At 38.4% G+C, this 121,896-nt stretch overlaps 2 protein-coding genes and 1 non-coding gene across 7 annotated transcripts; 1 reads left to right on the top strand and 2 right to left on the bottom strand.

Moving 5' to 3' along the window:
• Positions 1–6,860: 6,860 nt before the first annotated feature.
• WASF1 (WASP family member 1) lies at positions 6,861–69,799 on the bottom strand. Of its 5 annotated transcripts, none has more exons than XM_056125192.1 (9): positions 69,669–69,799; positions 33,886–34,045; positions 24,313–24,447; positions 17,733–17,886; positions 16,414–16,531; positions 14,286–14,455; positions 11,317–11,496; positions 9,291–9,919; positions 6,861–7,733 (listed from the first exon to the last, which is right to left on the bottom strand). In XM_056125192.1, exons 2-9 carry the CDS (start codon positions 34,016–34,018, stop codon positions 7,576–7,578), a joined length of 1,677 nt encoding a protein of 558 aa, XP_055981167.1. In that variant the 5' UTR covers positions 34,019–34,045; positions 69,669–69,799; the 3' UTR covers positions 6,861–7,575. The 5 variants fall into 5 exon arrangements, with proteins under 5 accessions (XP_055981167.1, XP_055981169.1, XP_055981165.1 ...); XM_056125194.1 differs by lacking the exon at positions 69,669–69,799 and adding an exon at positions 69,193–69,653 and having other exon boundaries at positions 14,286–14,452; XM_056125190.1 differs by lacking the exon at positions 69,669–69,799 and adding an exon at positions 69,193–69,652.
• LOC130033895 (small Cajal body-specific RNA 11) lies at positions 58,907–59,047 on the bottom strand. The gene has a single exon (XR_008794002.1). It is a non-coding gene; the product is annotated as a small Cajal body-specific RNA 11 (non-coding RNA).
• A 327-nt stretch (positions 69,800–70,126) lies between the features above and the next one.
• Positions 70,127–118,500, top strand: CDC40 (cell division cycle 40). The gene is made up of 15 exons (XM_056125257.1): positions 70,127–70,405; positions 84,540–84,626; positions 90,370–90,499; positions 94,908–94,991; positions 96,300–96,439; positions 97,625–97,721; positions 99,337–99,476; positions 100,301–100,375; positions 103,692–103,737; positions 106,179–106,280; positions 107,249–107,364; positions 107,796–107,929; positions 112,888–112,964; positions 114,361–114,505; positions 116,493–118,500. Exons 1-15 carry the CDS (start codon positions 70,217–70,219, stop codon positions 116,668–116,670), a joined length of 1,740 nt encoding a protein of 579 aa, XP_055981232.1. The 5' UTR covers positions 70,127–70,216; the 3' UTR covers positions 116,671–118,500.
• Positions 118,501–121,896: the final 3,396 nt, after the last annotated feature.

Below are 121,896 nucleotides of genomic sequence, written 5' to 3' on the forward strand. Positions count from 1 at the left end.
ATACTTAATCTCATGAGCAAATAGGTAAAATAAATGGTCACATGTATTAGACTAGCTAAATTAGAGTAACAGCGAAGAGCAACAGAAATTCTCAGGCTGCTGGTGCAAATGTAAATTTTGGAAAACCACTGGACATTCCTACAGAAGCTAAAGATATATATATATATATATATATATATATATATATATATATATATCTCCTCTGGTTTAGTAAGTTATATTGCTAGGAATATACTTCACAGAAATGCTTGTACATAAACAACAAACATGTAAAAATATCCACACTAGCATTTTTATAAAACCCGCAAATATAAACTAAAATATCCATTAAACAGAATCGATCAACTGTATAAATTTATATCAGGGTCTACCATAAAACAAAGAAAATGTATGGGTTATAGGTTATAGGTAACAACAGGGCTGACTCACAAAATTTAATGAAGTTAGATATAAGTTAGCATTAGATGTTAAAAACAACTATGTAAGGCAAAATAACATTCAGAAACATACAGGGTGATAAAAGTGATAAAGAACAGATAGAAGAAAGTGAGGCCAGAGAGACAGTACAGGGGTTGAGGCATTTGTTTTGTATGTAGATAACCCCAGTGAGATCCCTAGCATCCCATATGATCCCTGGAGCATAGTCAGGAGACATCCCTGACACAGAGCCAGGAGTAGAGTAGCTCCTAAGCTATTCAAGAGCTGGGTATGGCTCTTCAACAAGGAAATGATTACTAAAGATTGGGATAATATTATGCTTGAGGTTGAAGGCCATGAAAGTCTTTTAGAGTGATGGTAAATACTATTTTTTGGAGGCTGGGGAGTGGTGGAAAACACACTACCTGGTGATGTTGACAGCCTTCACTCCTGTTCTGTCTCTCCAGGTCCCAAATATTCTATCTCTTGACCCAGATAATAGTTGCTAATCACACTGCATATCACTGAGTTGAGTTAAAATTTGTAGGACTTTTCTGTATATGTTTCATTGTAAAAAAGATTAAATACTCCAACCAAAGGAATTGGCTGATTTTTGATGACAAGATAAAAGACTTCATCACTGGGTGGTAGTACCTTCTCTGCTGAGTTATTTTATTGATAATGTTATGTGGTTCATAGAGAATTATCTAGGTTCTTTTACTGAGACCCCACATCAGGCATTTCTGAAGTGACTGACTAAAGTTTAAAAAGTAGCTTAATACTGGGGTCAGAGTGAAAGGACAAAGCTCTGCTTTGCATATGGCCTACTGAGTCCTGCCATGAGTGATCCCTGAGCACAGTGCTGGAAGAAGCCCTGAGCACTGTCAGGTGTGTTCCAAAACAAAACAAAGCAAAACCAAAATCAAAATAGTTTATTACAAAAGAGCTATGGTTTTTTTCTTTTTTTAAAAAAAGCATGTTATTTTAACATTCCTTCAAAAGAGATTAATAGAATAAAACATACTATTTACTTTAAGCCAAGGGAGTATCTTTAAAAGAAAATGGATTTCTGCAGACCAAGTGAAATGAAGCAGATGAGCTAACTCAGACATGAAAAGAATAAATAAAAATCAAGTCCCAAAGAGACTACCTTGGTTGCTTGTTTTGAATTACATAACCATCATGGCAAGGTTATCTTTGACAGAATCTTTAGAACATGCTTTCTAGATCAGAGAGGTAACAGAATAGCAGAGCCTGCTAAAACAAGAACAAGGCAGAAATGCAGAGCACAAAGGAAAAACTTCATAATACATGGATCCACAAAGAAAACCAAGGTATTTTGAGCCTAGCAGAAAAGAAAAAGTCTTAAAAATAGAAGTTTTGTCCACATGATTTCATAATCCATATAGGCCTGAAAGTGCACTTAATGAGGCCACAACAGCATCATAGCAAAGCAGAGGAGAACCTCAACATGTGAGTTTAATACTGGGCTGAAGATATTAAGGAGATCAGTTAATCTTTCCTAGAGATAGTCCTTCCACTCCTTTATAGGATTGAAGCTATTAAAGTAGTCACTGTGGAAATTGCCTTCAGACTGCTGGTTTGGAATCAGACATTGCAGACCGGAGTCACTATAAATTCATGGTCACCTATCTTGTTTCCAATATTGTCTGACAACTTCTATTTTCCTGGAAAGTGCTTTCATTTTTCACCTTCCTTCAAACTTTCTTTAAAATTGTTAACACACCTTCAGTTTCCTGATCACTCTGAGCACTGCTGTGATCTATTTTGAAGAGAAAAGATGCCCTTGGGTCTTAGAAAGAAATGTCATGCAATTCTGGTTCAAATCTAACTGCTAACACATCCATCCGTTCCTCCTTCCCGCAGAGATTTCATTCCATGAGTTAATTCCTCCCTCTGACTGTGCAGGGGATACTGTGCCTACCTTAGGTCCCCAACCACACCATTGTCTTTTCAAACGTTATTTTTGACTCCATCCTAATTACGAAATCCACAATACCCCACATCCTAAGTATCTTTTGATTCTCTCTTCAATCTCCTGTTTCCATCATCCCTAATTACCTATCACCTCCTGGAAGTAGCAGCCTGATATTTTGTCCTCCAAGCTTCATACACTAATTCAGTTACCATTTTGCAGCCATCAATTCTTTCCAAAATGCTATTGTCACTTCCCTTATTTTACTGTCCATAAAACAAATGCAAATCCCTTCATGTTCCTAAAACCCTCTCATGATCTGCTCCTGTTTTCCTAATTTATTAGTAATTACCCCACTCCCTACATTGTTTCCAAACACCCACACACTCATTTCCTTTGCCTGGGAGACTGTCCACCCTTATTTTCAACATTTATCGTCTGGTTCCACCTCAAATTCTAAATGCCATTTCCTTCTGGAGGCTTTTCTGACTTCCTAGACTAGCTAGGTCTGGTTTCTCTTCTATGTTTTCCTAACACAACATTCCTTGTTCTGTTAATTTATTTGTATGCTCAGAAAGTAGGGCTCTGTTAATTCACAGTTGTGGCCCCAAAACCCAGCAGAATTAACTCTGTAGGCAAAACCACTTTATATTCAATAAATGAAATAATTAAAAGTAATGTAACAAAAATAAACCACTAATAGTAAGGGGAGTATTACTTCGGAATGGAAATAAGTATTTCCCATAGATTTTCTCTAAAGCTAGAAGTGGTACATTTCATGATTGCTGTCAGAAAGATGAAATACTGGAAGCTTAGAAAATAGAAGACATACTGTGCTTCAGTGGTTCTTCTATCTTTGTGTTATTTTCTCAGGCCCAAAATGTGGGTAGTGAATTTTATTACCCTTGGAGACATGAATGTTTGGTATCAAGAACAGTACTAGGGTAGATAAATGAGAGTTTTATCAAATCTTTGAGTGTAACAAGGACATATTTTTACAGACCCTTTAAAATATTCAAAATCATTTACCACTAAACATTTTATGTTATAGGAAAGAGGAGAAACTATTTCAATACAGGCTCAGTTAATTAAAAAAATTTTTTTTTAAAGAAAAAAAGTCAGAGCAGCTGGCCTTTCAGTGAGAAAAGGTATTGATAAGCAGCCTGTTTTTTAAAAAAAATGCCTGAAATGTTCATTCAAGGCTGGTATTCATTCTTTATTCAGAGCCTGGTAAGAGGATTGAAAAGCAACAGAAATTGCTGATGCATTCTACAGTTGTGTCATGAAGAACATAAATTTACTCTTAGTATAGCCATAAATGGAGAGACGACATATTCTTCGTATTACAAGGGTGCTCTGTATTCTTCAGCATGATGCTTTCTATTAATTACAATTATGAAACTACTTAGAAATAGCATAATTTGGTATTTCATTTTCATTAGTTAAATGCAGAAAAGATTTAAATTCTGATGCTGCATGATTGGTATCTTGCACTGGCTGATTTACATTTTTTAATTAGGCAGATAATGCCTAATCATAAATCACAAAAGTAATTTGAGCAATTTGTGCTTTAAATAATTTATCTGGGGTCAAAATGAAAGCAGTGTAGCAAGAGTAAAAAAAAATATAAAAGTTTGTGCCTACAAAAGACAAAGATAGTTTGAAAATGGAAATGTTCCTTAAACTAAAGCACTTGATCAATTTTGCTCTGTACCTTAAGAAATAAAAATATTAGTAACTGCTACTTTGGGTCACAAGAGTCAATTGTATTATTATTAATAACAGACCCAAAGAGTTTTCACAAAATCAGGACCAGTTACAGGTCAATTGTGTTAGTGAGATTAGTGAAGGAAATTGGGGGTTGGGTGAGTAGAACCCGGCACTAAGTTGTATCTCAATTTCCAATTGAGGATTTTTTTTTTAATAAGCAGGAGCAACAGAAGATTTTATGGACCCTAGAGGACAGAACAAAAAGGGGGCATTTCCCAACTACTAACAAATTGAGTTGCATATAAACCTGGCAAACTCAAAACAGTTACTAATTGTTACGCAAAATAGTAAAACTTCAAAAAGCATTAATAGAAAGAATTATAAAAATTGAAAAGATTTTAAAAACTCCAGTGTGGTACTAAGAAGACTACAAAAATGTAATGAGATGGCTGTGGAGGAAAATGTAGGGTTGCTCAGAAGTGGAAATAAAAGGAGATATTTCTCAAAACAGAACATAACTCAAATGAACATTCTTATAAGTTTAATATAAAAAGGTTCAGTAATCATCTCATCTGCCCAAACAGGCTGTGAAAACAGTATAGTTTAAAATGTTTTACAATTCTGCAGCTACCAAATATTCCTCACTTCCCCTCCAATAATAACTAAAATTTATAACAAACTCCACTCTTCCTAGATACTTTATTCCCCTTCTTCCATCCCACCGGGAAAACAGTGTAACACATACACTAAGTCAGAGGGAGTGACAGCTTCAAGGAAGCAGAATGTAATATAATGAATTAAGAACTAAAAATATTAACTATTTAGAAACATGGAGATAGATGGCAAGTTAAATCAAAACTAGTGAAGCCAATTATTTCTCATACAATTCATTTTACAACTCATATACAATTCATTTTGCTGATTCTATGCTCATACATGACTTGTGGAACATACACGTCATACAATTTGAAGATAGTCCACTATCCAGTAACTTTCATTCTTCTTTGGGCATTAAAATTGACCACTTAATGATCTATTCCGGAATTCTCAGCAAGTTGTTAGACTGAGAGTTTATATTCTTCATGAGTACTTCATTCAGAAATGTTCTGAAAATGATAATAAAACACACCACCTTCTATTATTGATCCACTTCTATTGTTACTTTGGCGAGGGAGGGTTGGACCCAGCTGTGCTCAGGGCTTACTCCTGACTCTGTGCTTAACCATGTACAAGGTAAGAAACTAAGCCTCTGTACTATTTTTCTGGCCTTCCACTACTATTATTAAAAAATATTCAGTCACTGCCTAACTACTCCAAAATCATTATGATTTCTTTAAAAAAAATCTGGTCATGATATAGCTTTGTGAAAATTACCTACTTTTGAGTATAAGCAGACTTAGACCATTTTTAAAGTAAGCCATATTTCTTTTTAATTTTACTTTTGGAACCCTACAAGTGGTAACCAGGGCACCATTCTAGTGATTCTTAGCAAACCAAGCCAGAGGCTCAGTGTAATTGCCCAAAGTTACGGTGCTGCTTGGGCAATACTAGAGATTACCCAGGTTATTCTGATGATGCTTGGGTATACCCAGAAATGCCTAGGGTATTGCAGGGTGCCTGAAAATTGAACCTGATTTGACTACATGCCAGGCAGGCACCTTAACCTGTTATTTCTCTGGTCCAGTGTGCTGTATTTTCTTAATCTAAATCCAATACTATGCATTTTGTTAAGGTGAAATAGAAAGCTCAATTATGTATCCAATCTTGTTTTGGTCAAAGCTCCCCAAGAGAAAATGTTTTTGATATATTTATGTAAATTGTTTTGCTAAAATAGAACTAGTTCTTCATTCTAGATTTTATATGATTAGTTATCTGACAATTACTAGATTATCAAGTTACCAGTGACTTCATGTATCAGTTACCTTTGGCTACACTAACACTTTGTGGAAAAAAAAATCTAACTCAAAACTTAGGTGTAAGAAGATATGCATTTATTCTCTTATCATGAATTTATACATTAGCTAGGCAGTTCTGGGCTGTGTCAATCTTAGCGAGGTTTGTTAATCTGTGTATAGTTAGCCAACAGTGCATATGTCTGTCCTTGCTTGGATAGGGCTCTGAATGAGTTTTCCAGTTTTCAGGCAGGCCAGCCTGGATTCACTTTTCACCACATGCTATTTGCCAAACAAAGGTGTCACGTTCAAGGAGGTGGGAATAAAGGCCATCTCATGATAAAATGACCCAGAAATTGCACTGTAGGAAAAAAAAATTGCACTGCAGAAGGGCTACAGATGAGGCAAAGATGAAGAGTACTGTTATTTTTACAATCAAATACCACATTCAGTGCACATTCCTTCAATTCAAATAATGTGGTATTAATGTTACTTCTCTTCCACCCCCAAATCTGGATTGTTATGAATGAAACTTATTTTATTTTTAGTAAAGCAAGATAGTTTTAATTGAACAAAACTCGCTAAGAAAGATGTGAGAGAACACTAGAGAAAGTATGTATTCAGGAGAGAACCCAGGCTTCTCCAGAGAAGAAAAAGCTAGCACAGAGACATCGAGGCAAGCAAGCAAGATACAAGCTCAAGGGAGAACATTGGCTTGAAAAGCACACCCAACTCATATTTTTGAAAAATATAATTTCAAGACTGCCATTTAAATGTTGGTAAGGTATGCTGCTGAAATAAAGACAGAGAGTAGAGATTTTAATGCAAGAGTCTAACAATGTGGTTTAAAACCTATTTTCTATTAAAAATAATCAGAAATCTTTATTCAAAGAACAACACCCACAAACCTTTAAAATGAACCATTTATTAAATCAGACTGTTACTCTTAACAGTTTTGTAAGTTACATGTATGTTTATGTCATAGTATTTCACATGGGAATTATTTTTTTTAACTCTTATAGGCAAGCAAAATTGTACCACACAATATATAAGTGGGAAGGGAATACTGCTAAACATTCAAATAAGGCAAGTATTTAAACCAATAAAACATTAATTAAAAAAAACTTCAAGCATTCCTTTAAGAGAATCCAATACTACAAGCTAAATGTACTTTCTGAGCGTATTCATATAACCGAGGCAGTGTTTCTTCTTTTGAAACATCAAAAAATGGAATAAGGCTCATAAATAGACACAGCTGCCCTCAAGATCTCGATCTCAATCTCAGTTGCTTTCTTTAAATTAAAAGTCACAAAGTGCACAATTAAGATATAGCAAAAAACTGAATCTGCTACTCTAACAACAGCTGTCCATGCTTAATACTTAGTGGTTTATTTGATCAAATTATGTCTTTTCTTTAGGAAAAAATAAAGATAAGTCACTGTAAAACATTTAGTTTGAAATGTATGCTAGTATTTTTCCTAGAAATCAAAAATTATGGAGGAAAAGGTTATTTATCATGTGGAAAAGAAAGCAAAACACTGGAATGACATTTTCAAAGAACAAGCACCACAAAGGACATCTGCATTCAGTTTTATAATATTTATCAATGCGTGTTTTTCCTTACTCCAACCAATCGACTTCATCAAATTCTGAGTCATCTTCTGAATCACTGTATTCCACAGCAATACGACGAGACAGGATGGTGGCAACATCATTTTCAATGCGTTCGTGTTTAGCTTCTTGTTCACGCTGCTCTTCGACTTTTCGTAGCTGAATACCTGATATAGTAAATCCAAACCATTCACTGTACACCAAAATACTAAGTACTACTACACACTATCAATCTTCCTGAAGTAAAATCAAATACACATAAAAAAACCCCACTAATATAAAAAAACCCAACATTTGTTATAAAGAATTAGAAAAAATCCTATTTAGATTCTAATATATAATTCTTTCATCATGCTATCACCTGTGATAGTAGTTGATGGAATTTAATAGATACCCCTGTGGATACACAGTTAAACTTAGTCACTATGTTCTACTGGCCTCTCAAAACCCTCCTTATTCCCTAAAATGTTAACTTGGTGATAACATTTCTCTTTTACCTATATGATCAAACTAATATTGTTGAATACATTTTGTGGTTTTATTTCCCCCCATAGTTGAGATACACATACTATTATTCATTCCAGAGTTGCTTAGACAATGCTGGTTAAGAAAATTAATTTTCATTTATTATTATTCAGTCAATATGATAACTCTTTCCTTTGGCTAAGGGAGGTATCTCAATCCTTTAAAGGAATCTAATAAAGCAAATGTCAACCGAAACACTATACAATCTTAACATCGAAGAAAATACCTACAATTTTTTTTTAGTTATTTTTGTGTTTTTGGGGGGCCACACCTGGTAAACTCTGGGACTATTTCCAGAGGCGCTTGGGGGAGCTATTTCTATGGCCTAAAAATACCACCACCTAAAACCTCCACCATTTTTAAAAGAGTTAGTACCTATTAAGTATTATTAAGTAGTACATGAAAGGATTAAACTGAAATTTTCTCTAACATTAAGTCCCATACTTTAAATTTGTCATTCATTATTTTAAGAATTCCCTAAGTATGAAAATAAAATTATTTCAAAATAATCTACAAAAGAATATCTAACTATCATGATCACGATCATCCTGTTGTTTGTCAATTGCCTCGAGCTGGTACCAGTAACGTCTCCTTCATCCTAGCCCTGAGATTTTAAAAAGTGCCATATTCAAGGCTCTTTCAGGGTTAGGAGAATGAGACCCATCATTGTTACTGGTATTTGGCATACTGGGTATACACCACGGGGAGTTTGCCAGATTCGGCTGTGTGGACAGGTTACATTCGGTAGCCTGCCAGGTTGTGTAACTATATATATTTTTTTGGGGGGGGGAGGGAGAGGGTGGGGAACCCAGCTGTGTTCAGGGCTTACTCCTCACTCTGCTCAAAGTTGACTCCTGGAAGGACTCAGGGTGCTGGGGACTGAACCCAAGTTGACTACGTGCAAATTAACTGCCTTACTTGCTGTGCTTGTTTTCGGTTCCTTGAAAATAATTTAAAGAGCATATTGAACACAGTTCTTTTTTTTTTTTTATGTAGAAGTACTGTACTTATTCAACAATTGATTAAGCTGTTTGAATTGGGCATGAACTCCACTGAACACAGCTTTATGTTCCAAATGCTGCTTGTGCAAAATATGATCATATGAAACTTTATAAATGAGAAAAACGTTATTGCCTCAAACACTGAAAAACCTCCTAAAGCTATGACAGCAATTCTTTGAATGGTTTTGATGATATTACCTTTTCGTATTGCTTCCAGAAGTACACTCCGGGCGTCACTGATTACAGGTAGGGTTGATGGATGACGCTTTGGCTCAGAAGCAGGAATAACTTGTGATGGAGGAGATGGAGGCATTAATGGAACATGGGGACCGGGGGCAGTAGATGGAGTTGGATGTAGCCCAGAGGGAGGATGAGCAAGAGCTGCAACTGTGACAGGTGATGATGGTCGAATGCCAGGTGGAGGCAGAGGCGGCGGTGGCGGGGGTGGAGGTAGCCCCTGCACTTCTCCCTGTGGGAGTGGATGAACTGGTACAGTCTCACACACTGGGGCAGCTCTAGCTATTGGTGGAGAGGGCTGCACTAGAGGAGGTGCAATTGGAGGAGGAGCTGGGTGAAGAACTCCAGGGGCAATCTGCAGAGGAGCTGGAGGTGGTGGTACTGCTGGAGCTTGCAGAGCAGTGGCTGGAGGTGGAGGTGGGGGAGGTACTGGTGGGGGAGGAGTTGAAGTCATTGAAGCTCTTAATGAAGAAGTTGACAAGGCAGATGGAAGAGGCGGTGGAGGAGGTGGAGGGGTAGGGCTCACAAACACAGGTGTCCTGCCTGTAGCTGGTGACTGAGGACGATTTTCTATCAAACCTGTATTAGAACTGAAATGAAAACAGAGATTCTAGCAAGTTACTAAGAGAGCAAACTAGCCACACAAAAGCAAATGACTATCAGTAATTATTATCAAGGTAGATTTATTAATGGTCCTAGAGAAACAGAAATTCTTCACTGGTATACAGAATGAAATGAGAACTTCAAGTTCGCCATTAAGGATATGAATAGGTGGTACTTCTGTTTCTAATATTCCGAACAGTCTCATCCTCTTATATGCAACATCCCTTCACACGAGCATATTATGCTTATCTTGATAACTAACATTCTAATTCTACACTGTGATGATTCTTTGTAATTGTCAACATCTATCATGTTATACTTGTAGTCACACCTGTGAGCAAAACAATGCTATATTTTCATTGAGGCTTTTAAGACTCAGCATAGTATCATTTCAGTTAAATCAATGGCAGCTAATTACAAACCACAAAACTTTACAGCACTCTACCCTCCTGAAGATGGCACAACAAATGAGTCACTGACAGAAGGCAGATTTTTGAAATTGAAAATGCAAAGCTGATCTCTATTAAAATTTTGTAATAATAGCTTTACTGGCAGACTTTAGAAATTGCCAATTCCCTCTCAAATTCTTACAGTATTTCCCCTAATATTAATTTAGCATCTAAAACCACATTTTTTGCTTTCTTTAGTTTTAAATCATTTAAATTTAATTTTATTCATATACACATATCATTTTTTTTTTTTTTGCTCGAGCGGGCCCAGTAACGTCTCCATTGGAGACTTTGTTGTTACTGTGTCTGGCATATCGAATACTCTCGGTAGCTTGCCGGGCTCTCCGAGAGGGGCGGAGGAATCGAACTCGGGTCGGCCATGTTGGCCGCTTGTAAGGCGAACACCCTACCGCTGTGCTATTCTAATACAGTGAAACATATTAATGTTTAAGTTCTCATTAATTAAAATTTTTTCAGTTACTTTTTTTTTTTTTTTTTTGCTTTTTGGGTCACACCCAGCAATGCTCAGGGGTTACTCCTGGCTCATGCACTCAGGAATTGCTCCTGGCGGTGCTTGGGGGACCATATGGGATACTGGGAATCGAACCTGTGTCGGCCATGTTGGCTGCGTGCAAGGCAAACACCTTACCCGCTGTTCTATCGCTCCAGCCCCTGTTACATTTTTCTAAGACAATTTGTCAACTCTTAAGAGAGGTTGCCAAATTATAACCTATGGGTCAAACATGATGTACTCTTTGTTTTCTGTAAATTAAGTTTTATTGAAACAGATTTACTTACCTATAGTTTATGGCTGCTTTCATACAATAATAGCAAAGACTATATGTCCATAGCCTATAATGTTTACTATCTAGTATTTTAAGGAAAAAATTTACTAATTCCCGAGAAAAAAACATCATATTCGTGTCCCAACATACCTGATACAAGTGGGAACGGGTTTAGCATCTCCTGCTCCGTGCATTGGTGGAGGGGGCGGTGGCTCGTGTGGTCTGACTAAGACCCTCTCCTCAGCTCTAGTCAGAAGCTCACTCATCTGACTAAATGGCAAGGCAGAAAGAGAGTACGATCCATCCATATGATCCACGTATGTCTGAGGTCTAAAAAACATTGCAGTATCAGTACATTTTTCTTGACATACTGGTTAAGTAATCTATATGAGATATTTAAGAAATTTTTAAGAATTTTTTTTCAGAAATTTACCACATTCATCTTGCTCTTAAAATAATCTGCCCACAATGCAGTATTTCCTTGCTGACTTCCATCTATGATCATGTTTCCCAGTTTTGTTTTGAGACTCTTAAATAGTGTTCTAAGTGTCCAGAGGCCATTTCTGTCAACCAGTTGGATGGTTCAAGGATAGTTCAATGTTTAGGTCCCATCCAGAGGTGCATGGATGGCTCTCGGGCTACACACTTTGATGCTTGAGCAGCTCAGAGGTCATGTGATGCCAAGGTTGAAAGCAACAGGTCCCTGAGGAACATACATCTCTGGCCACAGAGCCCTCTCTTTGACCTTCTACAGTTATTATTCTTTTAATAATACCAACTCAATTCAAAATAATAAGTCTTATATACATATACATATATATACACACACACACACATATATATATATATATATATATATATAATCTTTTCTGGAGTGTGTTGCTGGGAACTGATCCCAGTGCCTCACACACAAAAAGCTTGCATTCTACCATTGAGCTACATCCCAGAATCCAATATATAAACTTACAAACAAAATAACTAAGTTTTAGTAAGCCCTGTTCAAAGCTTTCTGCTCTATTTCAGATTTTCTATACAATAAGATGCCACAGTCAAAAAGCTAGAATGTGGGAATGGAGACATCACAGGAGTAAAAGGAGTTTGCCTTGCATGTGGCTGATTTGTGTTCAATCCCTGGCACCATGTATGTGCCAGGAATGACTGTTGAGCACAGAGTCAGAAGGAATAAATCCTAATATGGTCCCAAAACGAAACATAAAGCTAGAATGTGAAAACTTGGGGCTGGAATGATAACACAGTGGGTAGGGCGTTTGCCTTGTACGAGGCTGACCAGGGTTCAATTCCTCTGTCCCTCTCAGAGCGCCTGGCAAGCTACCGAGAGTATCCTGCTGCATGGCAGAGCCTGGCAAACTCCCCGTGGCGTATTCGATATGCCAAAAACAGTAACAAGTCTTACAATGGGAACATTACTGGTGCCTGCTAAAGCAAATCGATGAATAACAGGAGGACAGTACTACAGTGCTACAGTGAAAATTTAAATTTTCTACCACCAGGGTATCTTGTTGATCATTTTGATTGTTGAGCCACACCTGGTAGTGCTCTGGGCTTACTCCTGGCTCTGCTCAGAGATCTCTCCTATCATAGCTCAGGGATCATGTGGGGTGCCAGGAATCAAAACCAGGCCAGCTGAGTGCAAGGCAGAAATGCACTACCCATTGTACTACTGCTCCAATCACTCTTGTTGATGTCTTACATCTAAGAGAATTCTGTATTCCCTGTACCCAGGGGAAAAAAAAATTCTGATACTAACTCTATGAAGATGGCTAACTACGCTTTTTTCCTTTTTGTGATAAAAGTTGCCAGAATATTGAGAAATAACTTAAGTTTAATATAACAACAGGTGACTTAAGATTAATCAAAAATTTAGATACTGTGTGCATGTTAAGATTTATAAATAGTTATTGACCATACACACTATAGAATTTATAAATTTTAAAGATGGACAAAAAGCAAGTTAGAAATTAATGTAATTTGTACTACTGTCAGTTACATCTATTAAAAGCATAATTAAATGTCTGTTTACATAGAACATTAATTTAAAAAAACAGTTCTTTCAGTCTCATATGTGGTTTTACATGTTTATTACTCTTAAAATAATCTGAGGCATTTTACGTAAAGCTTAATAATTTATACATATTATTTAGGAGAAACCTTAATATCTACTCCACTCAAAAACCATTAACTATTGTATATAGTTATCTGGGTGGAGCAATAGCACAGCAGTAGGGAGTCTGCCTTGTGCGCAGCCGGCCCGGCTGAGCCGGGTTCAATTCCTCCATCCCTCTCGGAGAGCCCAGCAAGCGACCGAGAGTATCTTGCCCACATGGCAAAGCCTGGAAAGCTCCCCGTGACGTATTCGATATGTCAAACACAGTAACAACAAGTCTCACGATGGAGACATTACTGGGCCCGCTCGAGCAAATCGATGAACAACGGGAGGACAGTGCTACAGTGGATACAGTTATCTACTACCAATCAACTATAAATGAACAAATTTCTCCACAGAGAAATACCATTATGATGTCTGTTAGGGTCGCTTGATATTTAAATAGTGCCCTGTGCTACTGAGAAAGAAAGAAATTTATTCTAAATTTCTGAAAAACAGGATGTGTAATATCGTTTTAGAAGTCCTGCTACATTGGATGGGAGAGATGATATGATAAAGGATAGAATGGAAGTTAGGAGAAAGAAATAAGAACAAAACATAATCTTTTCCAAGCTCTTATTTTTATGAAATGAATCTCTCATATATATATAATATATATATATTTTTTAATCCAGATGACCAGTTACTCTATTTATGAAGTCTTGCAGATTGCCTTACATACTGGGAGTTGAGAATTCTCATGAAAGTTAAATTACCCTGAAGATCCTCTATTCTAACTCCTTCTTTCTGCAGATAACAGAACTCAATTCGAGATAAGAAAATTAACTGCCCAAGATCAGACTTTAGTAGACTCACAGTGTCAGGGTTTCAAAATCAGCTCTGTGCTCTATGTCCCTGGTTAAGAGACTAAGGCTTAAGACGTACTAGAAATAAGGCTGGTGTTTCATCATTAATATTTTAAATATTTTTTCAAGAAAAAAAGAAAAAAAGAAACCTTGTTTCAAAATGGGCTGGGCCATTAGCAACTTCAATATGCTTATGCAGGAGATTAGCATCATCTTCAGCCAGCTCTGGACCTTGAGCCAACTTCTGCCATTCTCTCCGCCTGTCATGAGGTGCTCTTGGTACTTTTTCTGGCTCATGAGGACGATCTAGATTCTTCTGCTATAACAGATGTATTGAAACAAAGCCAAATGCTGAGGTGCTATTTTTAAAATGAGGTTATAACAATGAAAATGAAAGTCTAACACCAATATTGGAAGACAATGTTATCATTATATAGTAAAAGTAACACAAACAGTTCTTTTGTATATTCACTGTTAAATATAAGCAAGTCTGTTTGCAATCCCAGTCTCTCTCTCTCTCTCTCTCTCTCTCCTTCCCTCCCTCTCTCTCTCTCTTTCTCTCCCTCTCTCCTTCCTTCCCTCCCTCTCTCTCTCCCCCTTAACCTCTAACTGAAACTGATGTACCATATAAAAATAGTATGGCTCAGTAATAAAATTTGAGGTCAGAAAGACCTTTCAGTTAAAAAAAGATTCACCAACTCTGCCTACCCCTACATCAATCAGCTTTGCTTCAGTGACCAAGATTTCTACCACTGAAAGATCTATCTATAGCCAACACCTGAAAATTTTCTAAGATCAGATTTTCTGGAAAGCAACAATTAGAGAGCCAATCTATTAAAAAGAGGGGAAATATCATTATATATACATAATGGAATACTATGTAGCTCAAAGGAAGAACAAAATCATGCAATTTGACACCATGTAGATAAAACTGGAGGATATATGCTGTGTGGAGCCAGTTAGGAGAAAAGTGACAGATACAGAAGGCTCCCTCTCATATGAGGGACTTAAAACACAAGGCAAGGTAACAGCTAAGGTTCAAAGGCAACATACTGGGAGAGCTGATCCACACAACTGAGGTGAGGGGGTGGGAAGATTTTAGAGGTAGTGGTGTTCCTTGGGAGAGGGAGGTGAGTAAACTGGTGATGGAATAATTGAGATTATGTGCATGAGAAACCATTATTAAAAGTAGTATAAAAACAAAATCTCAATCAATAAACATTTTTTAAAAATTCGATTATCCAATTTACTCATAATAACTGTGTCACTCAGAATGAAACAGGATATTTGAAAAACAAAGCGAAAAAAGAAGGTTCAATTATGGGGGAAAGCTTAGAAAGGTCTCTAGTAGATATTAACAACAAATTCAGATTCCTAAAGGGGACAAGCAGAAACCACACAAGAATGAAGGAAGTCCCTGTAAACGAGAACTGCAGTTAAATAGATAGGTCTGTCCAATTTAGGCATTCTAGCTAAAAACATTTTTTTAAACCACTGGTCATGTCAAACAGAAAACTGCTTGCAGGCATAATCTGGACTGTCAGTCAACAGTTGGAAAATCTGGCTAGAACACTGGACTACTGTTTACTGTAAAGGATAGCAACTGAGCGAATTATGTGGAAGCAAAGGAAAATCAGACAGGAGAAACAGAATGTGTGAAGACAGACTCTGCCTCCTTCATTCTTCTGCTTAAATTACATTTTTGCATCTCTCTTTTATATTTCTTGTTACCATTAACACAGAATGAAGCAGAGTTGTTTTTAAGAAAGTAGGAAAGGAAAATAGCTGACAGATAACCAGTTGATAACCAACAGATAAAACAAAAATAACTGATACATAAAAACAGTTGATAGCAAGACGCTAAGAGCCTTCATAAAACACTTATTGATGCCCTGTGGTAAGGTAATAAGAGCTTAATCCACCAATTTCTGAACATTATTCCTTTATTCCTTCTCTCTTCCTTTATTCCTATTTTTGATTCAAAATTCATTAAAACTTAGTTAGCAGTGCTTACCAACACTGTCCCTCTGTCTAAAGCAGGTGCTTTTTTGTACCAGCCAAACCTGAGCATATTTTGACTACTGCACTCAACACAGTTGAATAATCTATTCCCATTTTTAACCTTTTAGACTATTATCTTTCCTATCAAGACATCCATATTTGAATATACAGAACCAAAAAATAAAACTTTTAGAAGATGAATTAAAGTTCCATGTAAGCAACGAAAGAAAATGCACAAAAAGCTAACTTCAATTTAAAAAAAAACTCTTATAATACCTTTTGTTTCCTCTTTTCTTTCCTCTTATCCTCTGTATCTTGCAACATTTTTTCTTTCCAGAGATCAAAGAAATAAGAAGGATTGGTATAAAATTTCAAACCTTCTTTACCATCATCTCTGAAAAATAAATTGTCAAGATGTATGTTTATATGCTAGTAAGACTTAATCATAATAGTTGGTTTTTTATTCTTACCTTAATAATGAAGCATGTATAAAATTACTGGCAAATTAATTAGAATAATGCACCAAGAGAACAATAGAACATCTATAATAAATCATGTAGAATCTGAGAAAAATGGAAAGTTAGATGTTTTACAGAGCTAGTGTTAATAAAAAAGACAATTTTCATTCCTAACTTTTGCTAAAAACCAAATTTTTAAGGGTCCCTTGAGGAATATCAATGATTGTAAAAGTTTCTGCCAAAGAGAAAAGCCTGAAAGGTTAATAGTATCATTTAGAACAGAAATTGTACAGGAATTTTATGCCAATAGTTTCATTATTAACCTTACCAAATGCAAAACACACCGCCTAACAGTCATTATAATGATAAAAATTATATGTAATAACTTGCATACTGACAAAGAGTTTCAAGTAACTACCTGGTACCATTTTATTTAGTATGAGAGAAGTAACTTACACTATCCACTTAATAAATCACATGAAAATAGTAACAAATTTTATTTTAAATGATGCAAACATTTTTAAATATACATGCTATGCAAAAAAATTTCATTTAAAAAGTCTAAAAAATTATTCCTAATTCTTGTCAAGAGTAGACACAGTAACAAGAGTAGACAAGATTACTTATTATTATGCTATAATTGTTATTATTTTTTGCTTTATATCTGACCTGACATTAAATTAAAAACACAACTCCAAGATTCTTCATAAATCTGGACTAAGTTCTTTCGTTTTTACCCATACCTGGTGGTTCTCAGAGGTTACACCCAAACTATGCTCTGGGAATGCTTTCAGAGGATGCCTGGGGCCCAGTACAGTGCTGGGAATTACATCCAATTCTCTTGCATGCAAAGCATGCACACTGGCCCTTTGAGCTATCTGCCTGCCCTCATACACTGACTTTTGAAAATAATATTTGTCAATTCCCTAGAATAAACCTTGTCTTCGTATGTGAGAACCTTGGGAACTCACCTGTAAATAAAACAAACTTTTCTAACTGTAGTGGATAAGAAGGATAGACTGTAACTGGTCAGAAACCCAGAGAGTAAAGATTAGCATTTACAGCTAACTGCTACCCATGTGAACTTGAAGTATGAAGTAAATAAGGAGCCTGCTTCTTATTTCTAAGTTTACTGACCTATAAGGAGTGAGTATATTGAGAGGTGGAGGTTGTTCACAAACATCATATGTCTCCTGTAATGGAATAGGCAAAGTCTTGCGGTCGAAAAGCTGCTGATCTTGAATTGTAGAACTTCGGAAAGCTTTTCTCATTGTTATATCTTGCAAAGACACTAAAACAAAAATCAAAAAATGCATTTTACTTTACAAAACTGACTTGATGTAAGAAAAAAATCATATACTGTATTTGTTTTAAGGTCAGCAGAGCTCAAGAGGAAGTCACTTAGGAATCAAGCATAAATTATCTCTTAAATGTTCTACCATTTCATTCCACAGCATATTGTACAGGCTTGTTGTTGTTGGTTTGGGAGGAGGGTTTGAGTCACATCCAAAGGAACTCAGGGATGTCTCCTGGTTCTATGCACAGGGCTTCCTCCACAGGACAGTATGGGGAGTGAATCAAAGTCAGCTGCATGGGAATGGGAGGCAAGTGTTTTAACCCTCTACTATCTCTCTGGCCCCAGGTGGTTTTTTTTTATTGTTGTTGTTATTATTTTTTTTAATAAAACCTTCGATTTCTAAAGCTTAGAGGCCTCAAATGATATGAAAAGTATATTCAGATTTCCCACCAAGATTCTATTTTTTTATTCTACCTGCTATTCCAATCCCCACCAATGAACATTCTCTTCTTTGTTTTTTCTTCAATATTTTTTGTCTCTAATACTTTTATTTAGCTCATATTAATACCTAATTGAATTACCAGTGGCTTTCTGAGCAAACACATTATTGCTCTTCATGCTATACAAGCTATGAATTATATATATATATATACACACATACACATATGTATATATACATATAATAGTTCATTATAACTTATAAGGTTAAAAGGAACTCTGACAAAGAAGCTATTCTCAAGAACTAGGAAATTTGTATTATACAGTTATTATATTTCAGTTATTTTTTCTTATATAAAGAAATCTACTTGACTGTAGGTTTTTAAAAATTTAGACTATTTTGTATATTACTCTATATAACCTCTTTACATATATAAATTAAAATACCTTCATTCATTCAATTTCTTTTGAACCATATTAAAATAAGAAATATACCAAAACAACTACTTATTGTTGTTTTTGCCATACCAGGCGGTGATCAGGGCTTTACCCATGGCTCTGAGCTCAGGGAACATTTCTGGAAGAACTCGGGGGACCATCTAGGGTACTGGGGATCTAACCCATGTTGGTCGATGTACTAGGCAAGTGTCTTACCCACTGTACTATCTATCTGGTCCAAAATACTATATTCTCAATATACAGTGAATTCTTGACTTTAAAAAAATTAGGGGATTTTTAACATATGCAGTGATAAATGCTTTATAATAACAATGTATTTACTGAACAATCACAGTAGTTCTTAAGTTATTCTTTTCCCTTTCTCTCACTCCTTTTTTCATCCATAAAGTTCATTCAGCAGGAACCTTTGTGTCTTTTCGGCAGGAACAGTGAGGCTGGCCATACAATACAGGGTCACAACACACCTGCATAACAGCAACTCTGCAGGACTTGGACCACCACAATAAAATTCAGAGAGGGAAAAAAAAAAAGCTTTTCCTACTATCATTAAAGAGTAGCACGTGCAATGAATGCATACTATACTGTAGGTGCCAGATGCATTCTCTAGTCTTTTATTTGACCTAACAATGAAATCAGACAGAACTTTTTATGCCCTTTTAAAACACAAGAAAATGAATGCTAGAAAATATTACATAACTAGCCCAAAATGAAATGGTTATAAATAGTAGAACAAGAACAGAAAATCCAGATCTGGCTGCCTTTGAGGCTGTTTCTGCTGCAATACCACATGCTCTTCCTCTGGCTTCTGTCAGAAAGGGCCTGTCTTCTGTAATCACAATATATCAATTCTTACCATTCTCCTACACCTCTTACTAACCATAGCACATAACCGGATAGAGCCTAGAGTTTAATCTCTCAAAACTATTAGTAAAGGATAAAAAAAGCAAAAAGCATGTTTAAAGTAATAAGCACATTTCTGTCTTAAAATCCTCTAATTTCTCATCTGCCTTATTTACTAACAGACACCATTTGTAACCATTTCACAAAGTATCTTCCAGTTTCCAAGGTAAAAGCTGACATTACTTATACATTATATAGAGTAAGTTACCACAATATGTTTACAAGCATATTTAAATTTAAAGTCTATATTTTTGCTTAAAAACTCATTTAAAAATACATTTTCTATATTATACTGGTAGTTCTCACCATTAACTCAAAAATAAAAATATTGAGATTACATTCTATAATTTTTTCTTTTTTTTGGTCACACCTAGCAGTGCTGAGGATTTCTTCCTGTTTCTGTGCTCAATGATGACTCCTGGTGGTGCTCAGGGACCATAGTGAGGGCCAGGGATTGAACCTAGGTTGTGTGTATGCTAGGCAAGCAATCTACTCACTATATTTTTACTTTAGTTCCTATATTTCATATTTTTTACTATACTTAACAATGTTGTTTTGTTTGAACTCCCACGGAACTAAAAAATATCTTAGATTAAATAACTTTGAAAATTATTTCTATCCAAAATTCCCAACATTTCAAATCAAGTGTTTTAATTATAAGTTTTGAGTTCTTACTTAATTAATAATCCACATAATTTGAGAGGGAAGTATACGCAATTCTGAAAATTCTAGAATACATCCTAAGTCATCCTAAGTCATGGGTATATCTATATTTTCAATTGTAATGGGTATGAAGATATTTATTAAAATTTAAAGTATTTTTATAAGTCTGTCCATCCATCCTTTTTGTCTTTATGTCACACTTGGCAATGCTTAGGGCTTACTCCTGACTGAGCACTCAGGAATTACTCATGGCAGTGACTCAGGAAACCATGTGGGATGTCAGGAATTAAACCCAGGTCAGCCACATGTAAGGCAAGCTACTTACCTGCTGTACTCTCTTCTCCAACCCCCAAATTTAACATTATTTTCAAACTAAGTGTTTATTTCAGTTACCTGCAAAGTCTGCTTGTGTACTTTTCCTTTCTTTTTTCTTTTAAAGCTAAAACACTGGCATGTTCTTTAAAGCATTAAAAAACTTTTTTTTTTGCCTGTCCCTTTATTGCTGTTGTTAATGTTGCCAAGACTAGAGATCATCCATCAGGTCGCAGAGCTCACATGCCAAACTGCAGTGCTCTCCAAAGCCTGCACTCCTTTAGAGCCGTACTGTTTATCCATGATGTTCAGGGCCCACGCTTAATTGAGGCTTAGCTGAGGCACATAGGTTATGGCTGTGGTGTTTGCTGTGGGTGTGGTGATGCTTACACAAGAACTCATCAGGAATCAAGACTTCCTGGTCACTGTGTTGGGGATTGCACCCCTTTTCTGTTTTGGTGTTCATACACACCTGGCTTTGGTGTGTTAACAAACTGCATGTAATGCCAGGGACCACAAATAGCATAGCTGCCATGCTCTAATGGTACAGCTTCCTATACTGTGCCTGGCACATATGTAACACTGGGGATTTAAACTCATGACCACATGCGTACAGCAAAGCAGGTGGTCTAAGTCACTGAACCGTTCCTTTGGGAACAGTGTATTTCTGTATAATTACATGACATAATTATAATTTAAAGCTTTTAAGTAGCACTGTCCTCCCATTGTTCATCGATTTGCTTGAGCGGGCACCAGTAACGTCTTACAACAAATTGTGAGTCTTGTTTTTACTGTTTGTGGCATACTGAATACGTCACCGGGGAGCTTGTCAGGCTTTGCTGTGCAGGCGAGATACTCTTGGTAGCTTGCCGGGCTCTCCGAGAGGGGGGGAGGAATTAAATCCGGGTGGGCCATGTCAGCTGCATTCAAGGCAAATGCCTTACCCACTGTGGTATCGATCCAGCCATAAGTTATATGTTTGTAAGATAGCCATAAAAATGTTTTACCATTAGGCATGATTTTACTTTAATAAGTTCAAAAAGTATATATAAATGCTTCAAAAGTATACCACCAAGAGAATCCACAAAAGGCAAAACAATATTTATAAATAACATCTGTTTGCCTTGCATGCAGCCAACATGGCCGAGCCGAGTTTGATTCTTCCGCCCCTCTCGGAGAGCCCAGCAAGCTACCGAGAGTATCTCGCCCGCACGGCAAAGCATGGCAAGCTACCCGTGGCGTACCCGATATGCCAAACACAGTAACAAGTCTCACAATGTTACTGGGCCCGCTGGAGCAAATCGATGAACAACGGGAGGACAGTGGCAGTGAACATCTGGAAAGGATCTCAGATCCAGAATATAAATAAAGTTATTATAACTCAGCAATAAAATAATCCAATTAAAAATGTGAAAGGAACTTAATCGGCAGTTCTCCAAAACTATACAAATAGCCAATAAATCATTTAAATCCTACTTAATTTTTAATATTAGTGCTATTATTATTACTATTATTATTACTTGGTTTTAGGAAGCCACACTTGTAAGTGCTTGGATTTACTCATGGCTCATGTTCAGGGATACTCTTGTCAATGCTTGGGAAAGCATACATGGTGCTAGGAATCAAAATTGGGCTGGCCACAGGCAAGGTAAGTGCCCTACCTGCTACATTATCTCCCTGGCATCTACACCCTGGTTTTAAAATCTTATCTATACTTCTTCATTCTAGGTGACTTATTTCTAGCTTATATAAAGCCATGACATCATTAATCATCAGGGTAACAGAAATATATGAAATTCTTAGCATAAAGTATTGATAACGTTGTGCTAAGTGAAAGAAGTTGGTCACAAAAGACTAATCCTGTATGACTACATTCATATTAAATGTCCAGAATAGGCCAAGTCAGAAACAAAATGTAGATCAGTGATTGCAAGAGGTTGAGGGTAATGACTGCTAATGATAATGTTTCTTTTTAGAATACTCAGATAAAAAATATTCTAAACTTGATTGTGGGACTTGTAAACTATGAGCATACTAAAAACTTTAAATGAGTTCACTGGAAGGTGAATAGGACTTATCTCAGTAAGATTATTTTTTAGAAAGTGCTATTTTTTTTCTAATTTTAATCACACCCAGACCCATGAGTTTATATTTTTACGAGCACTAAAAACTTAGGACAGCTTGTATCCACTTCTTTTCATTAGGAATTAATTAGGTCGCTTTAAGAGAGATAAATCATTACGTGATTATACTATATTCCATTTGCTTTTTCTAAGTGTTTATTGTTCAAGTTTAGATCTATTAGATAGCTTGCACTTATACCAAGAATGTCTACCAGAAAATATATTGAAGAAACAGTTGTAAGAGCTTCAAATAAACAATCTTCTAGAGTAAAACTGTTTTTAGTAGTTTTATTTTCTGTAAAAATCAAAATAAGAAATAGAAAGAGGACTTTGAGAAACATCAGCATTCAATGCATTCTATTATGAAGGTATGAAATACTTTACCAAAATATTTCTACCATTATTTTGTATGTGACAAAAACCTGGTAATGCTGGTTTAAAACCCTGAATAAAAAATTTTTATCCTACATACTAGCCAGCTGCATTTAAAAAAAATAGTGGGGGAGGCAGGCATTTGGATCAGAGAGGTGGTGCTCAGGGATTATTTCTGGTTCCATGTTCCAGAGTGACCACAGCGCTGTATAGAAGACCAGATTTGGTGCCAGGGACCAAAAAGGGCCACTTGCATGCAAGTTAAGCAACTTAACTCTCCAGCATTGTGGCTGCTTTTTAAAAAATATTCACTTAAAGAGGTAATAGTCAGATAATTAGATTCAATTTTTAGCAATTTAGTAATATGCACCCACAAAAGCATTATTAATAGAAATCACATTTAAGAGAATCAAACCAAGAATTTCAGATAATTTTCAAATTCTTTTTTTTTTTTTCTGTTGGAGGTCACAACTGGCAATGCTCAGAGCTTATTCCTGGATCTGCACTCAGGGATCACTCTTGGTGGTGGATTCAGGGGACCATACAGGATGCTGGGGATCAAGCCCTAGTTAGCTGCATGCAAGGCAAGTAACTGACCCACCAAACTATCTCTCTGGTCTCTCAAATCTTTTTTGTTTGTTTTTGGGTCATGCCTGTCAAAGCTCAGGGCTTAATCTGGGCTCTGCACTCAGGGATCACTCCTGGGATCACAGGGGACCATATGGTATGCCAGGGATTGAACCCACCTTAGTCCCACGTCAGTCATGTGCAAGGCAAGCGCCTACCCTTGTACTATCTCTCCAGCCCCTCAACTACTTTCTATGCCAGTAAGTTAAAAAAGAGAAAGGAAAAAAAGATAACAGAAGAAAAGTCTAGCTAAATTTTTTTTATTCCCCAAATTCACACGAGAAATTTAGTATACCAAAATAAGTGGTTAAAAAACAAAAAAAAAAAAAAAAAAAGAAGAAAACAGGAGAAAGATGAGTGCCATACTAACGGCAATTATAGATTCTTTGTTCATATATTACAACATGTTCCGTAAGGTCATGGGGAAAAAAGACTTTAACAGATTTGTATTTAACACTGTTCTTACATATAGCATTCATTTCACCTAAAATACATGTGAAAGAAAATGAAATATGAATAAACTTACATTCTTCTTCTTTAGGATCAAGTTGTGTAACACTAACAGATAAACGATCCACACGTTCTTGTAATGAGTTAACTCTGAAGGAAAAACTATGTGCTTCATTGAATAATTCTCCAAATATATCTTCGGCATATTTACCTAAACAAAATCAAACCATATACTACAACATTTACTGTAATCAGAGATATATATCAAACAATTTAAGACTTAAAAGTACTGTTCTGGTGATACCTTGGAACTAGATTAAGCTAGATCAAGCATTTAATGATAGGCTAAAGTAACCCATTAATGAGAATGTAAAAAAACAACACAAACTCTTGAGAAACCAGGTTTTAGGTGATGTGTCTAAAATAATAATACTCTATTTTATCCCACTTACCCATTTTGGGGAGGTTAAATTATATTGTAAAAATCAAGTAAAAATAATACGGCAAATCCATACTTAATGAATACTAGTACCAGAACATGACTTTAGGCAATTTGGGAGAGTCCCTGATTTTCCACTAGCTTATAATGTACCTTTCTGGCATATGCCCAAAACACAAGTTCTAATTATTTGTGAAAGATTTATCTTGGTCCAGTTCCTCAAAAATTTGTCATAAATTTAAAGTCACTGAATTTTCCTAGTCATGTTAATTTCTATTCATTGAAAGTAAAAAGCCAAAATAGTCTTGTTATGAAAGAAGAGAAATAGAAAATCTTGTATCATTATCATCAAATTGTTATCATCGTTTCTGGGGATGGGTCATATCCAGTGGTACTCAGGGCTTATTCTTGGCTCAGAGATCACTCCCGGAGGGGCTTGGGGTCCCATACTTGGTGACGGGGATTGAGCAAAGGTTAACAGAGTGCAAGGCAAGCACACTACTTGCTATACTATCACTCCAGCCCATTATTATTGTTAATAAAGTAGGGAGTTTTACATAACCTACCAAAAAACCATATTTAGGTATATTAATAATATATAAATAGATACTATCAAGATTAACAAGAAGTATCTGTATCTTTGGGCTGGAGCGACAGCACAGTGGTAGGGCACTTGCCTTGCACACAGCTGACCTGGGCCAATCCTAGTTCCATTCCTCCACACCTCTCAGAGAGCCTGGCATGCTAAGCTACCGAGAGTACCGCGTCTGCACGGCAAAGCCTGACAAGCTAACTGTGACGTATTCAATATGCCAAAAACAGTAACAAGTCTCACAATGGAGACGTTACTGGTACTTGCTCAAGCAAATTGATGAACAACGGGAGGACAGGCAGTGCACAGTGACAGTATCTGTACCTTTGAACAACACAACTATTAATGGTTTCCTAATTAAGGCATTCTAGATTCAAATATACTGTTTAGCATAACTGTCAAGAGCTTAGTATGATATAATGACTAAGCACTACGTCTTTCTTTTTATTTTATGGGCCACACTCAGCTGTTCTCAGGTCTTTCTCCTATCACTGTCCTCAGGTATTCCCCCTGGCAGGCTCAGGAGACCATAGGGGTGGCGGGGATCAAACAGGGGTCAACCATGTAGAGCCCCCTACCCTCTACTATCTCTCTGGCTCCATATTAAGCACTCTGCTTAAAGAATTTATTACATTCACTATTTTACTTTGAATAAAGCTACAAATTTTCAAAGCTCATTTGTCTTGGCATCACACACGGTGGGGCTCGGGAGCTACTGCCAGCTGAATTATTTTTGGTGCTGCTCTCTGTAGTACTTGGAGAGCCGTGTAGTGCCTACAACATGCAAAGCCTGTGCTTCAGCCCTCTGAATCCATTGCCCCCTAAACCCAGCATCAAAGCACGTCTGTTGACTTACAAGCACTATGTTAAGTCAACAGATATTTACTGAGGGTCCATCCTGTGCCAGACAGGCATATAACCTACTGAAGACAACAAAGAGTTTTTTTTTTAAAGTCCTATCATAGAAAATTTATAATCTTTAAGGGAACTAAAAGTTTAATTGTAATCTGTAATGGGCTGGAGCCATAGCACAGTGGTAGGGCGTTTGCCTTGCGCTCAGCCAGCCCGGCCAAGCTGGGTTCGATTCCTCCACCTCTCTCAGAGAGCCCGGCAAGCGAGAGTATCTCGCCTGCACGGCAAAGTCTGGCAAGCTACCCGTGACGTATCTGATATGCCAAACACAATAACAACAAGTCTCAAAACAGAGACGTTACTGGGCCCACTCGAGCAAATCGATGAACAACGGGAGGACACTGTTAGTTTGTTTTGTTTGTAATCTGTAATTATAAAAAATACTGTAATCTGTACAATATACTGAAAGAAAAGAGGGTAGTTTTATATAGACAGAAAGATTCACATGTGTTATCTAAATGAAACTGACTGAAAATGTCTTATGTGCTACATGCCACGAAAGACCCTAGAGATATGAAAACAACTGGAGACTGGAGAGCGTGTCACGGGTGGAAGGCATGTTCTGCATGCAGAAGGCCCAGGTCCAATCACTGGCACAGCATGGTTTCCCAAGCACCACCAGAGCAATTCCCCAGCATATAGCCAGGAGCAGCCCATAGCTGATTATGGCCCAGAAATCAAAAAACTAAAATAATAATAAAAAAAGAGCGGACCACCGAGAAAGCACAAAGGGCTGGCAAACACGCCTTGCAGGTGTGAGACCCCCCACACTCTGCCCCAAGTTTTATCTCTGCCACCACATGGATCCCTGCATTTCAAGACCTGAGCACTGAATTGTGAATCCCCTCTGGATTAGCATCACAGGCATGGTTATTGGGGCCCCTTGAACACTGCCTAGGTGCCCCACACCCCACTTAAAAACTGCACTGTAGCACTCTCCTCCTATTGTTCATCAATTTGCTCAAGCGGGCACCAGTAACGTCTCCATTGTGAGACTTGTTACTGTTTTTGGTTTATCGAATATGTCACGGGTAGCTTGCCAGGCTTTGCTGTGTGGGTAGGATACTCTCAGTAGTTTGCAGGCTCTCCAAGAGGAATCGAACCTGGTCGGCTGCGTGCAAGGCAAACCCCGTACCTGCCGTGCTATCACTCCAGCCCATTTAAAAAAAATATTCGGAAAAACCTCTACCGCTGAAAAGTATATAAAGAAAAACTTTTTAAATACCTATGAAAGTACATAAAGCTTATTTAAACCCAATATTTATTCTACTTTCTGAGATATTGGTATTCATTCCTTATCTTCAAAACAGGAATTTAAAAAACTGCTTCAAAAGAACTTCTGAGGTAAAAAAAGACAGTGAACAAAAGAATTGGTAGAGGGGCTGTGGCAATAGCACAGCAGGGAAGGGCATTTGCCTTACATGTGGCCAACCCAGGTTTGATTCACAGCATCTCATATGGTCCCCTGAGCACCACCAGAAGTAATTCCTGAGTACAGAGCCAGAAGTGACCCCTGTGCATTGCCGGGTATGACCCAAACAGCAAACAAACAAAAAACTGGTAGAGTTTTTGATGCAGATAGGACCTCAGCAACAGATCTTTCTTAACTCCAACATGAGGTAAGAGCTACAGAGCAAACAACACTGAGATATCATCTCATACCACAGAGACTGGCCCACATTCAAAAGAACAAAAGCAACCGGTGTTGCGTGGATGTGGTGAGAAAGGGACCCTCCTTCACTGCTGGTGGGAATGCTGAGTGGTTCAGCCCTTTTGGAAAATAGTATGGATGATTCTCAAAAAATTAGAAATTGAGCTCCCATTTGACCCAGCAATACCACTCCTGGGAATATATCCCAGAGAGGCAAAAATGTATAGTCGAAGTGACATCTGCACTTGTTTGTTCATTGCAGCACTCTTTACAATAGCCAGAATCTGGAAAAAACCTGAGAGCCTGAGAACAGATGACTGGTTAAAGAAACTTTGGTACATCTACACAATGGAGTACTATGTAGCTGTTAGAAAAGATGAAGTCATGAAGTTTACATACAAGTGGTACTACATGGAAAGTATCATGCTTAAGAGAAATGAGTCAGAAAGAGAGGGACAGAAATAGAAAGATAACATTCATCAGGGGAACATAAAGTAACAAAATAGGAGACTAACACCCAAGCAGGAGGATTACTCCATGGCTTGGAGGCCAGCCACACATGCTAGGGGGAAAAGGCAGGGCAGTCAGAGAAGGGAGCATCAAATAAAGGGTGCTGGGAGGATCCTCCCAGGATGGGAGATGCATACTGAAAGTAGACTATAGACAGAACATGATTGCCACCCAATGCCTCTTTTGCAAACCACAGCACCCAAAAGGAGAGAGAGAACAAAAGGGAATGCCCTGCCACAGAGTGGGGCAGGGGGATGAGGGGTGGGAGGGATACTGGGATATGTGGTGGTGGGAAATGGGCACTGGTCAAGGAATGGGTACTTGATCATTGTATAACTGAGATCCAAACACAAAAATTTGTAAGTCTACAACTATACCTCATGGTGTTTCACTACTAAAAATTAAAAAAAAAATAGAGCTACAGAGCAGAGAGCAGGCAGCACCTTGCTTTGGGTGTGGGATGATGCCTCTAAACAGTTCCAGAGACAACTTTCTAACAGGTAAGGGAAGCACTTGATAAATATTACAAGTATAAACACTAGGGATGCAGAGATGGAAGAGACAATTTCTTTCCTGGAAGAGTTAATCCATACAGGGATCCTTAAATAGTTTGTAATAACACTTGAAATTATATGCATGTTTTTTTTCTGGAGAGAGGGCCTAGAGGTTTCTTTTTTTTTTTTTAACAGATTTAAAAAAAGAAATGTGTTCCCCTGCCACAAGCTTAAGCGCCAAAGTACTTCAGTGGATAAGATAAACACCCCCATCTGTTCTCTTTTCACATCCCTTCAAATTTTTCAAATCTACCCCTCCTTCTCAAAGAGAGATGAAAGCAACAAAGTCTGCAATATAAAACTGTGTATATCTATTTATGAATTTCAACTAACCATACAGATCATGCTAGTTTCTACCTATAACAATGTCTTTCAATTATGGCTCTGTCCTGTAGCACTGTCCTCCCGTCGTTCATCGATTTGCTCGAGCAGGCACCAGTAACGTCTTACAACAAATTGTGAGCCTTGTTGTTACTGTTTTTGGCATATTGAATATGTCACGGGGAGCTTGTCAGGCTTTGCCATGTGGGCAAGATACTCTCAGTAGCTTGCCGAGCTCTCTGAGAGGGGCGGAGGAATCAAACCTGGGTCAGCCATGTATAGTATTAAATAAACCTAAAATCTGCTCATTCCACAGCCTCTGTCTTATATTTTTTAATTTAAGCTTTACATTTTTTATCTAACATCATTTGTTCCTCTAATCCCCCATATATATAAAGTTTTGCCACTATTCATTGCCTTCTTTCCTTTACTTCTTTTTTTTGGGGGGGGGTGGTAGACACAGCAGTGCTGTGGTCACTCCCAGATGCATCAGGTATTGCTGGGAATTGAACCCAGTGCTCCAGCATGCAAAGCATATGCTATATTCCTGTTATCTCCCTGGCCTCATTTACCTAATTTTCAATCCAAGTTGAAACACCTTACTTTCCTCACTCTATTTTCCAAATTATTTTTTTTATAAACTAGTTTCATTCAATAAGCCTCCGCTAATAACTTTACCTTTCATGTCCCTAATCTGTCAATTCCTGAATCCAAAAATCACTTTTAATTATACAAATGCTCATGCTATTCAGATTTTCAAGAGCATTCTACTCTTCAACAAAAGGTGATATTACTTTTTAAATAAAAACTATGTAATTTTACCACAGCAAGATAATCAGTGTTATCTGTCCATTGTATTAATTGGTCCTAATTATCCATTCTCCTAACGATCAATTTTGTTAATCTGTCAGATTTTTTTTTCTTTTAGTTTTCGAGTTCAGGGCTTACTCCTCGCTCTGCGCCCAGCGATCACTCTTGGTAGGGGCTCAGGGTACCATATGCAGTGCCAGGAATTGAACTATGTCAGCCATGAGCAAGGCAAGTAGTCTGCCCACTGTACTCTCTTTCTAGCCCCTGACAAATTTCTACAAGAAGATTCTATCAGTTTGTTATGGCATGAACTGACTGCTTTTACAGGAAAGGCCTTGGGACAAAAGAATGGTAAAAGCGACTTCAGAAATATAGTAACTCTTGATAAGAAAATTAAAATGAAGAAATTTGCTACAGCAAAAGAAATTTACATAACCTGGAAATTCTAGGTTTTCAGTTATTTAAGACAGAACTGAGTGTTGTTATTTTTTCTTTTATTTTAGTTTCTGTTGTGTTCTACTATTAAAATTGAGTGGGATGTACATTTTAGTGAGGAAGGGGTCAGTATGACATCCATTCCCAAGCCAAGCTGAGGCCTACAGTTTGCTGTGTTCTTCACTGCTGTGTTCTCTAACACTTCTGGTACAAATCATGGTGCCAACGTGAAAATCTCAATTACTCAGAACCATGTTGAACAGCCAGGTTTTCAAATTCATTCAGTTTATTTAGTGCATAAATCACAATGTTAACTATTTGGATGGAAATATACAATTGATTCCAAGTTTCAGTGTCTTAAGTAGATTATAAAATTATGCATAATTTAATTTTTTGAGGACTCAGTCATGAATTGTGAAAATCAATGTCCTAGACTAGAAACAATTTGAAATGTGTAAGAACATTTATTTTGTATTAAATAGCTTCTCTCCGGAGATGTTGCTACTTTCCTTAAATCACTTTTTCCTTTGCTAAAAATTACCTCTTCAGGTTTGCTTCAATTAATTTCTGCTTTTATTATCTCTTCCATACCACATTTCTTAATGCTCTGAAGCAGGAAGGTTTGGATACCACATCAACAAAACTATGAGAACTATCAAAAGTAAGGTATCCAAAAAGGAGGCATACTGGAAATAATCACTGTCACTGTCCCTATCATCCCATTGTTCATCGATTTGCTCGAGCGGGCCCAGTAACGTCTCCATTTTTGAAACATGTTGTTACTGTGTTTGGCATATTGAATATGCCACGGGTAGCTTGCCAGGCTTTGCCGTGCAGGTGAGATACTCTCGGTAGCTTGCCAGGCTCTCCAAGAGGGGCAGAGGAATCAAACTCGGGTTGGCCATGTTGGACACTTGCAAGGCAAACACCCTACTGCTGTGCTATTGCTCCAGCCCACTGGAAATAATAACAGAAAATAATAATAATTAATTGGGAATTTTATATACAAGGTCTGTAGTAAATGAGTTTACATATTCTGGCTACTTACAGACCCTTCAAATTTAATTCTAGGTTCTCTGAGGTCAAGTGGGAAAACTGAGGCAGAGCTTAATTCCAAAGTAGTATACCACTGTTAAATCCTGCTGTTAAATATCTATTATCTGCTTATAAAATATGTATACAGACTTTGATTTCTCATCAGAAGCATCTGAATCCTAATTATGTTGTCACAATTAATTCCATTTTAAGAGTTTGACAACATGACTATGAGTTTGCTGATAAGATATTGCTTGTAAGACAAACAAATTCCTTAAATTTTAGCTTTTTGGTTATATATGAAATGTGTGAAACGTCGGCTTGGTCTGACAAATTAGCACTCTTAATCATTATGTTCTACACTGGCACTATGCCTAAGACAAGTTGCCTATATTAGATCCTAATTCATCTTAAGAGTTGAGAAATATTCCAATCAAATGTATTGTCCTTCCTTCCTCCTTTCCAGTTTTTTCCAGAGGGTGAGAGAGTAGGGGCATACCAGGCAGTATTCGGGACGGGTCACTCCTGGTGGAACTAGGGAACCATGCAACAGCAGTGATCGAATCTGGTGCTCCTGCATGAAAAGCATGGACTCCAGCTTGCTGGGCATCTCTCTGGCTCCTATTCCATTTCTATACTCATACAAGGTATTTGAATATTAAAATGCTAATGTATTCACTCATACAGAACGTAACTTTTTTTGTCAAGTCTTATATTTATTATATTCAGTAAGTGCTAAACCACACCAATAAAGCTGAATGTTTTGAATTCAAAACACTGAATGTTTCGAAGCTATACAATTGGTCACTTGCTGATACTGTGATACTGTGATCTACTGACTCTTCCTCTGATTTATCTCAAATTCTGTGTGGACCTCCCCAAGGAAAAAAAACAAGTAAGCAATATGCTAGTGATTCAATTTAAAATAAACAGCCCTTTTTATTTGTATCAAAGACAACATAGAAATTTTTTTGCTGTCTCAAAGAATATTCAAAGGTAACTTTTTATGCACTAGATGTTTTTCAAATGCTTTCATTTGAAACAGATTAGAAAATTCTCTTTTTGGAGAGGCTAGAGGGGGAACACCCAGCTGAGCTGGCTTGGGGCTTACTCCTTGCGCTGGTCTCAGGTGTCATTCCAGGTGGGTTCCACGAATCTTATGAAGTATTGGGGACCAAACCTGGGTCAACCTCAAGTTAGGCAAGCACCCTCCCCCCGTATTCTCTCCTGTTCCCCAACGTTCTCTTTTTGTAGTGCAAGGTACAGCAAGTCCTCCAATACTACGTTCATTTCAACACCCTTTATTTATGCTAATGCAAATATCTCTAAGGTTGATGGGAAAGAGAAAAAGAAAATCTAGACCAAACTTAAAGGAGAAAAGGTTTCACTATAGTCATTTCCTAATTTCACTTAACACCTATAAAGCCCTTAACTTTAGGACTTACAATGCTCAATTACTTAAAAAATAGAGGGCCAGAGCAATAGTACAGTAGGTAGGGCGCTTGCCTTGCACGCAGTAGACAGATTCAATACCCCCGCAATCCATATGGTCCTCCAAGCTCCGCAAGAACTCAGCAGAGCTCTAAGACATAAGAATCGCTGGGTGACCCAAAAAACAAGCAAACAAAAAATCCACAAAAGCTAAAAGGAAAAGATGACATAATCCTGCCTATAGAAAATATCTACGTGAATGGATATAGGTAAGAAGATAAGTTTAGTATTATGACAATATATCTCAACCAATACCTTACTTTACCTTTTTTCTGACAGTGGCACCTTCCAACTTTGTTTTCTTTTTATAGTCCCTCTATCTTACTGTTTGATCTCCATGGTTTATACTGTAGCCCATGCTCATTGATGCAATTTTCACTTGTAAGCCCTCTTATACTATCCTGTGATCCCAGAGAGGAACCACATGTCCACTGGCTGAGAAATGGTGTTATATACAACTCATCTGACTACGCAGTGCCTACCCCACACCTTTCATTTTTAGATGATAATATAAAATTTTCCCCCAAACTAATGAAAAGCACATCAAGTTCATAGCATCCCAAATCACAAACAGTTGAAGCCTCTGAAAAGTTAGATAATGATAATAAGCAAACAAAAGTACAATTCTAGTCCTACTCTAGAGCTAGATCAATTCATAGCTTAAAAACGATGTCAGTAATTCTTACTATGTGACTCTGATTCTAAAGATTCTATCCTCATTTCCCCTGGAAAAATATTCAAAGTATGAAGAAATGATTCTAACATTCATTAATTTTAATTACATTTTCAGGAAAACTGAGAAGCCTTTCCAACAATAACCCTCCCCAAATGATCACAAGAGCATCTCTATAACATTTTGTTTCATAAGTGATATTTTTAATTGATAGAAAAATACTTACTTAGGCTACTTAACTGTCTAATTATATTTGCCAAGGAAATATTAGTCACACATTCCAGTTCATTCTTAATGCCTCGAGGCAGTGCTGTGTGGCACAAGTGCCTGGGATCAATGTTTCTTTTCACTAATGGCATCTTGAGAAGATCTTTGCTTCAGTTCACCTGTTGGAAATGAATCAAAACAACCAATCAATAATACTCGATTTTAAGCAACACAGTGAGATCTTATCTTCCACATTTAATAACAAAATATTTCCCAGTATAAGAATGAAAATGCTGGGGCCAGCGATGCTGTTCAGTGACAGAGTGCATGCCTTGCTTGTGGTGAGGCGCTCACTCAACCTCTGGCATTGCAAAATAAGAAAATCATGTTCAATGACTAAATGGATAAAAGCTGATTTGATAGTCTTCTTTCAATTTTAATTATCAGAAACATTATACTCCACGCCAGGATATTTTCACTCGGGGCACCCCCGAGTGGGGTGGGTGAGAGCCCTCCCCGCCCCAAGGGACCCAGCCCTGGCAGCCATCCTCTACTACCCAACTGCAGCCACAATCCAGGCTGCATTTCGGACGGCAAGGTGCACAACACACTACCCTTTTTCCATGATTACCACACCATATTTTTTGAGGGTTTTTTTTGGGGGGGTCACACCCAGCAATGCTCAGGGGTTACTCCTGGTTCTGCACTCAGAAATCACTCCTGGCGGTGCTTGGGAAACCATATGTAATGCCGGGGATTGAAGCCGGGTCGGCCGCATACAGGGCAAACGTCCTACCCACTGTACTATCACTCCAGCCTACCACATCATATTTGATAGGGTTCAGACAGTAGGCAACAAATCATAAAGAGAAATATATAAGTATATGCCTCTTGGAGAGCCCGGCAAGCTACCTAGAGTATCCCGCCTGCACGGGCAGAGCCTGGCAAGCTTCCCGTGGCTTATTTGATATGCCCAAAACAGTAACGACAACAGGTCTCATTCCCCGACCCTAAAAGAACCTCCAATCATTGGGAAAAGACGAATGAGAAGAGGCTGCTAAAATCTCAGGGCTGGAATAGAGACGTTACTGGCACCCGCTCGAGTAAATCAAGGAACAACGGGATGACAGTGGTACAGTGAAACATTATACAAAACCATAAAATTAACTTCCCCTCAGAGTCAGCTGCTTCAAGGTTAAAATCACAATTATCATCACAATTAGTTTTGTTCTAAAGAGTTGGTCCTCTCAAAGGACATTAAAGAGGGCAAAGAAAGAACTCTGTGTATACTTAGTCTGCAAGTGGTATGTATGGTTTTTCTGAGTACTGCCAAGAGCAATCCCTGGCTAGGAGATAACCCTGAACACCCAGAGATTGGAGAAGAAAGGAGAAAGAAGGAACTAATGAGGATTACCAACTCTATATTCAAACATTAAATAGATCAGGCTTTCAGTATCTCCAAGACCAAATAGTCCAAGTAGGTCAATTAAATAATACCATCACCCAATAGTATGTTTCAGAATTTTTTCCCCACTCTATCCCACTCTACGAGTACATAAATAGAAACCTCTTTGCTGGCACTTCACTACACAGGTTTCTATGTTATTAAGAGATATCAATCTACTGTGTTATTCACTTAAATCACTTAACTTCCCGTTAGTCGTCGATTTGCTCGAGCGGGCGCCAGTAACGTCTCCATTTGTCCCTGTCGCGTGCTAGTGTAGCCCAATGGCATCTGTTCGCTCCGGGAACATGAAGGGCCTCAAACCGATCGTTCATGATCTTGACGAAGAAGTCTGACCATCTGGTAGGTGGGCGGCCACGCGGTCTTTTGACATCCCGTGGAATCCAATCAGTAACAGCTCTAGTCCAACGGTCGTCTTCAAATCTCATTACGTGACCAGCCCATCTGATTTTCGACACCTTGGCAAATGAGACAGCGTCCCTGATCCTTGATCGTCGACGGATGTCAGAACTCCGGATTCGTTCTCTCATTTGAGTGAAACGTGATATTCCAAGCATAGCTCTTTCTATTCTTCTTTAGGAGACCTGAATAGCGTTCTCATCTTGTTTGCGTAGGGCCCAGGTCTCTGAGGCATATGTTAATGCAGGAAGAACAGTGGAATCAAAGAGATGTGCCCGGAGCCGGAGGTTCTTCATCCTCTTAGCTATTTCTTCGACGTTCTTGAAGGCGTTCCAAGCCGCTCTCTTCCTCCTGCGCAGCTCGGGTGCCAGGTCATTTGTCATGTTGACCTCTCGACCTAGGTACACATAGCTGTTGCATTCGGAGATGGTCGTTCCATTGAGAGCGAATGGGGCGTCAGGAACAAGGCTGTTTCTCATAAACATTGTCTTCGTAAGATTCAGCTGTAGTCCTACCTTTCCACACTCACGGTCAAAGTCGGCCAGCATTTGTGCCGCTTGGCTGATGTTTGGTGTTATTAAAACAATGTCATCAGCAAAGCGGAGGTGGTGTAATTGCCGACCATCTATCTTCACTCCCATTCCTTCCCATTCCAGTCGTCGCATGATGTTCTCGAGGGTGGCACTGAAGAGTTTCGGTGAAATGGTATCACCCTGCCGCACCCCTCTCTTGACATCAACGATCACTTCTTTGTAGAATGGTGAGATCCTGGTAGTGAATCCGCAATACAGCTCACGGAGGATCCTGATGTATTGGGCTTGAATGCCCTGATTGGCTAGGGCTTCAATGACCGCTTCCGTCTCAACAGAATCAAAGGCCTTCTTTAAATCAATGAACGTTAAGCAGAGCGGCATCTTGAACTCCCGAGAAACCTCAATGAGCTTGGTTATCGTGTGGATATGGTCGATGGTGCTGAATCCTTTGCGGAACCCTGCTTGCTCGCATGGTTGTCCTTCATCTAATGTTCTGCCAATCCTATTCAGGATGACTCGAGTGAACAACTTGTAAATGACAGACAATAGGCAGATCGGGCGATAGTTGCCAATGTCATGGATGTCTCCCTTCTTGAACAGTAGTACGGTCCTGCTGGTTTTCCACTGGGACGGAACCTTGCATTCAGACAGGTAGCGAGTGAAGAGCCGAGCCAGTGTATTGATGAGTACTGACGGCAGGTTCTTCAGGTGTTCAGGTCTGACCTTGTCTGGGCCGGGTGCTGTTTGTTTCTTTACCAACGAAATGGCGTGTCGGATTTCGGAGGGGAGAACGTTGGGAACAACATACCCATCCTGTGGAATTTGGTATGTTGGCAAGTGGACATGGCTATCGAAGAGATTTGAGTAGAAGTCATGGATAATCTTCTCCATTGCCGTTCTGGAGGATGTGATGGATCCATCAGGACGTCGGAGGGTAGTCATCTTGCTCTTATAGTTGGCGAAGGACAGGCGGGCCTTACGAATACTTTTCCCGGCTTCTGCCGCATCTACCAGTACTTCTGCTCTTCTCTCTTTGAGGTCTTCCTTGATCGCATCTCTGCACTGCTTTGCAAGCTCGGACGTTAGCTTGCGGTTGCCTGAGGCATGCGCCAAACCACGCTGGCGAATTAGCTCAAGAGTTTTCGAAGATAGGCGACTTTTTGTGGCTATCTCTCTCTTGGCGTTCCTCGCACATTCATGGAGGTGCTGAACCAGTCGATCGTATTCCTCGTCAATGTTGTCAACAATTGTTGACTGTGTTATTAAGAGACAGCAATCATGATCTGAGACTAACCACACCTTTTTTGTTTTTAGGGGCCAAAATTAATGATTCCTAACAACCACGTGGTACTAGGAATCAAACCCAGAAACTCCCACATGCAAGGCAAGTGCTCTATCATTTAGTAATAGCACAAGTCCTCACAGAACCTTTCAATCAGCTGTTGATTGATCATGCATCTTACACCATTCCCCTGCAGGCAACAAAAAAATAAAGCTAACTTCTTGCTTGCTCATAAACCTACATAAAATTTTATAAAGTAGCTAAATGAAATTAAATGGGTGAGGCCAAGAAGGTCTAAAAGGAAGAATCTGCTAGTTTGTTACAAGCTTTTGTCAGGAATGGTGTTGAACCTTTCGCAAGTTTTCTCGGTCTCTACTGACAAGACTTTCTGATTTTTATCTTCCCTTCTGCTGACACAGTAAATCACAATACTTGATTTATATTGAAACACTTGAGTCTGAAATATATCTCACTTGATCATGAATATAATCCTTTTGATATGTTGCTGAATTTGTTATCACTAAGATTTTGTTGAGGATCTTCACTCCTATATTGATCAAGATATTGGCATGTAGTTCTTTTTTTTTTTTAGTAATATCTCTGCTTTTGGTATTAGGGTAATCTTGACTTCATAGAATTGGTTAGAAAGAGATCCTGTTTTGTCAATATTCTGGAACAGCTTAAGCCGTACTGGTAATGTTTCTTTGAATTTTTGGTAGAATGCACTACTGAACACACTGAGTCCGGAGTTTTGTTTTGAGGGAAATTTTTGGTTATGGTTTCCACTAACTTATGTGTAATTGGTCCATTTCTATTTCTCCAATTCAGTCTTGGGAAGTTGTACGACTCTAAAAATTCATCTATGTCTTCTGTTTTCTCATCTTAATGACAAAGTTCCTGATTGTAAACTCATAATTTTTATTTCTGAAGTATTTGATTTTCCACCCTTAGGCTTCGATGCAATTTCTTAGGGATTTCTCTTTTTTCCATGATCTACCAAAGGGTTTGTCAATATTTAGTCTTTTGAAAAACCAACTCCTGATATTTCTAATCCTTCATGCTGTTTTCTTGATCTAGTATTAATTTCTGCTGATTTTTTTAAAACTTTCTTCTACTTGCTTTTGATTTCATTTGCTCTTTTTTTTAGCACCTCAATATGTGCTCAGGTTATTTAAGCTTCCCCCCCACCCCTGTCATGACTTATAAGTCTGTACTGTACTGCAATAAGCATCCCTCTTAGCTTTGCTTTTGTTGTGTTTCACAGGTTATGATACTTTGTTTTCCTTCTTGTTAATTTTGAGGAATATTTTTATTTTTTTAATTCCTTTTAAAAAAAGTTATTCAACAGTATTGTTTAATATTAAAATGTTTGAGTGTTTCCTGGCTTTCTTCTATGGTTAATTTCTACCTTCATGGCACTATGGCTTAAGAAGAGATTTGAAATGATTTCTACTTTCATGATGTTATGGTCACTCAGATAGTGTCCAGCATGTGGTTACTCCTAGAAGATGTCCCAGGTGCTCTGGAGAATATGCATCTAGTTTTGGAAATCACAAGATTTTACGCATGTCTATTATATTGCTATCTTCCAAATCTTCATTTAGAAATCTTGTTTCCTTATTGATTTTTGTCTTATTGATCTATCTAGTGATGGGATTGGGGTATAACATCTCCCATCACCAATGTGTTGCCATCTGTATAACCTCAGTTCAGTCAATGATTGGGAGCTTTGTTGCCTCATTCATTTGGTGCATAAATGTTATTAAGAGTTAAGTCCTCTGGACTTAATGATCCTAATCCATATATAATGCCTATGATCTTCTTTAGTTTGAACACAAGTAGAAGGACAGCCATCCCTGCTCCTTTTAGCCTGCTCTATTATCCCGTATGATTGCTTCCCAACCTTTCATACAAGGTCAGTTTTAGAGGAGTAAAAATGCATCTCGTTGTAAGTAACAGGATGGATATTATTCCTAATTTATCCAGTCACTGAGAGCCTTGAAGGATTTCAATACATTGACATTAAAAAAAAATTATCTTTCAGTATCTTGGGTACTTTTGTAAACTGACACAATTCCTGTGGCTTTTCTATGTTGTCTTCACTTGCACTTTGGTAATGACCTTTTATGTCCTGATCAGTCTCCATTTGCCACCTGTTACTATTTTCTCTTAGATATATTTTATTTGCATTTACTGTATAGTTTACAACTATAGCTCTGAGCTAAAATGCTTCTAAAAATTAAAAAAAAATATTTTGTTATAAAAAATTTTATTTCAGTTACAATGACTTAGAATACTAGAATACGGAGAATGGCAGGGTTTTATGCATAAAACATTCCAGCACCACACCCTCCATCAGAGTAAATTTCCCTTCTAGTGCTCCCCATGCATCTCACCCCCAGCTCCAAGGTAAGTTTTCAGTTAAGACCATATCTCAGTTTCTGTTGCCTTCGGGCCTTTGTTTAACTCAAATATTCTTAACTAAAACTCAAATTTCTCTCCCATGCTGCTAATGCATATATACTAATGCTTCCTGGCATCTGTACTTGACAGTTCCACAAGAGCTGTCAAATTATGTCCAAATCAAAACTCATTCTATTTCCTCTTAAAATCTGGCATGGTCTTGATTCTACTCCACTAAAACAGTTCCTCTTTATGTATAATAGGAGCTCAAGCCTTCCTACGTCATTAATATCTCATGGTCTTTTATTTTCTATTATAATCTTTGCTATAATTCAAATTCTGGTCCTTTGTCAATTGGCTTGATTAGACTTTCTATCTTTAGTGTTAGGTTCCCCATGCCATTCCATCTATATCATCTTTCCAACCAATTCATCATACCACATCATTAATATTACTTTTATTTTATTTTTAAAATTTATTTTTTTATTAGTGAGACACCATGAGATACAGTTGTAGACTTACAAATTTTTGTGCTTGGGTTTCAATCATACAATGATCAAATACCCATCCCTCCACCAGTGCCCATTTCCCACGACCACGGATCCCAGTATCCCTCCCAACCCCCATCCCCCCAACCCCACCCTGCCTCTGTGGCAGGGCATTCCCTTTTGTTCTCTCTCTCCTATTGGGTGTTGTGGTTTGCAAAAGAGGCAATGGGTGGCAATCATGTTCGGTCTATAGTCTACTTTCACAGCATGCTTCTCCCATCCTGGGAGGACACTCCCAACACCCTTTATTTGATGCTCCCTTCTCTATCTGAGCTCCCTTTTCCCCTAGCATGTGTGGCTAGCCTCCAAGCCATGGAGCAAAATTCCTGGTACTAATCTCGGCCATTCTTGGGTGTTAGTCTACTATTTTGTTACTTTATGTTCCCCAGATGAATGCAATCTTTCTACGGCTATCCCTCTCTTTCTGAGTCATTTTGCTTAACATGATACTTTCCATGTAGTACCACTTGTATGTAAATTTCATGACTTCTTTTCTAACAGCTACATAGTACTCCACTGCGTAAATGTACCAAAGTTTCTTTAACCAGTCATCTGTTCTCGGGCACTCAGGTTTTTTCCAGATTCAATATTACTTTTAAATCATACTGCCAATTTTGCCACAAAGCAAGCCAACTATCTATTTTTATTTTTATATTTTTGGTTTTATTGGGTCACATCCAGCAGTGCTCAGGGATTACTCCTGGATCTGCACTCAGGAATCACTCCTGGCAGTGCTCAGGGAACCATATGGAATGCCGGGGATTGAACCCAGGTCGACCACGTGGAAGGCAAACACTCTACCAGCTGTCTTATCGCTCTGGCCCCAAAGCAAACCATTTAATGGTACCTTACTATTGGAATAAAATCAAATGATAGTGAAAGTTCTTCAGGATTTAGTCCCTCTCTATAGTTCTAGTCTCATTTTATTTTCTAACCATATAGACTAATCATTGTGAATGTACCTTGCTGTTTCACATTCCTATTTTTTCTTGGTTTGTTTAGAATATCTTTCCCCTTCTTATCCAACAGTAGATTGCAGCAAATCTCTTTTCTGAATCATTACTAAATTCTGCTCTCCCTCACCCCCGCCCGACAGATTTATTAGTTATTCTTTGATACCCACAATATTGACCCCACATGCATCCTACCAAAATACTACCAACTTCGTTCTTCTGTGTTTATGAGTATGTTCACATTTCTATGCTTGAATAAGTATACAGCAAAAATCTTTTCTTATTTGGCTTGCATATCAATGGTTAAAAAGATGTCCAATAGTTGATGATAAAGAGAAAAAGAATAAAAGCCATGAATAAAAGGTTTAAAAAATGTTACTGAGCAAAGAGAACAAACACACACTTTCTTAAGCAACAATTTAATGATTCCAAGGAGCTGTTCTTTTCTGTATAAAGAAAGGAATACAAACAACATAACATGAGGCTGACACCTAAGGATAGTAGATACACGGGACAGGAAGATTGCTCCATAGCTGGAAGCCTGCCTCATAAGCAAAGGGAGAAGGCAGCTGGAATAGAGAAGGGATCACTAAGAAAAAGACAACTGGAGGAATCAATCGGGATGGGAGATGTGTGCAGACAGTGGATAAAGGACCAAACATGATAAACTCTCAGGGCGTGTATTGCAAACCATAATGCCCAAAAGTAGAGAGAGATTATGGGGAGATTATGATTATATAGAGATTATGATTATATCTGCCATGGAGGTAGAGGGAGAGTGGGATAGGAGGGTTATACTGGGGATATTGGTGGTAGTGGGGAATGTGCACTGGTGGAGGGATGGGTGTTTGATCATTGTGTGACTGTAACCCAAACATGAAAGCTTATAACTATCTCATGGTGATTCAACAAAATTAATGAAAAAAACTTGAAAAAAAAAAAGAAGGGAATATATTTGGAAAGGTAACACCTTACTATTTGTATTGTAGAATAACAGGCTTGTTTCCTTTACTTCCCCAAGAGAAAATATGGGTCATGTATCTTATTCACTTCTGAAGTTTTAGGGGCCATTCAGTGTCTGGGGTACAAGTCATACAATAACACATGTGAAGCAATTAAAAACATTCTTTACCTCAAAAAAAAATTACTTGGTTTGTGATTAGAATAGTACCTTTAAAGATATTACCAAAGCTTACGCTGAGACACACTCCCTCATTCTTTCAATTTCAATACAAGATTCTTTCTCTTATTTCTATCTGATAGAAATAAGAAACTAATGGTGAAACTAATGATCAATTACCTAACTCAACTATCAACGTCTTGGTAGGAAAAAGTAAAATAAGCCCAACAACTTTTTCCCCAAATCCTCATAAAATAATTTTCTGGTGCTTTTATGGAAATCACAATTGAGGGCTTAATGTCATACTGGGAAAAGGTTAAAAAAATGAAATGCCATCATAATTTAATTAGCAAGCAATAAAATTTCAGAATGTTTAGAATGATATATTTCCCTTTCAAGAGCAACTAAAATAGTAGACATACTTAAAAGAATTATGTTAGAATAAGCCAATTTTAGATTTTTAAAGTGTCTTTTAAATCCATCATTGTCTAACTTATAGATCTGAAGCTGAAAACTTTTTACTTAACAAGAAAGGTAAATTACACTGGTCAAAACATAAGAAAATAATTTTTAATTTTTAAAATTGGTCATTTGTTCTCTTTGGTTACAATGGTAAAAAATACAAAGCAAATTAAAAAATTCTCAAATGTTTAATAATCCACCTGATTATAAAAATGAGATTCTGGCAATATAAAAAAATCAAATAATTTCTAGATTCCTATATATTTTTCTTTACTCTTACCAATGAAACTATCAATTATTGAGGCAAACAATGAGATTGTTACAATAAATAAATTAGGCACCTATTCTGGTAAGGAGACGGTTATTTTATTTAAGATAAAACTTTTTGCTAAAAGCATCAAGACATGTTTCTTAATTTATTTCAATTAATTAAAATCATAGGAATTCAAATAAGCTGATTAAGTTAAAAAATGATTTTAGAGTTTAAAAGTGTATAAAAATAATGCATCTTTCCCCCCAAATCTATAATTTACATACTCCAAACTGTTTTATTTTTGCAAATAGAAACTACCAAAATTGGCAAAGAAAAATATAAATATGTATAAAGATCTGAGGAATAAATCCAATTCAGTCCATTCACAGGATTCCCTGAGCACTGCTGGATGCAACTCCCAAGAATGGAACTGGGTACAGTCCCTGTGTGCCACCAGTAATGATCCCAAAATAAACAAACAAATGTATACTTAATGTTTCTCTCATTATAAACAGAAAGTTTTTATAACTAGTCACTATCCATGAATCTCTAAACTTCCACACTCTGAAGACAAAGCCAAACTAGTCACTCAGCATTTATCAACTATTAATCACACTGAACATCTAAGAATTTGCCCTAATAGCTGTGCTACCTTTAACAAATAATCAGGCATGCAATCTTTGATTTTAAGTCAAAATAGCCAAGTATTACCATTTTCATAGCTTAAGGCTGAAAATGAGCACACTGTTACGTAAAGTAAACAATATGCCAGACATATACTATATTCATCACAGACACTATTGTTGGATTTGAGAAGTAACTGAGAGAGATATTAGAGTAAGACTGGTAACAGAGGCAGTTCCATACTACACTCTCAGGAACTGTTAATTAGCTGTGAGGACAGACACTGAAAACCACACAACTGAGGATGACATAGAAGAACCACATACCCCTCAAAGGCCAACAGAGATTGCAGGAGAGCGCACATGAGGATTAATACTTCACAGACAGAGGATTGATCAGATGTGTAGATGCTGTGGTCGAGGATGTAAGCCATACATGGCAGGGCAGACAGCCCACGACACAGGGAGCAGAGAGGGCAAATAGTGTAGAGGTACATGCCTTGAGTCAAGGAGGCCCTTAAGGAGCTACAATGCTCCACACAGACCAGGACTCTAACAAGGACAAAGAGACATTGCTCTCACCACACTGAATACAAAGTACTCAGTTTCAGATGCATGGCCCCAGACAGAAGGCATAACTGCAATGCCAAACATGAACAAGATGCCCCCACTACCCTGACCCCACTTAGAACATACTCAATTGCAATGGGACCCTTTGATGCTCCTCCCTATCTGCTGCTGCACCAGCTTTAAAAAACCTCATGTTCTACAAAAGCCAGCAAAGGTCTGTTTTTCACTGTTAAACTGAATCAAATAAAATACAGCCCAAATATGACCTTGTTCGACTTAATTAGGTTACAGATTCAGATAGGAGAAACATTAAAATTATAAAAACAGGGAAATCTAAGATAGCAAAATGGCCTAACTTGGATTCCTTTAGAGCCTATATATATATGGTTTTTGGTCTAATTTCTATTACTAGACTTTCAGCACTACATTGAGTAGTAGCTATCAGAGTGGACATCTTGCTTATAATCTTAAAGAAAATACTTTCACTTTCTCATTACTGAGTATGATGTTGGTTATAGATTGTCACATATGGCCTTTATTGAGCTATGCTCCTCCTATATCCATTTTAGGAATTTTTTATCATTAAGGGATATTTCAACTTGTCAAGTAACATGATGTTGTCTGTCCTTTACAGATAAGCACTATTTTATCATTAAGTATGAACCTGTGTTTTTTTCCCATGTACTTATTTGCCACTGTAAAGGCACAGTTGCCTTTTTTTTGGGATAGATTCTTGTCCAGTGCAGTTTTCTCTATTCCAAGTTTGTAGAGCTATTTTAATGTAAATAAATGTTGGATTTTATCAGATGTTTGTTTTGTATTTACACGATCCAGTGATTTTTCTTAAGTCTATTACTTTGGATTTTATTATTCAATTTAAAATATTTATCCAGCCTTCCACAATGTATGAATCCAACATAATTGTAATGTATAGTTCAATTTAATGCTAGATTCACTTTTATAATTTTGTAGAGAATTTTTATATTTCTGTTCATAACAGAATGTGTTACGTAGTTTTTTTTGACGTGTCTTTGGTTTTGTATTAGTAAAATACTGGCTTTAGGTAGTCAAGAAGTACTCCCTCTGCACCTGTCTGATGTTTTATGACTTTTGAAGGAATGGAGTTTATCAACTGATGGCAACCCTTGTCCTTGGATTATAGAACCTCCTGGAAAGAATCAACATACAGAACAAAATCTACTACCAAGCATACAATTTAGATCCTCTACACTATTATTGAATTTGGCCACAGAACTATAGAAACGTGAGTAACCTTGACAAAATCAGCTGGTGACTTGGACATCAAAACCGGATACTTGAATGTTACTATAACCTTATAATCCCAACTATAAAAAAAATTAAAAATTAATTTCCATGTTGAACAGAGTATTTTAAACTGGGAGAAAAAAGACCATCAAATAATCAGCAATCCCAGCCCAAAAAGTCTACAAAATCATAAAAAAATAAAATGGCTATTTTAAGCTGTTATGTTTTGGGATGGTCTATTATCCCATGAGAAATAAGCCCACAATCCCTTTCTAAGAAAATAATTTTTGCATTACAGTACTGAGTTATACAGTTTTGAACTATTTGTTCAATTAAGTTAAAACTGCAGATCTGATCACAATCAGTTTTTTTAAAAAAAAGTCTCATATAACAAGACATAAGAAAGGCCTATCACCTATAAGTGACGAGTACAAAATTCTGTAGCAAATACCAAAGGCTGTTACTCATCTGTGATATATAAAGAAAAGGAGGAAATACAGAATATCAAATAATAATAAAACTACTGGCCCTGAAGTTACAGAAACGAGAATACAAGTAAAGTGGGGAGTAGGAGAAGGGAAAAAAAGGGAAAAAAAGAGTGGACTGGAAACAACATAAGTGGAGGGTCTTGGGCCCACTGGTGCTGAGATGAGGAAAATGTATACATTACATACACATTAAAATCATAAACATTACACTAAACCCTGTGACCTAAACTAAAATAATTAAGTTTAAATTCCATTCACAATTGTGCCCCAGAAAATCAAGTACCTAGGAATCGCCTTAACTAAGGAAGTAAAGGATCTGTACAAAGAAAACTACAAAACGCTACTTCGGGAAATAAAAGAGGACACGAGGAAATGGAAAAATATCCCCTGTTCATGGATGGGGAGAATCAACATTGTCAAAATGGCAATACTTCCCAAGGCACTGTACAAATTCAATGCAATCCCTATAAGGATACCCACGACATTCTTCAAAGAAATGGAGCAAACACTCCTGAAATTTATATGGAACAATAAGCCCCCACGAATAGCTAAAGCAATTCTTGGGAAAAAGAAAATGGGAGGAATCAACCTACCTAACTTCAAGCTCTACTACAAAGCAGTAATAATCAAAACAGCATGGTACTGGAACAAAAGCAGAGCTGCAGACCAATGGAATAGAGTTGAATATACTGACATCTCCTCCCAAACATATAATCATCTAATCTTCGATAAGGGGGCAAGAAAAGTGAAATGGAGCAGGGAAAGCCTCTTTAATAAATTGTGCTGGCAAAACTGGACGGCTACATGCAAAAAAGTGGGCTCAGATCTCTGCCTAACGCCATGCACAAAAGTAAGATCGAAATGGATTTATGACCTCAACATCAGACCGGAATCCATAATGTTTATTGAAGACAAAGTTGGCAAAACTCTCCACGATATTGAAGTTAGTGGTATCTTCAAAGACGTCACGCCACTGGCCGAGCAAGTGAAAACAGAGATAGACAAATGGGACTATCTTAAACTAAGAAGCTTCTGCACCTCAAAAGAAACAGTGACCAAAATACAAAGACAGCCTACAGAATGGGAAAGAATATTCACCAAATACACATCCGACAAGGGGTTGATTTCAAGGATATACAAGGTACTGGTTAAACTACACAAGAAGAAATCACCCAACCCCATCAAAAAATGGGGCGAGGAAATGAACAGAAACTTTTGCAAAGAAGAAATCCGAATGGCAAAAAGGCACATGAGAAAATGCTCTACATCACTAATCATCAGAGAGATGCAGATCAAAACAACAATGAGATATCATTTCACACCACAGAGACTGGCCCACATCCACAAGAACAAAAGCAACAGGTGCTGGCGCGGATGTGGCGAGAAAGGGACCCTCCTTCACTGCTGGTGGGAATGCAGGCTGGTCCAACCCTTTTGGAAAACAGTATGGACGATTCTCAAAAAATTAGAATTCGATCTCCCATTTGACCCAGCTATAGCACTCCTGGGAATATATCCCAGAGAGGCAAAAATGTATAGTCGAAGTGACATCTGCAATTGTTTGTTCATTGCAGCACTCTTTACAATAGCCAAAATCTGGAAAAAACCTGAGTGCCCGAGAACAGATGACTGGTTAAAGAAGCTTTGGTACATTTACACAATGGAGTACTATGTAGCTGTTAGAAAAGATGAAGTTATGAAATTTACATACAAGTGGTACTACATGGAAAGTATCATGTTAAGCGAAATGAGTCAGAAAGAGCGGGATAGACACAGAAAGTTTGCATTCATCTGGGGAACATAAAGCAACAAAACGGGAGACTAACACCCAGGAAGGGCTCAGATTAGTACCAGGAATTTTGCTCCATTACTTGAAGGCCAGCCACATGTGCTAGGTGAGAAGGAAGCTCAGATAGAGAAGAGAGCACCAAATAAAGGGTGTTGTGAAGACCCTCCCAGGGTGGGAGAGACATGCTAAAAGTGGTCTATAGACCAAACATGACTGCCACTTAATGCCTCTCTGGCAAAACACAGTACCCAAAAGAAGAGAGAGAGAACAGGGAGGAATGCCCTGCCACAGCGGCAGGGTGGGACGGGGGGGGGGGGGGAGGATGGGGGGTCGGAGGGATGATAGGACCCGTGGTGGGGGAGGATGGGCACTGGTGGAGGGATGGGTACTTGATCATTGTATAACTGAAACCCAAGCACAAAAATTTGTGAGTCTATAAGTATACTTCATGGTGTTTCACTAATAAAAAATAAATGATAAAAAAAAATAAAAATAAAAATAAAAAAAAAATACAAGAAAAAAAAAAAACAAAAAAAAAACAAAAAAAACAAAAAAAAAATAAAATAAAATAATTAAGTTTAAAAAATGCTTGGTCCCATGGAAAACTCAAATCCATTAAGTAATAAGAATGCAAAACAAACATTCCCAGTGATGCTCAGAGGTTATTCCCTGGCTCTGCTAAGTTTTGTGTTATTTCTACTGCTGTTTTTTTTTTCTTTTTGGGTCACACTTGGCACACAGAGGTTACTGCTGGCTTTGTACTAAGGAATTACTCCTGGTGGTGCTCAGGTGACCATATGGTGAGGTGGAAATCAAACCCGGGCTGGCGCGTGCAAGGCAAATGCCCTACCTGCTGTACTATCACTCCAGCCCTTCACTATTTAAAATCCTTTCTGATGATTTTATTATCCTAAATACACTGATTCTTTTCCCTCTTTTTCCTGCCTACAACTAGCTGTATTCTGGTTCTATGTTATGGAATCTCTCCTGCTAAGGCTCAGGAGAATAAATGTGCTGAGGATCAAGCCTGGATTTGGCTGAGTGGAGGGCAGGTGCCATACCCACTGAACAATCTCTCCAGCCCTGGAAATTAAGTATTGACTTACATTTCCATCTTCATCCTGAGTTTTCTATCGACTTACATGTCTATCCTCATCCTGAGTTCTCTCTCTGTTGCTTTAATCATCCTACCCTACCTTATTTCCTGTCATACCAAGCTCTTTTCCACTATAGGGCCTGTGTTTGCTCTTGACATTGCTAGCTCCTTTTATTTCTCAGGGGTCAGAAAGATCTTTTCTAAGACCTCTTAAACAGATACCTTTGTTATTCTATTATACTGTTCTATTTGTTTCCTTCATATAAACAAATATCTATTATTACATCCTTATTGGCAGGGCTATGTGAATACAGGTTTTATGATAATACAGTCTATGCTTTCTTGATTTGTTTCCCAATACTTAGCATACTCTTGCTACTTAGTAAACATTCAATAATCATTTTTAAAAATAATTAGTTTACTTTCTGTATGTGGCACAATATTTATCTTACAACAACAGTAGATGGTGAAAGTAGATGGTGAAAAAGGATGGGAAAATTAAATTATGCATAGGGAAATGAAAATGAAAAGGCCTCTAAGGCCAAAACTCAAAACAGAAATAAAATTCTGAAAAAAATGTTACCATCATTTTGTGTTACTGTCCAACAAATAAATATATAGTTCCTATGTGCCTGAGTATCTAACATTAGCAGTTTGCTACTGGAAACACAGGGAAATTGTATCACCTGCGTGTGACTTTTCACAATAGACTTGTCTTAACTTTCCTTTTCTTTTGAAAGAATATTTTTCATGTTAGACACTAATATGTTAAAATACTTAAGAAATAAAATTTATACACTAATTTCAAAACACAGTATAGTGTAATTCCAAACACAAAACTAGTATTTCTGGCACAAAAGCAAAAATCATGTTAGAAAAGATTTGCTCATAAAGATTGTTTGCAAGCAACTGAATGAACAAAAGGAAATTCTAAGGTCAGTTACTATAAAGTGACATATTTCTGTTGACATTAACTATAATGAACTAAATTTAATTAGCCCATTAACTTAAAGAAATTGCACAGAATAGAAGTACCAATTGACATATTTTCCCAACTAGATAAATAACACATCTGTCTGTTAGTATACTGGTCTTACAATTACCATGCTAGGTAATATAATCAATAATACTTGAAGAAATTTAAAAAAAAATTTACATACCTGGGGGGTGGGGGTGGGGGTTTATTGGGGTTCTTCATGGTGAAAAATAAGTATTGATAAAGGGAAATGTGATTGATATTTGCATGACCGAGACCTAAACCTGAAAGCTTTGTAACTTTTCCCACAAAGATTCAATAAATAAATAAATAAATAAAATAAAAATGCAAAAAAAAATTTGCATACCTGAAAAAAAAATCCAAATTCCAGGCAGCCAGATTAAGGGTAACATTTTGTATTCTCAACCAAAATGTTACATATACTGTCAGAATCTGTAGCACTGTACTCCCGTTTTTCATGGATTTGCTCTAGCAGGCCCAGTAACATCTCTATTGTGTGATTTGTTCAGGATCTAATTTGATAAAAAATTGTATCTACTGTGCATTTACATGCCATTCTCTCTGCAAAGGATAATTCAATCCCACTCAGTTTATTCCACCTCTCTGGACACGTATTTTGTCATATAATTTTTTATGGTAATTTATTGACACACATTAAGAATTTAGTATAACAGAGCTCCAAGGATTGAAAATTCGGGGGTAGAACACATTCTTCACATATATGAGGCCCTGAATTCAATCTCCCTTACTGCAAAAAAGACAAAAATAAAAACTGCATACATAACCACTAAATACTAGTTAATGTTATAGCTGAGGGGGATAAAAAACACTTCTTGTGTGCAATTTTCATATTATTTCAGTTCTTCCCTTATATTACTTGTATGCCATGTCATGAGCTAATGCATGCCTTTTTCCTCTCTCCTTTTGTTTTTCCCCAGGCAGTGCTCAGAACTTACTCCTGTCTGGACTCAGGGATCATTACTGGTGGAGTCCAGGGACTCAGGGATCATTAATGGTGGGGTTCAGGGAACAATATGGGGTTCCCAGGATTGAACCTGGGTCAGCCACATGGAATGTAAGCACCCTACATACTGTACTATCTCTCAAGCCTCTTCTCTTGATCTGAGCAGCACCAAAATCTCCTACAACTTCACACAGTGCACAGTCTATACAAAAACTTAAGGGAATGCAACATACTTTTTACACACCAATTACAGATAAACCAATAAATTAAATGACAGAATTGAGCAAGAAGTCTCATTCTGTACCACATACCTTATCATTTGATAGAAAGAAGAGACAGTTTAGTGTATGACTGTCTCTAGTGTACAAACCTGCCTTTAGAATGCTTGGGGGGAAATGTGTTTCAGAATTTAAAATTTCTCAGATTTTAGAAGAGTATTATATCACTTTTTTTTAACTCTTGTCTCCCCCATCCTTCATATGGATTCTGGTGATCACATTAAGTCCACCTAGATACACGCTGCATAGTTACATCAAGTAACTATCCATTCTGCGAGGTCTAGGACAGTACTATGATCAAACATTATCATTTCTATAAAAAAGTATGAATATTTATGCTAATAGGATAAGAAAAGACCATAAATAGCCTTCTCCCGGTTCAGGTCAGGTTTTATCACTTTATTAGTTTCCAACTCTGTTGTAACAAATTACAATAGAACGTTACACAAGGCAAATTTATTATTTTATAATTCTGGGAATCAGAAGACTCAAACTAGAAAGAGGACGCTCATGCTTACAAAGTTGGGCTCTTTCTGGAGGATCTGCAGAAAAATTTACTTTTTTTTTTTCTGTCTTCTCAGGCGTGTTAAAGACTATTTCTTGGCTCTTAGCGGTTTACCTACACAGACAGAAATCCATTCACTCCAACTTGTGTTTCTATCACTTCTCTGACTCTCTTGCGTCCCTCCTTTATTCTTTATAAGGAAACTGGCGATTACATTAAATCCATCTTAATTAATTCAGGCTAATTCCATTTCAAGAGACTTAATTTAATAAGATATGCAAAGTCCCTTTTACCAAAAAAGGTAACAGATCGACAGGTTCTGGAGATTAAAACATAACCATCATTGCTAGGGAGAAGAGATATGATTCTGCCTACCAGAGTGAAGTCTTGTAACTTTCAGTCATTTTAAACTTTCAAACCACTAAGGAATTTTGTGCAACTCAAAGTGGTATTTATCTAACCCAAGATAAAATAAGGTTGGTGACATTAAAAAAAAAAATACAGGGTAGTTGAAGACCTGTAACAACTGGAAAGATGCTAGGACTTTAAAGATCTTAACTGACTTTATGAAATACAGTATCTTATTGAGAACCTTAAAAAAATATAAAGATTATGATAGCTGAAACAATGGAACAAAAGGTAATTTTCAAACATACTGCTGAAGCTTTTCCTGGGCATACAAAACAGCAAATTAAGAGATGGACAACTAAAGTTCATTATTTCGGGAAGGAAAATTTTTTAAAAAGAGCTTGACAAACTATCTGAAATAAAAGTAGCAAAAGAATTGGGTCATACAATGTTCCAGTATTCATCTCTTCACCAGTATACATTTCCCACCACCAACTGGAACATTATATGACTGAAAGCCAATCATGAACAACATTGCAACATAATTTTCAAAAAAGAGGGGGGAGGAAGGTGAAAAAAATAATGAAGTGGTAAATTGAGGACAGTTACAGGAGGTTAGGTTGTTTGGCAGGATGAAGAGTGTAGTCAATCCTGAAGGAAGCACATAGGCAGGTTGAAGTATTTTGAAGGAAGGACATAGGAAGGTTGAAGTGTTTTTGAACAGAGAACTGATGTATTATTGGTGTTAAAATGGGAGATTAATTTGACAGGAGGGCTGACTCAAACTGGGAAAGGCAAAAGAGGAGCCCAGTGACTAATCTATAGAAGTACTCTGATATTTCTTGGAAGAAGTGGGATATATCAAGGTAACCAGAATTCATTAAGGCATGTTTTTGGTTTGTTTTTGGACTGCAACAAGCAGTGCTCAGGGCTAACTACTGCCTCTGCGCTCAGGGAGCACTCCTGGCAGTTCAGGGAACCAACCATATGTGGAATCAAACCTGGGTCAGACACTGGCAAAGCAAAAGTCCCACCCACTGTACTCTATCACTCTAGCCCCATTACGGTACTTTTAATCAACATTATTTTTAATAGATGTAGCAACCAACTGCAGTGCTCACTGTTAATCAGGTGACTGCTTTATATTTCACACACAAAAATTATGAAATTTAAACACCAGGTGAGAAAAAAGTATTATCAATCTTACACTAAGGACCATGCTTGGGATTTGAATCCAGGTACATAAGAACTCCAAGGTTCAAATGAATATGATCCCAACATGACAGAATGTGAAACCTGGAAAATTAATTTGCTCAGTGCTGAAGGGAACACATGGTATCAGGGATTGAATCCAAGTCTGCTGCAAACAAAACAGAAATATAGCCTACTAAGCTATCTTTCCAGCCTCCAGAATGATCATTTTAAAGAATATTCACAAAGACAAAGATGATCACTTATAATAATGAAGTCAATTCATCAAGAAAACCTAACAATCTAGGTAGGACCCAAGGATGGCACAGTTGAACAGCACCTGCCTGACTAGCATGTCACACATACAATCACTGGCATAGTACCAACTGGGATCTTCACAGCACTGCCACATGGGGTTCCCGATGTCACAACAAAGTGTGCAGTCTATACAGCACTGCAATTAGTATGCAAAGGCACAACCAAGTGTGCAACCCTATCAAGAACCACATCTGGAGAGCACCACAACCAAGTATGTGACACCCCAGGGTCATCCCAACCAACCAAGGGAAAGGAGAAAATCAAGTTTTAAAAAAATCTGAAATGTTTATAATGCACATTGCAGATAAATCTTTTTTATGTTAAAATAAATAGAACAGCAAGAAAAATACCCACAGTAAGAAATTCAACATCTCTCTCACTAATGAATAAAAAGTAAACATAAAATCAATTAGCACTAAAAGGTCTTGAAGAATACCATCAAACTACTAGCCCTAATTGAGTTTTACAGAGCTTCCTATACCAAGATATCGGTAAACAATTTTTTTAAAAAAGTGTGCTAGTAACATTTACCAAGACAGACCAAATTCTGTTCCCAAAAATAAGAATAAGTTTTGAAGAACTTAAGACCTATGAAGTTATGTTTTCTGGACCCTATATAATTAAATAAGAATCAGGACAATATCTGAAAAATTCTCAAATATTTGGAAACTAGAGACATATGTCTATATGATTCAAAGTTAAAGAATAAAAATCATTATTTTGATCTGAGTGAAAATAAAAATGTACCAAAATTTAAGGAAAATAGATAAATCAGGATATGAAAGGAAAATTACAGCTCTAAAATGCTTTAGAAAAAGAAGAAAAGTTATAAATGAATGACCTCATTTTTCAACTTAGGAAACAAAAATATTAGAGCAAGTTAAACTTGTAAAGGAAATAAAGATGAGTACAGAAATCAATGTAATAGAGAAACAAAAAATAATAAAGAAAAAAAATCAATGAAACCAAACCAAAGTTGGTTCTTGGAAAACATCAGTAAAAAAGATATAAACTATATATATACATATATATATATACATTTGCAATATCCAGAATCAAAAGAATGGCATGCCTTAAGTTTTATAGATAACCAATAGGAAAATTAGAAACTATGCCAACAAATACAGCATCCTAAACAAAAGAGACAAATCTCTTGAAGCTGCTAGAAATCCATAACCTATTGAGAAAGAAAAATAATACTAAAATGCTTATACCACCTGTTTCAATACTTATTTATTATAAAGCCATACAATTAAGTCATGAGGGCTGGGCATAAAGACTAACAATTATACTATAACTGTAACCCCACAGAATTATGGCAAATTGCTTTTTAACACAGAAGTACAGGCAATCAACAGAGAAGAATAAAAATTTTAATTGTGCTACAAAAAATCATTTAAGCTTTATATGTAAGGAAACTGATCTTCATACAATGTATAAATCTGTTGTGTAACCAAATGTAGGATACAAAACTATAAAACTTTTAGAAGAAAACAAAAAAATATCTGTGACCTTGGGTTACAAAAATATTTTCAGATATAGTACCAATAGTGCAATTCAAGAAAGAATTGTTAAGGATGGAGTTTATCAAAAGCAGTAACTTCTGCTGAAGACACTGTAAGGGAATGAAAAGATAAGCCACAGGTTCAGAGAAAATATTTGCAGATCCTACACCTAATAAAGCACATGTACCTACAATAAAGAACCCTTAAGTTCTAAAATAAAAAACTCAACAGATTAAAAAAAAAAACCCTGTTTGTTTTTAGGCCATCCCAATGATGTTAATGGCTACTCCCAACTCAGTGACTGGGGAATCATGCAGTGCAGGAGATCAACCAGGAACTCCTACATACAAAGCACACTCTCTGAGCTATCTCCCTGGCCCATAACCAAAGATTTAAATAAATTCTTCATATAAGAAAATTTTTTAAAAAATATATAAATGGCATATGAAAATGGTCAACATCAACATCATTAGTCTTTGCAAAGTAAAGTAAAGGCCCTCCCATTGATCATCGATTTGCTCGAGCGGGCCCAGTAACGTCTCCATTGGAGACTTTGTTGTTACTGTGTCTGGCATATCGAATACTCTCGGTAGCTTGCCGGGCTCTCCGAGAGGGGCGGAGGAATCGAACTCGGGTCGGCCATGTTGGCTGCATGCAAGGCAGACGCCTACCCGCTGTGCTATCGCTCCAGCTCCAAGTCTTTGCAAAAATGCAAACTAATTGCTATAAAAGCATGCCACTATATACTATGTATATATATTCTGTCAACATATATCCTATTCTAGAAAATAAATGCAGTCATTACAATGACGAACTAGTATGCAGACAATTAACAATTGTCATGCCAAATTAGTATGCAAGACTTAACAATTGTCATGCCATCACTAAACGGAATACTGTAGCACTACCATTGTTTATCAATTTGCTCAAGTGGGCACCAGTAATGTCTCCATTGTGAGACTTGTTACTGTTTTTGGCATATTGAATACACCACGGGGACCTTGCAATGCTCTGCAGTGCGGGCAGAATACTCTTGGTAGCTTGCCAGGCTCTCCGAGAGGGACGGGGAGGAATCGAACCCGGGTCAGCCCTGTGCAAGGCAAACGCTCTACCTGGTGTGCTATCGCTCCACCTATAAACTTACATATTTATAGTCTTGTAATACACAACTATAAAATAAGGGCCAGAGAGATAGTACAGGAGTTAAGGCATCTGTCTTGCATATGACTGATCCTGTCTCTTCCTCACCCCCCACCCTCAGCCCTACCAGGAGAGATCCCTAAGTAAAGAGCCACAAATAACCGTGACGCACATCTGGATATAGCCCCAAGACCCCACCCCCAAATAAAATAAACAGCAGTTGTTTTCACTTAATAGGCATTTGTTTTGCTTTTCACTTAATAGGCATTTGTTTTGCTTTTACACCCAGCCAGAGACCATAACTTGGGTGTCAGGGACTGGACCCAAGTCAGTCACGTGCAAGACAAATATCTTACCCATTGTACTACCTTTCAAGTCCATAATAAGTATGCTACTTGGATCAATTTTTTTTTCATTAAGGAAGGAAGAAAAGAAGAAAAAAAGAAAAATATTTTGAGAGAAGAGAAGAGACAAAGGGGAAAAAAGAAACACTTCTCTATAGAAACCACTTCAGTGTGGTAACAAAACTCAAGGCCAGTTCCCCAAACCCTATTAAAACTGTATGAATTATTTTCTTTTTTCTGAATCACTATTTTTCTCTCTATTGGATCACTGCCATCAACATAAAAACAAGCCAGAATTTTATCCATCATAAAAAAAAATCAAGCACAAAAACAAATCTCGAACACACTTTTGTTGCCATTTAATCTACTCACTCACCCTTTCTGATTTCTATTCCCGCCTTTGGCAAAATTCCTTCAGTGGTTTCTATAATTCCTCTCCTTCATTCTCTATTAAATCTGTCCCGTATAGATTTCATTTCCAGCATTACACCAAGCCATCTAAGCAGGGCCAGTCAACTTTAACAGCTAGTAGTTAATTATCAGGCTTTATCTCACTCAATTTCTTGTTCACTTATTGAAAAACTCTCTTACTCTGGCTTTCAGGATAACTCTGGCTCCTGGCTTTCTCCCTATCTTCTCCTCATCTCCATACCTCTAAAACTTAATGTACTACAGTACTTAGTCCTTGAAACATTTTTTGTTTTGTTTTGTTTGAAGGGGATAGGCACAACTGTTGTGATCAGGGCTTACTCCTGGCTCTGTGCTCAGGGATCATTACTGGAGGAGCTCAGGGGACCATATCGGGTGTTAGGGATAAAATCCTGGCCAGTCATGTGCAAGGCAAGTGCCTTATTCACTGTTCTCTGGCCCCAGGCACTTTTTATTTTATTCTTATCTGTAATCACTGTTAGTAATTTCATATTTAAGTGATACATATAGGAAAATTAGAAGCAACTAGTCCCAAGAGCCTATAATATAGTAGTAACATAGTACTGTAGGCTTGTTTCAAAATTATTTTTATAACAATCATCTAAAGACCCCATAAGGTTCTTACAACTAATACTATTTTAAACAGCAGTTTCTTCCTTAATATGGTTGTGAACATAAAATTAGATTTTAATACATGTATTTAATGAATTTACAATTTGTTAAGGACCTCACAAATTCATTCCAACGTAAAACATATTAAAATTCATGTTCAAGTGATGAAAGGTCAATAATGTCATTTTGTACAGAAGGAACTTACATTTTTAATAATAATGAATGAAACAATGTTCTTTACATACATATCTACTGAGACATGCTTTATTTAATTTACTTCTAAGCTTAGATCGACAAAAATGAATTCTGTGAAATTAACTGATTTGCTATATATGAAGCACATAATTGTAGACTGCTTCTATCACAATAAAAGATTTTTACTATCAAGAAGAATGCATTTATCATTGAATACACACTAGTGACACATGACCCCTTTCCTCCCTCTACGATTCCCACTGCAAAGGATGTAGTATTTATCACTTGCTGGCCCCATGAAAATGTAAGAAGCATATCCACTAGAGTAAGAATCTTTAAAGTGAACCCCAGGCTCTCTGAAGACTCACACTAACTGTCAGTATTGCTAGTTCTGGGAATAAAAAAGGTGTACCTTCCCTCTTACTACCACATACATGAAGAGATGTCTGTTCAGATTCTTAAGCAGTTTCACCTCCAAGATAAAGTCTGACATATTCTATCCTACCCCTCCAATTTCTCATTATACAATTTCTTTTTTTCTTATGAAGCTCCTGGAAGTCTTTCTCCTTTGTTGTCAAAACCATCAATATATATTTGGCATTGCTTTTCTTTGTACCTCACTAGCATTTGGGATTCTGAGTCAGATCAAAACTGCCCCAAATCACAAGGCCTTATCCCGGGTTTCAATAGAATAGTCATGTCAGAAATACAATGCATTATATTCTCTAATCACACCCTCAACATCTGCTTCTGTCTTTCCTTTCAATTCCCCATAGTACATGTAAAAGTCAGTACTCAACAACTTTGTTAAATTCCAGATCTACACTCTTCTCTACATAAATCTATTAGCAGGTCTTGAGTTATCATCTTAATCACTTGTACAAACCACTCTAACATTCTCTAAAAAGATAAAAGTTGAGAAAACCTAAAACCACTAATTTGGTTTACTTCTTCTTTTTTTAAAAGTGCCTCCTGTGCCTTTAAGAGACAGCCTGGTGCTCAGTATGGCCCTCTTAAATGGAGAAGGAGATTGCTGTGTATCCCCTCAGATTCTGCAGTTAGAGCTATTATGTACAGCAGGCAGACAAAGCAGAGTCCAGGACCAGTACATTTCTTTTGTTGTTAGGATGTTGGTGATGGGGGTGCACCCCACTGTACTTGAGTGTCTGGGAGTCAGTCACAGCAGTGCTTGCCGACTAGGCAATGATAGCAATTGAATCTGGGCTTCCCATACAAAGCATGAGCTTAAGCCTGTTAAAGACTTTTCTTAGATGTTTCAGAGACTGAAGTTGCAGGATCCATTACCACTCAAATTGATACTGAAGGACCAAACCAGTCACAGAACAAATGGTGGATAAAGAAAATATAAGTGATCTAAATGATTCAGATGCCCCACAAGACAACCGTAGGTATTAGGAGTGTTTTTGCAAGGAGGGCATTGGTGCCACACCAACGAACATATGGGACTACTCCCAACTCTATGGCTGGTGGCCATTCCAGTAGTGACAAGGAGACCGTGAGGTGCCAGGGACTGAACCAGGGGTCAGAAGCACACAACGCAAGCACCTATACTATCGCTCTGACCCACGTAACTTCAACAACCTGCCGATGAGTATCAGAGCAGTGGGTAGGGCACTTGTCTTTCACATGGTCAACCCATGTCTGATTCCCAGCACTCTGAATGGTACCCCAAGCCTGCCAGGAGTGATTCCTGAGTACAGAACCAGGAATAAGTCTTGAGCACTGCTGCCTCAAGGAGAGGCCCCCAAACCAATTCCCCCCTCCCAAAAAAGAACACTAACAAGTTGCTAGGAGTATGTACTAGTTTTAAGGTAAGAATCTTCTAGGGGCCTTACTCTACACTTTTTTTTTGGATATTACAGCTCATCAGATTCTCGGTAAAGATCAGAGAAAAGCTGTTGTTCAAATTGGTAGACATGAAAGTAGATAAAAGATCAAATATGACGGTCTCTCAGTATCTGTATTGCAAGCCATAATACCCCAAAGTAGATAGAGAGTAAGAGAGAAATTGTCTTCGTAGAGGCAGGGGGAGTTGGGGGAGGTGGGGAGAGTGTGGGCAATACCGGGGACATTGGTGATGAAAAATATACACTGGTGGAGGGATGGGTATTTAATCACTGTAGGACTGAAATGCAAACATGAAAGCTTTGTAACTATCAATAAGAAAAAAAGAAGAAAAAACAAATTGGCAAACATAATTATGAGTAGGAGAATTTCTCAGGACTAAAGATTAAAGCATCATATGACAAAGGGGCAAATTCTCCAGAAAGACATAACCATCTCTAATTCAAATATACCTAATAACAGTATCACACTATGTGAGGCAAAATCTAAATAGTCCTCAAGGGAAAATAGATGAATTCACTATTACATAGACTTCAACTGTACTCAATCAGGAAGTGACAGATTGAATAGGCAGAAAATTAGTAACGATAGGGTTGAAATGAACCCCATCATCAATCAATTGGATCTAATTGACACTTATATAGTACTTCACCAAACAACAGAAAAACACATTCTTTTCAAGTTCACAAAGACTACTCATCAAAAGTCACATCTCCTCCCCTCCCCCCAAATTGAAAGAACAGATATCAGACAATGTATGCTCTTAGACCACAATAAAATTAAACTAGAAAGGAAAAAAATAGAAAAATTGCTTAAAAGAGTCATAAAATAACTAGAGATTAAACACTACAATTCCAAATAATACATGGGTCAATGTCTAAAAAAATTAAATATTTTGAAATAAATGGGAATACAATTTGGACTAGAGAAATACCTTGAGTTAAGGTGCTGGACTTGCACATAGTGTCCCTGATTTGATTCCTAGCAACACCTAACTAACTTCTGAGCACAAAGTCAGGAGTAGCCACTGAGAACTGCCAGATGTAGCTCAACCCCCCACAACCCCCACCGCAAATACAACTTGTCAAAATGTGAGGAGCCCATCAAAAAGAAGTTCTTAGTGAAAACTTTGTGACACTGAATGCATATAGTAGGAAAAATGGTATCTCTACATAATCAATTAATCCCAGCTCCAACCTAAGGATACTACAGAGGAGCAGGACTTTTAAAAGTCAGATCTGAATCTAGTTGAAAATAATCAATAAAACCAAAAGAGAAATTATCAACATAATTTGAATTTTATTCATGCACAATGATGTATCAAGATATAACTGTTTTTTTAAAGTGCTAGTTATCAGTCTTCTAAAATATAAAATGCTTCGGTTTCTCCTTTTGTAAAAAAAATTAATACTGTTTCTCCCTTTTTTAATTAACCTTTCTATAATTCTCTGGCATGCTAAAAATGTCACAAGACAGGAAATAAAGCTACCTTTCATACCATCATGTGAAAAAGATCAGATTTCATTTCGATAATGAACCAAATAAACCATTCCTTGGTGTGGAAGCTTGTTTTTTTTTTTCCCATATAATCTAGTCAATACAAAAACATTTAACTTGTTATAGTAGGCTTCAGCAACTGTTATTCCAAAGAAATAATGACAAGAATATCTTTCTTTTTAATTGACAAACCATGGAATAAAAAGTTATTCAGTATTATGTTTCAGGCATAAACTGTTCTAACACCAATCCCTTTACCAGTTTCCACTTCCCTCCACCATGTTCCCAGTTCAATGTCTCAATGTCCACCAATGTCTCCCATCCCCTAGACTGCCTCTATGGCAGCCTATACTGGGTCTTTCTTTCTTTCTTTCTTTCTTTCTTTCTTTCTTTCTTTCTTTCTTTCTTTTCTCTCTCTCTCTCTCTCTCTCTTTCTCTCTTTCTTTCTTTCTTTCTTTCTGGGTCACAATCGGTGATGCACAGGGGTTACTCCTGGGTCATCACGATCAGGATCATGACCATCCTGTTGTTCGTCGATTGCCTCGAGCAGGCCCCAGTAATGTCTCCTTCGTCCTAGCCCTGAGATTTTTTAAAAAGTGCCATATTCAAGGCTCTTTCAGGCTTAGGAGAATGAGAACCATCACTGTTACTGATATTTGGCATATTGGGTACGCCACGGGGAGTTTGCCAGACTCTGCCGTGTGGGCAGGTTACATTCGGTAGCCTGCCAGTTTGCACACACACACATGTACAGGTAGTCTGACTGTACATGTGTGTGTGTATCCTTTTTTTTTTTTTTTGAGAGATATCTATTCCAGATCTATTTCTCAGGAGTGGGTGGGACTTTCTCCAGCAGTGCTTGGAGTTACCAAGGCTGTACACAGTAGTTCTTGGGAAGCCACATGGTTTCCAGGGGAATCAAAATTGGGCTTGCACACACCAGGCATGTACTCCAGCCCTTTGACCTATTTCCTAGCTATTTTAGTTCTTTGCTCATTTTAAAATCAGGGTTTTAGGGGCTGGAGAGATAGTATAGTGAGTAAGGCACTTGTTTTGTATGCAGCTGACCAAAGTTTGATTCTTATCTCATTCTTACTTTGGACAAACCCAGCAGGTTACCGAATGTAACCTGCCGACATGGCAGAGTCTGGCAAACTCCCCGTGGCGTACCCAATATGCCAAATACCAGTAACAATGATGGGTCTCATTCTCCTAAAACTGAAAGAGCCTTGAATATGGCACTTTTTAAAAATCTCAGGGCTAGGATGAATGAGAAGTTACTGGGGCCTGCTCGAGGCAATTGACGAACAACAAGATGGTCCTGATTGTGATGTATTTGGTCCACACCCAGCAATGCTCAGAGGTTATTCCTGACTTTGCACTCAGGAATCACTCCTGGAGGTACTCCTGGGTCATGCACTCAAGAATTATTCCTGGCAGTGCTTGAGGGACCATATGGGATGCTGGGAATTGAACCCAGGTCAGCTGCATGCAAGTCAAACACCCTACTCGCTGTGGTATCACTCTGGCCCAGCCTATACTAATACAAAATACAGCATTACTGCCACCAACACCCAATAGGTGTCACCATATCAAATCTATCTCCTAAAAAAAGTGGTATCTTGGCAACACAGAATAATAGAAAACAATGGAAATTCAAAATCTGTATTCAAATTCCACCTTTTATAATTTTTATAACTATGTGGCCCTATAAAAATTACAAAATCCTTTAGATTCAGTTTGTAAGTACTAAAAGTACAATTTCTATTAGTTTACACACACACACACACACACACACACACACACAAAAAGGATGCCTTACTACAAAAATATTAGAGTGTCTCTTGGAATCAAACCTCAGGACCATGGACAAAGACATAAATACAGTGAAGACTTCTTTTGGTGTTTGCTACTCTTCCAGCACTTTCTTTCCATGCTTACCTTATTCACATGGCAAGAAACAAGTCTGTAAGTTTTATATCTTGTAGTTTCAGCAACCTGAAACTAGTAAACACACTGAGTTCGATTTTGGCAAGTGAATGTCCAGGAAAAGCTCAAGTGTCTGGTTTGCTGATAGCATCTAGAACTGCACTAATATATTAACAGAAGTAAGTGTTGCGACTGATTTTCTGTGCCCCCTTCAGCCCAGAGTGACCTTTAAAAAAGACAAATCTGGGGGCCCAGAAGATGGCCTTTAAAACACCTTTCCAGTAAGTGTGAAGAGACCAAGTTAAAACCCTGACAAGGCCACATCTCCAGGCAACTTGTTATCCACACGGTTTGTAGTCCCCAATGAGGAAAATGGGTAATAACTATGGCAGTTCTGACTGAGCAGGAAGCTAAAACCCCTTCATGATCTTACCTAATACACTTAAAAATTAAGGGGCTGGAGAGATAGTAGAGTGGGTAGGGCGCTTGCCTTACACATGGCCAACACGGGTTTCAAGTAATTACCAAGTGCAGAGCCAGGAATTCCCCTGAGCATTACTGTGTCTCCCCTCCTTCCAAAAAACACGAAAATTAATTTACAGCCATGTTAAACCAAGATTTATGCAAAATTTGTAGTACCTGACTCCTATGTATACCCACAATCAATTATCAAGTAACAATCCCTTTTGCTCACTTTATTGCTGAGATTTATCAGCTCAGGTGTGTTCCTTGGGGCTTATCAGGTTCCTTTTCACCTCAAAACTGCTTTACATGTATTCTTTGCATTAGGTTCCCAGTTCTTTTCCTTTACAACAGTCAAAATTACTAATTATAAAATATGGTTTGTTTACTATCTCTTACCAGACTGTAAAGTCTAAGAAAATTAAGAATTAGAAAATTTTTCTAGCATCATGTAGGTCCTCAATAATTACGTGCTGAATGAACTGGCTGAAGACAGAACAAGTGATCATTACCACTAGATCTATCAACTATAGATGAGGAGGAGAGCAGGCAGGTAAAATTACTGTTATCTAGTTATTAAAATGGCTACTCTAACTTATTGGGGGAACCGAACAGAAAGTCATTCCCATGGAACCTGTACTTCTGCTGAGCAGAATAAAAATCTTATTTAACTAACCTTCTTTCCAATAAACCCTCCAATCGGACTATAACATCAATTAAATAATACAGAACACTCATACTCAAGCATACAATGAATGAGACAAAGCAAAACAACCAAAGCAACAATAAAACTGTCCCTCTTTTCAAAGTTCATTTTCTCATATCCATTTTTCAAAGTTATTTTCTCATATCCACTTTCCCACCACTGTCCAAAGCTCCATAATAGTCAATGTAAGACTGTGAGATTTAGCAACTGAAAATATACCTCATACATTATCTAACAACTCTATCCTCAGACAACATTCTTTACCTTTCATACACCCACCTCACTAACTTATTCCCAGTATTTTCTTATGTAAAAAATTTTCTGAAGATTCACTGGATAGCATCTTTATCCAAAGTATAAAATATACACCATATTGGCCAGATTAGTTGACTATAAGTAAAAAATTTAAGAGGAAAACAAAAGAAATCATCTCGGTTTTGGTGTTGGGAATTGAAAAGCTGTTTTGTTCAATTTGGGTATTGACCCATGCCTAGCAGTGTTCATGGTTCACTTTGGCTTAACTTCAGAAGTGAGATACGCCTAGCGGTGCTTGGGGGACCATATGTAGTGCTTGGGATCAAACTGGATCAGCCACATGCAAGGCAACCACTTCAGCCCCTGCACCATCTCTCTGACACTCAGTGTTCAAATTTTAAAGGAATAATAATAATCAAAACAACAATCATAGAAAAACTAAACTTTGTAAAAACAAAGTTTACAAGAAGAGGTAGATTAGAGGAGTTAAGACTACAATCTTTTCAAGGATAGATTCAGAAAAAACGAATTCTCTGACAGTACTTAAGTAGTAGTTAAAAAGGGGCAATGATATCAGAAAAAGAGGGTTACACTGAGTTTGAAGTATTTCTGAGTTCATTTGTAACCAAAAAGAATCTCAGGTGAGCTTTGTCAACCTTCTTTTCTCACAACTGAGAAGAAAAATGACTTATTCCAAGTCATAGCAGACCCACCAAGCTCATTTCTATTTCAATCTCATTCTTTAATTCCTGCCACAGATGACTTAAGACTGCACCATTCATTGAACTGAGGAAAAACCCTTTTCACGTACAATGTCAGAGGACAGGTCCTTATAATATTATGTCTTACACAAGGGATATGTATTACTAGCATTTTATGTTAGATTCTGATTTTCACAGACAGTTGTACAAGAAATATAGATATTTGCAATATAATGTTTATGCTAAATACTAATATGAGTTTGTAACTCCCTAGTACTATCTGCATAAACCTATAACTCAGATACATTGTGGGTTATATTAGGAGTGCTGTTTGCAAATATAACCACAAAGCACATTATTTCTGTGTAAGTTCCAAGTTCTCAATAATTTTATAAATTTACAGTATAATCAATCCCATCCTAAATTAGAAACTGCCAACATGCAATGATCCAAATTACAAACTAAATGTGATAAAAATCACAAGACTTCATTTTATAAAAAACTCTACTTCAGGGTTATGTATTTTTAAAAGTACCTATTCAGGTATATTTGACAAAGAGTACCATTTACCCACATCTTTATACTAATGTTTCTCTGGAAAGCTAAAATGTCAAAAATCCCAAACTCATTAAGTTTGGGAAAAAAATCTTTACTGTGCATTTTAATTAAGTGTGCAATAAATAAATATTTTCATTAAGTGTTCAATAAATAAAATTATTTCTTAAATCAAGAACTGAAACATGTCATATAGTTATCTAGAATGACTACAAAAAATATATAGAAAAGGTATATCTGAACTGGCAAATGAAGTTTAAAGATTGCCGGCCCCCCCACAAACTTTCCTCTCTAAAGCTATTGTGTTTCATAAATTAAAATTTGTATGATCAATTTCTTAAATGGTCTAATACATTAAAAACCAATGGCTATCCTACATAGTTTTGTAAAAAATGGGAAAGCCCCCAATATTATCACTATGCATGCAACTTTGGAATTAGGACAAAGATCAGGCCAGTTTTTATTCTCTATGTGCTTAGGAAATTCCTGAGTTAACTGTTTTTATCCAATAATGATGACACTAAACTCTGGCTGGTCATTTAGGAGCACATTTAAAAATATAATCAAATTAACTGAAAAAGAAAACAAAACTTAACATTTGTATAGGTTAATAATCTATATTCAGTTTCTCCAAAAGTAACCGAAAGCAATGTTTTAGTAAAAGTTGTAATCACATATTTTAATAGCAATTTCTACTATAAAAATGAACTGAGTAATCCTTCAATAAGGAAATAAAAAGCTACAGTATACTACTGTGATAATAAAAATGAAACACTTGGAAATGGTATTCTAAAGTATTCCAAAAAGAGCAAAACACGTAATTAAGTATATTATGTAACAGTAATAATGGTCTGGGTATATGATTATCTACAAACCTGAATAATTAAGCAGTTCCAGATTATACCTTATAAATGATCATAAGTCCTTTATATTATTATTTGCAAGTTTTTCAATGAAAATAGACAATGGAAATATTCTACCTGTTTACTCAGACAGCTTTTCTGCAATTTCAATTATACTTGTCATTTATTACTATATACAGTATTACCTATCATAGCTATTAGTTTGAAATTATTAAAAACTCTTGATAGATGCAAAACATTCTTCAATTTAGACCCATATGTCTCTTAAGCAAAATTCAATATAAATTAAGCATTCTAACATGCCTTGAAAAAAATCCTGATGACATTTTATGTTATAGAGTACACTGAAATATTTTCATCTTTCATAAGCCAAAAAGTTTAAAAAAATTTTTAAACATGAAAACATTTTTACTAGACTTAGACGACAGTACTATTTAGTGGAATAAATGGGTCTGATCTCTAGCTACATATAAGGAAAGCAAGGCACAAAAGTGTCCATCTTATAAACTGCACGGTCATTGCCTAACCAAGCGACCGATGCGTTACCATCAAGTTACACTGAATGTGAACCACTTCCATATGCCATGAACAATAGCAATACCCTAAAACAACTGTCTCTGCAATGTCTATGCAATTCCAATTTATCAAGAGGGTTATGGTAAAAACTTTTGGGTGAAAAAGCTGGAAAGGAAGAGTTACGAAAGAAGACAAAACAAAACGACTTATTTGTGGGAGCAACGCATCATTTATTTCTTAAATGATACGATGTAAAGTTTGTAGCATTAATAATCAAACCGTCAACCGCTATTCTATTTCCTTTTCAAAAAGTGTTTCATCTTGCAGCCGGTCATACAAAACCGGAGTCTATTCACCCTTGGGAAAAACGTCAGAAACATGAGTGGAAAATCTGTAACAAATAAATACATAAACTCGCACAGAAAATAAGAAATAGAATTTGGGGTACGCTCATGACGGCAAGTTAAACCCCTATCTTAAAATAGTCATTCAAATGAGGGTAATAATCAAGCCTTCTGTAGCTGAATAAAATACAAAACTTTTCTTCTTCCAAACTTGGGAAAATTTCTAGCAAACACCTTACTCAAAGACTCGACATAAAAAAAAAATGTTTTTCCTAATAAAAAAAACTTAGCGCCAAAGGGAACAACAACTGTCCCCGGGTGTCTGAACCCCGGGAGGCTGCATTTTGCAATGATGGGACAATGCTATCAGCAATTAGAAAAGGAATGAAAATGTGATCCACCAAACCAATGAAATGTAAGAGCCTGCCACAGATTAAAGAATCAATGACATCAATTACCGGAGAGAAATAAAGACCGCGGAATATGTCCATCTATCGCTCCCCCCATCCACCCACACCACCACCCCCCCCCCCCCCCCCGCTCCGGTTTCAAAATACAATCCAGCACACACCTCGGGAGACAAGGACAAGAAGATTAGACTGAGTCTGTATTCAAGTGCCTAGCCTAGCTGGGGATTAGTTCATTAATCGGCGATGGGAAAGGTTGCGCGGATGCTCGGGTCCGACGGGCTTTTTTTTTTCCTTTTCATGATTTCCAGCTCCAGCCTCCGCCGAGTGCCAGCAGAGAAGGCAGGCAGAGCGCCGAAGCTAGGGGGCACGCTGCAGCCAGGGGAACAGAAACATGGGGGAAAGGTGCAATGGATGCTGCAGAGTTGAATAATTATCTGGGTGGCACAATGGGCGAGTCCCGCCGTCCTCGGGGCCTCGGCGGCGCGTCCTTAACTCTGCCCGATCCTCCTCCGTCCGCCGCCTCCCCCCACACCCACCCTCCGACCCACCTCCCCACCCCCAGCCCCCCAGCCCCGATAGGAACAGGCGTCCGGGGGCGACCGCCCCGCTTCTTCTTCCCCGGGCAGGCGACCGAAGCGAGGGATTCCCGCACTCGCTCTCCCGGGAGGCTCCAGACACACACGCCGGGCGCACGCACGTCGCGCGAGCGGGGGGCTTCTCCGCCACCGGGGCCGAGGAGGGGGGGGTTGCAGCTTCCCCGAGAGCCCGGGGCGGGAGGCGCGGGCGCCCGGCTCGGCTCCGGCGGCAGCGCAGGTGAGACCCGCAGTCGGTCTGCCTACAGTCGCCTCGGGGCGCGCCCCACCGGTCGCCGCGGGCTTCTCTCGGAGCAGCAGGCGGGTGGGCGCCGGGGCTCGGGAACCCCGCGGACGGGGATGGGGACGCGGATGGGGGTGGCGGCGGCGGGGGAGGCGCACCCATCCCCGTCACCTTTGCCGGGCGAGAGCGCCACACGCCCCTTCTTCTCTCCGTTCTGGCCGGCTCCGAAGAGTTCCACTCCCCGCACGTTCATCGCCCAGGCCCCCTAACACCTCCCCGCCCCCCAAAAGGTGGGGAAAATAACACAATTCCTGAGAGACTCGCGCTCACCGAGAAATCTTGGGGGGCTCCTGCCTCAGCCCTGCTTCATGCTTCGGCGGCGGCCGCCGGTCCCCCTCAGCTCCACGAGACTCCACCTCGAGCGTCCAGCGCGCCAGGCTCCCGGGGGGGAACCCGCTCCGGCCTGCGGCCGATGCTACCTGGCCGCGGGGGGAACGGCGCCCACCGCTCGCCGGACCCACCGAGTGCTGGACGCGCGAGCGAACAACACCGCGAACCGCCGCCGCCGCCGCCGCCCCCAACCCGCCCCCTCCCCGCGCGCGACGCTCCACAACCGGGAGCGGGGACCCGCGTCTGAAGCAGGGGGGACCGCGGGACTCTCGCCCCCTAAGGTCCCGTCCTCCCCGTGCCAGAAGCTCTCCCCTGACAGTCCACGACCAACAACTTCAGATGCTCGCTCGGCTCCTCGGCCCCCTGAGTGCCCAGGTGCAGCCGCGGGGGCCAGCCCAGCCTCCACCCACACTCACCCCGCTGCGGAGGCTGATCTCGCTCGTCTCCCCCCCCCGTTTCCCGGGGCTATATGGTATTGTCCAAGCCTCCGTTTGGGGGGAGGGGGACGGAGAGAACAGTGCTTGGCCCTGGAACGAGGGATGAGGAGAGCCAATTGAATGAAGCATCCCTTCGGGGGCGGGGTCATTTAGGCCCCGCCCCCTACGCCCCGCCCCCCAACCTCAAACTACACTTCCCATTGTGCTTCTCCCATTTCCCGCCGCGGTGCACGCCGGGATTGCAGGCCCTCGCGTTCTCAAGGTATTTCGGGACTCGTAGTGCTCCCTGTAGTCCAGCCGGGTCCTGGAAGTTAAATCCCATTAAAAGTCTTCCTATTTTCTCTCGATCAGTGTCTCCCAATACTAATTTCCGTTCTGCTTATTCTAATAATAATTTATTTATGAAAAGTTTTAAAAATGATTTTCTAGTAAGCAAATAATGTCTATTTTTTTTGGCAATCTGTCAGGACCTGAAAGCCACTTCTTCCGCCCGGGCCTGGTCTCTCCTCCTAGGATCTGTTGCCATCATGTCGGCTGCGATTGCAGCTCTGGCTGCTTCCTATGGTTCGGGTTCAGGGTCCGAATCGGGCTCGGACAGTGAGGGCGAGCGATGTCCGCTGCCAGCCGCCGACTCCCTCATGCACTTGACCAAATCACCCTCGGCCAAGTCTTCCCTGGCGGTGGCGGTGGACTCGGCTCCCGAGGTGGCAGTTAAGGTAAGCGCTGGAAAACATCGGACGAGGTGCGGAAATTGTCGGCTTCTGCTATTCTCTTGCTAGACGTGGGTTACTTCTTCCTCGGCTCAGAGAGCTAAATCGCTAACGCCGTGTCTCCTCGTGGACGTCTTCCTGGGGCAGGATAGAAAGTTCGGAACAATCCTCCACCGCCTCCCGCCATAGACAACCAAGTAGGATGGAGAGTGGAATTTGTATAAATGGATTGGGTTGGGGTACTGCTGCAGCTGGGTGTGATCTCGGAACAGAAATAAAGCGAGATGTGGATCTCCTAGTCTGCCTTCCTTGAAACTTGCAAGTGGCCTGACTTCGTTTTGTTTTTAGAGTCAGAAGCAGATTCTGATCCCGGCTCAATAACGTGTGAATTTGTGAATTACTCTTTTTCCTCATCTGTGTAATGGCGATAATTTTAGAAGCACCTACCTCGGTTAAGAAACTGAGACGGTGAAATTATAACAAGCAAATTTTACCACTCAGAACCTGGTATCTAATAGAAGTACACATAGTGTTTGGGTTATATACATCACTACATTCAGAATAGGGGAGAAAAAGACCATGGATTTAAGGAACTGCATAGTGCATAATACCAGCTGAGAAAGATGAAAGAGGGAGAAATGGAGTTACATAGGTAATTTAATATTTTTATTGCTTAAACATGTTATTTGCCTGGAACTTTCCTAAGGGTTGAAAAATGCAAAGACCGAGGTGTACCGGATGTGTTTGTCTTGCTGGTGGATACATTGTAGCGGAAGAGGCAGCAAAAGCTGGTAAACAAACGTGGGTGGTAGATTTGATTGAGTTCTACGAAGAATCAAAAGTCTCAGGTAGGTGGATGAGAACAAGGTTTCCATAAATTGATCTTGGAAGTGCTCTCTGAAAAAAACAGCCTTCAAGAGCTAAGAAATACCAGCCTCGTGGAAACTAAGTGTTTCCAGGCAAAGCAGTTGCAGCCTTGAATGGGGAAGAGCTGTCTTGTTTGGTCACAGGAAGAAAAGTGGGTGTGTCTGGAGCGAAGGAAGAGAGCACCTCAGCTCCGTGCGTTGCTCAGACTCAGGAGAGTACGACAGGAGGTCAGAAGTACAGAGCCGAGGTGAAGGGAAGTAATGTCCAGAAGCTCCCTTGAATTTCTCAAGCCCAGTTTCCTAACGTAGGATATCTTGTACAACTTTTAAGTGAACTATTTACGAACTGTACTTTTTGCTAATGGGTGTTTGATTGTAACTCTGCTTAGAATTCTCTCTCATAACAAACTCCTCATACACCCATTCGCCCATTTGTACAGCAAGTCTTCGTCTACTTTTAATTCATCCCATTTCTCCTCAGCTCAGTGCCTGGCTGGCTTTCACCTTAGCGGAAGCAACTCCTCACTTGGCAGTTTCTGCCTTTTGACTTGAATTGCTTAAGTCACTCTATTAAGCAGCTCCTTCTTCAAAAGTTCTCTTCCTTTAGCTTCCCTAGGACCATTTTCAGCCTTCTGAGCCCAGGTTCTTCCACCCACCTTGCAATATTAATGGTACTGGGGACTGCCTTTGTACCTGTTGGCATCTCTCTAGTGCCTTTACCCTCAGTCTGTGCTTCTGAGGACTTAGGTGATTGGCTCCGGCTGTAAGGATTTAAAACCCTGCCTCTAGCACTTAGTGATTACCTGGCAAAGTCATCTAATATTTTCTGTTTAAGAATTTTTCTCATTTTGGAAACAGGGATCCCCTCCCCCCACACACACATACAGGCGCACACACATACAGGCGTAGGAGCTGTCCTTCAATCTTATTTCCTCTTCTCTTTGTCTTTACAGGTATGCCCACCCCCTTTTCGTATTTTTATTAAGTACTTGCTACATTGCAGTTAATTTGCTTTTTTCTTTCTCAGAACTGTAATTAAATCATGCGCACAGAGATTGTTACTTTTTTTTTTTCCGGTTAAGGGGTTTGCCTTGCATGCAGCCTACCGGTCAGCCCAGGTTAGATTCCTCCGCCCCTCTCGAGAGCCCAGCAAGCTAAAAGCTGGCAAGCTACCCGTGATGTATTCGATATGCCAAACACAGTAACAAGTCCCACTGTGTTACTGGACCCGCTGGAGCAAATCGATGAACAGTGGGAGGACAGTGCTACAGTGCCTACAGTTTTAATGTCTCTAGTGTCCAGTACACAAGATTAAAGAAAATATGTTTAGTGGGAGAATGAAAAGATAAAAGTCAAAAAAGCCTGTGCATGGAGAATCAATTTGCATTAATAGGGTAGAGGTGAAGGAATGTCTGACTTAATTCAGTCACTGCAATTACAAGAAAACTCAGGAGAAGTTGCATATAAAGCAATAGATTCTTTAGAAGCAGACCTGGGGCTAGATGACCCAGTGATCAAGATTCTATGAGAGAGAGGGAGGTTGTTCATCACTAGTTTGTGAACTTAAGTGACTGTATGCAAAAAGAATCACTTTGCACATAAGTGCAAATGTGACCAAACAGCAAAACTAAAACAAAAAATCACAGAGAGAGGTCACTTTCCTCACACGTGGCAAGCTGGGTTACATCCAGTTCCATATAGGGTGCCCCAAGTCCTACCTCCGAGTGGTTCCTGTGTGCAGACCCAGTAGTAACCCCGGAGCACTGTGGAGTGTAGTCCAAGAACAAAATAACCCCGCAAAAGAAAGATCAAGAGAAGAGATGTAAACTGTACAAATATATTCATTTGTAACTCATAATTAGTATTATATCTAAAAGCTAGTATTTTGGGCAGAATATAAACTTATGCAGTGTTCCTCACCTATTTTTCCCAAATGCTGATGAGGTTGAGCATCTTCGTATATTTTTCTTTTTGAAATGACTTGTGCTATCTTCTTCTTTCAATTTATATATCTTCATATTTTGGATACTGCCCTTTGTCCCATGTGTTTCTTGCCTTTTCAGTTTATGGCTTTTTATTCTCAGTATTTTGTAAGTTCTATCAAATTATTAGATTATGAATTGTGGCTTCTCTTTGAAAACCCTTTTATCCCAAACTCATAAAAATATTTCGTTTTCTTTTGAAAGCACTTTATTTCTGTTTTTTACATTTAAGACCTAAACCACAAGGAATTACATTTTGTGTGTAGTGTGAATATTCTTAATAATATAATGTGATCTTTACTAGAGCTTCCCTGCAAACTTTACTGCTGTTTAGAATCTCTTGGCTAGTTCAGCTCCTATAATTTTATATGCAGTTTCAAACACCCAGATGGGATTTTGTTTGGAATTACAATGAATAATAGAAAATTTGGCAACAGTGTTAAATCATTTGTTTCAGATTTTCTTAGGATTTTACTCCTTCCAGAGTTTTCAATGTCCATTTATTAATATAGTTTTTGGTCTGTAGATTTCTAGGAAAATATTTTTTGTGCCGTTCTATTAATAAGTAGTGTTATTTTCCTATTTAAGTAATTTTCTAAGTGATCTTAACAATTTACCTAGTAATTGAGCTGCAAAAATGACAGTTTTTTTTGTTGTTGTTTGTTTGTTTTGCTTTTTGTGTTACAGCCAGCGATACTCGGTTTACACCTAGCTCTGCACTCAGGAATCAGTCCTGGCTGTGCACAGGTGACCAGATGGGATGCTGGGAATTCAACCCGGGTCAGCCATGCTAATGCTCCAGCCCCAAAAAATGACAGTTTTTTTAAACTGGGAGCCAGGAGATAGCTCATAGTGGTAGAGCACAGGCCTAGCACGTGTCAGACCCTGAGTTTGGCTACATGGCCAGGCACAGCCCTGGTGACCCTAGCACTCTCAGGCCAAAGAATGGCAGGCATGCATGCTGCACTGACCATTGCAGGGAGCGTTCCAAGCCTTCCCCACCCACAGCATTGAAAATAACTAAGTTTGACAAATTTGAAGGGAAGAAAGGAAAAACTGAGAGCCAGAGAGAGAGAGTATGGGGTTTTAAAGTCCCCTAAGCACCACCAGGAGTGATCCCTGATCACAGCTGATTATAACCCAATCCTGTCCTCCACACAAATTTTTTTAAGATTCCTAAATGGAGAAAAGGAGTCACTTTATAGTGATATGAGGTTCATTTTGCCAAGAAGTATGTAACAATTTTAATATATGGTAGTGGGATTGGTGTTCAGATATTGAATAATCAAATATTGTGAATTACTTTAGTAAAATAAAATTTATATATACCTAATATAAACTCAAATTAAGCAGAATTACTGGAACTAAAAGGAGAAATTGACTAATCTACCATCACAAATAAAGAGTTTAATAAAGCTCTCAGTAGTTAAATAAATACCAATGATACATAAAATTTGTAAATTATATCAACAGACACAAATAATATAATGTGAATTTTTTTAGAATATTATTTTTAAGCACTAACAATATTTAAAAAAAAAATGACCATACGCTTGCTCTCAAACCTGTGTTCTTCCTTGATTAGGTATCCCGCTTGCTTGTCTTTTTCTGTTTTTCTGTTTCCACTCCAGAAGCCTGTGTTCTCTCTGAACAGATGCTTCTGACTTCTCACCCCTTCCATCTTTTGAAATATGTTTCTGTAAAAACTAGGGGTCGGGGAAGCTGACCATATTTAGACCAAGCTCTGGCAAAACTGGCTAAGAATCACACTTTTTTTTTTTCCTTAAATTTTTATTAGTGAAAGAGCATGCAGTACAGTTGTAGACTTACAAATTTTTGTGCTTGGGTTTCAGTTATACAATGATCGAATACCCATCCCTACACCAGTGCCCATTCTCTACCACCACCAGTCCCAGTATCCCTCCCACCCCCCACCCCCCCATCCCACCTGACCTCTGTGGCAGGGCATTCCCTTTTGTTATCTCTCTTTTTGAGTGCTGAAGAATCACATGTTTTTACTAGACACAGTGTTTGTAACTTTTCTCTATTGCTTTTTTTTTAACAGCTCTTTTTAAATGTAAATACTATTATTAGTTTGTAGGTAAAAAAAACAGACTGTGAGCCGAATTTGACCTGAAACTGTAGTTTACAAACTCTTGAACTATGACCTAAAATACATCTCTACAAATTTTAAATCACATTGTCCCATTTATCACCCAGTGCATCTATGTCCCCAAAACCTAACTGTACAATTTACATATTTGAAAACTCAAATTGTATTTTTTCAATATCCTATGGATTTCAAATAAAAAAATTTTAAATTGAACAATAAGAATGTTATAACTGTAACTTAACAGAACTTTTGAGTTATGACCATCATAGCATAGTGATATTTCGAACATAGTCTTTTTTTGTTTGTTTTACTTTTTGGGTCACACCCAGCGATGCACTGGGGTCATTCCTGCCTCATGCACCCAGGAATCACTCCTGGTGGTGCTATATGGGATGCTGGGAATTGAACCCGGGTTGGCAAACGCCTCACCTGCTGGGCTATTGCTCCAGCCCCAGATGTTTTGAACATAGTCTTAAACAATCGAACGCATGCAGCAAGTCTGAGGTTTTCGGGATTGTTTTTGTTTTTAGGTATTTCTTCTTTTTCTGTACTTCATGCTCTCAGGTTTGGTTTGGTTTTGCTTTAATCGAGGAACCATTGGTTTTGAATACTATGTGAGTTTCTGGAATTCAACGTCATACCTGATGAATGTTCAGGCTGCACCACACCACACCATCTACCTGAAGTTTGGTACCATCCACACTGTATTCAGTCTCGTGTCCACTATTTTGACAGTCTAAAATTTTGTTTTAAACAATTCTTGATAGTTCATTCCCCCAATTTCTGTTCTGAAGTGGAGATTACCTAGAAATGGAACATCTGAATGCTTCCAGTTACCATTTAACAGTGAAAGAACCTTCGAATAGTTGTCTTCTCCACTGTTCCATTGCAGACCAGTGTTGGTCTGCTGGTGTAGAAGGATTGGGAACCACTGCTCTACCACCTTGTTCTCATTACCGGTTCACGAACCACTATAAGGGACAGGAGGCAGTGTGAATGGGTTGACAAACACTGCCTTAGAATACCACGGAGTTATTTATATCACCTCCTGACACCATTATCCTGTATTCTTACAGGTAGATAAGCCTCACAAGATGAGTGATTCCATCTTTTTAATTTTTTTTTAATTCCATCGCTCTCCCCTTTTTTTTGCTGTTGTGTAACTGGGGTCACACACCTGGGTCACACTTTCTAGTAGTTGTGTGCTGCACATTGTAAGCAGCTGACCTGGGTTCAATCCCTGCTATTCCATATGGTTCCCTGAGCACCGAACCAGGAGTAACCCCTGAGCACCATCAGGTGTGTGTCCTCCCCCCCCCCCCACCAAAAAAAAAGAAAAGAAAGAAAGCAAGGAGCTATTACAGGGCATCAGATTGGAAAAGAAGTCAGACTATCAACTATTTGCAGATGACATGATACTGTTGTTGGAAGACCCTAAAGACTACCCAAAAAGGCTTTGGAAATAATAAACTCACACAGTAAAGAAACAAGCTACAAATCAACATGCAGAATGCCTTGACAATTCTCTATGCAGACAGTGAAATAGAAGAGGGAATTTGGAAAAAAAAAATCCCATTTACAATTTCACCTACCAAAAAAAAATTCAAGTACCTGGGAATCAGCTTAACAAAAGAGGTGAAAGATGTAAATGCAAAAAACTAAGTCACTGACTACTAAGAGACTGTAAGAATATCCATGACATTCTTTAAGTACACAGACCATATGCTGTTGAAATTTATATGGAGTAGTCACCCCTCTCCCCCCCTTCCCCGCCCCAACCAGGGCAGAGAGAGAGCACAGCATATAGTGCTTGCCTTGTCAGCATTTGGTTCAGGTTTGATCCCAGGTACCCATACCATCCCCCTGAACAGTGCTAGAAATGAATCCTGACATCAGAACTAGAAGCCCCAAGCACAGCCATGTGTGCCCTGCCCCCCACCCCCAGTTTTTTTTAAATACCCTTTGAATAGCCATAGCTATTGTAGGGAAAAAGATGGGATGCTTCTCTTTTCCCAACTTTATACTATAAGGCTATAATAAATGAAGCATTATGGTTTGTTATAGAAATGAAAACTCTCAAACCAATGGAATAGAATTGAGAGTCCAGTGGAATAGAATTGAGAGCCCAGAGACAAATTCTCAAGTATATGGACCAAAGTATGAAAATCTCAAGTATATTTGACAAAGTAGCAGAGTCTGAAGTGGAGCAAGGGAAACCTATTTAACAAATGGTGCTGAGAAAACTTAATGGTTGCCTTTGAGAAATGAACTCAGACACCTTTCTTACACCTTGTACAAGTCAACTCAAGATGGATTAAAGACCTTGCTATATGACCTGATTCCATAAAATAGATCTAGAAATATCTTCAGTGATTCAACACTACTGGACAAATGGAAGAAAAATATATAATCTTACTTGCCAAACAGATGGAAGAAAAGTGAAAAAAGTACATCAAAGGGCTGGAGCGATAGTACAGCGGGTAGGGCATTTGCCTTGCACGCGGCCAACCCGGGTTCGATTCCCAGCATCTCATATGCCCATATGGTCCCCTGAGCACTGCTAGGGGTAATTCCTGAGTATAAAGCCAGGAGTAACCCCTGTGCAACGGCAGGTATGATGCAAAAAGCAAAACAAAAAAATCAAAAGTACATCAAACTAAGATTCTGTGTGTGCACATGCGCGCGCGCACACACACACACACACACAGAGAGAAACACAAACCCGCCATTTCAGGGATTAAACCCAGATATTCACCAGGCTAGAAATTGAATGCTGAGCCACATCCCTGATGCAGCAAGGAAAGGAAATACTTCCTTTTTTTTCAGAGGTAGCAGGAATTAACATTTATCTAGTCTTCGACAGTGGTGTTATCACCATCCATAGCAAGAGCAGTGGTGTTCATAATGATGACTATTGACTTCCCTTCGATTGTGATGCAGTCAGTAGATTCACTCTTCTACCTATTTCCCACCAACTTAGTAATGTTAGGAGAAACCAAAAAGCTTTTATACTGTTTCATCAGTCTAAGAGGATTTCATTACTTGCAGCTAAGACCTGGACTGCTGTTCTGCTAGTAATTATTTCCGTGTGTTGCTCATTGGATATCTCTCTCATGGCTCATTGCCATTACTCTAACTTCTTCCCCTCTCATTTATTCTCTTAATGCCTTGGAGTAAGTGACTTAAAAATGCTTATGCTTACCTCACAGGAGTGCTTGTTGGTAGGATTATATGTAATAACGTATCTGCCCTGCTTCTGACACCAGTGTGGTACATAACACTTACCCTCTTCTACCAAAGTGAAAACTTTCTTTTAATTAGTGGTTCTGTTGATGTCTCCCAAGGATTCCACAGGGACAGAGATCATTGTGTAGTTCTGGGGGCCTCGATTAGCATTTGGCATAATGGGCACATGGTATTTGTTAAATGAGTAAATTAATCTGAAGTTACTTGCTTTATGAGGATGCCTGAGCATACAACGAAGCAAGGTCAGCCGGGTCTCAGTCACCTCGTCAGAGACTAGTCTGCCCTTGTGTCTTGCCTTTTATTCCCTCCCACTTATTCCAAGATCTTAGTCTCTATGATTCTCCCTTTTATATGTTTCTCCTTACTCCTTTCCTTTCTTTTCCTGTGACTGACTAAATCTGTGACTTGGTCTTGAGGAAGGAGGGAAAAAAATACCTAAGTTTTACCCTGAAAATCCTTCCAACGCCCTCTCTCTCTTCTTCCTCACCACCAAATATCTTGAAAGACTGAAAATTATTGTATCAAATATTATTTTACCCGAAATTATAAGGTTGGACTTTTTTCCAAATTCTGTTGTACCTCTGCCCCTTGAATCTTTTTCATATTCCGTTTCATTATTAAAATTGCTCTGGCAAGGGTTTCTTGTTACGTGTTTGCCACATTCAGTGATCATTGGTCAGCCGTCATCATATTAGAGCTCTATATGGATGTGACTTTTATCAGATGATTTAATACATATTGAGCATGTACTGCATCCTGCATTTAATAAAGACAGTGAGGATAAAAAAAGTAAGTAAAAGGTATGTGCAAAAAAAAAAAAATAATAATGTCCCAGGCGCTATAACAAGTTCCTAATGCAGTGTTTTCTAGGACTGTAGGCAAAACGCAGTTTTCCTAAACTGGAAAGGGGGAAGGTTTCAGGGAGAATAAGTTGACCTATTAAATAAGAAGAAAAACTACAGGAACAAAGTAACAGCACAGAAAGCATGAAAGTGCTTGGTATTTTAAAAAATCAGTTTAATATGGCAAGAGTAGGGGTATATTAAACCAGATAAGGAGATAACATATATTGAAGTCCTGTTATATTGGAGCCTGAACCAAGAGAGTGGTGACCAGGTGTGGAGAAGGGAAGGTGGTAGGAACAGAATTGGTAGATTTTTCAGAGAGAACTGATAAGACTTTAGTACCTGATTTGTTAGCTTTGGGGCTGGAGCAATAGCACAGCAGGTAGGGCATTTGCCTTGCACGCAGCCAACCTGGGTTTGATTCCCAGCATCCCATATGGTCCCCTGAGGACTGCCAGGAGTAATTCCTGAGTGTAGAGCCAGGAGTAACCCCTGTGCATCGCCAGGTATGACCTCCCCCCCCCCAAAAAAAGAAAAAAGAAGTAGCCTGATTTGTTAGTGGATGAAGGAAGTCATGTGGGGAGGGTGTCTTCAGGTTGGGAGGGAAAAAAAAAGTTTGATACCAGGAAGATCACTGTAATAAAATTCATTTGGCATTTGGATGTTTGAATCTCAAGAGTGTGGTCAAGGTTACAGATAAGAACTGGGATCAGGAGGCAAAGAAACAGGTACATGAATTTGGACATATGCCTTGCACACAGCCAGGGCAGGTTCAATCTCCTCCATTATATGGCTTTCCTGAGTATTACCAGATGTGGCCCTGGAGGCCCCTCAGCACCTTACGGGTGACCCTAATGGTCCCCAGAACTGTGGGGCTGGAGCAGCTGTAGTGCTGAGGTTCAGCAGATGTGCCTCTGGGAGAGCTCTGGGCTCCTTTACCACCTTGCAGTGATACACTCACCTCCACAACCCTCCCTCCCACCCCGCCACCCCCAAATAGGGGTTAAAATTGGAGCAGTGAGAAGAGTAAGAAAATAAAGACAAAATTTGTAGGTAGTGAGAAGTTTAAGGGAGTCGGTCCTGCAGGATTTTATCTGAGTTGCAGTACTTGATTGCATGCATTGCTGAGTGATCTTTCAGAATAGTAAGCTTTGGAACAATGGCCATGTGTGCTAATTCAAATATTTTTCTTGTCTTTGGTAATTAACTGGTCCAATTCTACTAGATTTTTTATCTGTTATTAACACGGGTTCTTCTCCAGCACCACTGTCAGTGTCATAACAACCCATCTGTTTTGCAAAATGTGCAGTGTTCCTTGGCATTGTGTTAATGGATATACCCTATGTAGAATTCCAAAAATTTAAAAGTGATAATAATGGGACTGGAGAGATAGCACAGCAGGGAGGTCATTTGCCTTGCATTCAGCTGACCAGGGTTAGATACCTGCTGCCACATATGGTCCCTAAACATGACGAAGAGTGATCCCCTGAGCACAGAGTCAGGAGTAAGCCCAATGTGACTCCAAAACAAAGACAAAGGAAACAAAGCAGTAATTGATGATGGCAATAATTCTAGGCTGTGAAGACACAAACCCTAGAAAAATATGCAAAATCTGTCTTGTATGGTATTTATTTTAATAGCAGGAGGTAGGAAATAATATGCCAGTAATGATAAGTTAAAAGTAAATCATGGTAAGGGAAAAGTAGAAAAACTAAGTAGAGACTTGAAAGAAGACAGAACAGTCACATGAGTATCCAAGGAAAGAACATTTCCAGAAGGAACAGTAGTACCTAGACCGTGAGTCAAGACTGCCATTTGCTGAGTGTACAAATAGCCTGGTGAAGTTGGAATAAGTGAGTATAGACCCAAGGCCAAATGAAGACTGAAATCAATATGGGAGGGGGCAGATTATCGAGAGTAAATTCCTAATCAGTTCAACTTCTCATAACAGCCAATTTTGCAATTCTGGCTTTACTAAATTATAATTTATAGGTTAAAAAACCTGCTTAATATTTCTATGTATAGATTACATGCTCAAAAGAATAGATACTTATAATTAGAGAACATGCTTCTAGTAGGTTTATGAACTACTTGTCACTTCAGGAAGACAAAAAAAATAACCCAGTGAACCATACTAACTGAGAATTAGTGGTTGACCATATAAGCGTGTGATGAGCTTTTTCTCCAAGGAGACACTGTCTGAGAGTATTAGAGCAATGGAATGGTATAGTTCTGAGTAATACTTGAGAAAAATCTCATCATCTGTGTGGAATAAGGATATCAGTAGATCAGGGCCAAAAAGCGGGGCAGTCAGTTCCAGGGCTAATACAGTAATCCAGATATGAGATGCTAAGATAGATTGAGGTGTCAGTGGGAAGGGACAGAAGTGCCTGAAAGCTGTATGTATGTGGAAGGTGGAGGATTTGCTGATGGATTAGACATTTGGTGTTTGAGAAAAAGAGGAATCAGAGATAACTCTAGGAATCTGCCAGACAAGTATAAGAAAGAAGTTGTGAATAGAAAAGGCAAGAGTCAGTGGGGAAGGGAAGACCAGAAGTTCCTTTTTGAACATTAGAAGTGAGATGTATAATACCTTCTGCGTAATACTCAGCCATCTCAGGTGAGGCTCGCTGAGACATCCCTGGGCCTGTTAAACAATCTTCAGCCTAATGTTTCAGCACCTTCCAGGGGGCTTAGCTACAAGATTCACCCCAGCGAAGCAAGAACACTAGAGAAAACCAATGGAAAAAAAAACACATAAGAAGACTACCAACTTCAATGAGTGGGGGAAAAAAATCCCCAAAGACATAAACAAGACCAACCAACTCAGTGTATCCTCAGACTGTGTCTTTAGTGATACCATGATGAGGATGATCCATAAGCTCAAAGAACTGATAGCATAGATAGTCAGGAAAAGACAAAAAAGTATAATAGTTGAAACAAAGGGCTGGAGAGAGAATACAGCAGGTAAGGCGTTTAACTTGCACGTGCCCAACCTGAGTTCGATCCCCAAATCCCCATATCGACCCACAAGCACTGCCAGGAGAAATTCCTAAGTGCAGAGCAAGAAGTGACCTCCAAAACAAAAAAGGAGTCCAAAAGTGAAAAAACTATTACAATCAGAAATGACAGACATAAAGAGCATGATAAGTACTATATAAAAAATAATAATAATAATAAAAACAAGCTCTAAATAACAAAAGAGCAACTGAACTAAAGATCAAAAGGCTCCAAGTTGAGAGGGAGGAAACCACTAGGAAACAGTGGAAAATAGTCTGAAAAAGAAATGAACAGAACAGCTACCAGAGAACTGTGGGATGAGTTCAAAAGGAATAATATGTTAATCTTTGGAATCCTGAAGAACTGGAAGACAAATGTGATGAATGATACTAAATTATCAATAAGAATTTCCTAGACTAGAAGATTACAGGGCTGGAGTGATAGCATAGCGGGTAGGGGGTTTGCCTTGTGCGCAGCCAGCCTGGCCGAGCCGGGTTCAATTCCTCCGCCCCTCTTGGAGAGCCCGGCAAGCTACCGAGAGTATCTCGCCCGCACGGCAAAGCCTGGCAAGCTACCCGTGACGTATTAGATATGATAAACAGTAACAACAAAGCCTCACAATGGAGACGTTACTGGGCCCACTCAAGCAAATCGATGAACAACAGGAGGACAGTGACAGAAGATTACAGGTCTGAAAGGTCCCAGTGAAAATAAACCCAATTAGGAAAACTCCAAAACACATTATTCTCAAAAGGACAAAATCCAAAGATAGAGACAGAATATGGAATATAGGAAGATCAAAAAAGAAACTTCTATACCTAGGAAAGCCAATAAGATGTACAGCAAATCTATCAAATGAGATAATTCAGAAGAGTATGGAAGGATATAATACGAAACTCAACGAAATCAATACCTCACCAAGAGTTCTCTCTCCAGATAGGTTATCATTCACATCTGAAGGGAACTATACGGTTTCATGGGTAGACAGCAGCTTAGGGAATTCTTAGCCTTGAAACAAGTCTTTGAAGAAACTTTAAAAGTGCCCCTTTAAAGAACAGGAGAAACTTCCCAACATTTGGCATTGAGTATGTCAACTCACTAATGGGATGTATGGTTTTCCTCTAGTAGATTGAGTAAGGTTAAAACATCAATCATCACAAATTGACTTTCGTTGATATCTGATCATTCTATTTGCCATTCCTTTAAGGTTTTTTGGACCAAGTGAAAAGAAATCAATCTGTTGTATGCTTGCCAAGGGGGTAGGCTGGGTGTGGGTAAGAGGGAACCTGGGAACATTGGTGGAGGGAAGGAGACATTGGTGTTGGGATTGTTGGAACTTTATATGCCTGAAGCAACTCTATTATGAAGAAACAACTTTGTAAATCACAGTGTATTAAAAAAAAGTGATGTAAAAAAAAAGTGAGATGTATATTGATCACCTTGGGAGAAAAGATGTAAAGTTGAAGGCTGAAATATAAATCTAGACCACGGTATATAAGTCAAGTTGAAGACTGGATTATAAATCTAGTCCATGCAGGATTTTCATTCTAGAGATACTGATTTAGAATTGGTTTGCTCAATAAAGAAGTATCATTGGGTCAGGGAAAGTGAGTTATTAAGGAATTGTATAATCTTAAAAACTTCTAATGGTATTAACTACTGGAGGGAGGACTGTTGAATAGGGGCCACTCCCAGACATGTTCTCCTGTGTGTGCTTGACCTGACAGTGCAGTGCTTTTGAGCTGGCAATGCCCTCAGCTATCAGGATCCACACCCTGTGATGCTCCAGGGACCATGCTGTGCCAAGGGGTCAAACTTAGGGTCACACACCTGTTAAGCATGAGCTCTGTCACTGGAGCTATATCATAAGCCTTAGAAATGTTTTATTTGTTCAGATAAGAGAATTTTAAAAGGGAAAAATTTGTGTTACCGCTTTTAAAGTACAATTTAAAACTCTTAAAGTTACAATCACTACTTTTATTCATCTTTGATTTTTAATAATACTAAATGATGGTGACTAGTTAAGTGATCATAGAATTGGTGTTAAAATGCTGGTGTGGCCTCAAAGTGTATTTGATTTTCTTTTAGGAGGATTTGGAGACTGGAGTTCACCTTGACCCTGCTGTCAAAGAAGTTCAGTATAACCCGACCTATGAGACCATGTTTGCTCCTGAGGTAAGAAAGCATGTTAACTAAAGAATGTCTTAATAGCTCCTGCCAAAATAGAACAGTCTTCATACTGTCTCTTCTACGGATATTTTTTTTGTAGCATTTTCAGCGGTTTTCCATAACAGACAATACAAAACATATTATTTCAGTTGTGCCTTGGGATAGGGATTAGGGCTTGGGATGGAAACATCCCAAATTTGGTGGTAGGATTGGTGTTTGAATATTGACTGTAGGAGCGCCAGTGGTGCAGTCAGTTAGCTCACAGTACTTATATGGCAGTACGTGAATATTGACTGTAATCAAATATTGTAAACCACCTTATAAAATTAAAAAATTTTTTAAAAAAGAAGAAAGCATGTTAAGGCTCTGCCTTTGCTAAGTATGTAAATATACGAAGGTAGATAAACAGATAACAAGTGAATTGTTTGACTTTTTTTTCTCTTAAACATGCAGTTTTAAAATTTAGGGAAATAAGGTTCTTCTATTCTCCAAATGTTTAAATAGTCTGTTAGTGAAGGCACTGTTAAAAATTCTGTAGTTGTTTACCTACATGTAACTCTCTGATAACATGGAACTCTGTCTTTTGAAAGAGAAAATATTTTTTCCTTTGTTTTTGTTTTTTAGGAGCTACTCCGAGCTCATTGTTCAGGGAGCAGTGCTTATAGAACCATGCTGTGCCAGGGACTGAACCTAGGACTCTTGTAAACAGAGCATGTCCACCAACTTTTTGAGCAATCTCTCCAGCCCAAAAAGGAAATCTTAATATAATCTTAAAACTCAAAGAGGTGAAATAGCATCTTTCAGCATTAATAAGAGAACATTATAAATTAACCTGAAGGAGAAATGGACTAATTAGCAATCATAAATGCATAGTATATTATGAACATGTAATTACATGTTTTCCTGTCATAAACACTGAAAACGCAAACCATGCTAAGAACCTAGAGCCACAATGGTTTCATCAGCAAAGGTGTAGTGTTTACTGCCTGATCTGAGTAGGACATTTTGGTTTTATTTTCTGGTAACATATAGTGATAAAAGGGGGGGAAAGAGAAGGTGAAATTATTTATTTAGGGAAATTAGTTTCAATCACACAAATCACAAATCATCCTGTTAATCGTCGATTGCCTCGAGCAGGCCCCAGTAACGTCTCCTTCATCCTAGCCCTGTGATTATATTCAAGGCTCTTTAGGAGAATGAGACCCATCATTGTTACTGGTATTTGGCATACTGGGCACGCCACAGGGAGTTTGCCAGACTCTGCCGTGTGGGCAGGCTACATTCGGTAGCCTGCCAGTTTGTCCAAAGTAGGAATGAGAAAATAAGATGTCATAATAGGATGTCGCGCCCGTGCGGTTCCGGGAGCTGGTTTTTATAGTCTCTGAGTCTTGGCCATTGATGGGATTACACGGCGTCAGGGGGCCAGTTGGTGGGTGTGACCCCGCACCTACTGGATTTTGGAGGATCTGGGTGGAGGATACACGGCCCCAGTCCGAGTAGGCTTGGAGGTCTCGGCCCCGGAACCCTCGTGACTTTGTCCCTCTGCCAGTACCTTCATGTGTGCGGAGAGTGGTCTCAGCATGGTGGTGGCTGGTCCTGGAGGTCTTTGGCTGCCGGAGCTCTGGTCGGGGCGGGGAGGAAAGCTCAACCGGCTCCCCTCCAAGGGGCCCTGGCGGCAAGGACAGTCAGGCGCGAGGGCAATTAGTTTAGAAAAGATTAATTTCCTGGGGTTTGCCCACCTTTAAAAAAGGGAAAGGACATTATCAGATTGAAATAAAGAAGGTATGTCATTATGAAAAGCAAAAAATAAAGATTGGCAGCTTGATCTTTTAAATGTTCTTTAAAGCTAGAACTAAGGATCCCTCTCTGCATCTTGATGGAAAACTAAGTACATTTCAATATCCATTTTTTTAAGCATATAGTCATGCCTTTTTTGATAAAGCAGAGTTATATAAAAGCTTCATCCATTGGTCTGGTTAGGTTTCCATAATCACTTAAACTCTGGCTATTGAGAAGTATAGCACAGCAAGGGGGGGTGAGTGCTGGCATTTAGTCTGCTGTGCTGTTCTCTGGAAGCAGAACTCTTGCTTCTGTCCACTGACATCATGTGTTGTTTTTATCCCATTTCTTTGAAAATTCTTCTAGCATGTGAAACTTGAGTATACCTCATAGTCTTCGGCACTTGTTAAACAGAGATTGTATGTTATATATACATTTTGTGACTTTCTTAAATTAAAGTACTTCAATAAAACCAATCCAGTGAATTTTAAAAGAATGCAAAAATTGGCAAGTAGTGTGATATATGCCATTCCTGTGTCAGGATATTTTCTGTGGTCTCTTTTTCTTAAATTTAAAAGGAATATATGTATATTATACATAATATATTTCATATTTACGTACTATTGTATAATTACAGTTTTCAAGAAAAATTGCAAAGATCAAAAAATTTCTGTGATCTAAAGGGAAATGTGTTTGATATTTGTGTGACCGAGACTTAAACCTAAAAGCTTTGTAACTTTTCCCACAGTGATTCAATAAATAAATTAAAAAAAAAATTTCTGTGGTGATACTGATGTGACGATAGACATCTCATTCTCTTTGTGCAGTTACCAATCCCTTAATATTTTTTTCTTTAGGTTAGAAAAACTCCCCTTGAATATATAAACTGGTTTATGCTAGCAGCACATCAGTGCTTGAGGGTTTTTCTGGTTGCCAAATAAATTATCTGTGATGTAACATTATTCCTTTGAATGTTATGACTAGCATTTGTATGAACTGGCAAAGTCCTGAAAGATATCATCAGAACTTGACTAGAATATACTCATATTCCTATATTTTGAGAATTTAGTCCTAGAAACTAGATATAATCCCACTCCTAAAGCTGCTAGTATTTAACTAGTAGAATATGCTATGTTTTTTCAAAAAGATAAGAGGCTCTTTCCTATAGTACTTTTAAAATACTTTTTAAATTAAGGAAGAGTTTATATCAGCTAGTAAAGATTTAAAAGTTCCACAGGGGCTGGAGAGACAGTTCTAGGGGTAAGGTGCTTGTCTTGCACATGGCCAATCCCAGTTCAGTCCCAACACCAACACTACCTATGGTCTCCTGAGCTCCACCGGGACTGATTCGTGTGCACAGAGCCAGGAGTAAGTCCTGAGCATTGTCAGGTGTGGTCCTAAATCCACCCCCTTTCTCAACAAAGAAATGTTCCATGAAAGCAAGCTTAAGAACAAGAAAATAAAATTGAGAATAAAATGAACCACTCAGCGATAGCACAGCGGGTAGGGCGTTTGCCTTGCACGCAGCCAACATGGCCGACCCGAGTTCAATTCCTCCGCCCCTCTCGGAGAGCCCGGCAAGCTACCGAGAGTATTCGATATGCCAGACACAGTAACAACAAAGTCTCCAATGGAGACGTTACTGGGCCCGCTTGAGCAAATCGATGATCAACGGGAGGGCCTTTATGGGGCTGGAGCAATAGCACAGCGGGTAGGGCGTTCGCCTTACAAGGGGCCAACATGGCTGACCCGAGTTCGATTCCTCCGCCCCTCTCGGAGAGCCCGGCAAGCTACCGAGAGTATTCGATATGCCAGACACAGTAACAACAAAGTCTCCAATGGAGACGTTACTGGGCCCGCTGGAGCAAATCAATGATCAAAGGGAAGGCCTTTACTTTACTTTTACTTTTACTAATTCTTAGGTAACCTTTGATTATTTTAGTTTTCGTATCAATAAAATGAAGAAAGATAATTTCTACTTCAGTCAGTTTTAAAGCTAATGAGAATGTGATAACTTGGGACTTTCTGGCATAGAGTAAGCAATTAATAAATGATAGTTCTTATTGATGTTTACAGTAATGGTATTGGCATTGGTGATGAGGTAGACTTGTGACAGATTCTGGGCAGAAGGGGACAGCATGAGTCAAATCATAAAAGTGGAACGGAAATTCTTGAGTCATCAGTAAGGATGAACAGGGTAGTAAGACAAATGATTTTTGTATCGTTTAACATTCCCCAGGGGTCAAGGTGAAGAATTTGACCTTTCTTTTTATAGATGATAAAGAGATTTCAAAACTTCCATAATGGGATGTCACATAATCATAGCTGAAATTTTGGAAGATTCATTTGGCAAGAGTTTGCATGGTAGGAAAAGAACCAAGGTTAAGATACCTGAAATAAAGGTACCATTTATTTTTGATGGCCAGTCACCATAGTGAGGGATTTCCATACCATATATGTACCTATCCCCATTAGTTCTCACACAACCACATGAAGTAAGTACTCATCCCTCATTTATAGCAAGTTAACCAAGTCTTCCTGCATATGGCATATCTGGGAATTTGAGTTGAGCTCACTCTTGACAACAGCTCTGTAACAAAGACCAGCTTGTAGGCCATTTTGAAGTGTGGAGGTTTACCTCTTTGCCTCAGACTTTGCTAGTTCAGTAAGTTCATTGTATCACTGTCATCCCGTTGTTCCTCGATTTACTTGAGCAGACGCCAGTAACGTCTCTATTCCTCCCAGCCCTGACATTTTAGCAGCCTCTTCTTACTCGTCTTTTCCCAATGATTAGAGGTTCTTTCAGGGTCAGGGGCCTGAGACCTGTTGTCGTTACTGTATTTGGCACATCGAATATGCCACAGGAAGCTTGCCAGACTCTGCCCGTGCAGGCGGGATACTCTTGGTATATCATCATACTGATATGGAGCAAAAACAATATTCTAATTAAGAAAAGCCTAGAATTTATCTTCATGTCTCTGGAAATGTATCTTAGAAAAGTATATTTTGTTGTTGTTGTTATTGTTTGTTTGGTTTGGGGATGACTGGTGATGTTCAGGGGCTTGAAGCTCAGGAGTTACTCCTGGTGGTGCTCAAAGGATGAGGTCATGCTAGGGATCCTACTGAAGCCACCACCGGGGTGTAGAGCTCTGTTCAACCTGTTGGGCTACCTCTCCAGCCCAGAACAGGTGCTGTACCACAGTACTTTCCCCATGTCATTTACTATTGTAAATTAAGGATTTTCAATCTCCTTTGAAGGACTCAGAATCTGGGAAAGAAATATGATTTTGTAAATGATGTCACAGTGCCATTATTGATCTAAAAGTCACCAAAAATCTCCAAAAGAATTGCTTAGACCAGAGGTTCCCAAACTTCACTGATGTCCTGCCTCCTTTTCAGGAGGTGGAAAAATCACTTATGCCTCTCTTGTATCTCCCTTCTCTAAGTGAACAACAGGAAGAATTCAACCCTCCTCCCACCTTTGTACCCAGTGCTTCTACTACTGCCTCCTGGAACATGCTACTGCTAATCCAGGGGCGGTATGATACACAGACTTTGGGAAATGCTGTTTGGGCCAAAACTGTAGTAAGTCTCCATGGTCAAGGCAGTACTTTTCATGGGACTTGCTGTGAAGATGGACTGTGGAAGGCAGTAAACGTCCATGACTATTGGGCTGTTGTACTGCACTGTTGCTACTGTTACTGAGGAACTAGAATACTTTGCTTTGATTAATCTAAATTTTATCACATGGTAAACTCCAGGTGAGCTGAGTTTTTTTTATCTTCTGTTCCAACTGTCTTTAACAGCCATTGTCCAGCTGTGAGCATGTTCCCAGAAAGGACAATTGGCTACTGATGATTTAGAGTTGAAACTAATCGTTATGAATATGTGAGTCTAATTCTACTTTTGTGTGCAGAATTGAAGGTGTTTTGTTTTTGTTTTTGTTTTTTTCTTTTCCTTATAATTGCAGTTTGGACCAGAAAATCCCTTTAGAACCCAGCAAATGGCTGCCCCTAGGAATATGCTCTCTGGATATGCTGAACCAGCTCATATCAATGATTTTATGTTTGAACAGCAAAGAAGAACTTTCGCCACATACGGTAAGGTGATAAGACAGTTTCAAATTTGACTATTAGAAGTGGGGTGTGTTGGGGTGGAGGGAGATGGGGACGGAAGGCAGCTCTGCAGCTACTCCCTGTGCTGTGCTTGGAGATTGCTCCCATCTGTGCTCAGGCATCACTTCTGGCAGTGTTTGAGGACCATATAGGGTGCCAGGGATTGAACCAGAGTCATCTCTGTTCAGGGCAAGCATCCTATCCATTATACTCTCTCCAACCCCTCTCTCTTGGTTAGAAAGGGCTGTCTCTGTTAGAACATTCTGCACTATGGCAAGGCTGCATTGACTCACCAATGCTCCCGGCACAGCCAAGATTAGAGAGCAGAAAAATCACGGGGAAGAGTTTATAGACACTTTCAGTCCAATAAACTGGTGCCAGGTAAGGTTCTCTTGAGAAGGGATCCCATATAAGCTTAAAATACATGTGAAACACATAAAAATTATCTTGCATTGTAAGTGTATTATATTCTAGCCTATAATAAAACTACTTTAAAAATTTATTTCACTTTAGCAGGGTCTAAAGCAGCAAGTTAGATAGCTTGTTTCCTTTAAAACAAAGCAAGACAGGGGAGAAAAAAAATAAAAGTGAAATTTATACAAATGCCTACCCAGGGCCTCTCCTACAAAGCATGTATCCTGTTGCTTGCCATATCCCCATCCTATACTTCTCTTAAATTGTTCTGTAGCAAGAATTTGCATCTGCAGTGATTCACTTTACTAAGGCATGGGTACAGAAATTAGATGTAAAACAATTTAAAAAGCAGTGTGTTTTTTCCTCTCCAATTAATGAAAGTAGAAAATAGGATTTAAAATAAATGTCTTTAATTTTATCATGATCTTGATTGTCTGAGTCTCACCTTCAGTATTAGAAACCTCTTATTAACCTTTTGAATGATCTTTAAAAATAGTTTGCTGATGATGTCTTTTTTGTATTTGAATGTTTATATCATGTATCAAATTGATTCCAGTTTTCACTATTAAAATGTGATCTGTGTTAAATGCAGCAAATTCCTTTTCAAGAGGTAGTTGGTGAATTATTTTTGTGCATAAAACTTTATGAGCATTTTTCTTATGATGAATTCCCTGAAGTCAGCAAAAAAAAATAACTTTTTTTTTTTTTTTTTTTTTTTTTGCTCCTTTGGTTTTGGATCCCACTGCTAAGAACTTATTCCTAGACTGTTCAGGAGTCACTTCTGACGGAGACTGAGAGACTGTATGTTGTGCCAGGAATTGAAGCTAGATCAGCTACACAACTCTAAGTGTCCTATCTTCTGTACTGCTTCTCTGTCTCTCCGTCTCTGTCTCTGTCTCTGTCGCTCTCTCTCTCTCTCTCTCTCTCTCTCTCTCCTAGTCCTGTTTCTCTTTCTCCAGTTCTGTACTTGTTTTTGTTTTTCTTATTTGCTTATTGAAATATTATATCTTTAATATTATCCTTTTGAATCATTTGTGAGCTGTCCTCCCATTGTTCATCGATTTGCTCTAGCGGGCACCAGTAATGTTTCACAATTGTTGTTACTATTCTGTGAGATTGAAGGGTTTTTGCATGTATTTGTGACCATTCTTTTGCAAAGAGTTTGTGTTTTTTCTCATTTGTCTTTTGGGGTATCAGTATTAGTAATCTTATGGCTCCTGTAATAAAGTTAATATTACTTGTGTTATTTAGATGGGACTACCAAGAAAGTGATCTTTCTTTTAAAATGGGAGCCACACCAGCAGTGTTCAGACTGGTGGTGCTCTTCCACCACTGGGATCAGACATTATGCTCGGTGTTCATGTGGTGCTGAGCATCAGACCCAGCACATTAAACGTGCTCTTTACACTTGCCTCTGTTGAGACTTATCCCCAACCCCAAAGCAGACATCACCTTCATTAGAAAGATGCAATGAAAAATGAGCTTCCAGAAGATTGATGAGAATATTTCAGACTGAAATGAAGATATAGGGTGGGTAAAAACAATACTTGGCCTTGTATTATCAAACTAATTAGCAAGCATTGGAAGGAAAGGGTGGGAATGAAGAAATGTACTCAAGGTGACATAAGGACAGAGGTGGAGAATTATGAGCACTTTGCTGCGGGGGGGGGGGGGAGGCATGCAGTAACTATACCTCAGTACCATAAGCATTAACACTATTATAACCGTGTTGCCTAACTAAAATAAATTGATCAATAATGAATGAAACATAGAATGAAATCATGAATGAAACATGTTTCAAATTTACTAATTTGAAACATAGAATAATAGAAAACTAACTGGATTCAAACTCTGATGTTTGGGTTATATCTTGTTCTGGTACTGGATATAGTTAAATATTACCGTATAAAATATAGCTAAATATTTTAACTTCTCTTTGTAAAGGGAAAATACTATTGTTCCCTTCTTGCCTGAGGTAGGAGGTAGTAGTAGATTACTATTTATTAGGAAACAGTATATATTTTACCACAGAGGATGTGGGAAAGGAGCAGGCACAGTTTCTGTTCTTCAGTCGCAAGATTGTTGTCTTATGAGTTGGGATTGATGCGTACATAGAGAAAGCACTAGCAGGACAAGTTGGATTCCTTCCCTCCCTGCATAATGCGAAGCCCTGTATGGAAACGTACATCTTTCTCCATGCTAATGAATGATAGAATATTTAATTTAGGGTGTGTTGGCCTAAATTTCATAAGCCTTAAAAAGTCTCATTTTAAGGAATCATTTTTTTTAAATGGACATTATATATCAGAGAAATGAAAGATCAACAAAAAAACCCTTACAGGATTTGAACCTTTGGGGGTTGGTGGGGGGGGCGTTGTTTAGGGTTTTTTTGTTTGTTTTGTTTTTGGCTTTTTTGTGTCACACCAGCAATGCTCAGGGGTTACTACTAGCTCTGCACTCAAGAGGGCCATAGGGATGCCAGCTGACGCCCTACATGTTGTACTGTGGCTCTCTCCCTGAACCTGTGATTTCTAAGGTTCTACTCTAAAGCTGCTTTTCTGCCATAAGCTCTCTCCTCTTCCTAAGAATGTATTTTAACACTGAAAAAATGCTATGCAAATTAGCTAATAGCCAGGTGGGTGGTTCTATTCTAGCGTATCACAAGGGTGAGTTGGACACCTACATCCTAGCTTTTTGAAAGTATGTCTGATGACAAATTCTTCACTGTTCCCCCAAAGAAATCTTTTTTTAGTCTTTGACTGGGAAATTAAGATCTTGATTACATCCACTACATGTATACTTTTTAAAAGATCGACTAGAACTTTCCGTGATAAAGCACACAGATCATAGTCCATAGTATGGTAAATGATACCACTCTCTTTACTGTGTATATGCCACATTAATTAATCCCACCAACATTAATTCTTCTTAAACTCCTCTTTGAGAAAAAACTGAATTCTTACAGATTTTTTTCCTTCAGTTTTCATACATCATAGAAAACCACATTCTGTGTAACTACATACTCTATCACAAGTTGAAGGAGTATATTCATTCCTATGCTATTAGATATACTTCTTTTACTACAGAAATACAAAAATTTATAAATTTGAAGTACTTTTTATTGGGAAGGCGATAGTTTTTACTGATTTTGCGCTTTCAAAATAGGTAGATTTTATGTTATTCTTAGCCTGTTTTCTTAACTTCTATATAAATTGATAAGCTATGTATATCTCTTGCTATAAAAATGGGGGGGGACTTCTAAAATTCCAAATGTATGATTTACATAAATATATTTAAGCTCTTAAGAAAATTAATACTTAGGGTGAATTTTGAAAGTGTGAAATCTTGGCCAAAGAAGGCTCTTAGTAAGCTCTTTTCAGCTTCTTCTTAGTAATGTAATGTCAGTATGATAGATGTGGTCCAGAAGGTCCTAATTCTGCTAAAGAATTCATCGGGCAACCTGATATTTTAGATTTTTCTAAATAGAAACAGCTCGGGAAAGAAAGATTGGTCATAAGAGACCATTTTCACTGTCTGGGAAGAAAATGTAAGATGAGTATATTTGTAGCCTAATACGTGAATGTGAATAAGCAAAAAGGGAGCCAAGGGGACTGGCCGAAAGCTCAAAGGCATGGACCACAATGTCTTGCGGATGCAAGATCTTGAGTTCAATCCTTGGCATCGCATGCCTGCCTCAAACTCCTAGCCCCTCCAGGTCGAAGCCCTGGTGATACCCAGCACAATACCTGAGCACAGTTATTGCTGAAAGTGGCCTCCAGCCACAAGCACTGCCTGGATGGTCTCTATTTTAAGGGTTTTCTTTGTTTTTGTTTTTTAAGAAATCAATAATTTGGTTTTTTTTCCTCATAATGAACTTGAAACTTAAAATCTAAGTTGAAACTTAAAAGGTATTATAAAATTGTTAGTTACTTGACTAAAAAGCTTTTGAATATAGTAATTTGTTCTTTTTTCTTTCTAGGTTATGCATTAGACCCATCATTAGATAATCATCAAGTAACTACTAAATATATTGGCTCTGTAGAAGAAGCTGAAAAAAATCAAGGTAAATTATTTGAAATATTTATTATATATACCTACAACTATTATATTGCATATTAACTTTCAGACAGTAAGAAAAAGAAGTATTTTATTTACCTAATTTTTTTAAGTTAAAACAAGTATTTTCAAAAGTTGAAATAGTCTTTTTTTAATTGAAATAGAGTCACCCTTTGGTAACTTACCCATAAAGAGATCTTAAGAAAAAGACAATGCAAATTTTATAAAGGCACTACTGCTTAGTAGCCGTAGACCCTGTGAAATCAATGTGCTTATGGTGGACCACAGCTTGGTAGGGACTATGGTGTGTGAATTCTGTTGTGTAAAACAATTTTAACAATTTTTTGTGTAAAACACAATTTGAAGAAAATGGATTTACATTACTATGGTCAAGATCCTTTCTCTAGGATGGACCCTCTCTCTCTCATAACTAAAATTTTAGTTCGCAGTTCACTGTGAGCATCATTTCCCCTAAACCTTTCTTTTTTCATATGGTGAATGCAATCTCCCACCCCCTGGCTAATTAAATTGATACCACAACCAGAAGCGAACATTTATTTCCTCTCCTCTTTTCCTTTTACTCTTTTTTTTTTTTTTTTTTTTGCTTTTTGGGTCACACCCGGCGATGCACAGGGGTTACTCCTGGCTCTGCACTCAGAAATCACTACTGGCAGTGCTCAGGGGACCATATGGGATGCTGGGAATCGAACCTGGGTCGGCTGTGTGCAAGGCAAATGCCCTACCCACTGTGCTATCTCTCCAACCCCACCTTTTACTCTTAAGCTTTATTAGAGACCATCTTAAGAGTGAAGAATCTAAATTTATGTTTAAATTGGAAAGAATACTGGATTCTTAAGAAACCCTATTTATATTGAAGTGAAGCAAAGATAAATACTTAAGTTAGTTAACTCAATTTTTACATGTTAAATCTTAGTTTCTTCTGAATGGAAGTTTATCATTATTTAGCAATGTGAAATTCTAGGTTTCTTTCAAAAAGTAGTTAAAAAATGTACTGATTCAAATCTGATTTATTGATAAGATTATGAAGGATTATATATTTTCATCTTGTTTCAGCATATTAGAATTTGCAAAATATGTTAATAGCAAAAGGTTCTGGCCCAGAAATTGAATCCCAGTGATTGTATTAGTAGTCATTGGTATATCTGGTATATTTATAAAGATTTTTATAGTCAGTGTTTTTTGATCACTTATTTTAAACAATATAAATAACATTGGGAAATAATATATATATGTAATATATATACATATACATACACACATATACTGCAATTTAGTGAACCTTACTTTTTTTCAGGTTTAACTGTTTTTGAAACTGGTCAGAAGAAAATAGAGAAGAGAAAAAAGTTCAAAGAAAATGATGCGTCTAATATTGATGGTTTCTTGGGACCTTGGGCAAAATATGTAGATGAAAAAGATGTTGCCAAACCTTCAGAAGTAAGCTTTAGTGTTTTTCATTATCAGTTCTGGTATATGCTGTGTCTTGGTAAAGAATAACTAAATAGCAAATTTAATCAATTTGAAATTTCCTTAGACAATATGACTCATCGAAATTTCTCTTAAAATACAATATGATTTTCTCTTTTGAACACTTGTATGTAGTTTTCTATACTTGTGAATTAAAACATAACATTGAACAATTTTTGTATACTGATCACTTTTTTTTATTAAAAATTAGCTATTAAGCTGCTTTGGTGGCTGCTTTTCTGATTCAAAATATTCAGATTATGACTACAAAATGAGTCTGTCTCTGTGATTTTAGAATTGGTGGAAGCTTTTAATTCTTTATTGTAAAATTATTATCAAACTGATATATATAACTTTTTTAAATGATGTGAAGTTTTTTGATATTAACATAAGAAATAATGCTATGAAATCGTAAAATTCTATCCTGTTTCTCCTCTCTTCCTAATTCTACTGTCTCTACGCTCCAGTCACTTTTCTGGGTCTTAGTGATGCAGCCAGAGACAATTTAAGAAATTCTTATCATCAGGAAGCTTACCTTTTAGCTATAGCGTACTTTACTAGATCAGTACTATTCATGTGTTATTTATTTTAGCAATCATCTGTTGGTTTTCTTATAAAGATTTGCTACCACCCTATTCCCTCCCACTGTTTCTCTCTCATAAAGCTGTGGTGACAGATCTAGTCATTGTTTATTGCCTTATAACTATGTCAAACTTATTATTGACAAACAACATTGTGTTCTGAAATTCTGTTTCCTTTGAGTATCCTGCCCGCATGGCAGAGCCTGGCAAGCTCCACATGGCATGTTTGATATGCCAAAAGCAGTAACAATAAATCTTACAATAGAGACCTTACTGGTGCCCACTCGAGCACATCGAAGAACAACCAGGCGACAGTGCTACAGTGCAGTGCTATTAGATTTTCTAATTGCCTTTTTTCACTTGCATAACTAGTTTATATATAGGTGTTGTAGAAGGATGGATTTTGTATTAAGTGTGATGTAAAGTACTACCTAGTACTCATTATGTGTTTAACATCAATTTGTAACTTGTCAGAGTTCATATTTATCCTGGAAGACATACTTGATCCTAGTGACTTCCAAGTATGATAGGGTTCTAGAGCATCCGGTTAAAATTCACCTCTTGATTGCTTTAGGAAGAACAAAAAGAATTGGATGAAATCACAGCAAAGAGGCAGAAAAAAGGCAAACAAGAGGATGAGAAACCTGGAGAGGAAAAGACAATCTTGCATGGTGAGACATTATTTTAAATCCTTCATTTTTATGACTTTCAGATACTGCCCTTCTTTTTGGATGGTTTTGTAGCAGTGGTGTTCAGGGCATAGTCCTGGCTCTGTATTCAAGGTCCTCCAAGCCCACATTAATGATGGCAGGTTTGGGGGATCATATGGGGTATTGGGGTTGGTTGAACCCAGATCAGCCATGAGCAGGGCAAGCACCCTACCCTCTGCACTATTTCTTCTCTTTCAGTATCAGTTGCCCTTACCAATCATTTGCTAGAATTACTTATAGTAAGAATTATATTAGAAGGTTTATATCCCTAAGAAATTACAGAGAACTCTTCTATGTTCTGATACAGGATAGAAAATAGCATGAATAAAGGTAGCCACAGATAACTTTTTGAAATGCTTATAATTCAAAACCAAAAATGATAAAATTGAGGAATATGGCTCAGTGGCAGACTGCCTGCCTGGCATGCATAGAACCTAGATTCAGTCCCTAGCACTTGGGGTTAAATGTGAGAGGTAAAGAAGAAACCTGAATAGTGCAGTCTTTCATTCCCTAATACAAAACTGACTTCTTTTTTTTCGGCTGTTTATAGTGTTTCAGTCACTTTAAGCTTTTTAGTTATCCCAAGATAAATGGTCTCAAGGTATATTCATAGTTCATAACTATTGTTAAATTATACTTTGATAGAATAAACTTTATTTTACATGTGAATAGGTCAGATATTTAAGTCTCACATATACTTTGACTTGTGAAAGGAAATAGCTTAGCCACCAAAATAAATCATAAATATTCTTGAATGTACCCAGTTCAATAATTAGTAGTTGCAATTAGGAAAATGGGCTATGATTATCTGAAACTGGAATGAATAATTCATTTATATTTGTATTGATTATTCTATTGCTATATCACATATTTAGGTTTTAGCTGTTTAGCTTGTTAAGGCACATTTAGTTTCTCAAGTCTGATATTATCTGCAAGGAGTTTATTTCATCCTGAGTTAATATTAACAATAACAGCCAACATTTACTGAACATGTACCCTGTGTAAGCATGCTTTATATGCACGATGGTGTTTAATTTCCACAAGTCTTTTTTGTAAAAGTTGTAATAGAAATGTGCTGTAATAGAAAAGGAACCTAAAAGGACATAAAAAGAGAAAAGAATGGAAAAACAGTTGATACTTTTTCTTTTGTTATAGCTTCCTTCTTATCTTGTTTTGCTTCTCATTCTTTGCCAGTAACTCAAAAATCCTAAGCATTATCTTTGGTTCTTTCACTGTAATTACACTGTAGTGAAGTAGTTTTTTTTTTTTACTTTATTGATTAAAATATATAACTATAAAAGAAGTATAGATTTATTAAAGTTCTAATTCTCTGGGTACTTTGAAATTCCAGGATCCCTTCTCTGTAAATAGTAGTGGTTTTAGACAGCTAAATTTTAGCTGACGTTTGTCTTACCATCATCTGAGTGTAGACTTCTTACTACTTCATATGGAATGAGGTCCACATTTGCTGGTATAGTGGTAAGCATAGTGAATGGCATCCCTGTGAATGAAATGATGGCTAGCATCTGAAGAATGTAGATTTTCTGGCTCACTATTCTCCTTTGCCTCATTTCAGTTAAAGAAATGTATGACTATCAGGGGAGGTCCTATCTTCACATACCTCAGGATGTTGGTGTCAATCTACGATCAACTATCCCACCTGAGAAGTGTTATCTTCCAAAAAAACAAATTCATGTGTGGTCTGGACACACAAAGGTAAACTGGTTATTTCTGTTTGATTTAACATGTAATGAGATCAGTATAAAGTTTTAGCCATTCCTGTGGAGTATTTAGAATTTTGCTAAAGATGTAAGAACTTGAAGACACACTTCTCTGTCTTCAGTTTGTGAAGATCAACCTGAGTTCAGCTTTGGAAGTTCTCACAGAAGCCCATTTCAAGACACTTGTCAGTCTTCAAGGCCATCAGGATTGGCAGTGACTTAAAGCATTCATTGTCTGGTCCCCTTATGGTGGCCTCGGCCTTCTCTCCCCAGCTCCTGCCACAGTTAGTTTCCCCTGGGGCACCAATTTTAGCAAGAATTGATACTAGCACCCAAGCCTCTGTAATTTTGGCATAATTTGGGGGGAGGGGGGTATCACATTTCAAAGATTACATGCTTTCTGGTTATTAATGACAATGAAATTGAAACTAATGCTGAGATGAAATAGTCAAAAACTTTGATGTTGATGTTCATCTGCACTATTCTAGCTGATCATTTCTAGCTCTTAGCAGAGAGCAAAGGAACAGCTTACTAGAAAGAAGAGTAAGGGCATTAGCAGCTTGGTAGACTAAGAACTCCCTTGAGTGAGGAAGTTGTCAGTATTAAAATTTAAAGAACAGTATTAAAATTTAAAGAAAAGCCTTGTGTCAATATGGGCTGCTCTTGAAATGCTAATGAGGGTTATTCTGGGGCATGATTGGTGGTGGTGGGGAAGAATGAAGGAAAAATAGTAAATTGCTTAAAAATCTATACTTTTTCCTCATGTTTCATTTAGATATGTATTTTGTCCACTTCTGTTTTTTGACCATCTTCTTACAGGGTGTCAGTGCAGTCAGATTATTTCCTCTGTCTGGCCACTTACTGCTGTCCTGTTCCATGGACTGTAAAATCAAGGTGAGTTTTCAGCAACAATATTGGAGCATTGCAAAACTAGTGTTTTGGTTAAGTTTATTTGGTTAATTACAATAAATTTGGAATTGTTAGGCAATTAGTGGCTAATTATATTCTCTTAGGACTTGTGAATGAAGCAGTCTGTGAACTGCTTCCAAACGTGCTGATTGAAACATGGCTCTTTGGTTCAGTTGGCTGGACTCTTTTAGTTAGATAACTGGCTAGAATGTAATCAATCACTTTTGGCTTTAGACACATAAATATTTAATCACCCCTAATGCATTTGTGTAAAAGTTTGGATGTGTAACTGGGTACATTTGTTCCACAGAATCTTGTGAAATAATGAGGACTTTATGACAGAAATCCCATTTTTAAGAGAACAGATAACAATTCATCCTTTTTCTTGTAAATGCAAATGCAAATAGACACTGAGCCACAGAACTGTTTCCAGCCTCTTTTCCCACTTTTTTAGAGTCTTGGGAATATAACACCTTTAGCTGATGGTCAGCTGTAAACTATGTGGTAAGAAAAATTCAGTTATCACTGCATATTGATTAGAATGTGAGGGGAACTTTTTATTTTTTAAAAGAAGAAGAATCCTCCTAAATCTGAAAGAGTGGTTCTTACACAATATTGTGTCTTCAGTGTCCAAATTATTATGATGGTAAGGAACACTACAGTGTTCTTGGGATTTGGAAAGTTGAATCATTAAATTTTTACTATTAATTAATGGATATTAATGGATGGGTAATTAATTGTCCATTAATTAAATAATTACTTAATGGATATTAACATATATGAATAGCTCTTCTGATGTGAGAGTGGCCATTTAAACATTTATCTCTAGTAACTTCACATGAGACTAACAAGTTTCAGTGAAAACCCTCATTTTCTCTAGGGCCATGAAAGAGATGGGAAGCACAAGGCACTGAGTTAGATCCCAGCACTACTTACCCCCAACTGTTGGGTATAGCCCTGGTGGCCCCTGAGCACTGCTGGATATGGCAGAGTATCACAGATAGTAGCCGCCAACCCCAAATTTTGCTGGGAGGTCCTTACTTCCTTTAGGGGTCTGAGAGATAGTATAGAGGATAGGGCATTTGCCTTGCTCACAGCCAACCTAAATTCCATCTCCGGCATCCAAGATGTTCCCCCAAGCACCTCCAGTAATAATTCCTGGGTGCAGAGCCAGGAGTAACTCCTAAGCAGTGCTAGGTGTGGCCCTCAAACAACAACCACAACCCCCCTTATTTCCTTTAACTTTCACTTACTACACACTTTCATTGAGATTATGGCCTTCTCTTTGACCAATAAAAATGGGTAGAATTTAGTGTAGTTGACTTGTATAAACATTTACTAGGCATCTATTGTGAGCAAGGGGCTGAGAGTAAAACCTGATTAAGATCCTGCTTTAGGGTGATCATTTTCATTACAAGGTGAGTGATAATTATAAAGGCAGGCACAGTTTCAAAGAGGAAGCTTGTACTTCGGTAAGGGTGTAGCAAAGTAGAGGATGGGTAGGGAGCAAAGGATGTCTGGGAAAAGTGAATAGAATGAATCAGCATGGTGAGTACTGAAAACAAATAGTGTGGTTGCCAGTTTAAAATTGAGAGACAGAATGGCTTTCACTCTTTGCAAGTGACCTGGTCCTAGAGGCCTCTGCCTGGTTTGATAGGGGAAATGAGACTTGATCCTGCTGATCCTCGGTGGCTAGGAAATGCTCTCTGTAACTAGAAACCTGGTTGAGGATTGAACTTCAGGCAGGCAAGAATAAAGGAAATTCTAAAGTTTTATTAATTTGCTTTTAAAGGTGATAAAAATTATGAGCCTGTTAATTTAGATTAATGCATCTCGGTCATCAGTCTCAGCAGCTTCTGTAGTATTGTGACTTCAGACAAGTTCCAACAAATAAAAGATCTTTCAGTACGAAAGTTTGACAAACATTGCTGCTGTCTTAACATTTCATTGTTCTAAAAGTAGCTCATGGCTTTTTCCCCTCCAGAGAAGCCCATGTTCTCTTTCAACACATCTCTATCGCCACTTATATTTCTCAGGGGGCTGGAGCGATAGCACAGTGGGTAGAGCTCTTTGCACGTGGCCAACCCGGATTCAATCCCCAGCATCCCATATGGTGTCCTGAGCATCGCCAGGTGTGACCCAAAAAGCCAAAAAAAAAATATATATATATATATTTTACTTCACTAAAAATGTCTTGCCCTACATGTGTGAGGCCCTGGGTTCTATCCTCCCAACCCCCACCAACACACAAAAGGGTAGTCATATTACATAAATGGAAACTTCAAAATAATTTTTTTTCTATTTTTTTAATTGAATCACAGTGATACACACATTTACAAAGTTGTTCATGATTGGATTTCAGTCATACAATGTTCCAACACCCATCCTTTCACCATTATACTTCCCCACCACCAGTGTTCCCAGTTCCCTCCCACCACCACCCCCACTGACTGCCACTATGGCAGGCACTCCTTCTCTCTCTCTCTCTCCCTCTCCCTCTCCATTCTCTTCCCCCTCCCTCTTTCCCTCTCTCCCTGCCCTCGCTCCCTCTCTCCCTCTCCCCCTCTCCCTTCTCCCCATCCCCCCTCCCCTCCCCTTCCTTCCATCACCCTCCTTTTGGGCCTTATGGTTTGCAATACAGATAATGAAAGGTTATCAGGTAACCTATACCTGTGCCCTTCACCTCCCACACACACTTGTAGCAAGCTTCTAACCATTGACCTATCCTCCTGGCCCCTTTTTACCCTCCTCTTGGATATTAGTAATGGAAATTTTTCATTGTATAAAAATACATCAATGGAGGCCAGTTACCTCATTTAGTGTTAGACCCTGGATTCAGTTCCTAACACTACGGGAGAGAGGAAAAAAAAAACCCTGCTTATCTATAGGCAAATAGATATAGCTAGTTAGATGAGTGAGTAAATAGCTATGTCTATATTTCATATTTCTGTCCATAAGTTTATCTGTGTACATACACACAGAAAACAAAATGAAAATCTCTGTTAGCATACTTTCTCTTGATGCGTTTGTATGTCTTTTATCATATAAAAGCAGATTTCAAAGTTGTAGGTGTGTATATGTATTCTAAATAGTACAGTAAAGATGCTAATACCTAGATACAATACAGTCACATTAGTTTATGTCTAGGGATGTCTAATGCCTTTGGTCGGTCTCTTCTACACACACGATAGGCAGTCACATAGCTGGCATAAGGACGGTTGTTATTAACTGAAAGTTACCATTTGTTTTTAGTTTCATATTAAATTTATTATTTACATGTGTTGTTTTTTTTTCCCCCCAGTTGTGGGAGGTTTATGGAGACAGACGGTGTCTGCGAACATTTATTGGTAATGCTGCTTCTCTCTTCTGCTATAAATCTGTGTGGGACAACTTTGTAAACTAAGGTGACATTGACAGTTATTTTACCACCCTGACATGAAAAAATCAAGAATAAGTCCATTTTTTCAAGTGGAGAGTAAATCTCACATAAAGAGAACTAGGAAGAGAAAGCAAAAGAAACAAAAGTGGTGTGAGAAGATATGCTGTTTTGGATGAAGTAAAGGTGTTTTCAAATTGCCAGGGTGTGGGATATGGTGAGAGAAAGAAGAAATGCTGTGTAGTGGGAGGCAGGTAGACTGCGAAGGACCTTGTGTACCATTAATTGGGAGTTAATTGTATCTGGAGGTCCCTGAGGCTGCCAGCCATTAAACTGCTCTTACAGGAAACAACAGCATCAGATTTGAAGTTGAAGAAGCTCACAATGGTAATATAGAGGCTGCTTTGGCAGCAGAGGCCTGAGGCAGGGAAATGAATTGCAAGATTATTTTATTGGTCTAGAATAGAGATGAGAGCTCGAGCTAGAGCTGCAAAAATGGAGAGGAAGGGAATGATCCAGTGAGGCTTAGTACCTGAAAATGCTTGGGAAACATGAGGCAAAAATCTAGGATTGCTCAGCTGGCTAGATGAATTCACTGTGAGAGGGACCATGAGAGGATGATGGGAGTCAGGCCCTCCCGTTGATCGTCGATTTGCTCGAGCGGGCCCAGTAACGTCTCCATTGGAGACTTTGTTGTTACTGTGTCTGGCATATCAAATACTCTCGGTAGCTTGCCGGGCTCTCCGAGAGGGGCGGAGGAATCGAACTCGGCGAACGCCCTACCGCTGTGCTATCGGATGGGAGTCAGAGAAATGAAATATAGGGTAAGGCCCTTGCCTTTCACGTGGATGAGCCTGGTTCTATCCTAGGCACGACTCGTGGTCTCCTGAAACCCACCAGGAGTGATCCCTGAGCACGGAACCAAAAGTAAACTCTGAGCACAGCCTGTTGCAGCCCAACCCTGCCCTCCCCCCAAAAAAGAATAATAAACTGCTGGATCGATAGCTCAAAGGGTGGGGATGCATGCTGGAGCCCCCCAGTTTAGTTCCCAGTACCACAGAGTCCCACAGCACCTCTGGAAGTAGCTTGGAGAAACAAACAAAAGGACGATGAGGTTTCTGACAGGTTGAAGCCACCTCATGACAGTGAGATGAAAAAGTCCAGTAAGCAAGTATTTACCCAGATAGTCAACTTGGAAAAGAGGTTGGGAATTTAAAAATAGAAAAGAATGAAATGGAGACTGAACGAAGAACGAGGACCAAAAAGAAAGTAGCTCAGTGACTTCCTAGCCTTTTTGATAGAGAATAGTTTATTGTCTGTCAGATTTTGTGGGAAAGCTAGTAACATTTCCAAACTTAAGAGCACTGCACTGAAACACTATTGGTGTGAGTTGTAGTGACTCTTGTCTTTAGATTCAGATGGCAGTCCATTCTGCAGTGCTTCGGTAACTGTGATTCTAGGGCCTCACTGCACAAGTGGATACTACTCATGATGCAGCCCAAGAGAAGCGATGTTCCCTATCATTCCTTTGCCCTGGCAGTTTGTCAGTAGAAAACAAAAACTTTGCTATTTAGGAAGATGAAGGTAGCACGGACCAGGACTCCTGCCCTTATAGAGTTCACTGATAGCAAAAGTAGTTCACGGCTTTTGTGTATGGTGAAATTTATATCATGCACATTCCTACACCATTGGTGGCGATCCTGATTTGGGGAGGGAGGGGGAAATGGGTATATTTAGTCATGAATCTCTAGTCTCTGCAACTTTTTGAAGAGCTGATTGAATTGGCAAGGTGGATATCAAAGCAAAAGCACCTTAAAATAAACAAACTGTCAAGAGGTCATCTTAAAACCAAGTAGAAGTTAGTATTTTTTTTTTCAAAAAGAAAAAATCGGTCTCAAATCTGAATCCATTTCTATGAAAGATGGTTATATGATCTGAGAAATAGTTACTGAACAAAATAGCATTTCACAAATGTTAGGTATAAGTCACTTTGCTTACTTCATGTGCTTGGTGAGAAATCTGAGATGGTCATTTCTCTTCTTGACAATAAGTGGCCCATGAGGTTTCCTTAAGTTCTTTACTGTCTAGTCTTTCTTTGTATGCATTACATATTGTGATAGCCATGGCAAATTCAAAGGGGAAAAAGAAGTTGCATCTTTTCTCTTGGTTCATACCTAAATGCAGTGCATCAGAATCATCTGAAGAGCTTGTGGAAAGGGTGGGGGACCCGCCTACCTTTTGCAGCCTATACATATAACACTCTGAGTCAGTGAATCACAGGATGGGGTTCCGGCAATCTTGACTCACAGCATGGCTTGAAAACTACTGTGTCATGCTGTTTCCCTGGTGATATTTAGGTTTTTATGAGAAGACGCTTTCGCTCTTCTTCATGCCTGTTGTTTCTGCCTCTAGGTCACAGTAAAGCTGTCAGAGACATTTGCTTTAATACTGCAGGGACTCAGTTCCTCAGTGCAGCTTATGACAGATACCTTAAACTCTGGGACACCGAGACAGGTAAGAGTTCACTAAAGCTAACATGAATGTATCTTGGTAATTGACATTTATAAGTGAAACCATGTGAGAGACATTATTCTGTGGCAGAATGATACCTTCTCAAATTTCTAATTTCCATACCATCCACTGTCCACTGACACCAGAAAAAAAATATACTGGTTGAGTTGAAATTCAGCTATATAAGTAACTCTGTCAGTTAAAACTCTGTTTCCACCAGATACCACTTATAAAGTAGGCATAAATAAAAGTTAAGCAAATTTGAAATCTTCCATAAATTATTGATGTTTTTCACCTCACCTTGCACAGTGCATTACATGTAATACAAGCTTGATATCTGAAGAGCAGAAACGGCATTGCCCAAATTGATGGAAATCTAGTTCTAAAAACCTCTTTGATTTTATATAGTCGCAGATAATAATTGCATCAGCATTAATGTTTACTATGATTTGATGTAATTAGAGAGCCATCTTTTATTTCACTATTTCAAGAAGAGCTAATGTATATTGAACGCTTAGGGCGTCCCAGGATTATATAAATACTTACACTGGCAGTATTTCATTGGATCTATCAAGTCTCCCTATGAGATAAATACTGTTATTACTATCAGTGAGGAAAGCAGGCTTACGGGGCTAACTTTTCCTGGATCCCACACACAGCTCAGTATGGAATAGAGTTCAAACCATACCTTTTCTAATGCAGACTCCATTTTCATTGCCTTTCTTAACTCTTCTCTAGCTGCACGTCAGAATCACTGGAGAGCTTTATTCTACAGATTTGATGACACAGATTTACTTTTGAAAAAATTATTTTTAATTAAAATTCTGGACAGAAACAGTGATTTATAGTAAAACAAGCAGCCTGCCAGTCCTCAAAATCTATTAAGCTGATGATCTCTGGCTCTTAAGTAGGGTTGTCCTTTGAGTGGTGACATTTATATTACCTGGTTTAACTTGGATTTTTGGTTGTAGGACAATGTATATCAAGATTTACAAACCGAAAAGTACCATACTGTGTCAAATTTAATCCTGATGAAGATAAGCAAAATCTCTTTGTGGCTGGAATGTCTGATAAAAAGATTGTGCAAGTAAGTTTTGCCTTTTGTTGTTGTTGTTTAATAGAAACCACACCTGGTGGTACTTAGGGACCACCAGGGCTACATCCAGGAGTTCTTAGGGGCCATGTGGTGCCAGTGATTGAACCCAGAAGTTTGCACATGCTTAGCATATGCTCTGCCACTCAATCTATCTTCCTGGCCCTATCTTTCTTTTTTGTAGTATTTTTATTAAGATTCCTAAGCTTTCGGTTGTATCAGAAGATGGAATAAGGAATATATTAACTTGCTTAAGATTTGCTGCTTTTAGGGACTACTAATGTTCTAATCTAGTTCAAAAAGTAATTTCATAGAAACATGTCAGAGATCTTTTCTTTTTCCACTTTCCATTAATTATCCTCAGTATTCATTTTTATAAATCTGATTCCCCTTTGTCTTTTCCTTTTTTCTTGTTTGATACACAGTGGGACATTCGAAGTGGAGAAATTGTACAGGAATATGATCGGCATTTGGGAGCTGTCAACACCATTGTTTTTGTTGATGAGAATAGGAGATTCGTGAGCACATCTGATGATAAGAGCTTAAGAGTTTGGGAATGGTGAGTTTCAGTAAAATAAAAATAGATTACAATTTAAAAATATGTAGACAAGGCAAAGCCTGATAATATGCCACCATTTGAATATTTACACACCTGTGCTGTCTGGCTTACCTGGGAAATTGTTGTAACTAAATATCCAGAATATGAAGATAACGTAAACGTGCTATTTTCCATAGTCTTGGGAGAGTCTATCTGAAGGGTATGTATTTTGATTGATATTTCTCGTAGTACATAGTTTATACTTACTGTTTTACATTCTTTGTTAAGAAAGACTGAGAACTAGGGGCCACAAATGAATAGACTGCATTGATTTCACTAGGGCTGGAGCATTAGATCTTGACATCACACCCAACCCAAAGAAAATATTGAGAAGTGCCTTAATTTTTTTAATGTCTTCATTATGCTTATTCAGTACTGAAAACAAAATTTATTTGTAGAATATCTTCAGCATATATTGAATAGGTTTTATTTTCCTGGTGAAGAATTATAAAGCTATTTTCATGTTCCATAGTTTATTTGCAATGAAGTTCATAATAATATTTTTGTTAAAAAGAATGTTTGCAGGATTGGAGAGATAGTACAGCAGATGTGGAGCTTGCTTTGCATGTAACCGACCTGGGTTCAATCATAAACATCCCAAATGGTTTCCCAATATTCTGGCTTCTCTTTAGATCATACAAATCTTTTGTCTTTTACCATGTGGGTCCCCAAGCACTGCCAGGAGTAATTCCTGAGTGCAGATTCAGGAGTTACACCTGAGCATCACCAGGTATGGCCCAAAAAGAAACAAAAAAAAACCTTTGTATAAAACCCATTTTGCTTTTCTCATCATTTAGAAGCACCACTCCACCTGGGTGACTTTCCAGACACAGAAAATGGACTGCTTTAGAACATGGAAAGCCTTGAACTGCAGGCTATAGATTCCTCTAGGAAAAGGAGCCCTTTGGGAACTGGAGCAGTTTCTTATCCATTGTCAGGGCAATTTGGATAATTGAAGACTTTTGTGAGTCAGTTGCATTTTCTCCCACCCTAACCACCACTACACCCCTCCAAATTACCCCCAGTTAGTGTAGAATTGACTGTATTTTATATATTACCTTGATATCATTCTTCAGGTCAGTGTTCAAGTCTATCTTGTAACTCAAGATATAAGATATAAGATCTTCCTGGCCTCAGAAATGAGGCTAAAGGCAGAGAATCTGGTAGACACCAAGTTTCATATGACACACCTTAAATCATCTGCATAACTCTATGGAGATTATTTTATTTTCTTTAATAGTTTGCTTATAGTTAACTTTTTTATATTTCTGTCACCGGTAATAGTATATTTTTAAGTAGGGGATAGCATAAAAGAAATAGGTAAATTCTTAAATGCTGCACCAATTAACAGCTTGAAGAAAGCAGTTTATGTCTTCTAAAATAGAATAGAGACCAGCAAAATAATTTGTACTAAATTAGAGGTGAAGTTAGCATGTTGTCTTGTTTTCACGGGTCAGAGCTTAGGAATACTCTGGAAGTCAGTACTCTGACTTGCTGGCAATGCCCTCACCCAAAGGCAGAGCCACCGCCTCCATCCACCCGAGAGAACAGGTGCCTCCCCTCTGTCATCCACGCATCCCACACTGCCCTTTGCTTGCTGCAGCTTGTGGCATTCTTATTTTAGTGCGGGCTTATTTTCCTCTTCCCTGACAAGTTCTTAAGCAGGAGAGAAAGCATTGGCAGTCATGTTCTCCATCTGGCCCCACCACCAGCCCACAATACACACTGACTAGCTAAGTGTGTATAGTTATATAGTTATAGCTAAGTGGTCATAGTTACTAATGATACTTATTTTTCGAGCCCTTTTTGTGTGCAGCACAGGCTGAGCATTTTATGTGAGCTGCTGCAGCTGATGCACAGAGCCATTTGTGAACTCGGTAGATTTGTCAGTCCCTTTCAGAAAAGGAATCCAAGTTAGATGAAGTCATTTGCCTGAGGTTCTGTAGGATATGAAAGGCCCAGAATTCAAACATAAATCAAGTTGCTTCCAAAGCCTAATTCGAAGGGGGTTGTTTTAAATGTATTTGTTTTTAGCCTTTTTGACATGTGATTGAAAAAATTGTGATATATTGAGTGTAGAACATAATGATTCAATATATGTACACATTGTAAAAATTCCCACCATCTTGACAGTAGAATAGAGAGTCATAGAATGACTCTCGCCCAGTGCAAAGAAAAAAGAAGTTTGTCTCTTGCTTGATGGGTCTGGAAGGAATAAATGTGAAGATCACATGAATAGAAAACCACCTCAGAGTTCCCAGAAAGATCCCTCAACACGAACAGTGCCCCAGAAATCTGTGTGTGTGTGTGTGTATGTGTCTGTGTGTGTTCGTGTTCCTGTGACTCGAAGCCAGAGCCTCACAGTTACAAGGCATGTACTCTCATAGAGCCACATCCCCTCTTAAAGTCAGTTTGGTAACAGTATTGGCAGCTTGAATGGAAGAGAGGGGAGGCCCTTCCACCTCCAAGTCAGAACTGACCACAGCAATAGGAAAACTGTCTTCATAGTAGTGTTTGCCAAACTCATGCCCTTTATTATATAGTGAAAGGAGAGCAAATATGCAAAACATTTGGTTTGATTAAACAGTACTGTACAGATTATGTTAGAGTTTTGAATTGAGTAAAATGAGATATTTAGTAATCTCTGATTTTCTAAGTTTCTAATAAATCCTTGAAATTTCATAGATATGTGAAGACATTTATTCTGTACAAATATTTTTCAGAGCTGAAGAGCTATAGCTCAATGGGTTGGGCCTGTGATTTTCCTGTGGAAGGCCTGGGTCTGTCCTGGCACTGCATTTGGTTCCCTAAGCATCACCAGGAATGACCCATAAGCACTGATGGGTGTAAAGGCAATTTACCAAGAAATGGCAATTTTGCAAAAATTGACAGTACTATTTATCTTTTCAAAACTCTAAAGATTTTTATTATTTTTAAAAGTAGTTTCTTGGTTGGGGGGCGGGGGTAGAACAACCCAGCAATGTTCAAAGCTTATTCCTGGCTCTGCACTCAGGAATTACTCCTGGCAGTGCTCAGGGGACCATATGGGATGCCAGGGATCAAACACAGTCAGCCATGTGCAGGCAGGTGCCCAACCTGATATACTGTCACTTCAGTCCTTCAAGTACTTAATTTTTGAACTAAGGATTCTTTGTGAAATGTGAGTTTTTAGCATATAATGTTGAAATCCTTCTTAATTAGGAAAGTGATTTTTTTTTAAAAATATAACAGCCTAGCAGGCGTTTTTAGTAGAAGAAATAAAATCCATAGTATGTTCAAATTCAGTTTTGAATCCTAGATCTCATTGTACCAAGAGTCGAAACAAGGGGGCCTCTGTAAGGTTTTGGTTTTTGTTTGTTTTGTTTTTGTTTTTTTTGTTTTTTTGTTTTGTTTTGTTTTAGTAAATCATTCATTGATGTGAACCTGGTCTGTTTTAGTTTGAAAAATGTCCTCCCCTCATGTTAACTCATGTTATGAAATTATTAGCCACAGTAATTAAATCAGGAAGGGGGCAATGATCAAACCGTTTCCAGATTGAAGTGTTTTAACACTTTTTTTTTTTTCATTCTAAATGTCATTTCCTACCTGGGACCTTAGCAGTGTTAAGGGTTGGATATTTATCAAATAATTCTGTTCACTGAAACTTTTTCTCTAGTCAAGATGATGACAGAAGTTTTTTCTTCTGGTTGGTTACATCAATAGAGAAAACCCTTACCAAAGGCAAATTATTATTTTCCAATCTTGTACCTGAGTTTGGAATTGAAATCGCTATCTCATAGTCTGTGCTACTCATTAGATTACATTTATTACACATTAAAAAAACATTTGTTCTCATGAAAAACAACAAGACCAAGATACTTCAAAATTACTTAAAAGGTTTTTTGGTTTTGGGGTGTTTTTTTTTTTTTTTAGTGTTACTTTTACTGAGGTAACTTGGTTTTGGGTGTGGTAACATTTAGGCTTTCAGCATGCAGTGTAACTGCACCTCACCACCACCACAGTGTCTTTATTATGGCCAGTGGCCAAGATAAAAAGGCAGTTACGGCTTCCAATGATGGATCAGTATTTAGGCGACTAGTTTTGTTTTTGTTTTCCTTTTATCCTGTGTTTTACTCACCTGCGATTTTTCTCAATGCCCTTCTCCTGAATTACCCACTTTTGGAATACTTATAAATTGAAAATAGAAGCTTCCCACGGGGCCTGAGACAGTACAGTAATTAGGGCGCTTGATTTGCACACAGCCAGCACCCATATGGTTCGATCCCTGGCACCCCATACATTCCCACGGGCACCCCATACATTCCCACGAGCACCCCCAGGACTAAGACTTGAGCACTGCCAGGTATGCCTCTGCCCAGGAAAAAGAAAGAAGCAGCAGCAGTTGCCCAGACTTCAAGTACCTAATCTCCCTTATCAATCTAGAAATCTGTTTCTGAATGAACTCGACTTGCTTGCAAATCCTGTTGAGCTTTACCTGCCATCCACTTGCACTGCTGAGGGCCCTTTGTACTCAGCTGTTTGCAGAGGAACCAGTTAAGGCTGACTGGCAGGCAAAAGTAAGACACTTCCCCGTGGGCTTGCCACAGACAACTTCATTAGCTACCAAGGGTGCATTTTAGACGAGTTAGTTCATTATCAAGCAACTGTTAGTAACAGAATTTTTTTTTAACGTAAAGGCCAAAGTTTAAAATCAAATACAGTTTTAAAATGAAAAGTAGAACATTGTTATCACAGAAAGTCATTTGTGAAGTTAATGATTTAAAATAAGCAATAGAATTTCATTCTGTGACTTTCAGTCAGTTTCATTAAAGGTTTCTTAAAATATATAATTTCAGGAATGCCCCCTTTGTTTTGAAATGATTCTTCTCAGGGGGGCCTTTTAAACTTATTTATTCTGCTGTACTATTTTTAATTTTTAGGGACATCCCTGTGGATTTTAAGTATATAGCAGAACCCAGTATGCACTCTATGCCTGCAGTGACTTTATCTCCAAACGGTGAGTTACTAGATACATATTTGTGAATGTGCTTCTATGACACAGTGTGGTTTCTGTATGTGGCCCTACCCTCCCAAGGGAAGTTTGTCAAACATAAAAGAAAAACTGATTTGTAACTAACTAGGCATCTTTCAAGTGAGAAGTGGGTGGGTTTTTTTTTCCTAATAATTCTTCAAGCATAATCATGTTCAGCCATTCTTTTAGTAAATTTATTGTGAGCTCTTTTTCTTTCAGGGATAGAAAATTTTGGTCTGATTTCCCATACTGAGAACACCTTAGCAATTCACTATTAAAAATGGTCTCCGGTGAAAATAAAAAGATAAATCTGTAATAATGTATTCTACTCAGTGATCCATTACCTCTTAAATACTGGGTAATTTGTACTAGAGCAAATAACCATATACTGACGTGATTACAACTCTACATGATGGTATGAAAGGGGAGGATTTGATGTTTGGACCACATTGTTAACACTATCACCTCATGGCTTCTGTGAATGTAGAGCAAGAGAAGGCAGCAGATAGTTGACTCTTTGGGACAGCTGCTGCAGTAAAACTGGTAATCTTTTGTCAGATGCCAAATGATTTTCAGGAGAGAGCTGTTCTAATCATATTAGATATTTTCTCACATTTGGCACTACATCGTAGTTCATGTGCTCTGGGTTCTTTTGTTGTTGTTGTTGTTGTTGTTGTTGTTGTTGTTGTTGTTTGGCTTGGTTTTCTTTTAGTTTGGGGCCAACCCCTGTTCCAGTGCTGAGGGTTGAAACCAGGTCTCCTACATTCGAAGCTTGACTTACTCTTTAGCCCCTTGTGGTGTATTTGCCATCCATTACAAATATTAGGCCCATCTTCAACAAGGCTATTTACCCACTTCAACTGTGAATACTGTTTAATGTCTACTAGTATATACAGGATCAAAAACATTCTGCAGTTTCAGGTTTTTAAGGGCTTCAGTGCATCCTGGCCTTTCAGCATCACTACAATTTTTTTTAAATCATATTTTGTACAGTTTGACTTAATAATCCTAGTTTCTATCACCTGGACTTACTTTTTTCTTTTTCTAAAATAATTAAAACAGAGCAAGTCTTTTTTCCCTTCCTGTGATTGTTCTGTTGATACTTATTACACACTCACAAAATTTTAGTTATATTAATGCCAAACTCAAAATTCATGTATATCCTTATTTAGCCACCAAAAGAGCTTTAAATGGCGAGTACTCAGTAAAGTAGCACTGTATGAGCAAAGTCCATTAGATTGTTTTTAAAGCATAACTCTCTTAACTAACAAAATATTTATAATAGTCTGTAATTACTATGGTAAATTCATTCTTATGTTTAGAAAATAAAATATCTCTTTGTTTTTTTCTTTCTCTAAAAAAATTTTCATTTAATTCACAGGGAAATGGCTAGCATGCCAATCAATGGATAACCAAATCTTAATATTTGGAGCACAGAACAGATTTAGATTAAATAAGAAAAAAATATTTAAAGGCCACATGGTTGCAGGTTATGCCTGTCAAGTGGACTTTTCCCCAGACATGAGGTAAGTTTAAATCTCCTAGTCTCATATTCAACTATGATTATATAAACTACAGTTGTAACAATTTACAAATCACATATAGTTGTATGAGACCTGTTCAGGTTGTCAGGATGCCAGAAAAAGCAGGAAAGAGTCATAAAAATTACATTTTGCTTTTTTAAGTTCTTTATTCCGTCTCCTTATATGGCTTAAGAGCATCAATACCCTTTAACTATATATTAAATCCATGTCTGTATAGGGAGTGCCTTATTGTCTTTCTGCTTTTTCTGAACAAGACTAGGACAACCGTTAACAGTATATTGCTGGGATTGAAAGAATCGTGTTTTGCAATGTTGAATTTAACAACTTTGCCGTTGCTTTTCAGGGCTACACCTGAAATTGAGCTTCTGAACATTTCTAGGTCACACTTGATTTGTGAAACCTAGAGTCTTTTTAAGAATGAAACTCTAGATTCATTCCCCATGCTTAGCTAAAAAAGCATAGGTATAAGTAGTCCAGATCCTATAACCTTGTGTATAATTGGGCCTTAGATTCTCACCACTGAGTCAGTCCTAGACATAGTCAAATAATAGTTTCCCCTCTCTAAATTGATGGAGGTAATAGTCTACTATTGTAGATGGACCTACACATGTTTGTTGGTTCTATAGAACTATCTGGCAGCCAGGCGCGGAGGCAGGAGACTCTGTGCTGTTCTCTTCCAGGAGCTGGGTTTTATAGTCTTGGTCTTGCCTTTGATGGGATTACACGGTGCCGGGAGCAGTTGGTGGGTGTAACGCCTGCATACTGGAAGATGGTGGATCTGGTGGAGGAGGCCCAGTCCCAATCTGAGCAGGCTTGGAGATCTGTGCCCCAGGTCCCACACACCTGGGTTCCTCTTCCGGTTTCTTCATGCATGAGGCTCATCCAAACGTGGGGAGAGTGGTCTTAAGCATGGCTGTGGCTGGAACTGGAGGTCTTAAGCTGCCAGGGCTCTGCTTGGGGTGGGGAGGGGCCTCCTTTGAGGGGCCCCCATGAGGACAACCAGCACGGAGTCAGGAGACTCTGTGCTGTTCTCTTCCGGGAGCTCAGTTCCAAGACCCAGAGACTATAAAACCCAGCTCCTGGAAGCATGCGGCTGCATTTGCGGCCGCGCAACATTTTATTATCTAGTTCTTGCTTGGAGTACCTGGCAGGCTACCTAAAGTATCCTGCCCACACGGCAGAGTCTGGCAAACGCCCCATGGCATATTCAGTAACAATGATGGGTCTCATTCTCCTGACCCTGAAAGAGCCTCGAATGTGGCACTTTCTAAAATCTCAGGTTAGGAGGAAGGAGACGTTACTGGTGCATGCTCAAGGCAGTCGATGAACAACAGGATGACAGTGATACAGTGATAGAACTTTCTGATTGTCTAGAGCAAAGAGTGGGGAATGTCCGACCCACAAGCCATAGAAAGTAACAAGGTGTCTGAGCCTGGTTTCACTATGCACAGTTGCTTCTGGTCGGCTTCCCATGTCTGAGCTATGCCTGGCCCTTGATAATACTTTAAATATGTTTAAATTGCCCTTGGCAGAATAAAAGATTACCCTCCCCTGGTCTAGAGGTACACATTGAGATCAGTGGCCTCTGGATCTCTGAATTTTCCAAGTTAATAGAAATTTTGTTTTTATTTTGGGGTCATACCCGGTAGTGCTCAAGACTTCCTCCTGGCTCCATGCTCAGGGTTTACTACTAGTGGGGCTCAGAGAACCATATAGGATGCCAAGGATCAAACTCAGGTTCCCCACATACAGGGCAAGTGCCTTACCTGCTATACTATCGGATTCATGCATTAATTTTGTTACTCTTAGTTTGGTACTTTGAAATTTGTTATGTTCTGGTCTCATGGAGCATTATAAGCTTACTTTGATTTTTGTTGTTGTTATAGTAAAAAGTATAAACTCTTTCTCTGTTCTTCTACTTTACCAACTTAAGGTGTTTGAATAATTGAATTTTTTTGCCCCCTTGTAGCTATGTAATTTCAGGAGATGGGAATGGAAAATTAAACATCTGGGACTGGAAGACCACAAAACTCTACAGTCGGTTTAAAGCTCATGATAAAGTGTGTATAGGTGCTGTGTGGCACCCTCATGAAACATCTAAAGTCATAACATGTGGCTGGGATGGTCTTATTAAATTGTGGGATTAACAGGATTAATCCTCACTATCTAGGATCATTTTTGATCCAACAAAATATTTATATTTAATTTGTATATGTGTTGGACAACAACTTGATTTACAGATTATGATTTCCTTACATGGCCATATGAAGTTGAACTGTTGTTTTAAGAAACAGAAAAACTTTGTAAATTTGGTTCATTTTTTCATTGTTCACTTCATTTTGTTCTTTGTAATGTTATTTATACCAAGGATAACCTGGGATAACCTTAACTTTGTATTTGAGAAGTAGTTTTGGTTTGGCATTTTGGATTTATCCCTCCAGTGGACTATAAGGATCTTTTTGGAGTCAAAAAAAGAATGCTTGATGGATATGGCATTGCAAAGGAGGTGACAGATCAGAAAGTTACCATGTTCCTGCCTTTTTAGCAGTAAGAGCATTAAGGAACAAGAGTGTTCTAATTTCGTCTTAGTCTGAAAGGAGTAAACCACCCCCAATCACTCTCAAGTGGATCAAGTTCTAACTTGGATTCAACTGTTTCTAACGACCTGTTGTATATTTTCAATTGTGAGACAGGAATCTTCCTCACAGTTTTGATTTTTGATTGCAGCATTCCTCTAGTTATTAAACAGTGTAAAATAAAAATCAGAGTTCTTTCCTTGATTCTTTTTCTTGATCAGTGTAGACAATTTATGTATATGTATATATGTTGAAGCAGAGATTTACAGTATTTTTGAAGCTGGAACTCAAGATTGAGCCAAGAGTTTTGAATATACTTGTATTTACTGTCAGTAAGGACCTGGCTACACGTTAAGATATTAACTCCTCCTAGGTCATTGCTTTGCAGATACTACTACTGAAATACTCCTCATAGGAGATAGAGTATGAGGGCAGAGTCCAAAACATCATCTTGTCATTTCTTTTAAGTTGTCTATTTTATTAGAGAATTATTTTATTTGGCTTGTAAATATAGTCCACAGATTTTTTTTTAATTTTTTTTTTTAATTAGAAAAATACTCAGCTTCTTTTCAAATCTTGAGTAAAATGACAGTCCAGTAAATGAGAGGCAAGGGTTTCCCCCGTTAAGCAGTTTGGAAAGAAAAAAGAAGTTTTCAAATGTCTGATTGTGAAATCCAACTAAGTGTCTTGAACAGGTAGACAAGAAACCGGAGTTTGACAAGCCATATCTCGTTTTTTATTACCAATCTCTATCTGATATTTGGGTGTGGGTTAACATATTTTGGTACTACACTGAAAAAAGATAGTTGCATAGTTACTCAGAGCACTTCTGACTTGGGGGCCAAGATCATGGTGAGTGTTAATACCCTGAGGGCATTAGCTCTGAAGCCTGTACTAGTTTTAGCAGTTCAGGAGAACTTCCCTTTGGGGAAAAAATTTTTATTATCTTCAAAAAGGCCTTTTCTAGAAGAGCAGGCTCTATAGCCCCTCTCCCTCCACCCCCAAAAAAATTTTTTTAAATGTGGTAGAAATGGATCATCGGACACAAAGGTTTTCATCAAACTAGGAGTACATTGCTAGCTGCTGTTATTTCTGTCTGCTGCAAAAGTGTGACTGCCATTCCCAGAGAAGGAAATAATTCCAGTAAAACTGTTCTTTCATCCCAAGTACTGGTCATAAATGTGAATTACCGAAATGTGATTGGACAAGAAGAATTAATCATCTATTGGAATGATCTTATTCACCGTCAGTATTGTGTATCTTACAAATCATAGTTCCTTAAGTTGGGTTTATTTTATCATGTCTTGAATGTTTCTAAACTAAGTCACTGTATATAAGTCATCTTTTTTTTAAAGATCATATTTTTAAATAAAGCGTTTTTTGTAGAAAGTGTTACCAGAATTTTTGTGTCGTCTCCTTTTTTAAAGTCTTCATTCTGTTGAGATACCAGATTAAAGTATTTGCGGTTTGTAAAATGGATTTGGACTTTAAGGGGAGAATGGTGCTTTGGGGTATGATACAGTAATGGGTTTATTCTATTTAAATAATAGAATGCAGGGCAGTGCCCACAGAACACGTAGATTGTTTTCACACCCTATATTTTACCCATTTGGTGGTGCTGAGTCCTGATTCTATTCATTTTAGAACCCCATTGACTGGGGTTCTTTTCCAGGACATAGTCTTAAAGTTCTTTTGTAGTTATCTTTTGGCTCCTTTTCCTCACTGCAATCTTTCTGTCACATCCAAGACAGGATATCTTCTTAAAAGTTAAGTTAAACAGGATACTTTACTGAGACATTTAATCCAATGAATACTTAAAACACTGAAACACCAGCTTGAATATTTTGTCCTGATAAGAGCGTAGTTTTAAGATAAGGGGTTAGGATCAGGAACAGACACTTTTCTAATTAGGAAAATAGGGAGTGATTTTTGAATGAATGCCTTATGGGTTGAGGGTGACTAATACCCTTGGATTTATAACCTGGAAATAAGCACTGGCTCTTGGGAACAAAATCTGTCACTGAACAACAGTATGCAGAGAACCATGACAGGCACCTGGGGTGTTTGCTGCTTCCAGAGATGGAGAAGTCAATTCAGCAAAGGCCCAGTTGAGTTGGAGTGGTCATGATAAAATTAGATGTGGGGAAACGTAGTGTGAAGTGGTGTCCAGATCCGATGCTGTCAGATGTATAACATTTGGGTCTCTCAGACCCAGGGAACACTGAGCATCAAAAACCCAGTGTGGGGCTGGAGTGATAGCACAGCGGGTAAGGTGTTTGCCTTGCACACAGCTGACCCAGGTTCGAGTCCCAGCATCCTATATGGGCCCCCCAAGCACCACCAGGAGTAATTCCTGAGTGCATGACCCAGGAGTAACCCCTGGGCAATGCTGGGTGTAACCAAAAAAAACCCCAAAGGTTGCACAGTTTGAGAAGTTTAAACAATACATCCTGGTTTTATTGGTAGCAGTATTTATGAATGGATCGAAAAAAATAATTGATGAGATCTAAGGAACCAACCTGAGAAGATCCAATGGCAAAAAGATGCTGTCGTAGTACTGGGCTCATAGTACACGCTCTTAAATGGTTAATTTGATCATTGGGTAAATAAGCAGCAGAAGATACAATTTAAACATGAGTAGATAACATATATACACATATGAATATACATACAGCCTCTTCATTCACTGGGAAAGTTTTTTTGCATTTTTTTTTAAATATTTGAGTCTCCCAAGCAGTACTCACAAGGCCCAAGGAACCAAGGTGTGCGTGCAAGGCAAGCATCATAATCCCTGTACTATCCCTCCATCCTCTCACTGAGAAGCTTTACCCAGCTCAATCCTCTAAAATCAAAGTTGGCACTTGCAGCAAAATCCCCAGATAATAGGCTCTCTCTAAGAATGAGGAACAATGGGGTCCTTAATTATCTAGTTTTTGGTTTGGAGGCCACACCAACAGTGGTCAGGGGCCGCCTGGCAACCATATGCTGAGCTTTGTTTTGAACCAGTGTCTCGGCCACAGCCACATTCTAGGCATGTGCCTTTACTTTTGTACTATTTGGTCCTTTTGTTTCTTTTGCGATGCAGGGGATAACATGGGGATGGCAGACTTATGAGGCATTTGCTCTGTCTGAACCAGACCAGCAGTTCCAGTGGAGTCTTGAGATTTTCTGAGAAGCTCAGAAACTACATGTATGTACTGCCACTGTCCTCCCATTGTTCATCGACTTGCTCGAGCGGGCACCAGTAACATCTCCATTGTGAGACTTGTTGTTACTGTTTTTGGCATATCAAATATTCACGGGTAGCTTGCCAGGCTTTGCCATGCGGGCAGAATACTCTCAGTAGCTTGCTGAGGAAGAGGGACGGAGGAATTGAACTGAGGTCGGCCGCGTGCAAGGCAAATGCCCTACCCACTATGCTGTCACTCCGGCCTACATGTACATAAACTGAGAAAAAACCGAAAAAAGATAGTATATATGTTTGCATGTTTGTATGTGAATGTCTTCATTTTTTATATTTGAAAGTTAATTGTATACATGTTTCCATGCCATAATTATTTAAGAATTGCCAAAATAACATTTCCAACCAAAACACTGCAATTTTATCTGGACTTTAAGTCACAGAGACAATTTTTGTTTTCGTTTTTTGTTTTTTTTTTTTTTTGTGAGAAAACTCCTTAGCGCTTTGTGTATGTATGTGTGTGTGTGTGTGTATGTGTGTGTGTACATGTAATAAAAAAAAATCATTGGTATATACATCTAGTATCTTTAGGTACTGATTAGGACAGTCTTAAAGATGTATAATGTGAAATATGCCTTTTGAAACCATGTGAATTGGTTACCAGAAAAAATTTTCAAAAGATCCTATTCCAACAAGAATTTGTTGGTTGGAAAGCTACAAATAGGTTCATCTTTTTTTTATGAGCTTTTTCTTCTGAATAGGCTGCACCACACTAGGATTCTTCTGAATTTATCCAGAGTTCCACTGATAGCGCACAAATGAAATCACCCTTCCTGTTTAAGCCTTTCTGAACATAAAAATCGTAGAACAAGATTTCTCCAAGCTAAAACAAACCTCAGAAATGTATGTTTCAGACTAAAATACAAAAATAGGCCAAGAAAGGTAATGACTTGCTTGATATGCAGCTAGTTAGCAATAGTATCACACTCCCTCCTTTCTCTTACTCTTCTATAACTAGAAAACACCACTTAATTGTATCTTTCATAAACTGTCAGTTTCTTGTCTGACTTTCATCTTATTCTGACTGAGTCAGGTAATTTAAGAGTACATCCAGCTCTTTGGATCATGTCTGTTTTATCCCTTACTCAAACAACCGAGGGGTTGGGGGTGTGGCTCAGGTGACAGAGTATATGCCTTGCATGCTGGAATCCCCAGCACCACCAGGTGTGCCCCCACCACCCCACACACACACAGTAATTTAAAGGAAAAGAACCTGTATGTAAAACAGACTGATGGCCTCATGCATTAGAGTTGAGCCCATAGTCTCAAGATCATGATACATCCTCTCACCTTGTTTTTACACTGAACAGCTATCTTGTCATAAAAGTGTGTTTTCAGTCATTTTTGCCGATATTAAAAGTCTCTACCTTTAGAAGTACTAATCTCACATCTGACCTTAGTTCTCTCATTAACAGAAATAGTCCCCATGTTTGTAGTTTAATACGCTGACAAACGTGTGTTTTCTGGATATTAGTACCAAAAGATCATAGGAAGTGGCTGGAAAGAGTTCAACAGGCTGAATAGAAGCTTTGCATGCAGAGACCTGGGTCTGATTC

The sequence above is a fragment of the Sorex fumeus genome, unplaced genomic scaffold, assembly GCF_029834395.1.
Source record: "Sorex fumeus unplaced genomic scaffold, SorFum_2.1 ptg000054l, whole genome shotgun sequence".
In the NCBI taxonomy this organism is placed as follows: domain Eukaryota; kingdom Metazoa; phylum Chordata; class Mammalia; order Eulipotyphla; family Soricidae; genus Sorex; species Sorex fumeus.

Coding starts and splice junctions, on each gene's coding strand:
- WASF1 (XM_056125192.1), bottom strand. CDS start 34,018: ATGCCATTAGTGAAAAGAAACATTGATCCCAGGCACTTGTGCCACACA. Junction 24,448..33,885: donor TAGACAGTTAAGTAGCCTAA/GTAAGTATTTTT, acceptor GATTTTGTTTAG/GTAAATATGCCGAAGATATA. Junction 9,920..11,316: donor CCCGTTCCCACTTGTATCAG/GTATGTTGGGAC, acceptor TTTTCATTTCAG/TTCTAATACAGGTTTGATAG.
- CDC40 (XM_056125257.1), top strand. CDS start 70,217: ATGTCGGCTGCGATTGCAGCTCTGGCTGCTTCCTATGGTTCGGGTTCA. Junction 94,992..96,299: donor AGAAGCTGAAAAAAATCAAG/GTAAATTATTTG, acceptor ACTTTTTTTCAG/GTTTAACTGTTTTTGAAACT. Junction 112,965..114,360: donor AGTGACTTTATCTCCAAACG/GTGAGTTACTAG, acceptor TTTAATTCACAG/GGAAATGGCTAGCATGCCAA.